Source organism: Lemur catta, chromosome 9 (genome assembly GCF_020740605.2).
Source record: "Lemur catta isolate mLemCat1 chromosome 9, mLemCat1.pri, whole genome shotgun sequence".
In the NCBI taxonomy this organism is placed as follows: Eukaryota; Metazoa; Chordata; class Mammalia; order Primates; family Lemuridae; genus Lemur; species Lemur catta.
This window is the reverse complement of record NC_059136.1, coordinates 85,209,856-85,354,034: the sequence shown is the minus strand read 5'-3', so window position 1 is coordinate 85,354,034 and position 144,179 is coordinate 85,209,856. Positions and strand designations below refer to the sequence as shown.

Below are 144,179 nucleotides of genomic sequence, written 5' to 3'. Positions count from 1 at the left end.
AGGCGAGGACAGGCTTGTCCTCACTTTCTCGGTGTCTCCCCTCACAATGCCCCCCGTGCCATCTCCCGAGTCAAAACACACGCACACTCCCCTTTCTGTCCCTTCCCTGGTTTCCCCACACCCTGCTCCTCGGCCTCTGGTGGGGCTCCCGCCATGGGCACCCCATGCCCTGAATCCCAGAGTGCCAGGAACACTCGCTGTGAGAACTTGTTGAACCTCACGGAGACCCAGTTTCCTCAGTAGTTGAAAAGAAAGTGGCATATCTTGCTTCGGGTGTCCTAGGAGAGATTAAATGAAATAATATGCAGCTGGGTGTGCACCTGTACGGCTACACGTGTGTGAAAATGTCACTGTGTCTCCACACTGGCTGGCACTGGCCAGTGCCCAGAGCTCCCTGAAGCACCCCCCACCCCCCTGGCCCTGGTTCCCTCCCCTGGGACTCTCTGCACCCCCCCCCCCCAGGGCCCAGCAGCCGTGGGTAATGGCTGGCACGATGGAGAGGGGCTCCAGGACCCATTCAACACCATGGCCGGCGTTCGTCCTTAGAGTGAGTGGACAAAGGAAGGGGGACGCGGTTTCTTAGGGGCCGGAAGGTAAGGTGAAGGGGGTGAAATGCCGAGGGGAAGGATGGGTCAGGAGCCCAAATGGGGAGGCAACTGTCTCCACTTGGTCCGGAGCCCTGCTGATTCCCACCAGCAGTTTAAATTCCCTGGAATCAAAGTGCAACCCTCCCGCTCCTGGGAAGCAAATGTCCTCCATGAAAAAGAAAGGAAGGGGACCCCACAGGTGATCCCACAGGGTCCCACTCGCCAGCCCCAAACACCAGGGACAGCCTGGACAGTGTGGGGTGCTGGGATGAGCCCCAGACTCAGCCCCACACTTGCTGGTGTGTGGGGGTGTGTCTGCATGGTCAAGCTGCTTGCATTTCTTTGAGCCTCTGTTTCCCCTCAGCTGTGAAACGTGGATTCAATTACCTGCCCAGTCAACCTCACAGGCTGATGAAAGCTCAGAGGAGATCTGGTGCATGACAGGGCTTTGTAAATTGTGAATCGCTCCTCTAACATATGGTGTTATGCTAATCCGTTCCATTCAGAAAGAAGCAGAGCTGGGGAGAAGTGACTCAGGCAGCTCAAGACAGGAATGAGGGCTGAAGAGCTAGGCGGGGACTGAAAATAGAACGGTTTTCAGAGCCCAGTGCCAGGCGTCTGCAGCAGGCAGGCAGGGGTTCCAGGCTGGCTGGGCCCCCGGCTACCTGCTCCCCGAGTGCGCGGTGCAGGGTGCCGCACGAGGGCCAGTGCCTGCAGCCCGCACGGCAGGTCAGTGCTGCCAGCCGACCCCAGCTCATAGTCAAGAAGTGCAGGGCGGTGACCAGTTTTTGAATTCAAACAACTCTCCCTCTCCAGGAGCTGCCAGAGGCTGCCCTTGGCCTCTTGCCTACATTCCCTACCAGCAAAATTAGCCCTGCGATGAAACGACAGAGCACATCGGCCCAGGAGACCACAGGTCCGCTCGTCTGCTCCAGCCCTGACCAGAGAAGCCGGCCCCTGCCCATCCTGCCTCAGCTGGGCTCCAGCAGTTCAGAGGCTGGTACCCCCAGGCCTGAAGCACTCTAAGCCCCCAGGGTCTGGTACAAGCTGGCCTGCTCCTTGGCACTAGGCAGAGATTTGGTGTTTCACAAACATTCCTCCAAGGCATTCCTACTGTTTGCTCAGGCCAAGGAAAGCAAGGTAATAACTCAAGGAGCAGTGACCTCACCAGGAAAGCAGGCTCCCAGTCCCCTACACAAACCTCACATCCCCAAATAACCCAGGAGACTCGGTGTGTCATGAAAAATCCCCGAGAGGCACAGCCCTGCAAACCGAGCAGCTGGCCAGCTTCGAAGCAGGCTGGGAGCAGGGATGGAGTTTTTTCCTGCTGTCTACAGATGCCACCAACCCAGGAGTGAGGGATGGGAGGTGGAGCCTTGGGGTCCTGCCCTCTTGCCGCCATATAAAGAAACCAGAACAAAGCCAAAGCTATTTGTCATCCTGGCTCCCCGGGGCCCTGGCCAGGCTCCCTGCAGGGGAGCTGGGTGCTGCTCTGCAACCACTCAGCCTGGTCCTGTTTCATTTCCCTCGTCTGCTGTTTGTTCTTCCTCAGGATGTGGCCAGAGGTGGAGATGGGGCAGGAAGTAGGAAGTGGGGCGGGGAAGCAAGACCTGGATGTTCTGGCTGTTTGTTCCCGGCCCCTCCAGCCTGAGAAGGGGGGTTGCAGAAAGCCAGCCTCAGTCTCTGTGTGTTGGGGTTTCCTGAAGCCACAGGCTGAACCCACATATTTTATTGGGCCCTCCGGTTGAGCTGTGGCGGACTTCATTACATTGGGACAAATGCGGCCGCAGTGACAGGAGCTAACACTTACCACTCCTGCGATCCTCCAAGCAATGCCGTGGACGGTGCTTTCATTTACCCCCTGGGTTACAGTGGGGTGGAGAGTGAATTAGGTTGTCCGAGTTCACATGGGACTTGGGGGTGGCTCAGAGACGGACTCAGGCAGCCAGACTGCAGGGCCCATTGCTCGCAGGCATCCAGCCCGTATGCTGTCCCCAGGGGCCCCACTAGAGGCAAGTGCCGTGTGCCCAGGCACAGGGGCTTCCTCCACACCAAGGCCGCACTGTCTGCTTGCCGAGAGGGGGCAGCTGCTCAGAGGGGCAAAATGTACTTGAATATCTCAGTTAAAGTCTGAGCTGTTTTAGCAGAGCAATACCAAAAACTATATATAACTGTATGTAACTATGCATTATTATATACTGCCCTTTCCCTTCCTTTTCCTTCCTGAACAACCTGGTCCTAAAGTCTGGGCTGGGGCAGAGCAAAACAGGTAACTGACATGGCTGGGACAATCTGAGGAACCTGAGTGGGGCATTCAGAATGTCCTTGTTGGTGGGCATTGTGCCAGTAACTTATGCTTTTAAAAAATGTTTTCGTTATTACTTTCACCTTTTCATTTACTTTTAAAACAAAGAAGTAATGCACACATAGACACTCATTGTTAGAAACGTCAAGCAGTATGGAAGCCACACGGGAAAAACGAAAGTCTCTGGCCCTCCCCTTCAATTGCAGCCTCTTTCTCAGAGGTCACTGCTGTTATCAAAGTGGCATTTTCATAGAATATATAGGTGATCGACTTTTATATTTTTATTTTTATTTATTTATTTATTTATTTATTTTTGAGACAGAGTCTTGCTCTGTTGCCCAGGCTAGAGTGCCATGGTGTCAGCCTAGCTCACAGCAACCTCAAACTCCTGGGCTTAAGTGATCCTTCTGCCTCAGCCTCCCGAGTAGCTGAGATTACAGGCATGTGCCACCACGCCTGGTTAATTTTTTCCTATATATATATTTTAGCTGTCCAGATCATTTCTTTCTATTTTTAGTAGAGACGGGGTCTAGCTCTTGTTCAGGCTGGTCTCGAACTCCTGACCTCGAGCTATCCTCCCACCTCTGCCTCCCAGAGTGCTAGGATTACAGGTGTGAGCCACTGAGCCCAGCCAGGTGATTGCCTTTTAAATGGTTCAGTTGGGGAAAAGTTCTTTGAACTGTACTTTCACTTTCTCGGTAAGCTTGGGATAGTTTCAAAGTATTTTTTTTTCAAGTTAACAAGAAAACAAACATAAAAACAAAAAACCATGAGCCTTCAAAGAAAAATTGCTCCTGGGTTGGAGACCCCCAGGGTATGTCTTCAGTCCTCTGCTCTGTACGACAGTAAAACTGTTTGGGAAGTTTGGCCACAACCAAGCCAAGTTGCCTGGAAATGCTCCAATTTTTGTGCTCTGAGCTCCTCAGGGCGTGGCTCCCGCTGGTGGCTCCCTGCTCCCCTATCCTCCCTCTCCACGCCCAGCACCTGGGGGGTCCCAGCAAAGAAGGGGATGCCAGGAGCAGTGCTGTGGACGGCAGGTTCTCCCCCCTCCCCTGGACACACACTCCCCTGCCCCCACCCACCACTCTCTGGGCAAAAATGCCTGCAAGGGTCTCATCACCCTTTATTGGTTGCAATAGAAAACTGCTTTAAAGAAAAAATGCTCCTGTACTCTGGGTTGCTTCTCCACAAGGCTGGGGCTTTTCTAGTCCTAGTTAATACCAATGGAGAAATGTGGGAAGGATGGGGGGTGAGAAAGTGCCAAGCCCAACGGTGTCATCCCCAGCCTGGGAATGTCCACGCTTCCAGAGTGTTGTCCCGACATCACCTCTGCACCGTGCAGCCTGTGCCTCCCTGCTCCTGGATATTTTTAGGTCTCTCTGGACTCAGGACAAAGGGCACGGATATTTTCCCCATTTCCAATGGCCTGTTACCATTGTACAATTTTTCATTCTAAGGACCAAGAGAAGGGTGGAAACTCCTTCAGTGCTTTGGCAAGAACCACAGCTCATTTCAGAGGGAGGAAATGAGGCAGGCCCTCAGCCAGCCCATTACTCAGCAGGTGAGCTGATTGTGAAAGACGGTGGCTCGGTTGTCATCCCAGTGTCCAGGGCAACAGCGCAAACAGTGCAGAGCCAAACAGGTCAGTGCCCCGGCCTCCTTCACATAAAATCCCCCACAGCATGTGGGAAGGGGCAGGGCACAGGAGAGAACAGGTAGGCTCTTCGAAATGAGAGCATTTCTGCAGCCTGGGGGCATTTCCAGTCTCCAGACTCTGCCTGGAGGTGCAGTAAATAATTCCCACTCCGGTGATTCTTTGAGTGCAGGGGACCTCCAGAACAAGAGCCCTTGCCCCACCGTGAAACCTGGATTCCTGACAGGGATTTAAGAAACACACACTCCTTTCACAATTTAATATTGTGTTTTGAAATGCAAACCCTGCCTTCCCTCCAAGACAACAACAAAGCAAAAGTCACCCCAAGGAAACAATTTAGCAGCACCTAAGTTGGACCTATGGGGCAGGCAAGAGGAAGAGTAGGTTAGGAAACAGTAAAAGAAGCGAGCTGGGAATTAGAAGAGGGAATTTGAGATTGGTAGTCAGAAAGAGAAACAGAAAGGATAAGGAATTTGAAGAAGCTTAGAGTCAGAAAGCAGGATGATTTCAGACATGCTAAACTCACTATTCACGAAACCATCCTGGACACTGGGAATGCAAAAATGAAATGCTCTTGCTCCTAGACAGTGGAACAATCTAGTGGAAGATATCAACATAAACAAACAAGAGAACTATGTGAGCCATGTTAGGCATTTATATGTTGCAAACGGAAAATAAAGGAGTGAGCTTCTGACTGGGAGAGTCTAGACAGTTGAGCTTGGTATTGAAAGATGAGTACAAGTTTTGCCAAGAAAAAAAAGGGCAAGGGCTTAAGGGCATTCTGAAGATAAGTCAGTTAGAAGTGACTAGAAGGAAAGATACCAAGAAACCAGTTCAGGGAGATTTCTCTTACTGCAAGAGCAGAGAGCATTCCTGGGCAAGATGTCTGGACCCTTCGGCAAGGGGCTTGGAGAATAATAGCAACATGGGTCAGCCTGAACTCAAGGGGAAGAGAGAGAGAGGATGGCTTTGATTTTACTTTGCATATAGGCTCTCACCTCAGATTATTTACTTTATAAAATGGGGATAATAATCGCTCCTCTGCAAAGTTAGGGTAAGAATATCCATCTGGTTGAGGTATCTAAAGTAGTCAAACTCATAGAAACAGAAAATAGAAAGGTGGTTGCCAGGGACTGGGGAGAGGGAGAAACAGAGAGTTGTTCAATGGGTGTAGAGTTTTGATTTCACAAAATGAAAAAGTTCTAGAGATCTGTTGCACGACAATATGAAAAGACTTAGCACAATTGAACGCTGCCCTCAAAAATGGCGAAGATGGCAGATGTTATGTTATGTGATTTTTACCACAATTGTGTCGACTTTGTGTCAACTTTTATGCTTGGTTTAGTGAAATAAAGGAATGAATAAATAAATAGATAAATAACTTTTGAAGTATTCCATGCACAGAGGCTCTCTCTGTAGGCCCGTGTCCCCCAGCACACTATTTGTTCATGATCTAAGTGGGCATCTAGGACCCAGCAGAGAGCATCACACTGGCTGCTCTGGTAGATGTTGGAATTGGGTTGGATATTTATGGAAATGTCTTTTCTCCCCTGCCAAACTGTGATTCTTTAGGGGCCAGGACTGTCTTGTTCCACTGTGAGCAAGAGCTCTCAGGGGTCTCCCAGTAAGTATTTGCTGAATATGTGAATGAAAAGTAGAAACAGGATGTGATCTAATTTTATATTTAGAAATATTTAAAGGATATACATCAAAAAATTAATGGAGATTACTTTTGGATGTAGGGTTATGGGTCATTTGACTTTTATTACTTTCATATCAGTGTTTTCTCTATTTCTTACAATAAATATATATTACTATCATAAGATAAAAGAGGGGAGTGATTTTGATTCTGATTTGTTTGTTGTGTTTGAGTATCCAGAGCTGTTGCTCACCGAGACACTGAATGGAATTTAAGCTCATTCCCTTGCTGATTGTGCCTAGAGAAAAATAGGGGCCCTGGTCAAGACTGGAGCCACAGTGACTCGTCCTTCCGTCCCTCCTTGTCCAGGGCACAGGCTCTCATGTAGAAAGAAGTCCCCAAATCATCTGCCAACCCTAAGTCTTGCAGTGTGTAGAGAAGGCCCAGTATCCAGGAAAGGGCACCGTCATGAAGGGGCAGCAATTCTAAGCACCAACAAAATCCTGGCACTGAGAAGAAATGGCTGCAACTTCAGTAACAAGGTGATTACCCAGATAACCCAGAAGATGCTAGATTATCACAAATGAGAGCATATATTTAAAATTCTTATTGATACCTCTGTGGATCTCCAGTTTGAGAAACATTCATTTGTAAGGTGACCTAATGTCCAGAGAAAAATAAACGCCAAGTGGAGAACTAAGTTTAAGGACCCTCAATGTTTAATGGTTCAATTTCTCTTTTGCGTTTATAAGGGTAAATTTCAATACTTTCCTGTTTAGCAATTTATTAAAAAGCTTCCAGCACTAAAGTTTTTTAGTCATTCATTGAATACTTTGAATAAACATTTACAACTGATTTTAATCTAAATACAGCCAGAATATGTGTTTACAAAAAAAAAAAGTTTCTTGTGCCACCACACTGACATCAATTGCTTTACTTTTTGTATATATATTAATATAAAAAAAACTTGGAATTGAACATCAGTGAAATTACTTTGAAAGAAATTGCATTTGATCTAAATGAAAAGTCATGCTTTAGTCAGTCACACGTAAAGGCACTTCCTGCAGCTGCATCGCCCTGCCTAGTCTTCTTAAAATTACAACAAACTTTTGAAGTAGATGCTAACAGGTGTCTTCTGCTTCTCCTGGTCAGTGATGTCACTATGCCACCCCATGACACATACCTATGGTGGACAATAAATATTGACAAAACTTTGCACAAGTTACATGTTCATTAACGACTATCTTGAGACACAGAAATATGGTATCTAGTTTTTCATTAAACATGAACTTTCTATTTTTTTAGCTGATTATTGGCAGAAAGGCTTATTTTAAAATTTTAAAAGCATAACTGGGTGTGTTAGTTTCCAACTGCTGCTATAACAAATTACCACAAACTTAGTGACTTTGAAACCACATGAAATTATTATAGTTCTAGAGGTCAGAAGCCCAAAATCAGTCTTCCTGGCCTAAAGTTAAGGGGTTGGCAAAACTGGTTCCTTTTAGTTCCTTTTGGGGGCTCTGGGGAAGACGCTGCTCCCTTGCCATGTGTGGCTTCTGGCGTCCACCTGCATTCCTGGGCTCACAGCCCCTTCCAACCTCTTGCTTTGATCGTGTCATCTACTACTGACTCTGAGCTCCTGTCAGACTCTTATAATCACCCACGATCATATCAAGCCCATCTGGATAATCCAGAATAATTTCTTCATCTCAGATCCTTAATTTAGTCACATCTGCAAATTCCTTCTGCCATGTGGGGTAACATATTCGCAGGTTCCAGGGATTAGGACATGGACATCTTTGGGCATTGGAAGAGTCGGGAGGCATAATTCAGCCTACCACACTAAGCAATATTAAAACTAGATGTAGATTTACACAATACAATAAACAACATAACCAGTGTAGCAGGAGATTTCCAACTACTCCCTCCCCTCTAATCTCTGAGGTAGAACTTCTCAACCTCTATTTCCGAAACCCATCAAAAGTACACCTAGCCTGTATTTTCCCATATTTCACACTGACTGGCAGCCTTGCCCTTTGAGCATATGGTATCACACAGGCCAACATATGGGTCACAGCACAACTGGCTGGTACACCGGGTCACCAACAGCGATCAACAGCTGGTACAGAGCATCAACTACCACCACCTGGGACCAGGGGGCGTTGGTTGTCCCTGGCTGTTTCTGTCCAAGAGCACGTCATTTTATCAGCAGATGCCCTGCATGCTGTCCTTGGAAATGAGGTGCTAGTGACACTGCATCTGGAAGGCTTCAAGAGAAGGGACAGGTATGTCCAGCTCCCTTTCAGATGTAACCATATGTTGGAGGGAGAGCTCTGGCTGCTGTCCTGTGTCTCACACTGCTTGCCTAGACCAGACGCTGGAAGGAGAGGCCTACGAAACCCACGCCTGCTTATCTCTGTGCCAGCAATAATAATACCTCCTTTAGAAAGAAAAATCCGGGACAAATCCTAATCCAGATGGGATGCTAGAATAGGAGTCACACTCAGAAACTGTCCCAAGCAAATTAGGACCTAGAGTTTTATCTTAATAAGTGAAAGAAATTTTAACATTTCCTTTAAATTAGAAAGAAAACCAAGATTTGGCTAAGCAGTGAGTAATAATAATAGAGTTTAACAACAATGTTATTTAACTGATATTTAGTTACTTTACATTATGTAGCATTTTCTTAATAAGCAGAAATTAATAATAGCTTATTTTACAAAGGACATATATTTTTAGAAGAAAATGGTAAGAGGCTGAATTATAGGGTGATCTATAATCTTTGTTATTCACGAATCAATCAAACCTAAGCAAAGTAGCACCTACACTGGCCATTCCCCAAATTGCAATAACTGCACCAAGAAACAGCCTGGCAATTCAGAATCTATTAAGTGATGACAAATGGTCATCTTCCTCGGGTCAAAATTGCCCCTCGTGTCAGTGTTTGTGCTCCGCCCTTGCTCCTGCACGGGACCCCGTGAGCACACATCCCCCTTCTGCAAATCCTTCCTGGGCTTCCGGCCACAGAGCACCCCTGGGCTCTCTGTACCTCCTTGATTTTCTCTTTCCTGGCTCTTTGGCTGGTCTCTCTTCCTGCTCCCAGGCTGTTACCGTAAGTGTCCCCCCAAATGGAAGCCTCGACCCTTTGTTCCTCATTCATCACAATTCCCCTCTTGGAGAATTAATTCTTTGCCTGCCATCCATCTAAAGTTACATCTCCTTTCTCGATACTCACCCAAACTCCAGGCCCAAGTCGTATACTTCCTTCAAGTTTCATCTCAGGTTTGTCTCCAGACCTCACTTACATTTCCTTCCTGTGAATTCTAATAGCACGTAGACTCTACACCACACAATCTGGAAGTCAATTTTATATATCCTTAAATTGCCACCTAGGAATTTCATGGATGTACATTTGCTCCCTTCCCAACCAAAAGGAAAACTCTTCAAGTATAGAAGCCGGGTCTTTTATTTACTCATTCATGCAACAAATCTTTATGTATATATTACCTACTATGTGCCAATGCTATTCTGACTTCATGGAGCTTATGTTTTAGTGGGGTGCAGTAGGGAGATGAGGCAAGGGCGAGGAGAGACAATGAACAATAAACTAATAAATAAATAAATTGTTTACAGCCTATTACTAAGTAGTAAGCATTCAACGGTCTCGTGGTGAGTAGCTATGATATTGGACAGCGTGGGTCTAATGTCTTCATCTCCTGAATTTCATTTCATTTGGAAAAAATGTCAGAAACAAATCAAGCTGACATATTAGTATTCTAATATTAGTATTGTAAGATGCAAGGCAGCCCTCTGAATCCACATCTTTCATACCATAATGCAGGTGGTGGGAGTAGGCTGGGGTTGCTGGTTTGTTTGCCTTTTTTATTTTTTTCATCATATAAAAAGCACACACCAGAATGACCACGTTGGCAAATCGGGCACACAGGCAGCTCCACCAGGTGTCTCCGGGCCTCAGAGGGCCCTTGCCATTAAAAAATGCAAGAGAACAAATTGTTCCACAGACTCTGAAGGGCGACTACAAAGGAGAGGTTCCAAAGACATTTGGGAGGTGACGTCACTGGAATGGAGGGATTGCTCGTGCTTGCCAAGGGTCTGAAGAGAACAGCTCTCATTCGAACGCAGGGGTTCCGCGTGATCACCACGCTGCTCTAAGCACAGACAGAGCAGGCTGTTTTCAGACAGCTTCCGTGGTGCAGCTATTTTGACAAAAGAAATATTTCAACAGCTGCTTGGAAACTGCCCCATCCAATGTCACCTCCTTTCTGGTATCCTCAAGGCCCGAATGTGCCCCCAACTCGTGCTCCACCCCTGGCTACCACCGTTTACAGGGGATGTTGCTCCCTCTATTGCCTTCTGTATTAGTCCTCTGATTTATTTCTTTTTAGTGATATGTATATATAACATGCAATATTTGTATGAAAAAAGGTAGGCTATGATATTGACGTGTACTTTGCAGAGAGCTCTCTGGAAGGACAGCTTTTAAACAGTGATCATGGCCTCTGGGGTGGCATTTTGAAGACAGGGGAACAAGGATAGGGAGAAGCTCACTCCTCACAATATACCCTTTTGAACTCTTTAAATATTTTCTCTTTTACTAAATACATCTTATTTTTTTAAATCTCGTTTTAAAATTTGTGAGCAGTTTTCAATTTATAGAAAAAATGGGCAGAATAGAGAGCATTCCCATATACACCCTCACCCCTCCACACCCGGTCATTAATTTCTCTCACTGGTGTAGTACATTTGTTACAATTGGTGAGCCAATATCGACACATTGTTAACCAAAGTCCGTAATTCACAGGAGGGTTCACTTTTGGTGCTGTACAGTCCATGGGTTTTGGCAACTGTGTAATGACATGTATCTGCCTTTACAGGATCAGACACAGTTGTTTCGCTGCCCTAAACATCCTCTGCGCTCTACCTGTTCATCCCTTTCTTCTTCCCTACCCCAGGCCGCCTGGCAACAACTAATCTTTTCACTGTCTCCATAATTTTGCCTTTTTTTTTTTTTTTTTTTACCATGTGCTTCTTCACTTATTTTTTAAAATATTTTTATAAAATGTAAAAATGTTTTTGAAAAGTCTGTTCAAACTAGGTTAGCCCCTTAGGAAACCACCTCCAAACTGTCATCATAAAGGAATTTAGCAACATTAACTAATGCCAATATCAAATATGTTAAGAAAATTATTAGAAATGTAGTTGAGTGTTTTCTGGACAGCCTGTTGCTGAGGAAAAGGGATCATACTGTGTCTCCAATATCCTGCCCTCCCCTCCCTCTCCCCCTCCAGTGACTAGAAAATAATTCCACTGACATAATCCAGAAACTCAGAAAAAGCAGAGGTATTTGCAAATCTATTATTAACTGAAAGTCACCAAGTTGGGTGTTGCAACTCAAATAGCCAAGTCAGAGCATGTGAGATGCAGAACGCTCAGGATTCAAGCGGGTTCTCAGAAGAAGTAACCCTCACCAGGGTGACCATGCCCTTCCTTCCCGAAGACAGACGCATGGTAAACACAGGACTGCCACGTTCCTATTTGTGGTTTTCCCTCAGCTTCTGCCTGCCCTGGGGACATCCCTGGTCCCCACCTTACCCCCAGTCCCTACCTCAGAGGCATTCTGGAGCATTAGCGTGGAGGTGAGGTTCAGGGACTGAACGGGGCTTGGGATGAATGAACCTCTTACTTTACTTGGTAATGAAACCAGCTGAAAAATAAAGAGTTGTGTGGGTTTTTTCATGACTTTTTTTTAGGCTTCTTTTTTTAAGGCTTCTTTTTGAAGGCTGTATCAAATCTGCTTGTGTCTAAACAATAATGTCAAAATGTCATGTGTTCTCCCAGACTTAATAGGATGCTAGAACACCTTTACTCCAAGAAGAGGAAACAGAGGCAGGCACAGGTGGAAGGACCTCTCTGAGCCACCAAGCCAGTGTGCACAGAGAGAAGTCTAACGTCCAGGTGTGCCGTGGCCCCCGAAATACACGTCCTGTTTCACCCAGAGCAGTTTCCTGGATTAAACACTCTCTGCCGCAACAGAGCAGGTTCATTCATTTTGCATTCCCTGTAGAGACTATCAGAATTTCTGAATTATCAAAATTAATGCCAGACATCAATACCAAAATTGTCAAAATCAATCTTCTTGCTTGGTTTTAATTATATGCTATGCTTTAAAATCCCGGTGCTGTGAGCAGCAGCAGTGATTAGTGTCAAGTTCTAACATCTCCATGGTCTTTCTGCCAACACACATGTCAGTCAGTCACATTCAGGCCTGAGAGTTTTGTTTGTGGAAATCAGCAAGGGGGTTGACAAGTGCCAAACATGGGTCTTGGGTCTCCTGAAGGAAAGGCTGTGACCAGAGCAGGGACACGCTGTCTGGGATAGCACCTTTTGTTAGTGAGTTTTACAGGATTCAGAAAAGCTGTTGAGTCACCTAAAGTCTTAATCTTCACAAGAAATCACTGGACGAGTTTGTATAAATGCAGATTCCTGGGCCCCTCAGCCAGTGATTATCATAGGTTAGAGGGGGGCATTTTAAAATAATAATAAGGCCAGGTATGGTGGCACACACTTGTAATCCCATCACTCTGGGAGCCTGAGGCAGGAGGATTGCTTGAAGCCAGGAGTTCAAGATCAGCCTGGGCAACAGTGAAACCCTGCCTCTACAAAAATAAGAAAAATCAGCTGGGCGGGGTGGTGCACACCTATAGTCCCAGCTACTTGGAAGGCTGAGGGGGGATGATTGCTTGAGCCCAGGAGGCTAAAGTTGGTTGCAGGGAGCTATGCTGATGCCACTGCACTCCAGCCTGGGTGACAGAGCAAGACCCTGTCTCAAAAAAAAAAGAAAGAAAGAAAGAAAGAAAGAAAAAACCCAGGGAATTCAGATGCTAGTGGTCCAATTGGCCCTAAATCTTCAGTGAGTGGGTGACTTTCATTCCCTTTCATTTCACATGGACCACGTTTTTCTGGAGAAGAAATAGAATCCCAAAGGGCACCTTTATTTAAGTATTGAGATACATCATTGAATATTTACTTGTAATTTATATGAAACCTGTTTCTAGAGTTGCTTAAGCACTTCAATGCTTGAGCAGGACTGCGATGAGAGATACACGGTAGGGAAGGCCAAAAGATCTGAGACCTCACAGTCAGCAAGCCTTTGTGAGTGGCCACCATCACAGGCTCATCCTCTGTTCTCACAAATCCACACCCTCATGTGGTCCTCCCAGCCAAATAAGGTATCAGAGGCTCAAAGGGGTTCAGTAATTTGCTCAGGGTCACACGGATAGTGAATGTGTTTGTGTCTGCTTCGCTCCCAGATTAATCTATTACCCACAGCTGCAGTGTATCTAAAACTCCAGACATGCAAGCATGAAAGCACTTGTCTTTAAATTTAATAGAAAAAGAAATAAAACTTTTGAAAATGTTTTCACAGGATGGCTGCATGAGTAGGGCCAGCAATAACCCCTCTTGGAAGGGGAAATCATTTAGCTAGCTGTGGTTTAGAAATATTGCCCCACCCTCAACGTCATACCTACCAAGGCAGCCAGCTTCCTCCGCTCTGTGCCCTCCACTTGAGTCATATGAATGTACCAGCGACAGGAAAAGGGGAAATTCCATTAAACATCTGAAGTCTTGGATCAGGAACGAGTGACTCAGACACTGCTGACAGCCCGCCCGCCCAGCCGTCCCGCCCTATTAAGAAGGCACAGGCAGGCAGTGCGTCCTCAACGGGACTTGTGCTTCCAGAGTCCCAGCTTTCGGCAGATGGCTAAATTCTGGGCCCAAGTTCGCAGACAAAAACCTCAGAAAGTTCTGGGGCAAGTGATTTAACTTCTCTGACCCTCAGTGTCTTTGTGTATAAAATGAAGATAATGACACCTGCTGCACAGAGAAATTGTGACTCATAAATAAGACGGGGAGGTAATAAAATTGGTGCACAGTAGGTGCTGGCTGGATGTGAATTCCTTCTGATTGCTAGGAGCACGGAAGAAGGGTGTCACGAACAGTGCCCGGCTAAAGTGCTCCCTTATGCACTTCATTTCTTCAACAACCATGAATTGAGGGCCCACTGGGTGCCGAAGACACAAGAGAGAAGGCCGGTGGGTCAGAGAGATGGAGCTCCGGTGACAATGCAATGTGACAAACGCAGAAACATACACAAGGGGATCAAGGAGGCAGGGCGCAGAGAGGGCTGACTCGTTCTGCCTGGGGCATCAGAAGGACCCAGGGAAGCTGGACTGGGCAGGGCCAAGAGGAAGACGTTGCTGGGTGGATGAGAGAGAAAGAGTTTTAGACAAAGCAAACAATAAGAGCAAAACCACGGAGGCTGGAGAATGTGCTCAGGCACTGGAAAATAGTCCCCTTGATGGGAGTAGAGGGCATGGCGGGAGGTGGAAGGGACTGGAGGGCTGTGCTGAGCACTTGTTCTAGACTCTGGTTGGCAGTAGGGAGTCAGGGGACGCTCACAAGAGGAGTGGGGTGTTCTGAAGGGATTTCCTATAGAACGCTCTCCCCCGAAGCTCTGTGAATGACGTGATGGGTAGTGCCAAAATGTTGAGAAGTGACCAGAAAAAACAAGGAGGGAGAAATATGAAAGAAAGTCTAAGAGCCTGGGTGATCCTTGGATTCTGTAATTAGCACCCGAATAATTACATGGATTGCAGTGAGAAGTCCCAGAGGCACCTTGCATGTGGTAACCGCCATATGCTAATTGGTGTGTCCTTTCCGGTGGCACATTCCAAAGCGTGACCTGGAACCCACGGTGTCCAAAAGGGCATTTGGTCAATTCACAGTGGCCTGTCTCCCGGGGTGATGAGGTCAGCTCCTGAGAGAGGGAGGCTTCCAAAGAACACCTGGCTTTCTTTTCCTGGACTTCGCTTTCTCTGAAGGGCACAACCATGCCCTGGAGTATAGCCTTACAGTTTTGTTTGGACCATTAATTCACTCATTCATTCATTTACTGAACATTTGTGAAGCTCTATTCCGTGCTAGCAGAAGGTTGTGAGGAAAAAATATAGAGACATAAAGAAGAAATGCCTCTTTCAAGGTGCTTACTTCCGATGGATGGCATAGCTATAAGCAACATCTGCTATATGGGCTTTAAGAACAGTACAAACAATATATAATAGGAATTCAAAGTGAGAAAGGCGATTTGAGAAACTTTTTAATAGTTACTTCACACAATTTGAGAATTATCTATAGATCCTTGCTTTTCAAGGTGTGGTTCATGGAACCAGAGCAAAGGCACCGCCGGGGAGCTCGTTACTAATGCTAAATTACAGACCGTGAAAGGGGATCGGCATTTTAGTAAGGTCCTCTGGTGGCTCATATGCACGTTCAAGTTTGAGAAGCACTGGTTTGGAATCCAGGAGGCCCCAAAGCTAACTTGAAAGAGTCTAAAAACAAAAAGGTAAACCATAAGGAGAAAGTGATCAAAACTAAACTCCCTGTACTGTGAGATTAATCTAACCGCAACATAATCTTTCAAAATTAGTACTTCTCTTCCTTAAGCACATCTTGTATTTCCAACTCTTCCATTATTGCACCTGAGAGGGATGCAGGTGTGTGGGGCTCACAGAAAACAAGACAAGGGGAAAAAATAGGTCCTCTCTGGGGGCAGACAGGGTTGGCAAGCTAGTGGCAGACCCGGTTCTTGAAGATAAAGCCTGTGTGCTTTGAGGTGGTCAGGGAGGCATCTGCTCTTAGATCTCCATTTCACCTTGCAGCTGTCCTGCCGCGCTGCCACTTCAGCACCAGTGCGGGCATTTCTGTGCTAGTTTCGTTTTACATGCCAACCAAGACACATTTGCTGAGTATCTACTAAGTACACTGCATGAGCTAAATGCTCCAAGGCAGTGGTGTCCAACCTTTTTGGCACCAGGCACTGGTTTCATGAAAGACAATTTTTCCACTGGGCTAGGGGGAGGGAGGAGGGATGGTTTCAGGATGATGCAAGCACATTACATTTATTGTGCACTTTATTTCTATTATTATTACATTGTAATATATAAAGAAATAACTATACAACTCACCGTAATGCGGAAGCTAATGCTGCCACTGATCTGACAGGAGGCAGAGCTCAGGCAGTGAGGCGAGCCATGGGGAGCAGCTGTAAATACAGAAGAATCTTCACTTGCTTACTACCGCTCACCTCCTGCTGTGTGGCCTGGTTCCTAACAGGCCATGGACATGTACTGGTCCACGGCCCCGGGGATTGGGGACCACAGCTCTAAGGTACATAAAGGCATAGTCAAAGACCTGTAGGAATAATTATAAGAATAGGTAGAAAGCAAGTACTAATAGTATCAAAAGAGAGATATAAACTGAAGACTATGAATGTTCAGATAAGGGAGAGAAAATTCTGGACTCAGGAGATCCAGGAAAGCTTCATGAAGGAGGCAGCAGAACCAGCTGGGCCTTGAATGATGACAAGGATTTGAAGAGGTAGCTGTGGGGTTAGGGCATTTTATAAGGGCATCTAGCCCAGAAAATGAATGGTGACAAGAAGATAAAGAAGACGAGAAAGTCTGATTGGGGAGTGAGGACGCAAGCTAGAAAGGAAGGCTTGGGTTAGGTCATGGATGGCCCCAAATGCCCAGATGTGAGCAGCAGAGAGTCACCAGAGACTTTTAAGTAAAGAAGTAACATGATCACATCTGGACTTTGGGGCTTTTTTACACCAGGCATCCTTTGCAGGTGAGGGAGCGAGGCGGGGTGAGGGCGGGGAGGTAAGAGCTATGAGACGATCCTGTGGCTTCCGACCTTTGCCAATTGGAGACATAGTTCTCCTCCTCTTTCATGTCCTTCCAGCCCACTACCCACCACCTTCCTGCCAACCATGCAATCAACAGATGTGCAGCATCTCAAGTTCTCAGGGGCTGGAGTTGGGAACAGCCCCTACTGAGGTCTTGTCTGAGGGTTAGGAAGTGGTCCAAGCCCCCTTTCCCAGGAAGACAGTCACAGCCTGGATGTGCTAGGACAGGAAGCATTAAAGCCAGGGTTTTATGCAAGTCTGGGGATTTGATGGTTTTCACTGGGCACGCTTCTCGTTAGAAAGGAGAGAACGATCAGATAAGAAACCTCATTTGACAGTAATCGCCTTTCACCTGTGTTGTTTCTGGGTATGTGCTGTTCTGAGAAGAAATATTCAGTCTCCTCTTCTGTGAACCTGATTCTCCTGACCCTGCTGTTCCTCCTTTCTCACGTTAGAATCACAGAACTTGGGAACTGCATGGAATCGTAGAACCCATTTTGCCAACCCTCCTATTTAATGGAGAGGCTGAATGACTTGTCCAGCGGCAGTTGGCCAAGCCTAGGGTAGAGCCTTTGTAGGAATATATCACATATGAAGCTGGAGAAGCATCTCCCACTCTCAGAAGTGAGGGCTTCTCTGTTACGCCTGTCACCCATGTCTGCGAGGCTGCTGTGTGTCCAGGAAGGGCCAGCTACAGCCTCGATCTGGGCCACAGGCCACCCAGAAAGGGCCTTCACACAGGGTGCCAGGGTGGCTAGGACCTCTGACCACAGAAGCAGGCAGCCCGACTTCACACCCCAGCCTGGACATCCCCGCTTCTGCCCTGACTCCCAGCCAGTGTTCTAAGAGCCTATTTGCATTCATAAAGGAAGAAATGCAATGGGATTTTGAACTGTTTAGAAGACATTTTTAAGTTAAGAAAATGCAACTTACTCTGCTTGGCCTAGACCAAAATACGAAGAGATTGGTGTGAAATCGCTTCCTCAATGGGAGCTAAGTGAGACACGCTCAGTTGCTTCCCAGGGGAGGTGAGAAGGGATTATTCTTCCCTTTCTGAAATCCTTGTGGAGAATCACTGTACGTAGAGGGGTAAAGTCCTTCCTGCTGAAGTTTTCAGGGCTTACCTCTGCTCAAAGAGGGCAAGAAGAACATCTCTTTCTCCAAGTGGTGGCCACAGGGCTCACAATGTGAAAATATTCCCTAAGGCCTTAACTCTTGTGCTTTGATTTAAACTTACAGAGGAGAAAAGAGAACCCCAGTTAAGGTATCAGAGCACATTCAAACACTAAAGGTCATTGGCAGATTTTCCTTTTGACTTGGGCTTTATATACTCACCTATGCTAAAAGAAAAGGTGTAGAAGCCGGAGCTTCCATTTCCAGAACAGCGTCAGTCAACCTGATGGTAAAGCCCAGCTTTGGCTCCTGGTTTATAGGAACAAGGCAAGATTCAAAGCCTCAGAACAACTTCATGTCAGAAAACACTATAGCCAGAAGGTTTGTGCTTCCCAAGGGTAAGACAAAGACAGATGAGAGCATTCTGTCACCCAACCAGCCAGCCTTCGGGGGGAATGAGGGCTGAACATTGAATAGTAGTCTTTTTCCTAATACTTACATCAGCAATGTGCAATTGAATAGAATGTATTCATAATTTTATTTTTTTAGAAATGAAAGCAAAAAGAAACAGAAAGTAATTTTAATATTTGTATTTAGCCCAATTTATTAAAAATATGATTATTTAATATGTAATCAATATAAAGATTATTATTGAAATGTTTTACATTCTTTTTGTAGTAAGTCTTTGCAATCTGGTATGTATTTTAGACGTAGAGCTATCTCAATTCAAACCAGCCACATTACAAGTAATGAACAGTCACATGTGGTTAGTGGCTACCGTATTGAACCCTTCATTAGAGAATTAAGAATATATTAAAAAGCTAATCTGAGGACACCAGTATTCTGAAAAAAAGGCTGCCTGCCTATTGCAGTAGGGAAGGTGAGGTGAGGGCTGCTAGTCTTCCGGAAAGACACCACCATAAGTATTGAAAAGACCATCATTGTCACCACAGTCATTATCACCTAACTGATGCTAGTGTGGCTTTTACAGAGCTTGTTCCATCTTTGCCCTGACTCTGTGGACCAAGTATTATTCTCTCCTGATTACCAACAGAGAGATTACACAGCAGCCGAATGGCTTGTCCCAGGTCACACCATCAAGAAGTGGATGTGGAGTTCAAGTCCAGGGCTCTTGACTCTTCACACAACCACACTTTGCTTCCAGGAGACAATCCCTGAAATGTCAGAGGATTCTCTGTGACATCGTTCTGCCTGATCCCACACAGATTTCATTCTCTTCTTCCAAGACTAATGACACACCATTCAAACACAGATGGACATCTGTGCATATTGTCCAGGATAGTGTCTCAGAAATACAGTTAGCTGGAAAGGCGGGATCCAAGCAGGTTGGTCATGGGTGAACACGTGGGAAGTGGCTTTTGGGGTTTCCGCGTGGAGCTTTCTCTCTTTGCCCTGCCCCCTTAGTAGAAACTCTCTGCTGGGCTGTCACCCTCGTCTGCCTGACCTCTGTCATCCTAACCACAGACCTCTCCCAGTTCCCGTGCCTCCAGGGTACCTTTGGGCCTGGGATCCTTGCCTGCATGCACTGCTCCGTGCTGAGGTGATGACATGACATGCTAATAGACCACTGCAGACGTGACAGGGCCTCCTCTAAACGACACCTAGACCTGAAGAGGGCAAGTGAGTGGAGCGGATGTTCACAAGGTGGAAGGGGCTTTCGTGCACCCTCCCGTCACGTCCAGGGCGTGGGACAGTGCTGTTCTAGAACTGAACTCTGTTCAAATCCAAACAGGGACTTTACCGCGCTGCGTCAGCGGTGGCCAAGCGGTAGGCCTGGATGAGTCATGTTTACTATAATCAGGTCTGCTGCCAGCTCTGGAGAAAGGGCCACCGGGGTGGCAGAGGCCAGGGACCTGTGGCTGCAGATGGAACGTGGTTCTGGCCCTCCCTCCACTCCCCTCCACACACCACAAACCCGCACCGCTCAGGGCTCTGCCCGCCTCCCCCACCTGCCGGGTCTTGCTCTGGCCCAGAACCGGGGGCGAGATGACCCTGGGGGAATTCTCTCTCGGGTCCCCCGGGGCCCCTGGGGCAGCCTGGGACGCCGAGAGGCGGCGCGGAGCCCCCGGCTGTCACCGCGGCCTTCGGAGCCCGGGGGGCGCTCGCCCGCGCAGGCGCCGCGCTGGTCTCTGTCCCCGAGGCCAGATGGCAACTCCCCCTCGTTTGCCGGCTCGGGTCTGACAGCGCAGAGGGCTTTTATCCCGGGAGGGAAGAGCCCGGTTCCGAGCGGCAGCCCCTCCCCGCGCACACACCAAGTCAAAGAGACGTTTGTCCGCAGGGCCTGTCACACAGAAAACGTTCTGTTATTTATTTTGTTTTTTAAAAAATTTCTCTTCCCGCCAAAATGCCTGTAGCAGAAGCGGCGGCAGCAGGTCCACGGGGAGCCTCTCCTCGGACCTGCTTGTGACGTCCTCATCGCGTCCCATCTGGTGTCTGGCGCGCACAAAGGCTGCTGTGCCCCGGCCGCTGCGCATTAGTGCGGCGCGGCCTGCGGCCACCCCGCACGGGCCGGACGCGACACACTTCTGGCAGGTGCCAGGCCAAGGCCCCGCTGCGGCCAGTGCGGCCCTCGGGGACGCGGGACAGACAAAGGGCGCGCCCCTTGCCACGGGCCCGTGTCCCTTCCCTGCTCCTGGGCTGGCACCGAGGACACTTTGTCAGCCCCGGGGCTGACAGGTGATGTCGGTGGACTGGCCCTCAGCAAGAGAAAGTGGACGTTCCAGTCCTAGGATCCCATTAAGTGTTGACAATTCGTATTAAAATGTGCTGTGCCTCCGACTCAGGAATTCACAACTTCCAGGACTGCATCCTGGGGCATCACGCAGAGTGGTCCTAAGATAAAGCCCAGGTGTGCACAGCACTACATTTTTTGTGTAATAGCAAAACTTTGGAAATGTTACGTAGCGATTGAACTATCAAAGACACTGGGGACAGGTGTAGGTCGGTGTCAAAGGATATCCACAAAGTCATTCTTAAATTTAAAAAGCAAGTTACAAAATAATGTATACAGTATGAGTTCAATTTGTTACGAGTTATATATTAATATTTATATATACATGTATGAATGGATGACGAAAAATATATCTAGGCTCCAGTGGTTATTTCTGGGTAGTAAGTTATGGTTGATTTTATCTTACTATTTTTTATCATCTGTGTTTCCTAATTTTTACATATTTTCTATAATTAAAATTGTGTTACTTGTATAACAAAAAGGAAATATTAAAAATGAACACTAGAGACAGCTGTCTTGTTTATGTATAGATATTGGAAGCCACAGATGAAGCCATTTGAGGGGACATATAGACAGAGAAGGGGGTGCTGCTGGCAGAGCCCTGGGGACTCCAATATTTAGAAGCTGGACATAGAAGGAGGAGGAGAAAGGAAAGGAAACCAAGAAGGGGCAGCCAGTAGGAAAGGCGGGAAGCCATGAGGATCCTGGAGGCAGAATAAAGGAAGTGATCCAGGTAGAAGAGGGTGGGCTCTGTCACATGCCCCTAAGAGGTCAGATGAGAGGAGAAGGACAGTAAATTGGGCATTGGTCTGGCAAGGTGGGATTTTAGCAGAATAAAAGGGAAGGTGAGGAAGAGGAGTTTTGCTGTCAAGAGCAGCAGAGAAATCAGTGGGAGTTATGGAGGGGTGTGGGTCGAGGGAGGGTTGTTTGTCAAGGTGGGAGGTGTTTCCAAACTATTGCAGGAGGATGACTACGATCAGGTGGAGAGGAAGCAAATGGGGAAGCATCAAGGGATGTTGCAGAGAGAAGGGAGGTGTTCAGGGACAGTAAGCCTGGGTAGGGGACAGGGCACGGGGAGGGGTGGGCCGCAGAACGGGCCAGCAGTTCACCCGCTGCACGGAGAGAGGAGGCAGGGTACAGGCGCAAGACTGTGGGGAACTTGGTCGGGGCGAGGTGGGGAGAAGAGGTATTTCTGGCTGGTTGTCACTATTTTGTCTAAAATATAGAGCAGAAACCAGAGTGAATGGAGGTCCAAGGAGAGTGGAGAGGATTAGAAAGATTCTCCCAGAGAGGGAGGATGGCGTCCAGGGGCTTCGGGTAGGACCGCGCCACATCGCTGAGCAACTGCTTGAAGTTTGTGGGCACTGATGCACGTTCACACACGGTCAGTCGGCACTGCCGTGTGTTCTCCTCTTGCCACCCTCAGGTGCTTCCTCGAGATGGGTGAGGCCTGCGGAGGAGCAGACCTGCCCAGGGTGGTTTAGGACATGACAAGTGTTGTCCAGGAAGGCTGCCCTGCACACAGCTGCGCGCCTGGAACATGGGGCCCTGATGCTCGTCAGCCGCTTGCTGGAAATAGCTTCTGCTATCCCTGCATAAAGTCTACTCTGACTTTAAGACTTATTTAGGAGTCACACCCAGCAGAAAGCTGAGAGAGGTGTTGTCACTGAGCACATGAATTGTAATTATGTCTGTGACTGTTTCTAAAATCAGACTAGGAGTTCCTCCAGGGCTAGAAATGGGTTACCTTTGTCTCTTGAATTCCTAGTATAGAACTTTAAAAATACATAATATAAGCTCAATTAGTATGTGTTGAAGGAAGAAACAAAGGGAGGGAGGGAGAGAAGGAGAAAGAAAAGAAGGAATGAAGGAAGGAAGGAGAGTAGGGAGGAGGCCGGGTGTGGTGGCTCATGCCTGTAATCCTAGCACTCTGGGAGGCCGAGGCCGGCGGATCGCTCGAGGTCAGGAGTTCGAGACCAGCCTGAGCAAGAGCGAGATCTCATCTCTACTAAAAATAGAAATTAGCTGGACAAGTAAAAATATGTAGAGAAAAAATTAGCTGGGCATGGTGGCACATGCCTGTAGTCCCAGCTACTGGGGAGGCTGAGGCAGAAGGATTGCTTAAGCCCAGGAGTTTGAGGTTGCTGTGAGCTAGACTGATGCCATGGCACTCTAGCCAGGGCAACAGAGTGAGACTCTGTCTAAGGAAAAAAAAAAAAAAAAAGAGAGAGGAGAGAGGGAAGGACTAATCTTCTCCATTTTAGAACTGAGATCAAAACTCGGAAAAGTAAACATAGGTCATATATGATTCTGAATCCTTCCTATAAAACCAACCAGAGTTAGATATAAATATTTGTTACAATACCTGATGCACGATTAGAGCTAGCATGACCTTGCATATGATTTGCTTATGTTTATTGCTCTAGAGTGATTATTAATAGCACCACATTTCAAGCTCCAAACTGTCCCGGGTTTAGATGATAAATTAAATGGTCACTCCAGTTACTGCTACTCTAACATCCACAAAGACCGTCTGGGGCACTCTCCCCTGAACACTCTTTCCTATCCATGGTTCCTGCTGGCACCTCGGCACCTGGATGGAGCCATCAGTGGACCCTGAGTACAGACCTGGGGTGGTTACATGGGTCAAAGCATTCAGAACAATCTGCAAACTGAAAATTCAAAACTCTTTCGTATTTTTCATGTGGTTTAGTATCAGATTCTCACTTCTGACCATTCCTCTATAACCTCACACTATTACACATGGGTGTGAACTGAGATATCTCTTTCAAAAATGTTTTGCTACTATGTTCTTTTGTTACAGTTTTAGTGGTTAATATATCAAACAAAACTGAATTAATTTTTAACAGCTTTATTGAGGTATAACTTACATACCATAAAATTCACTCATTTTTAAGAGTTCAATTCAATAATTTCTTCTGACCATTCCTCTATAACCTCACACTATTACACATGGGTGTGAACTGAGATATCTCTTTCAAAAATGTTTTGCTACTATGTTCTTTTGTTACAGTTTTAGTGGTTAATATATCAAACAAAACTGAATTAATTTTTAACAGCTTTATTGAGGTATAACTTACATACCATAAAATTCACTCATTTTTAAGAGTTCAATTCAATAATTTTTAGTAAATTCACAGAGTTGTGCAACCAACATCACAGTAATTGGATTAATTTTATTTATGTAATGGAAATCATACACATCCTGAGCTTTCTGTTATATGAATTATTTAATGTACACAACCTCATCCCCATTTTCTCTTTCTCTCTCTCTCTCTCTCTCTCTCTCTCTCTCTCTGGCTTCACTTCAATTTTGAAATAATTTTTATCTGTCTCAGCAAATGACTTCACCTCAATCCTTAAGAAAATAAATGGGAATCATAAAATAATGGTTATATTCTTGAGCATGATAGTACTTTAGTATTTTTTTTCAGGACCCACTCCACCCTATGTTTTCATGAAAATGGGGAAAAGATCATAAATGAGAAGCTAGCTCTCTCCTTACAATGTAGGAGAAAGTCAGTAGCTGATATCTGATGATTTAGTTACATGGCCTAGAGACATTCTGCCTCCAGGGCTCCTCTCATCACTGTCACCCAAGCATTCTACCTCCTCTGCTACCTACTTTTGTTTTGTGGTTATTGCTAAGTAGACATCCTGCCTTGTCATTTAAAGCCATTTTCTCTGGATTACAGCAAGAGAAGAAAATCCATGCTCCTGCTGAGATACAGTGGATTGTTTTTTTGGTGGGCCTCTTTGTTCTTTACCACCACGACACAACATTCTGTGCCAGGATTCCAGGTTTAAAGTGGCTAATCAACTTCTATTCCCCAAACTTATTTAGGACCACCTGATACTATCATACACTTTCTCTTTTGGAAAGTGAACAGTCAACCAAATATAAAAGCATAAATTACATTTACTACTTTGAATCAGTTAAATGCATCAGAGGTTTATCAACCACCAGCTACTGCCCTCTCCAGGTCCTGGGAAAGGACAGAGAAGAATCCGATGTGGCCTCAGAGAAGTGAGTCAGACACAAAGAGCAGCCTCCAAGGACGAGGGGAGTGGGGTCAGGCTAGAGACACAACATCCAGGGAGAACAAGGGGGACAGTTTTGTTCCCATCTCTTCCACAATCCCAGCTTTCTTTTGCTTCTTCAAACATTTTTTGTTTAACTTTTCATTTTGAAATGATTCCACACAAAAGTAACAAGAATAGTATAAGAAATTTCCAAATAGCCTTTCACACCAGGTCCACCAATTACTGACATTTTAGCCATGTTTGCTTTTATCATCCTCTTTCCCTCTCTCTCTGTGTCTACCCACACACGCACACATGCACACTTTTTCCCTGAACTAGCTAAGAGAGTTGCTCCTTTATCCCTAAATGCTGCTCTTTTATCCCCAGATACTTCAATGAGTATTTCCTAGGAACAAAGATATCCACTTAAATAACCACAGTGAAATTATCGAAATCATTAAATTTAACATTGATACAATACCAATATTTAATCTATGAATTGTATTCAAGTGTTGCCAATTGTATGGACTGAATGTGTCACTCCAAAATTCGTATGTTGAAGCCCTTGCCCCTGGCATGGCTGTATTCGGAGATGGGGCCTCTAAGAAAGTAATCAAGGTTAAATGAGGTCATGAGGCTGGGGCCCTGATCCAACAGGACTGGTGTCCTTATAAGAAAAGACACCAGAGAGCTCTCCCCACTCTGCTCACAGGCACAGAAGAAAGGCCACCAATGCAGCAAGAGATGGGTGTTTACAAGCCAGGAAGAAAGTCCTCACCAGAAACCAAATTTGCCAGCACCTTGAGCTTGGATTTCTCGGCCTCCAGAACTGTGAGAAATAAATGTCTGTCGCTTAAGCTACCTAGTGCTTGGTATTTTATTACGATAGCCCAAGCCAACCAGTACACTAATGGTCCCAATAGTATCCTTTATGGAAATTTTTTCTGGCCCAGTATCAAATCTTCCCCCAAACTCATAAAAGCACTCTGTATGTCCCTTCCTTTGTTACACAGGAGAAACTGTCATGTGTTTTTCACATGGTATAAACTTTCCACAGGTATATGTCCATCTCCCCGGAGCTTTACAATATGAATCTTTACATGAGTCTTGTACATCTGGGATTGCTACACGTGGTCCACTCAGGCCCTTGCACACAGGAGGTATCTAACCAATATTTGTTGATTGATTGAATGGGTATATGTTGTAACCACTAGCTGCACTACAGCTTGGGGCCAGCAGTCACTAAGTGAACATTCCTCGGTGGCCTGTCTTGACTGTTCTTCGGCAGAAATAATACATACTTATATCATATTCACACATAAGCTCTAGTTTTTAAAAGTAATTCTTTGGTCATGCTCAGAGACACATAGGCTCCCAGATTCCTTCAGGATAAAAGTTCAACCTCTTACTGTGATTTTAAAGGCCCTTTAGGATCTGGCACCAATGTGCATTTTCATCGTATTGTTTCTTCAAATCAAAGTGAGCCACTTGTCATTCCTTAGGTATGTCCTTAATTTTCCATTCTCCAGCCTTTACTTTTTCTTGTTCTCCCTTCCTAAAACACAATTCCTCCATCTCCATCAATCAAAATTACCCTATAACATTGGAGCCCAATATTGGAGTAGGGCAAAAATTCAGTCATTCTTGCTGTATGTACATGTATACACATGCACAATATTAATTCCACAAATATTTATTGAGCACCTGTACTACATGTTTGAACTACAGTAGTGAATGAGACAGATTTGGTTTCCTGCCCTCTTAATCATCCTTGCCTCTGCTAATTGGGCAGTCTCTTCTGAGAATTTGAGGCAGGGTTTCTATTTACAATGACTTGCTTTCCCGATGTGATAACACAATAGTTGGTCATTTTGCCAACAAGAATACCTCACCTTTGCAGACAATTCCGTAGTTGATAGTCATGTACACACTCATTAGCTCATTTCATCCTAACTCAGAGATTAGTAACAAAGATATGCCTGTTCCCATTTTATAAAAGAGGAGACTGAAGTTCAAAAAGGTTAAGGTGACCAACCTAGGCTGGTGTCAGATCTAGGATGACGATCCTGGCCTTCTTTCTGACCCCTCATCCAATTTCCCCACCTCCTTTAGATACAAATGAAACTAGATGTAGAGGAGGGATAAGTGATATTAGCTCTACTTTATAAAAGAAAAACATATTTAAGTACAGTGGATGTCAAGGGTTTGTTGAAAAATAAATGCAAGCTAGCAGTATTTGGAAATAACATTCTATCTTACTTCTTTCACCAAGATAATATAAATCATGTATCAATGCCTTCAGAGAAAATAAACTATTTGCCAGAATCTATTTGAATGTACAAGTTCAATTGTTGGTAACTTGGCCTTGCTTTATATATACTTAAAACTTGAACAACTAGTATTATAATTTGTTAAACCAGTACAAATTTTAAATGCAAGTCATTCTTCTGTTTTTCTAGTTTTGTGTTACACTATTGAAGTCCCTGAGCATTTTAGAATATTTAGGAGGAAAAAAGAAGAAAAATCACTAATCCACAGATTCTAACAGATGGCTCTTACAAGTGTTTCCTTTCAGTCTTTTATCAGATATAAGGTTTTACATCATTACAGTTGTATTTCTAATATTCTGCCTTTAGTTTTTTCACCTGATGTCCTATTGATACTTGGCTGTGTTCCTACATAATCTGAAAAGAAATAGGAATCCGAAGACTCAGATTGCAAACCCAGCTCTACGGCTTACCACCTAGAGGCAGAGGCAGATGCACATTCTATGGAGCCCACACCTTTTACAGTTTGCGGGCCCCCTCTTTAAGAATACAAAATTAGGAACAGAACTGACTATTTCTTTGGAATAAAAAAAGGAAATCACAACACATTTCTGGAGATGTGGAGATTTCTATCTTTTCTTCTGAAATCTCTTTAGGCCATTTACTAGAAATGCTTCTATAGAAATGCGTTCTGATCACAATCTGGTTTCCTCTTCTGCATCCCACAGCGTGGGACTCCCCGCACCCACAGGGGACCATGCAAGCTTCATTCACTGTACAACTACTGGGATGATCTTGGACAGGTCAAATAACTTCCCTGGTTTTCAGTTTGCTCATCTATAAAATGGAATCCTTATATCTCCCTGTGAAAGTCACCATGAAGACCAAATGAATCCCTGCCGAAACGTGTGCCGGAAAGCATGCAGCCCTGCCCCGGCCAGTGGTTATTCCCCTCATGCCAGGAACCAGGAGGTGCACCCTGCAGGGCTCTGGCTCTTTATAGAGACCAGTTCCTTTCCGTTATATTATTGTCATTTTTCAACAATCTATACCTTCCTTTCTTATGTCACTTTTACTGGATCTTGAGACTAGTACATTTTGTTCATTTTTACAAATCCTTCTCTAGCAGTTTATCACTAAAATAGAAATTAGGTAAAGCAACACTTTATCTGGGCTTTCCCCTGGATTATCTCTTCTGAAAACAATGCCTAATGAAATCTGATTTGAAGGGCAATGCACCGAAGCAACTAGAAAAGAGGTTAGAGGACTCAAGAGATTCAACGGCTCTGGCCTGTGAGCAGACGGGCCATTCATGACTTTGTAGTTTCTAATTCGGAGCAGTCTCCAATGAATTTCCTGCCCAAGCTGGTCTGCTTATGGAACAAAAGCCTGGCGATGCGTGTGTTTCACGCCCCACTGGAGGTGCACACTGCTCGGGGCTGGCCTCTCCAGCGGCCTGCAGTCATCAGAGGGACTTGCCGCCCTCCATGATTTGGCTTTTACGAATCACTACAGGGAAATCCAGCGTAGGCAACACGTAAACGCTTTCCTTCATACCACAACCCTTTTATCTTATAAGTAACCCACAAAGGTTTCTATTAACTATTTCCTGTTACCGCTTCCTCGCCAAGAAAGACACACCTTCCTGCAGTGGCTTTTCCAAAATGCTATGAAAACCCTGAAAGTGATCACTGAAAGTTGTCCCTGAGTCATTTATTTCAGAGTTTACAACATAGATCCCTCTAAGGACCATTGCATGGGGCTGCATTTTACCTGGTATCCTACCGGCTCTGAAAAATACTACATCACCTAGGTGCTAATACCCCAACAGGCAAGAGTGCCCAACTGTCTCCTTCCGTTTTAAATAATTAACCTTAGTTTTACTCCTGCCTCTGTGAAGGAAATGCTTCTGTAATCACAGCTACTTCAACCTCAGCCCAAAGTTAGCTCACTTTATAAAATAATGGAAGAAAGAGTGGAGGGGGAGAACTGCAAAATGGGTAGGAAGAGATGAACCTAGCAATGGTGGCTTGGCACCATCTCATAAGCAGATCTGGGGCTATGGGACAGGAAAACAGGCCCTATACAAACTTGGAGTACTGGAGAGAGGAAACAAGTTACCAATCAACTAATTTTAAAGAGTGGGTGGTGAAGAATAGCTATTACTTCTTAAGATATCTCTGTCTAAATTTTAATTTTTCTCTTTCATATATAAAACAGTATGTTTAAAAAACTTGGAGATAGTTGAATACTTATAAGCAAATTTCCTTAAATACTAAATGTAAATGTCTAGTAATTGTGCATTCTGTAAGAGAGAGAATTGACCTCAAATTTTTAATTACATTTATAAAAATAGGGGAAAAAATAGTGGCTTTGATTTACCAACTTTGGGTTCTATGGTAAACCTCATGATATCATCTCACCTGAGACAACTTGGCCCACCTCTGCATACCCCAGTCTAAAGGCATGAGAAACTTATACTAATCCCTGCTATTGCTCTTCCCAGAGGTTCAACCCGGATTTCTTCTCCACATCTTGAATGTTGGCTTCCATAGTCTTCAAACATTAGACTAAATTGATTTGATTTTTGTTTTTTGTCACATCAGTGTAGCTTTATGTATGGTGATGGCTAGTGGGAAGAGTATGCCCAGCCCAGTGCCAGGGGAATACAGGTACATGGATGTATATTTATTGGATAAATGAATGAACAGCACAGAAACCCTCTTCCATGCTAAAATTTTTTTTAAAGTTAAGAATAAAACTGAAATAATTTAATAGAAAAAAAGAGCATTTAAGATAAAATTCACATTATATGGACCTATCTGGATAGCTTTTTTTTTTATCTATAATTTCTGAGTATTATATAATATGGTATATTTAGTTCATTATTCAAAATTTGTACGTGGACTATATATCTGCCCCAAATGCCACAATTGACAATGTTATAATGGCCTGATGTGGGAGGCTAAATAATGATTCTGCCAAAGAAGTTGACATCTGAATCCCCAGGACCTGTGAATATACTATTTTACACGGTAAGAGAGACTTTGCAGGTACGATTTAGTTAAGGATCTTGAGATGGGGGGATTATCTGGGACACCTCGATTTTGGCCCATTGAAACTAATTTCAAACTTCTGACTTCCAGATTGTAAGATAATAAATTTGTGTTTTTTTGTTTTTTTTTGAGACACAGTCTCACTTTGTTGCCTGGGCTAGAGTGAGTGCCGTGGCATCAGCCTAGCTCACAGCAACCTCAAACTCCTGGGCTTAAGTGATCCTCCTGCCTCAGCCTCCCAGTAGCTGGGACTACAGGCATGTGCCACCATGCCTGGCTAATTTTTTGTATATATATTTTTAGTTGGCCAGATAATTTATTTCTATTTTTAGTAGAGACAGGGTCTCACTCTTGCTCAGGCTGGTCTTGAACTCCTGACCTCGAGCGATCCATCCGCCTCTGCCTCCCAGAGGGCTAGGATTACAGGCGTGAGCCACCGCGCCCAGCCAAATTTGTGTTGTTTTAAGCCACTAAATCTATGGTGATTTGTTACAGCAGCAATAGAAATTGAATACAGCACAGTACAGTATAATGATTTCTTATTTTACAAAAAGATATCTAAATAAACATAATCCACTGTAAACTCTATTTATTATATTGTTTTTAAAGAATTTATTTAATAACTGCCATTATATGCTTTATAAATCATTTCAAGCTTTGTCTCTATAATATTATTTCAATAAAACTCTAGAGTCCTGTAGGACTTAATGAGAAGAGTGAACTCTGTTGACAATTATAATAATGGTCCTAATTGTTTTTGCTGGGTTTGATTTTTCCAGATTTCATATAGTTATAGCAACAAATTGTAGATATTTATAGAGGAAGTTTCTGCCAGAAGTATCTATGTTTGGTAATCAAGAACCAGGAGCTCAAAGGGTCTGTCCTAACAACTGGCTTTTCTTTTTCCGACACTCCCCAATCAGGTACCATAGTTCTTGTGTCTTCCCCAAACTTTGAAAGGTGCAGAAGTTGTGTCCAGATACCTGCACCTCCTGCATCTGTGGCCTCTGAGCCTAGAATGCATCATTCCAGCAGATGCAGTAGAAGCCTGGAAGGCCTGTCTGGTTGAGAGGGTGAACAGACTGGAGGTTCAGTGTAGATCCCAGATAGCAAATGCCAACCAAAAAATAATTGTAGGCTCATTCTGTTCATATTCTTACATTTTCTCTCTCTCCCTCTTAACCCCTTCCCCAGCCAGGGATTCTGTTCAAGCATCATTTCCTTAGGAAAATCTTCCCTTCCTGACCCATCTTTTGGGTTTCCTCATTATAGACATCCATAAACTCTGTATTCCTTTTCCTTGGAATGTTTATCATGGTTTGTAGTTATATATTGATTAGGGCCGTTATGTGTTTGGTGTTTGTCTCTCCCCACCAACCATTAAATTCTATGATGGGGGCTGAGACCAGGACTGACCTATTCCTACTAGAGTTTATGGTAGGACACAATATTTGTTGAGGGAAGCAATGAATGAATGTGTAAGGAACTTAGGGTGTAGATCTGGCCTCTCTTCCTCCTCCCCTAACAAATACTTAGCTAAGGTATAAATAAAGTCAATGGAGGTGAGTCTAAATAAAACCAGAGCATAACATTCCAGAACACTCAGAAAACATTTATGGAGGGCCCAAGAGGAGCAGAGCTACACTGAGAAGGGGAGCTAAAGCAGACATAAACAGTTGTAACAAAAAATGGAATTAGGCCAGGCGCGGTGGCTCACGCCTGTAATCCTAGCCCTCTGGGAGGCAGAGGCGGGTGGATCGCTCGAGGTCAGGAGTTCGAGACCAGCCTGAGTGAGACCCCCGTCTCTACTAAAAATAGAAAGAAATTATCTGGACAACTAAAAGTATATATAGAAAACATTATCCGGGCATGGTGGCACATGCCTGTAGTCCCAGCTACTCGGGAGGCTGAGGCAGGAGGATCACTTAAGCCCAGGAGTTTGAGGTTGCTGTGAGCTAGGCTGACGCCATGGCACTCACTCTAGCCTGGGCAACAAAGTGAGACTCTGTCTCAAAAAAAAAAAAAAAAAAAAAGGAATTAATGACAACCACAAGTGAGGGGCAGATAAAACATAATAGGAATTCAGAAGAGGTAAGGTGCCTTCTGGTTAAGGGCTATCCTGCCTTACTCCATGGACCACTGTTCTTGGTGATATTCCACACTCTCATGCCCCTCCATCCTCCAGCATCCATTTGGCAAGTGTATATGCTGTTTGCTGCTGCATTGGACCATCCTTGCCCTGTTGGAGGATCCCAAGGGCAGGACGGATGTATCTCATCATGCACTCATGCAGGGCCCCTGCCTGTGCTTGTGCGCCCAACTGAGGGGGCAAGGGGGGACAGAACCAGCATAAAAGTGTCATTATGGACCTAGCAGAGGTCAAGGAATTGCCTCTGCTTACAGGAGTGTTCTCACCCAAGGACAGGGCCCCTTCCTTGGGCAGCCACTTCCAGTAATAGACCCAGGGCTTTATAGACCTGGTCTCTTCACCCTGACTTGGGACACTTCAGAGCCACCCCATGGAATTTCTGAGGCCTTCTTCGAGATTGCTCTGCAGCCCAACTTCTCCCTCTGCCAATCCTGCTTCCTTCCCTTCCTCTGGTGTTGGTCACCAGAGCACTCCCCAGTGCATTTCTTCCATGCTAATCTCCACCTAAGTCTGCCTCCTGGGGCTTCAGGAGCCTCCTCTGCACCTTCCCCCTCCTCCACCAACCTGTTTCAGCCACCCTGGCCCTTGGACCCTTGCACGTGGGTGCTGGCTCCTTCCAGAGGGCCTTTACCTGCTGCTCCCCAGCCCTCTTCTCCTATTTACCTCCTGCCTATCCATCTGTGAGATCTCATTTCAAATATAGCTTTCTCCTGATGAAAACAGATGTTTCATCTGTCACCTCTCATGGAACTGTACTTCCTTTCTTCAATAGCACTTGGGTTTATGCCTATCTCCCCTCCCAGAATTCAGCCATGCCAGCAGGGCTGCTTGGTTTGCTCACCATTGCATCCTTGGTGTTTTCCACAGTTCCAGGTGGCGTGCTAAATGCTGGACACGTAGTGGTGAGCAAGACAAAGCTCCTGCCCTTGGGGAGCTTACAATCCACACAGAGAGAGACAGTAAGGGAGTTGAAAATGCAGAGCTCTATTTCACTAATGAAGAAACAAAGCTAGTGTCTTGGACAAGACCCAAAGTCAGTAGGGAAAAGATCTGAGATTAAATTCAAATACCAAAAGAGTCAGGGTAGAAAGAAGGAAAAAGGGAAGGGAGAGAGGAAGGAAAGGAGGAGGAAGGGAAGGAGGGAAGGAAGAAAGAAAGCAGCAAGGAAGGAGGGGAAGGAAGGAGGGAGGGAGGGATTACAATGACTACAATTTATTAAGTTGTTCTATTGTGGCCTGAGATAGGCAGTGTTTCTTCTGAATTACAAAATATTTTGTGAATCCCTAGTGATTTAAAACTGCCCTACCCAGTACAGTAGCCATCTGCCACATGTGGCTGTTGAGACCTTGAAATGTGGCTGGCCTGAATTGAGATGTGCTGTAAGTGCAAAATGCACATTGGGATTCAAAGACTTAGGAAGCCAAAAAAAAAAAAAAAAAAGATTGTGAAATACCTCATTGATAATGTATATTAATAAAGTTAAAATTATAATATTTTGGACATACTGGCTTAAATAAAATATATTAAATTTTTAAAATATAGTAGAAGCCCTCTTATCTGACACTATCTGTACTCGTTAATTGAGTAAAAGTGTTCAATAAACTGGAGAGAGGCCTACTCGCCCTTGGTGAACAGGGACATTGAGAATGATGAAAGTAAATTAATTGGATGAGTAAAGTAAGTGAATGTTGAATAAACAAGATGTTAACACATTGTGTATAAAAAATGCAGTTGATAAGGTAAAAAATAACTAGCTGACAACAGATAGATCACTATTTGGTGACAAGTGATTTGGTGAATATGGATGTTTCGGTCGGAGCGGGAGTGAAAGGAACTTCGAGGTGGAGGGAAGAGGCTGAGCAAAGGTTCAGAGATGAGAAATTGTGAGGATTTATGGAGAACCGGAACTCTTTAGTTCGGCTTGAGCAAAGAGTTGATGCAGTGGGGTACAGTAAGGTCTTAAATAAAAAATTGGTATACAAAGCTCAAGGAAATAATCATTTATTTCATGCAGAAGTTTAGCGTAAATTTACTTTACCAGGAGAAATGGGCCCAGCACATGCACATGCTGGAGAATAATGGAAAGAAGTTGAGTGCTAGCTTTTTTTTTTTTTTTTACTCTTACAAGTAAGCATATAAATGGTATAGTATAAGGAATAATTCATTATATTTTGCTCTGAGCATTTTTATTTTCCTGTTATCCAACATAGGTTTTTAAAAAACTTATTGTCACATAAAGAAAAGTGCACATATATTTAATAGTAGAGCTTGAATTTTTGCAAACTGGGAACACATCCATGAAATCAGCACCCAGAAAAGCAAAGCATTGCAGCATCTTCCAACCCTCCTGCCCATGGTGACCACTACCCTGACTTCTAACAGCATACTTTAGCTTTGTCTGTTTTTGTATTTTTATCTAAATGGGATCATATACTAAGTAATCTTTTGTGCCCTATGCTTAATTTTAAACCTTGAATGATTGAATCCTAGCTCAGCATTTTACTGCATGAGTTTGGACGAACCTCTTAACCAAAACCTGTTCTCATATCCATAAAAGTGGATAGATTATTAACAGCGTTTGCTTCATTGGGTTGCTGTGAGGATTAGATAATGTGTGTAAAGGGTCTCTAGCACATGTGTCTGGTACATGGCTGCAGCTGCTACATTGTATTCAAACTTTTAGTCTGTGAACTTCTTGGGTGCTACAAGACTCCAATGAACCACCTACCCAACCAATTCTGCACACTGGAGAGGAAAAAAAATCCATGCTATCTGGGCAGAGTCCAGCTATTCCTTTAGTCACAAATGAGCATCTACACATATAATAGGGAACGTGGCTACTTGATCCATCTCACTTTTGGCCAAAGACAACATTTCTGTTACATACATACTCATCTCTCCTCCTAGAATATCTGCTTCCTTAAGGGAAGGGTCATGCACCATTTACCATAGTATCCTCAGTACCTACCACAGGGCATAAGTACTCAGTTAAGTTGAATAAATAAATAAGTACTAACTGTATTAGGGCTTAGGAGATTATTTCAGAATCTGCTCAAACCTTTGAGCTACGGTTGGCAAAATTCCAGCAGTTAAATCAGAGTACAGTGCATCACCCTCCCTCTTTCCCTCTTCTGGCCAGGAAAATCCAATCAAACCTAGCACATTCTGTACTTGGAACTTGAATAAGCACACCAGGTCTGAGAACTTCAGAAATGAGAGCTATGCACGACACTATTTTTAATAATATTAAGTTTGCTCCAAACTCAACTTTTAATGTACTTTTACTAAGATACTAAAAAGTTTTCAAAAACACTCTTCTAGCATGTCAGTCAAGTTTTCTCAAAGTGCACTTTATCTTGGTTTTCTACTGATGCATTTCACATATTCTTGACTGTATCTGTACTCATTAAAAAAAAAAGACCAGGGGAAAGTGTATGTTCCAACTGAACTTCACTTGGTTCAACTTACCCTCTACTACTTAATTAAAAACAATAATTTTTTACTTCTCAGAGTAGAATGCACCTCTTTAAATACTATCATGTTTTACATTACAAATTCAAGGTCTGCTTGGCTGGCAAGCCTATCACTATATAACTGGATAAATTAAGCAGGAAATTATGTGGTTATAAAATGAGTTAAAAGATTTTAAGAAAATAATACAGTTCCTTGGCTATGAAGCAAAACTTGTTTCATGCAGAAAACGAAGAAATCAAAGCTATTTATAATCTGTGGTGTAAAATAAGTACGGTTAATATTCCCTGATAGAGTCATGACTGATTTTTAAAATTATTTCAATATATCACTTGGTGAGATTTTCTAAGCACCATGCTAGACACAGAAATGAAGCAGTTATAAATAGTAATACCTACTCTTGAAAAACATAAAAGTCTAGTGGGAAAGTTTTATGGAAGCACTAGGATAATCAGGAAATGATTCACAGACCTGTGCCTTGAAGGTAAGATTTTAACAGGCTAGGGAGACAAAGTAGTCATGCAGAGAGAATATTACAAACACAGGCAAGGAGACAGGCACATGCACGTATGTTCTTGGGAGAGCCAAGTCACCAGCATGATTGAAAAATGAATTGTGGAAAGGTTGGCCAGGTCTAGGTTAGGAAGTGAAGGAGGAGAATTATTATTATTTAAGCAACAGAGAACTGCAGGAAGGTCTTTAAATAGGAGAGATGTGATCAGATCTTTGTGTTTTTTTATATTTGTTTCTTTCTGCTTACATATAAGGAGAGAATGTGCCTAGTCCTCTCAGTAGTTTTATTTCACACTATAAATAGATTGGCATTCTGATTTCATATGTCAGTCTTAAAACTTGATATAAGCTTTCTACTGAGAAGTAAACTCATTTTCAGTGAGTTAATACCACCAGATTTCTGAGTCTAGGAGGTTTAAGGTAGAATCTGGATGGTGATGGATTCACTGAAGTAATGTAATACCACAAGAGACCTGCTTGGATGACCAGTTGGCCTTTCCCAGATGACAACCTGATGTCACGGCAGTTTCTTGATATGTCTATAGAATGATGATCAGAGTGATTAGTGCAATAATCCAAGTAAGAGATGATGGAATAGAATCACAACAGTGGCCTTATGAGGGCTGAGAATTTACAACAGATTTCAATGTGGGCAGTGGGCAATTGCTCAGTGAGTGATCAAAGGGAAGGCAATATCATTAAGTGACAGAACAAAGGAAGGGAGGGCTGAAGTTGGGAAAAAGAGGAAATCTGCTTTGGACATGTTGCATTTAAGGTGTCAATAGAAGCATCATATGAATGTTTCTAAAAGGCAGTTGAAAATATGGCTCTGAATCACAGCCAGTAAAGAGGAGATGTTGTGTTTATAGATAAAATCATCTGTAAAGACAGTTCTAAGTGAGAAAAAAGGCCTAAGAACAGAATGTTGGATTAAGTCCTTAAGAGGTCAATTCCTGATAAAACACAAAACCAAAGTGAAATGAGCAATGCCAAGCCAGCTTGTACACAGATGCTTTATTTTGGATGTTAATATATGTCAACATTGTATGCAAGATTCTCGTACAATGGAAAGTTTTCCCATATATCAAAAAACTCAATTGAGTCAGGGTAATTGCTGTATTAATGTGAAAACCTTACAATAAAATGTAGTATTATATATGTGTAGTCAGTTTCCATGCAAGTATGGCTGCTACATGTATGTCTGGCATTCTGGCATTTTTATAACATATTGAAAGAAATTCAAATGAACAAAACAGTATAAAGGTGACTTAAAATGCCTGACATGTTTAAGATTAAAAATCTTGCAAAAAGCAACAAAGCAGTTAACTGGAGGATTCAACCAATGCCAACCCAAATACGTACTATGTCCAATAAGCCCAGGCTTATCTGTAATATAATACCATTTGGGATAATTTAATGCTCAAGAAAAATTATGCTTTAAAAAAATATAGCTCTTCCAAGATACTATACTTTGGTGATTGCAGGCTATGTACATCCAAACCAGCTAAGAGCTACATTTAGAAAAAACAAAACATTATGTGCTATTAGTTCAAGGTAACTGAAATGATCCAGTATGATTTTGTTATAATCATTGGTTTCACAAAGTAAAATTTCTGTGAGAAGCTCATTAATTAGAAAGCAATCAACATACTTAACAAACATGCTAAGAAGATTCAAATGGTTTATCTGTTATCAACAAGGCATAATCTTAGTACCGTACATTTTCTTCACTTCTCACTACGTATAATATGCAAAAACTAGCAAGTGCATTTAAATAGCTTAAAACCCTTTTAGGTCTACTGTTCAAGAGCTAGGCATTAAAATACTTAGTATTTCCATTTCTATTAACCTAAAAACAGATCAGAAAATCTTATGCTGGCTTTGTTTTTTTAAGGCATAGTATTTTGGTATTTGTAATAATTTGCCTGGTAATGGTTGATTCCATTAAGTTAACTTGAGAACTTGCCATCATTTGCTTTTTATCTTTTCACACAGTGCAAGTGGTGGTTGCTCTTTCCTTCTCTCATAGCAGCAAGCCGATTCTGCTATTTTTTATAGCAGCATACTTCAGGAGTGGAGAGGGAGAGAGTGTGTCAATCATAAATAATTCAAACTACAGTGTACAATTCTATTTACCTGTCAGTGTTTAAGTTGACAGCACACCATTATATGACTCAAAAAAATTACATAAAATCTCTACCAGAAAAGCAAATAAAGACATTCTTTCAAGAAGAAATAAGTGCAAACACCTAAAACAGGCAACTGAAGCAACTGTTGTAACCTGTAGAGAAACACAAAACATTTATAAAAGGACAAAATATTTTTATAAATAAAAGATAATGTTCCCTACTTCTGAAACATTGAGTAAATATAACAAACTTCTAAGTGCAGACTGGTTTTGGGGACCAAGGTACCATATTATTTTTTAAACAAAATGCAAATATTCCAAACACATATACAAATCACCAGATTAATTTATATGACCCACCCAATATAATTTAAAAAGAAAATATTAAATTATTATTTAGTACATTTTTAGAACTACTTTATAACCAACATGATTTAAAGGGCATAGTGCAATATTTAGGTAGATGTGACATACAGTATAGATATTATATTCTTTGCAGCTATAACTTACTGCTGTTTCATACTTAAAGATCAAAATTGTTCTTTACTATGTTAGCTGTAATAACAGGAAACAACATTGGCTTCTAGACATCCTGTATATATATAAATATCTACATTTAAGCTTTAAAAATGACAATAAATTATAAAAACAGACTTCTTTCCAATTTACAAAGATTTCCTGCTCCTACATACTGTACAATACATTCAACAAAACTCTCAGCTTTTCTGAGATTTATGAAGAAAATACTATTTACTAGTAAGGAAAAAAACCCTTTTACAATGCTTTTTTTTTTTTTTAGTACTATGCTCAAATAAATACATTTAATACTGTAGTTAATTCTTACTGTTTCTGAAAAACACCAAAAACTAGTAGTGCAACTTTCTATCCTTCCTTTAAATTCCTTTCTACTGTGTTTCCTTGTAAATGATAGCCTAAGTAAATCAGCACGTGGCAAAAGTAATTCATAAAACCATGTGTGCTTCCCATACACAGACTAATTTCAGAAATCATACATACTCATACACCTATCTATAATAAAACTGCAGCATCAAGAGAGTAGCAACATACATCTTGTGAAAAAGAAGTGAGAATTTACTTTTAGAAAATCCATGAACATTTTGTCATTTTCTCATCTTGTTCTTTAAAAACAATTTTAAAAATCTTATCTCTTAAAAAGTAAACTATGAAATTGCCTACCCCTTACTTAAGTGGCTTATTAGCTTTTTGCCTATCCAATATGGAAAAAAGATGCTATATTAAAACTTTAAAAAAATTGAGAAAAATTTCACTGCAACCTAATTTAGAATAGAATACAGCAAGGGAGTGGGACATTTCATCAATTTCAATAACAATTATAGTATTAGAGCTCTTGAAGTACTGCTGGTAGCTGTGTAAGTACTCAGATATCTTCTTGCTTGTTCAGTCATGATAAGTTGGTCTTCTGTCTTCCCATAAACCACTGTTTCCCATTCACAATTTGACTAGGAAAGAAATATTAATAGTAATGTAAAAATTACTAAAATATCCATACTACTTCACAACTTGACTTTTAAAAGTCAATAATTATAACTGATTGGATATTTAATAAGTAATTATAAAAATGTTTTGATAATGGCATCGTATTTCTTTTAAAATAATGTTATGGTTTTTTTTTGTTTTTTGTTTTTTTCTTTGAGACGGAGTCTCGCTTTGTTGCCCAGGCTAGAGTGAGTGCCACGGTGTCAGCCTAGCTCACAGCAACCTCAAACTCCTGGGCTTAAGCAATCCTTCTGCCTCAGCCTCCCGAGTAGCTGGGACTACAGGCATGCGCCACCATGCCCGGCTAATTTTTTCTATATATTTTTAGTTGGCCAGATAATTTCTTTCTATTTTTAGTAGAGACGGGGTCTCGCTCTTGCTCAGGCTGGTCTCCAACTCCTGACCTTGAGCGATCCTCCCGCCTCTGCCTCCCAGAGTGCTAGGATTACAGGCATGAGCCACTGCGCCTGGCCAATAATGTTATGTTTTAAAATATACACTGAAATATTTATGATGAAGTTTTTAAAAAGTCAATTATTTTAGCTATCTATATTTCTCACAGACCTAGGGAGGCAGTTTAAAAGTTTTGTTCCCACCAACTCCCCCCAAATCAAATGATTCTTAACAAGGAAAGAAATGTTAGTCTTTATTATTTCAAAATTTTGCAAAAGATTTAGAGAGAGAATGTAATGTCAAAAAATGAACTATTAATATGAATGCTTTTTCTTACAAATTAGGAAACATATTTATAACACAAAGTCAGGTTTGTTTGCTTGATATTTTTTCCTTCCCTTATTATAAAGATTACTATATTATAGGTATGATTTGCTATATAACAAATTTCCCCAAAAGTTTTGCTAATTAAACACTGGGAACGCAGTCCATTTTAAATGATTAAGAGAGTGAGCTATATGGCTCTTAGTAAGCAGTGGCTCAAGACAAATGTGAGGTAGCCATATGTGACTGCCAAAGATGTTTTCAAGACATGCTTAAGTGTCACTAGGAACACTAGCGTTCAGTCACTGTGGCATAAAGATGAAACTTCTTCCTCAATGAACTCTCAAATTAACTTTAACTTTTAAGATAATTAAAAGGTTAACTTTTAAGATAACACAGTAAAAAGTTTTCCAGCCTTCATTTGCAGCACATACTGGCCACACAGCAACAGAGAAAAGGATTTTGCTTTATAACTTCTAAGCCAAAAAGTTCACTGGAAACTATTATAACAACAAAATCATGCTGAAACTGCTTCCAACCACTTACCCTTTTCAGGATAACAATTAGAGCTATACATATTTGTTACAGGAAAAGAGGTGCCAGAAGTGGATTTATGTGTCTTGAGTTTAAAAAGAAATAGTGCTTAAGAAATCACCAGAGTCTCTGGCTACAACTCCAATCGTTTAGTTTATATGTGCCCTGATGAATGAGTATCTCAAACTCAAATCTAATTTGAGTGACAAAATAATGGTGAATGTTTAGTTACTGCTATAGTCAAATTTAAAAGAAAAAGTATAATTTGTGATCAGTAAGTCCAAAGTGATCATTGATTAAGCAACAACAAAAATCACTAAAAAAATGTTTAAGTCCATACCTGCAGATTCTTTTCCAATTTGACAACTTTGGAAGTGTTAAGATTTGTTTTCTTTTTAGTAAGTGTATATGTTTTGTTGGTTGAATTTATATCTTGTATTTCAGGAGTCAAGTTGCACCTATTGTCATGCATTTCCAATAATGGTATCATGAATAAAGATGTTGTAAATATATTTTCTGACTAAGAGAGAAAAAAGAAAGAGGAAAATAAAATAACTAATTCAAAAATGAAGACAAACAGAGAGACTACTGAGTAAGTGGTAATGGAAGCCCTGTTCATTTCCCCCCAAGAAAGTGGTTGGCCCCAAAGAAATTTCTAGTAATGTAGTAATATTAAATATTTTGGAAATGAACCAAAGATAAATTTTGAAATTTACAGTTTTGAGAACTACCATTTTTTGACATCATATATAAGAGAGCTAACTCCTCTCATAACAACACAAGTATAAAAAACAAAGAAGTAAATAAAATATTCTCTACAGTTAATAGTTTCTCTCTGAATTAGGCAGAATGATACTAAAAAAAACCTCTCCATGAATCTCTAATGAACTAGCTACACAGTGAGTAAAAAACAAGAACAGTAGGACTTAAAGCAACCATTTGGAAAAATAGTAATTCTTTACAAACCTGCAAGTCTGCAATGTCTTCAGTCAATAGTTGAGTGCCTGGTTCTTCTTTTTCCCAATTATCTAAGACTAGTGATTTTCTGACTTTCTTCACAGAAGCAGTTTGCTAGAATGAATAATTTACATACAAGCTTTACAGCAAAGTCACTTGGACACAGTAAGACTTTTCTTAATATTATAATAATACTGAAAGATTACCTCTTGTTTGCAGCTTTTGTAAGCAGGTTCATCTTCCTCTTTGAGGAATATATCTGTTCCAGTTTCTTCTTTTAAAACTTCCCGAATATCTTCTTCCAAGAAGGCAAGTGGCTGGGACTAAATTGTTTTTAAAAGGGTTTTTAAGTCACTTATATCAATTCCTTTTTTTGCCCTACATATATAAAAAACCCATCTTTTATACTTTTCCATTATTGGCATAATCTTCTAGTCTCTATAGATATATCAATTAACTAATCAGTTTTATGGCAAAAATCATATTGCACATTTGTAAGCATTGAATGAAGTGCAGCAATTTCTTCCTTCTAGCCTACTAAACAAAAACATTCCTTTTGGGGGAAGCTATTGTAGCTCTTGCTTCAATCAGAATCTTCAGAATTAAATAGAAAAAAGACTATTTCTCAAGTATTTTTTTATATAACAATAGGAAAAATAGGCAATGTAGAACAACTTGGAAATAAATATACTAGCTTTACTTATTCTACTTTCATGTATTTATTACACAGAGTGTTATTACTAGTTTCTATGTTTCTCTTACCACTAAGATTGTGAACTACTTGGGAGGAGTAATCACGCTTTTTTCATCTTTGTATACCTAGCCCTAAGGGTAGAGCTGAGACACAGTATCCAAGAAAGAATTGAGTGATTGTGTGTGTGTGTGTGTATTTGAGAGAGTATAGGAAGGTGTGTGTCTGTGTGTGTCCTGAAGTGTGGGAGAGCAGGTTACAAAAAGACAGGAACTTGAGTGTGAGATGAGTAATGAATAGTCTCAAAATATTACTTACTCATCTAGCTTTCTACCAAATAGGTAAGCATACCTTATATCTCAGAAAAAAATTTAAAATTATATCTAATTTATACCTATCATAACCAAGATCTACTTTTTAAAAATGTAATCAAACCTCTACTAAATAATAAACTGGTAGTACTTAATGACCAGCAGCTTATATACTCAGCCAGCAAAGTTAGGGAAAATAGTATTCATATACAAATGAAGTTTTTCAGCACTTACAAAAACTTTTAAAATGGAAATAAAATTTTAAAAGTGCTCTCATCTAGAGCTTGATACAAACAGAAATTATGTTAGTGTTTTTATATATTTCTCTAAGAGCTCTTGTTTTAAGGATTATACTTCATCAAGAACATAGATTAGGTGTTCTTAAAAAGAATCTGTTTTTTTCCCCTTTAAGAATATAAATGTCCTAGAGTAGTGGCTAAGACACAGATGAATTCATTCACTACCAAGAACTAGTCTCTTAATTGTCCTAATGTGACAAAAGCAAAGAACTACTACATTTAATATTTTTCAGATTTGACTACCAAAATTAATAGAAATTTATACTTAAAGGGTTTCCACAGAGTTTTTAGCCTTTTGAGTAATTTTCAGTAAACCTTAGAAGAATCAATGTTTATTTAAAAGGCAACCAACATTCAAGATGCACCTGATTAAAATTCTAAAGCCAATCTCCAAGAAGTACATTTGATTCATAGTAACATATATTAGAAAGCTAAGTGGTTAGCACATAGTAGGTACTCAGTAAATAACTTGAGGAGGAGGAGCAGGAAAACTAAAAAGTCAGTTTATTGCAAAGAAATGTATGGGCCTATCAATATTTTTATTAATAATTGCTAAATCATTATCTTCCTTTTATCTTAAATTGCAGAAAGTAATCTGTTTTGGCAACAGAAAAATTCTATCCAAAGAATTGTGAGTGCTGCTGGTATTAAATTAAAAATGCCAGAAGATCTCATTCCAAACTAAACTAAAAAAAAAAAAAAAAAAAAAAATGCCAGAAGGCCAGTAAACAAAACTGACCAGGGCTCTAGGTACTTTGAAACCTATTCTCCCACACACCATTATTCCCTATTATTATGTTAATCAGATGACCCTGACTCTCTGCAGAATTTTTAAATGCCTTCAAATTATTGTTTACTTGTCTAACATTACATCCTCAAAGCCCAACACAGTGCCTGGCACCTATTGGGCACTCAATCAATATTTGCCGAATGAATGATGAATTTTTTAAATGAACAGCAAAATACTGAAACATTAGTTAAATCAACGAGGTAATTCCATACAATGGAATATTATGTAAACATTAATAATTATGGGATAAATACATATATTAATTTGGTTAAATTAGAAAAAACAGGTTACAAAATAGCACATAAAGTGTGATCTCATTTTTGCTACATGTACATGCATAAAAAGTCTAGAAAGCTCTAAAGATAATATGATTGTTGACAGCAGTATATACAGCTAAGTGATAAAAAGACTTGATCAACCTTATAAACCCTCTAAAACAATATTTCAAAAAAAAGGAAAAGATTGGAAGATTAGAGTAGCATGCCTTTTGGTAGAAAATAAATCAAGTAAACTAGAATTTATTGATGAATCTACATAAAAAATAACTAAAAATAGAAGGACATAACTAAAGTATCCTGGAAGTGACCAGTATTTTAAACTTGTTAGAAATCTATATCTGCCTAGAATACACTCGGCTTTTCCAAGGTATTTCAAAGGTGACAATATGCACGAAAGCACAGATAACTTCACTTCCCAGCTCTATTCATTCATGAACTACTACTGTTACTACTACTGAATACCAATAGCAGCAACCAAACATGTACTACTTAAAACTCAGAACAAGCCCCTTTATTTCTATTATATCTCTTTTACCTTTACAATAACAATTTGGGACATGTTTTATGATCTTCTTTGCACAGAAGAGGAAACTGAACCTTAAAGAGGTACCTGATCTATCAGTTTCCTAAATATCATTATGAAAGTGCTTCAGTATATCAAAATATTAAGAGTGTTTTATTCTACTGCAGGTAACCACTACTGAAACTACTAGAATGTGGATTTTAGCATTAAGAAAAGGGTTCTGACACCTGATTTCCTTTCTCTAGATGATATAAAGAATTCAAAATAAGCCAAGCAAAGGTTTATTTACAAGTCAAGAAAAAATATTAACACAAATGCAGACTTATAAATCAAAAGATAAAACTTTGTATCAGTTTCAGTGAATATCCTTTTTTAAATGTTAAAAACCAAAGTGATAAAAATTACAATTTGTGTTTTATTAAAATTAGGAAAATTCTTAACAATAAAAAGAAAATACATACCACAATTTTAAGAGGTCCATATTTTTTCTCCTGAGCAGCAAGTGCATTCTTAAAAGGAGTAGGAGTTCTTGGTGTGGTGCCCAATATAGATCTTCTAATAGTAGGTGTTCTAAACCTATCCAATCATTTAGATATTTATATTATAGTCACAATTTGATTTCATACAAGTTAAGGAAGGCAAAGCCATGATATAAGCATACACTCAATTTTCTTGCATATACACATGCTTTATCCAAACATTCTAGGGCTATTTTAAAGTATGCCTGACTACAGTAATTCTTATTCCAATCAATCATCTTAATATTTAAAAAAGACTAATGTAGGAAAATAGTACTAAAAATGTTGTTTTGCTTGAAATCAAAGTTTGACACTATATTTAGCTGGTTTTCACTGTCCTAGGGATAAAACATAAGGTTATGATTTTTTTAAAAAAAATTATAAGTCCAGTATGAATAGGGATTATGATACATGTTATTTATATGGACAAAAGGTAATCTATTCTTGATACTATACTCCCCATTTTCTCTAGCACAGTTATTTAATAGCTACTTACCCTACATTTTCCTTTTGATCTTTGGGAGTTGCTTCCTTATGAAGAGGAGTTGTAATGAGAACTTTTTGCCCACAAATAGGGGTAGATGTAAATGAAGGATTTTCTATATTAAGTTGTTCATTTCCAGGACATGTGTTGAAAAACTAAAAGGAGAGTTTAGTTTTTAGTTTTGGGAAGAGAGTTTAAAGACAATTTCTAGAACATTAAAATCCTTACGCAAATATTAAACTGATAAGATTTTCAAATTACTTCCTCATTTCTCTTAGGAGAAGATTATCAATAATATTATATTTACACTCCAATTCATGGAAATTAAGCTCCATGAGGGCAGGAATTTTTGTCTGTTTTGTTCATAGCTGCTTCCCCAGCTCTTAGAACAGTGTTTAGCACATATGGGCATTCAAAAAGCAGTTGTTCAACAAATATTCAGAAGTTATAAAACATAACACAAAAATTTTTATAAATAGTATATTATCAAATAGGGATCTATAGAAACCATAAATAGCTGCTGTGTTAAATGTAACAGTTTTGTAAACAGTGTAACTGAAAAAAATAAGTTTTCTGGCTCCTATTAATAAATGATCTTAAGTGGCCTTTATTCTATGAGAGTACTTTGAATTCAGAATATAATAATAATCCTTTGCTGATAAGAAATACAGCTGTCTGGTAAATTTGACTATCTAGAACACAGCACAGAACCTCTGAGCAGTCAAAATTGATATCACAGAGTCCGTTTTCTAAATTACACGATTTATTCATTGGGGCTTAACTTACACACAGTTGTGAAATACTAATTTATTTTTGTAGCCAACAGACTAGAAGCAGTTATATAAAGAAGCAGAAATTGCTTCAAGGCTACTTATAACTGGAATGAATTCTAGCTCTATCACTTCTTGCTCCTAATATCTGAATTTACCTTACCCTAAGATTAGCAATCAAACCCTCTTTTACAGTATAAAACCCAAGCATTTTGCCATGGGATATAAGCACCTTTCAGCCACTTTCCACCTTAGAATTCACATTTCAAAAATTGCTAGTATATAAAACTCCAGAAATAGAAAACTGCTAATGTGCTCAAGCCTGATTCACCTTTCCCAATGCATTTTAACTCTGAGGAATGTGGTGGGGATGGAGGGAGGCACTATTTACATCATAGTCTATGTAAATAGTATCCCCTGAAGCACAGGATGCACAATTTTCAGAGATCACAGTGTTTGTGTACTGTCAGATCCTATTCATTTTCCCAGCCTCAAAACCTCCAACAATATCCCAGTATTCTCCATGTATATTTATTTGACCATTAAACTCCCTTATTCTCCCATTAAACTTTTTAACCTCTGTCAAATGCTTTCAGCAAATACCAGCTCCACAGGTTACTAAGTGTGACCTTGGAAACGTAGCCCAACTTCGGAATTTTATTCCATGTAACTCCTAAGGTTTTTTGAAAGTGGATTAACTGAGATGCTATAAGAAAAGTGTCTGCCACACAGCCTGGAACATAGCAAGTGTTCAATAAGAAACTGTCCTAATATAAACATCTGCTGCCCAGGGACATTACTAGGAGAAAGCAGGTAGTTCTGGACATCCCTAGAAAACCTCCTGACACATAAAGCTCTTATAGGAAGCAGCTGCATAAGTTTCTTCCAAAGAACATTAAGAAGAAAAATTCAATAGGCAAACCAAAATCTAAATTACTGTAAATAGATGAGGTCTCTTTATACCTTTATCTGGTACATCTACTGAACAGTCAGGAACTGGATCTCAGTCTCAGTACCATACTAGATAAATTTGGGCAAATCATTTCATCTTTTGGGGCCTGTTTACTGATGAGTTCTAAAAAGATGTGGGACTACAGGATAAAGAAAATGTCCCTTTTAGCTCTAAAAATGGTAAGACACTATAATGTAGCTACTATACTTATACAGATACTTTCTGATCTATCAGAGTTTAGCATTCTCATGTATACATTTAAACACATTATCTATTTTTATGCATTATCAAAGCAACCAAATGCTAGTAAGGATATTAAAGATCTAATTTAATCTAGTTCATCAACATTTGGAACATAAACAAAAACAACACTACTACCTGTGAAGGAGAAAATGGTAGTGTTTTCACTGGTGTGTGTTTTAATGCTGTATTACCACCATCGCTGAATGAGCCATCATCACCAAGTTCGCTGCCGAGGGACTGACCCACTCGCATTCTTCTCTTCTTTCTGAGGATGGTTGGTGGAGTGCTAAACCTGGCCACATTTGGGGATGTTAAAGGAATAGCCTCACTGTCTCCACCACTACAACTGTTTTTTTTCCCTTCAAGTACAAGACTGACATTAAATTGACATTCCATGGCTCCTTCATTGTGTTGAACTCTCATTAGTTTAACTGGGGTGGACTTGATAGGAGAAGCAGCAGCATCAGAAAGATCAAAACTGGTAACATCACTCCATGCTACAGGATCCTGCAATAAATTAAATTCTTAACTAAAGTTAATGCTATAACCTAGTTAAATCTGATCTTGAACAGAGGATGATGATTTCCACAGAGTTAATTAACTACTCATTTTTATCAGCAGAAACAGGCTTTCCTTGGCCATCTTTTTTTAAGCAAGAACATTTGAGAGGAATAGATTATGGTTTTCCTACAATGCCAATTTGGAACATTTCAAAACAGGTAATAGTTCATCTAATTCAGCAGCTGAAGCTTGCTGTCAAAGTATTTGAAATAAAAGAAACAAATCATTTTATTAAGTTATCATAAAAAAGTACAATTTATCATAAAACTTCAAGTTCTAGTCCACATCAGGAAAATACTATCATATTCTGCATAATCGTTTGGTAATGTATATGGAACATGTTAAAAAAGGTAACACATTTTGATCCAGAAATTCAATACAACCTAAGGACATAAATCATGATTTTGTACAAAGCTTTATATAAATACGTTCTGCTCTGTTATTTGTAATACTGAAAAACTAGATACCACCTAAATGTCTAGTAATAATGGTGCATTGGGTAAATAAATTCTCTTACATTCATTTGATGGAATACTATAAAGCCACTAAAATTCAAGTTTAAAAAACAATTAAAAAAACAGAGACATGCTCATGATATAAGTGGAAGACAAAAAAAATCCACAAACATAATACATATGTGTATATTTGGTTTTAAAATATATACTGTACATATGTGTTTTACATGTATAGAACACAGAATGAAAGTAATACATCAAATTAACTCTGGGATTATGAGGAATTTAAATTTTTTTCTTTACAGTTTCCTCTAATTTCTAACTTTCTCTAATACACCTGTACAACTTGTATAATAAACAAATGAATTAAGTTTTAAATTTTTAAAAATTCTATACAAGGCATATATTTGAGAAGAATTTTAACTTTTTTTTTTTGCCAGAAGCCACTGCAAAATATTAGAATAAATTAAGTGTGGCATACAAAATGCTTAACATACAATGGGTCAATGTCCATTAAACCGAGTTTCTGAGCATGAAACCATGTAACTAAAATTAAGCTTTTGATAATCTCACAATTTCTAACTTACAGATTCAATAAGTTCTAGAGTCTCTGCAAATTCTGGAATGGTCTGCAGAGAGGACAGCACAGCATTTGCCTCCACAGCCAGGAACTTCGTGGGTGAATTCTGCTGAGCAGACACAGCCTGATTTTCATCCATACCATAAAACTCACGAGCGTGCTCATCGAGGCTATTTAGAGTATTAGTCATGCTATCATCCACAAGGAAACTACCAGACCAGCTAGAAAAACTTCCAGGCTGCTAAAAGTACAAAAGAAATTTGAATATTATTTGTCATTCTCAATATGGGCATAAATTTAGATTTTAAGTGAAAGGTTTTCTAGAACAACATAGTTCATATCATTTCAGCTAAAAATATGGTAGCAAACATATGGTTTTTCCTCGAAATTTGTATAAAAATTTTTTCATTAAATCTCATAACTATATTTTTTTCTATTAAATTTTTTTACTTATAAAATCATGGTAATATAAAATAAGAATTTATATATAACATAAAGTCTAAACTCTTAGAATCTGGCTTCTCTTTTCCTTTCAAATTTCATCTCCTAACACTTTCACTCATAAGCCCTCTCCCAGGGAATACCCAGCCATAATAAATGCAATTCCTCAAAGAATTATACTGTTTTTACCCTGGAGTGTCTTTGCACATACTGTTGCTCCCTTTATCTGAATGCTCACTAACCTACTGACCAAGGAAAATCCCATTCTTCATTTAAGATACAGTTCAAATATTGGAAAGTACTTCATCTGATTTAAACTTTTACCTATTCCATTTATAATAATGTCCTAATTCACCTATCTTGCTAATATATAATCATCACCTATCTTCAAGACAGCTCAATTAGGACTTCTTCCACTAACCCTTCCTTGACCACTTGAATCTAAAACAGGTACCTCTCCTATGTGTTCCCATAAAACTTTGTGACTTACAAATTGTCAAAAGTGAAAGACAAAGAATTCCAAAAATAGCAAAAGTGTTAAGTCACATATAAGGGAATCTCTATTACGCTAACAGCAGATTTCTCCACAGAAACCTTACAAGCCAAGAGAATGAAATGATATATTCAAAGTGCTAAAAGAAAAAAAAAATGGCAGCCAAGAATATTATACCCAGAAAAGCTATTCTTCAGAATTTAGGGAGAAATAAAGACTTTCCCAGGCAAGCGGAATTCATCACCACTAGACTGGCCTTAACAAGAAATGTTCAAGGGTGTCTAACAGCTGGAAGGAAAAAAATGATAATCACTATCATGAAAACAGGCAAAAGTATAAAACTCACTGATAGAGCATACATGCAAAAAAGAGAGAAAATAATCAAACCTTAATATAAAGACAACCACCAAACCACAATGATAAACAATAAGAGACGAAGAAAGGAACAAAGTGACAATTAACAAAATAAGTCCTCACCTATCAATGATAACCTTAAATGTTAATGGATTAAATTCCTCACTTAAAAAATATACACTGGCCAAGTGGATTTTAAAAATGACCCAATTATATATGCTACGTACAAGAAACTCACTTAACCTGTAAAGACATATATTGACTGAAAGTGAAGGGATGGGAAAAGATATTTCATTTAAATGAAGACTAAAAGCAAGTAAGAGTAGCTATACTTAGATAAAACAGAGTTTAAGTCAAAAACTAAAAACAGATGAAGAAGATCATTATATAATGATAAAGGGATCAATTCAGAAAGAGGATGTAACAATTGTAATATATATCCACCCAACACTGGAACACCGAGATATATGAAGAAAATATTAGATCTAAAGGGAATAATAGACTCCAATACAAAATAGTTGGGGACGTCAACACCCCACCCTCAGCAATGAACAGATCATCTAGATAGAAAATCAACAAAGAGGCACGGGCTTTAAACTGCACTTTAGATCAAATGGACCTAAGAAACACGTATAGCATATGTCATCCAACATCTATAGAACATACATTCTTTTTATCAGCACATGGAACATTCTCTTGGATAGACCACATTAGGCCATGAAACAAGTCTCAACAAATTTAAAAGAAATAAAATCATATCAAGTATCTTCTCAAATGGAATAAAACCAGAAATCAATAGCAAGAGAAACTTTTGTTTTTATTTTTTTTTTCTTTTCAGTAGAGATGGGGCGAGGTAGGGGTGGGTCTCACTTTTGCTCAGGGTGGTCTTGAACTCCTGAGCTCAACCAATCCTCCTGCCTCAGCTTCCCAGAATGCTAGGATTACAGGCATGAGCCACCACACCCAGCCAAAGAGAAACTTTTAAAACTGTACAAATACATTCAAATTAAACAACATGTTCCTGAACAACCAAAGGGTCAACAAAGAAATTGAGAAGGAAATTTTAAAAAATTTCTTGAAACAAATGAAAACAGAAACAACATACCAAAACCTATGGGATACAGCAAAAGCAGTATCAATAGGGAAGTTTATAGAAATAAATCCCCACCTCAAAAAAGAAGAAAGATTTCAAATAAACTACCTAATGATGTATCTCAAAGATCAGAAAATCAAGAACAAACCAAACCCAAAATTAGTAGAAGGAAAAAAAATAATAAAGACCAAAGCAGAAATAAATGAAATTGAGACTTAAAAACATACAAAAGATCAACAAAAAGTTGGTTTTTTGAAAAGATAAACAAAATTAACTAACCATGAGGCAGATTAACTAAGAAAAAAAGGGAAAGGATCCAAATAAATAAAATCAGAAATTAAAAAGAAGACATTACAACTGATATTACAGAAATACAAAGGATCATTAGAGACTATTAAAACAATTATATACCAACAAATTACAAGACCTAGAGGAAAAGGATGAATTCCTGGACATATACAACTTACCAGAATTGAACCAAGAAGAAATAGAAAACCTGAACAGACCAATTACAAATACCAAGATTGAATTTGTGATTTAAAAAAAGTCTCCCATCAAAGAAAAGCCCAGGACCCAATGGCTTCATTGCAGAATTCTACCAAATATTTAAAAAAGAACCAATGCAGCCACAAAAAGCAATGGTGATCTAGCACCTCTTGTATTATCTTGAATAGAGCTGACACCCATTCTAAGTGAAGTATAACGAGAATGGAAAAACAAGCACCACATGTACTCACCATCAAATTGGTATTAACTGATTAACACTTATGTGTACATATAGTAGTAACATTCATCAGGTGTCGGACAGATGGGGGTGGGGGAGGGAGGAGGGGATGGGTATATGCACACCTAATGGGCACAGTGTGCACCATCTGCGGGATGGACATGCTTGAAGCTCTGACTCGGGCAGGGCAAAGGCAATATAGGTAACCTAAACATTTGTACCCTCATAGTATGCTGAAATAAAAAAAATAGCCAATTAAAAAATGAATAAAAACTAATGCCAATTTTTTTCAAATTACTCCAGAAAATTGAAGGGAGAATTCTTCCAAACTGACTTCTACAAGGCCAATATTACCTTGATAGCAAACCAGACAAGTCCACAACAACAAAAAAGCTATAGGCCAATATCCCTGACGAACAGAAACTGCAAAACTCCTCAACAAAATACTAGCAAACAGAATCCAGCAGCACATTAAAAAGATCATTTACCATGATCAAGTAGAATTTATCCCAGGGAGGCAAAGATGGTCCAAAATATGCAAATTAATAAATATGATACATCACATCAACAGAATGAAAGACAAAAACTATATGATCATCTCAAAAGACACATATAAAAATTTTGATAAAATTCAACATCCCTTCATGATTAAAAACTCTCAAGAAGTTAGGTATAGAAGGAACATACCTCAACACAATAAAGGCCATATGTGACAAATACACAGCCAACAACATGCTGAACAAGGAAAAGTTGAAAGCTTTTCCTCTAAGATCTGGAACAAGACAAGGATGCCCATTTTCACCACTTGTATTCAACACAGTACCGTAAGTTCCAGCCAGAGCAATTAGGCAAGAGAAAAAAATAAAAGGCATCCAAATTGGAAAGGAGAAGTCCCAAACTGTCCCGGTAGGCTGATAAAATGATCTTATATACAGAAAACCCTAAAAGCTCCACCAAAAAATTCTTAGAACTGACAAATTCAGTAAAGGTGTAGGATATGAAATAAACATACAAAAGCTAGTAGTGTTTCCATACACTATCAACAAACTAGCAGAAAAAGAAATCAAGAAAGCAATCTCATTTACAATAGGAAAAAAAAAACCCAAAAAACAAAAAACCCCAGAAATAAATTTTACCGAGAAGGTGAAAGATCTCTACAAGGAAAACTATAAAACACTGGTGAAAGGAATTCAAAAGAACATACAGAAAAATGGAATGACATCCCATGTTCATGGATTGGAAGAATTGATATTGTGAAAATTACCATAATACCAAAAACGAACTACAGATTCAATGTAATCTCTATCAAAATACCAATGACCATCTTCACAAAATTAGGACAAACAATCCTAAAATTTGTATGGAACCACAAAAAATCCTGAACAGCCAAAACAATCCTGAGCAAAAAGAACAAAGCTGGAGGCATCACACTACCAGACTTCAAAATATGCTACAAAGCTCTAGTAACCCAAACAGCATGATACTGACATAAAAACAGACATATGGACCAATGGAACAAAACAGAGAACCCAGAAATAAATCCACATATTTACAGCCAACTAATTTTTGACAAAGGCAACAAGAACATTCATTGGAGAAGGGACAGTCTCTTCAATAAATGGTGCTGGGAAAACTGAATATCCAGACGCATAAAAATGAAACTAGACCCTTCTCTGTCATCATAAATAAAAAAATCAACTCAAAATAGATTAAAGACTTAAATGTAAGACAGGAAAGTACAAAACTACTAGAAGAAAACATAGGGGAAATGCTTCAGGATACTGGTCTGGGAAGATTTTCTGGAGAAGACCTCAAAAGCAAAAATAGATAAATTGGATTATATCAAACTAAAAAGCTTCTGCACAGCAAAGGAAACAATCAACAGAGCGAAGAGACAACCTGCAGAATGGGGGAAATTATATATAAACTATTCATCCAACAAAGAATTAATATTCAGAATATACAAAGAACTAAAACCACTCAACAGCAAAAAAAATAAAAAATCCAGTTAAAAAATGGGCAAATGAGTTGAATAGACATCTCTTAAAAGAAGCCATACAAATGGCCAACAGGTATATGAAAAAATGCTCAACATCATTAATCATCAGGGAAATGCAAATCAAAACCACAATGAGATATCATCTCACCCATGTTAGAATGATTACTATCAAAAAGACAAAAAAAATAACAAACACTGGTGAGAATACAGAGACAAGGGAACTCTTACACACTGTTGGAGGGAATGTAAATTAGTAGCCATTATGGAAAATAGCATGGGGATTCCTCAAAAAACTAAAAATAGAACTATCACATGATCTAGCAACCCCACTATTGGGTATACATCCAAAGGAAAGGAAATCAACATGACAAAGAGTTCTCTGTACCCCCTTGTTTACTGCAGCACTATTCACAATAGCCAAGACATGGAATAAACCTAAGTATCCATCAACAGATGAATGGATAATGAGGGGTGTGTGCACACACACATATATACACACACACACACAATGTAATACTATTTAGTCATAAAAAAGAATGAAATTCTGTCATTCATTGCAACATGGATAAGCTTGGAGGACATGTTAAATGAAATTAGTCAAGCAGAGAAAGATAAATACTGCATATTTTCACTTATATATGGAAGCTAAAACAGTTGATCTCATAGAAGTAGAGCACAGAACAGTGGTTACTAGAGGTGGGGAGGTAGATGGGGGAGGAGGAAATAGTAAAAGTTAATGGATACATAAGTATAGCTAGACAGGAAAAGTAAGTTCCAGTGCTTTATAGCACTATAGGGTGACTATAATTAACAACTTATTGTATATTTTCAAATAGCTATAAGAGCAGAATTCAAATGCTCCCAACACAAAGAAATGATAAATGTTTGAGATGACAGATACGCAAATCACCCTGATTTGATCATTACACATTGTATACATATATCAGAATATCACACTGCACCCCATAAATATGTACAATTATTATGTGTCAAGTAAAAATAATAATAAAAGCAAAAATAAAACCTTTATAACTCATTTTATCATACTATGTCCTGTTTCTTGTCTAGGACCCCATTGCAAAGTAAATCCTTTGAAGTTAGAGAACTATGTCATTTTTCTTTATTTCTTCAGAGACATATAATGGACAATTTACTTATCTTGTCAGCCTAGCTTCCTAGTGTATTATAATAAAAATTAAGAAAAGAGACCTTTAAGACTCATGAATGAGAAACAACATGTAAAGTGTGCAGCACTGTCCAGCACATCTCAGAACTTTCTGAGATGATGAAAATGTTCTATATCCGCGGCTGCTTGATATGGGAGCCACGAGCCACATAAGCAACCAAAATGTGGCTAAGTACAAATGAGGAACTGAATTTTAAATTTTATTTAAAATTAAATGTGGCTAGCAGCTGCCATATTGTAGGGGGCACATTGCCCAGTCTATAGGAAGCACTCAATAAATGGTAACTATTACTATTATAAATAAAAATTACCAGAATGTGCTAGAGAGTCACAATAACAAAATATTGGCCGGGCGCGGTGGCTCACGCCTGTAATCCTAGCTCTGGGAGGCCGAGGCGGGTGGATCGCTTGAGGTCAGAAGTTCGAGACCAGCCTGAGCAAGAGTGAGACCCCGTCTCTACTAAAAATAGAAAGAAATTATCTGGCCAACTAAAAATATATATACAAAAAAATTAGCCGGGCATGGTGGCTCATGCCTGTAGTCCCAGCTACTCGGGAGGCTGAGGCAGTAGGATCGCTTAAGCCCAGGAGTCTGAGGTTGCTGTGAGCTAGGCTGATGCCACGGCACTCACTCTAGCCCGGGCAACAAAGTGAGACTCTGTCTCAAAAAAAAAAAAAAAAAAAAAAATATATTAAGTTTCAAGTTAAACAAGGTGAAAAAACATTGTTGCAAAGCAAGTTTCACCTGTTTTAAAGTTTCCTAATAATAAAAGAAATTAAAGCAATCTTATTTCTTATTTAGCATAGCTACCTTCTGAATTAACAATCACTTTCAAGAGATAGCTTCCAAACCATATATGCCTTTCAATTGAGTTTGCAGGTGGAAAAAAGATCCAGAAGACAAACAGGGAGGTAACTTGACCCAGTGGAAAACCACAGGGTTGCAATCATACAGACCTAAATCTGAATCTCTTATAATCTACCTCACAGAGTTAAAGTGAGGATTACCAAGAACACATATAAAACATCTATAAGAGGGGAACATAATGGATACTCAGTAAAATGGCTATAATTATTATAACATAATTATTTAAAAAAATAAATATTTTGTATGTGTATGGAATCTATTTTTATCAGCAACTTCTCTCTGGAATTCAGAATATCCTTATTCAACCAGATCTTTATGCAAACAGATTTTAAATAGCAAGTTCTAAGAAGAAATTAGTAACTTTCCCCCTTTTTAATGTAAAATAGTAATTCTTTTAGCTAGTTATATTTTCCTGTTAAATTAAAAACTAAGATTACTATCAAAAAATCCAAAATGGTTTAAACATGATATAATCATCTACAAATGTTGACTCTAACAATAATTATTTATTTGCAGCTTCTTAAAACCAAAATTAACTTTAAAATATGTACACTTCAGGTCTTCCTATTTGCTTTTGGTTTTTGCTGTTTCAAAACAGAAGCTGCATTTCCTATGGTATATATCTTGCCTATTACAATTAACAAATGTCATTTTTATTAATACCTTATTAAATAGTATAAAGATATCACCAGTGGCCTCATAATACTATTTTAAGATCTCAGGTTATTCTTTTTTTTTTTTTTTTTTTTTTTTTGAGACAGAGTCTCACTCTGTTGCCCAGGCTAGAATGAGTGCCATGGCGTCAGCCTAGCTCACAGCAACCTCAAACTCCTGGGCTCAAGCAATCCTACTGCCTCAGCCTCCTGGGTAGCTGGGACTACAGGCATGCGCCACCATGCCCGGCTAATTTTATATATATATATATTTTTAGCTGTCCATATATTTCTTTCTATTTTTAGTAGAGACGGGGTCTTGCTCTTGCTCAGGCTGGTCTCCAACTCCTGAGCTCAAAGGATCCGCCCGCCTCGGCCTCCCAGGGTGCTAGGATTACAGGCGTGAGCCACCGCGCCCGGCCTCAGGTTATTCTATCTTAGTAATTTTGTCTGAGTTCTCAGTCACTCTCAATGTATTGTTGTCATTTCATTCAGCCTCAAACCAAGAAAAACCCTTTTCTAAACATAAAAAGGGCCAAGGCATTATTTTAAACTTTTAAGATTGTCATTTAAGGGAAAGGCAGGGGGACAGGAGGGATAGGGAGAGATTTGTTAGAGGATACAAAATTACAGCTAGATAGGAGCAACAAGTTTTAGTGTTCTAAACCACTGTAGGATGACTATAGTTAACAATAACATACAGTCTCAAATAGCTAGAAGGAAGATATTGAATGTACCCAACACAAAGAAATGATGTTTGAGATGAATATGCTAATTACCTTGATCAGATCAATATACATTATATATTGAAACATTACTATGTACCTCATGAATATTTATGAAAAATCAATTAAAAATAAAATTAAAAACCTAAGAAACTTGTCATTTGAGCATAAACTTATTTAATATTATCTTTTTTCTTTTTAGTCCACCTAGCATAGCCTGCTTAACTCTGCTAGAATAACTACCATTTATCTTACTTTAATACTCCTAGTTATTCTCATCAAACAAATCTCAGACATGAATTTTCACACCTGGTAACCAAAACCCAACATCCACATAAAATTTCTTCTTTTGGAAGAGTTCTTTAGAGAGTATAAAATCTAAGTGTTCTCTTTTCACATATTTTTAATGTTATTATTTTGTCCAACTTACTGAATTTATATTCCAAATATAGGAAAAGTTTTCAAATAAAAGTAATTTTGGAGCTCATAAATCTCTCTATATCTATTAAATTCCTTATTTGTCAAGCTTTATTTTTCCTATTAAAGCCATCATTACAAGGAATGTCTACAATAAAACCATAGACTAATCTAAATCACACACAATTTTCACAAACATATATATATATATTGACGATTTTACCTTAAGTTTGCTTGACATTTATCACTAAAGAAGCACCCTACTGTAGAACATTGTAAAATATGTTCAAAGAGATGCATATCAAAATCAGACAACCTCAAAGTTGCAAATTAAAAAAACTATTTTTATTCCATATTAAATCTGAAGTCATACTGAATATGCTTTCTAGCTGATGAAAACTATAAAAGCACACATACGAAGGATTCCAACAACAAAATCTAACACTTAAACGTATTTCTTACGGATGGAATGCACTTTCTTCTAACTTCGTTCTCAGCTGACATAAGAAGTAACTCAAGTTCCTTTATTTTCTTTTCCTTATCAGGATCTTCATCAACAAAGGGTTGCTAAAATAAGTTAAATAAAAGAGAAAAACAAGCTACTTACATAATTGCTTTATTATTATTATTGTTCTAATTTTTATATTCTTCTATGCAACATGAAATATATTTTCTATAATAAAGCTTAATGCATCTAAATCCTAAATACTCACCATAATCCCCCTGGTATCTAAAGAGGTGCTGATAAATACTTTCAAGTTAGCAGAAAAGATTTGGGAAAATTTAAATACAGAAAAAAACATGTTGTATCATCTGTATCAGTTGAAAAATGTATGCCTAGAATATTTTAGATTATTAAATCTTAATATATTCTATCCAATATGTGCATTGATAACATGAATGCTTTAAGTGGACAGAATGAAAGGATCACCACACTGGTGTTGTCAATTACTTTACATTTATACAGTCTATATTTTTCAATCCCACTTACACACTTTCTCCTTTAACGTTATAACAAAGTAAACAGGATAAATAAGTATTGTTTTTATCTTAGAATAATGAGGAAACAGGCACTATTAACCTTTTTTTTCTGAGACAGAGTCTCACTCTGTTGCTTGGGCTAGAGTGCCATGACGTCAGCCTCGCTCACAGTAATCTCAAACTCCTGGGCTCAAGCAATCCTCCTGCCTCAGCCTCCCAAGTAGTGGGACTACAGGCATGTGCCACCACACCTAGCTATTTTTTGCTACTTTTAGTAGAGACGGGGTCTCACTCTTGCTCAGGCTGGTCTTGAACTCCTTACCTTAAATGATCCTCCCACCTTGGCCTCTGAGTGCTATGATTACAGGCACGAGCCACATGCCTGGCCACTATTAGACTTTTAAAATATGCTTGAACACATTTGTTTTTTGTTGTAAATAAAAGTTACCTGAATAAAGGCAGAAGAAGTCTGAACATGTTCTACACAATTGCCTTCAGGTGACACATACTGATAGCCAGGGATCTAAAAAGTAATCAAAGTATTACTATCATACATATAATGCTATAACAATGTTCAAAATCTGAGGCAAATACCAAAAACTTTTGACTAAATATCAACATGAAAAACTTAGTGTGGCTATAATTTTGAAAATTCATACTTACAATAGTTTCTTATCTAATAACTATTAATAACACTTACGAAAGGCCTTTAACTTCTCCTAGATGAAATATGAGAATTATTTAGCCTAGAATCATCAGCCAATCAGCCCATTATTAATGCCTACATTACCCACCAAACATTTTTTAAAATCTGTTATTAGAAAGGTTGCTCTCTCTCCTAGAGAAGATGAAGTAATTGTGTTCCTGTCTGTCAGAGGAAGGGACTAGTCCTATGAAGCACTCACAAGGACAGAGACTGGAGCAGGTTTTTCAATGTTCATATGCCCTACTCTTATCATCCCATGCCAATCTCTTGAGTAGAAAGATAAGAAAATAGAGGTTTCTTCTATAACTTGTCTTAGAAAACTAATCAGAATCACTCACATACTTTTAATAGATACTCTGAAAATAGACTAAACACCATTCTGCATCTTTTCTAAAACATTTGTAATAAGAATTTTAAAGTTGTATATGAATTTAGTAAGCAGTGGTAGAAAGAAATATGGGAGAAAGTATTTTTAAAAACCTTAAAATTGAATAAATATAAATATGAAACTAATTTCCATAATGGCCTACTTAAATCACTATCTAACGCAGAATCATTATAGATAACTTCCAACATAGAACTTAACTTTTACAACTCAGTATCATTATTGATCAACTTGATAACTCCAATAAATTAGAAATTTATCTTTCTCAAACTTTTCGTAAAAATCTGTGATATTTCAAATTGATCTATTTTTTTCTTCAAGTCACACTTTATAATAAATTAGAATTATCTTATTAGGTTAAATTAATTAAACTATGAATATGTAAATATTTCTAAAATTAGTAAGGGAAACAATTCTTAAAGCATAAGAAATATCCTTATCTTTCCAATGTGTTTTGATTAAGACTATTAAACACTCCATTGGCCCCAAGTAATTTTTAAAATTATCTTTCTATGAGTTAAAAAAATAAATTTAAATAACCTTTCTAAGATAGAAGAATGTTTCAGTTTATGCTGCTGAAATCTAGGATTCTAAAGAAAAATTTTAAAAAACAGACAATAAAAACCTTAAGATATTGAGTATCAGCAGATAACTACTGTTTTTACATGTTTTCCTATTCATTAATTAAAATGTCATTACTTAAAGTGGTTCTTTTAAAATTATGCCTAAAAAACTTATGTCCCATAAAATGTCAAAAATCAAATCTGAGCATAAATTTTTAACACCTTCCCCAATTTTATCTTTTGATAGATACTATACTATTAAGTCCTGACTTAATCTTTACATTTTATGTGACAAGAACCAAGAACTGCTCATTGTGAAAAACAGCATAATAAACAAGGTAGATAGAGAAATGTAAAACAAACCTTATGAAGACTCCTAAACTAATTTCTTGCAGGTAGGAAAATGCACTGTAAGGAACAACATACAGCTTGCCCCATTTTGAGCTTGGATAATATCTACTTTAATGAATCTGTCTAGACAAAGACTAAAATCACCCAACTGATTGATTATGAGGGGGAGAAGCCAAGTTGAAAGCCATCAAAGACCAGTTAACACACCATCAGAGATGGCATGAATGATTTTTTACTATTTTCCCCTTTAAACCATTTAATACACACCTACCTCTTAGAGATAGGCAATAAATACTATAATTACACAAAAGTTTTTTTTAATGGAAACTACCTTATATGTTAAAGCACAGATAAAGATAACCATTAAGCTTTGAATCATAAATGAAGATTCAAAGAATTAGAATATTAGGAAATGTTCATACTAAATTTTTTTTAATTTTTTTGAGACAGAGTCCCACTCTGTTGCAGAGTACCGTGGCGTCAACATAGCTCACTGCAACCTCAAACTCCTGGGCTCAAGCAATCCTCCGGCTTCCCAAGTAGCTGGGACTACAGGTGTGCGGCCATCACACCCCACTAATTTTTTCTATTTTTAGTAAAGATGGGGTCTCACTCTTGCTCAGGCTGTTCTCAAACACCTGACCTCAAGCAATCCTCCCACCACAGCCTTCCATAGTGCTAGGATTATAGACGTGAGTCACTGTACCCGGCCCATACTAAGTTTCTTAATGTAAAAATTACATATGAAAGGAAACATTTTAATGAGTTTGCTACCAAAATGTTTATCAAAGTTATGGCATATCTTTTTCAGTTTGAAAATTTAAATGTCTATTTCTCCCTTAATATATATTTTACTTGTCCTATTAAGAAACCAAACACCTTCACATATAGTAACTAAAGAAATTTTATAAATAATAAAAGTATTAAAAATATGTGCCTGAACAGGTATGTAAAACTGATTCTGGGTTTGCAAATGGTCCATAGTTGCACAAGGTTTGTGTTGAAGTTTGGATGAAGATCGTTCTGATTTTATTCCATCTTGTAAATAGCCCTCCTGTTCCACTTTTCTTCGCATAGTAGAATTCCAATGATTTTTGATAGAATTATCAGTCCTAAGAAATGAAAGTGTATAATTTAAAAAGAAAAAAGGATTTCACAAATTTTAACACTGTATAACTTGCACAAAGTGCTTAAAACAAACTTTTATAACTGGCAAAATCAGATATTTTTTCAAAATTCAAAAGACAAACTGTATGTCTGTATGTCAGGGATTATTTTAAGCACTGGAGATATTGCAGTGAATGAGACAAAGAAGGTCCCTGCTCTCATGGAGCTTACATTCTCATTGGAAGTGTGGCATTGGGGAAGAAAAGAAGAATAGGAAAAAAAAAAAAAAGAAATAAGAAAAATATTAGTGCAATGCAAATAATTAAAATAGTGAGTAACTGGGGTAATTCTGGTAATTCTGGTCTAGGAAGGCCTCTGTGAGGTGAGAGTGAAGCTAAGATCCGAATGACAAGAATGAACTAGCCATACAAAAACAGGAAAAAAAAAAAAAAAGAGCATTCCAGAAAAAGGGTATAACAAAGGCAAAGGCCTTAAGCCAGAAACAAATATGATCATCAAAAGCAACTACAAGTTACAGGATCCAAGTATTCTTTTTCACTTCTTAGAACAAAATATTTACAGAAAGAAAGAGTTCATTGGTTCCCTTTTAACCTAAAGTTCCCTTTACAAAAAATGCAAATCTTCAACATACAGCTACTTGTAGCATAAATTTCATCCTTCATAAAGTATACATTTATTAAAAACCTACTTTATGTTAAGGCATTAAGCTAGGTTCTATGGAAAGTAAAAACATGTATAAGAGATTAAAAATATCAAAAATCCCTAGACCAGGTTTAGTAACTTAGATAAAAAACATAACACTATGTCTTCATTTCCTTATCTATAAAACAAAGACAGCAATGTTTCCTCTGTATATTTTCTAAGTACATAAAGATTATCTAAGAATATATATAAAATCACTTTATTAACTATAAAGTACTATACAGATAAAGATTATGGCAATAAAAAAACCAAATGTATATCTTCTAAGTAAGGTAGGAATGTCCTCAAGGTTGTTGGTCTACACTAAAGACTGTCGTGAAACATTAGAACTGGTGTGATGTGAGCGTACTTAAGCACGTCACTGCCTCCGAGAGAAATGGTGTACTTTAGCCACATGGATAAATACACTACTCCCATGGTTTGAATCATACCATAATTGATTAAGAATTGAATTTTCCCTAACACACTTTCACAGCAGTTTATTTCAGTCAGCATATTCGTTATTCTCTGGTCTTATGCACAGAATCTGGTACAAAAGAAATCTTACATTAGATTCCATTCCAACAGAGTTTGTACAAAGATGGTCTGCTCAAAGACGGTCTGCCTGACTGGCACCGATATGATTTTAGGAGTGTATTACATGCTTACATAATCTTAAAGCCTATCATTTTATTGAACAAATTACTGCTATAAAATATTTCATTAAAAAAGTAATCATATCCTTTACCACAGAATTTATGACAAATGGTCCCAAAGGGTTGCTTATATTATGTAAATTTTAATTGTAAATAAAATAAAATTACGGGGTACTTGAAAATATATTTAATAGTAAGGTAATAAAGACCATGTTTAAGTACAGAAAAATGTATATACATTTATATAAGCACCTTCCTGGAAGTAGTTTGGCAATTTCTGCCCAACGATTTCCCAACCGCTTATGTGCTTCATAGATGATTCTGTCCTCTTCCTCTGTCCACGAAGATTTCTTTACCTCAGGGTTCAGATGATTATGCCATCTTTCTCTACACTGCTTGCCTATTCTTCCTTTTAAATGTTTTGCAATTAAAGACCATCTTTTTGGTCCATATTTCTGTACTAATTCAATAACCTAAGAAACAGAAAAACACAGTTTAAAAAAACCTTACTTTGAAAGAATTTTAAAATATAACTCAAGAATACCATTTTAAATAAATGTATCAAATCCAAGCTACAACTACAATTTATAAAAAACAATTCTACTAATAAACACTCTTCAGCATTTTCCAACTTCAAAAATTTATTCCAAACTTATCTAAAATCCAAGGGGCTAGTTAAAGTGACATGAAGTTAAATTGCTTTCATTCAACATTAGTTTGAAATAACAGTAAAAATGTTGAGACTTGTATATTTTCTATTCTTACATCTTAAAAAAAAAAAAAAAAGCTTCAGCAGAAAGCCAAAAAATCAGTTTGGAAGTAGAAAGGATTTACCAAGTTATTGGCTTTCATTTCTTCCTTTCTCAAACTGAAAGGATACAGATCATACATTTTTTTTCCCCACATTTTAAATTTGTTTTTATTTTCCCCAAAATTCCAGTAGTTATTCCCAGCCTGCTTTACCTCATTCCCCTATGTCAAATATCACCTAGTAAACATTTTATATTAGTAGGATATTTAAATTTAATATATTGATATTTTCACTATATATGCATCTATTAACTGTCTTTAAAAAACTAAATTTCAGGCTTCATTAAATGTACTTTTAAACAAGATAACACATTTTAAAACTTATCATTGGCCATCAAGTAAATCAGATCAGTACTGAGCCTACTGAAGAATGTTTTTATTTTGCTTCAAGCAAGAGAAATGATGTTCTAATTGCCTGACTACATTAGCAACTTTTATGCCTTAAAGTGCATGAACTAAAGAGCAATTTCTAGTGTGGTGCAGAAACTCTTCTATTCATCTCCAACTTTTATAGCACAAAGAATAACACTGGTTTTTAAATCACAAACTCTTTGGAAAAATGGTGCTCTGATATCTGTCTAATTCTGGGGCTCATTATAGGTCAATAGGAAAAAGAATGACTTCCTTAACATATCAAGTTATCAGATGTAAAAATAAATTACAATCTATTTTTAAAATGTTAATTCAATTTCTGACAGGAAACTACACCCTAACCCTGTTAAACTAAGCTCTAAAAAAGGTTAAACTAAGCTTACAACAAGTATTTTTTCTTCTGCAAATCAAACTCTCAGAAAGAAAAAGCTATATATTTATAGTTGGTTTGACTCAATTCAGAAAAAAATTACATTTCAAGACACTCAACATTCACTTCTTAGGCAAGCAGCCTCCAGAGAATAAAATCAAAATGATTTAAACATATACTTTGCATCAAAACAATTATTAGGAAGAAGAAAAGCTAGCCCACCTACACAGTGAACATAAAGAATATGAATATGTTACCCTCTGATCTTCCTCTTTAGTCCAAGGTCCCTTTATCAATTCTGGATTTAAAACTTTCTGCCATCGATGCTGGCATTGAAAATCAGAACGATTCTGAAAGAATTTAGAAGATTTTGTTATAGAACCACTGCCTTCCAGAAAACAAATCAGCCTAAACTAATGTCTCATACTCTTAGGAACAAAATCTTCAAGAATAATACATTCAAATAACATTCTTTAAACATGTAACATTTATTTTACATGGCTGTGTCCTGATTCTGTTTTTTTTTTTAATTAGTCAGCAGAGTTTAGACTACAATAAAAACAATATATTTGAAATTAAAGTACGTATCTCTATACTATGCCTTTTAACACAGCAAGCAGCAAAGCCATAACACAGACACTGCCATAAAGAAATGGACCTAGGATTGAGGAATAAAAGGCAGTATGGACAGAAATCTATAAAAAGCAGATATAAGAACTCAAACAGCAAAATAGTCTGGATTCACATAGTACAGCTCTATACAGTTAAAAAAAAAAACCTTAAAGGCATTACTAGACTACTGTATGGTATTAAAAGGATGTTTATAAATGATAACCCCCAAGTTATGAAGAAAATATTAAATATATCTATACAGAAAATGTGTTACGTTTTAATTAAATTGGTTAAGTGTTGACACTTTAAAGGAAAATGAATTTGCCAAAATAAAAAAACTTTATATAGAAACATTTCAAACTCCAAAAATGATTACTAAATGAAGGCTTATTTTAATCAGTTCATGACCTAGTAACTTCTATGTATTACAAGAATAATAATAGCTAATATTTCATTAGTGATTCACAGTTCACAAAGTTGTTAGTTCATACACAAGATTACAGATAATCTGTAAGCATATAAAGGGATAGATACTAATACTTTGTCTATCAATGGCTCTTTTGTCCAGTGAACTTGAAATTATCTTTCTTAAAACTCAGCTTCATTTATGGCTCTATACATCAATGCTGATCCATTTTAAGGCTACTACTTTCTTCAAAATAATCAGGTGTTCTATATATCCTTATAAGCCTTTCTCTGTTAAAGCTAACGTAAATAACTTTTGGCTAAGGGCAGTGGCTCACATCTATAATCCCAACACTTTGGGAGGCCGAGGTGGGAGGATTGCTTGAGGCCAGGAGTTTGAGATCACCTGGGCAACATACCCAGATGTCATCTCTACAAAAAATTTTTTTAATTAGCTAGGCATGGTGGCACAGTGTCTGAAGTCCCAGCTACTTGGGAGGCTAAGGCAGAAGGTTTGCTTGAGCCCAGGAGAGCAAGGCTGCAGTGAGCTCTGATTGTGCTAATGTGCTTCAGCCTGGGTGATAGAGCAAGATCCTGTCTCTATTAAAAAAAAAAAAAACAAAACTTTTCTAATTGAGTTTCCATTTGTTGAACACCTGCTTAATATCAGAAACTGTGCCAAGAATTGTATATTTCTAACTTTCACACCATACTACAGAAGCAAGTATTATTTATTATCTAGATATTATAGATAAGGAAGTTAAACATCAAAGAGGTTAAGTAATTTTCTAAGCTAGTGGAGCCGACATTTGAACACAATTCAGACTAACTCCAAAATTTATGTTCTATTATTTGGTCTCAATATTGAGGTTAAGAGGCATTTATGACAATATAGAAAAAACATAGGTAACATGGTTTCTGAAACCCAAAGTGGTCAATATTGAAATTCAAATATGAATATTTTGCCTAACTATCCACAGTATATTAAGGAACAAATAAGAATATATGTGAAAACACTCTGTAAATTATAAAATTACATATTCATGAACAGCATGTTTTTTTTAAAAAGATCAATTTCATTTTAAAATGTAAGCATTAGATGACAAACTTTTTTCAACAGAGTTTTTTTCCTGATTTTATTGGTTAGCTATTGAAATATTTCGATACATTTAATTCCTCTCAAAATGTTTTAACATATATCAGCAAATATTTATAAGGCCCTACCCAAATTAGTATCATTTTTGTTTTAGGTTAGTAATCCTTTTAGGCTCCTGGATAAATACATTACTAGAAAATTAGACTTTCTAAGCCATTAGCAACCAACTACAGGTGGACCAGAAAAACAGGGATGTTTTTTAGGAAGGAAACCTAAATCTAAAATATGTGGACACATTTTTAAAAATAGCAAATTTAACCCAATGGCCTAAGTCAGCCATGTTAGAAATATAATTTAATGTTTCACTTACTTGAAGATGACTAGCAATTAAAGTCCAATCATCAGTTCCATGTTGTTCAACCAACTTCTTTAACTTATCATCCTATTAAAACAGGTATGAAAATTAGAAAGCTTTCCCTCCTCCTTTTCCTCTACTCCTAATATAAATAACTCCCTAATTCTGTCAAGTAATATCTGGTAACCATTTTTAGAAGGACTAAAACCACTATAATACAAGTTCCTCCATTTACTATACTGTTTCTGTCAGCCTCAACATAAACCCATTATTCATGTCTCTGGTACAAACTACTTCTCACATTTTGTTTTTAAATATTTTTCACAACTATAATAGTATTAATCAATAAATACAAGTATTAAGTTAGTAAACTTTGTCAGATAATTACCTCCTCTCTTGTCCATTTTACTCTGTTCCAGAGTTTCTTCAGACCTTTTTGTTGTGGTACTTCGTAATCATGATCAGCATACTGAAGGTCATCATCCTCATCCTCACTACAAAAAAAAATGTGTGAAATCAAGAATTTCATTTAGTTATAAATTCAATCATTGAACCTGTGTGTTTAGATATGACTGAAGAAGTCACTCAGACTAAAAGACATATACACAATGAGATTATCCAAAGTATAAAAAAGTAAGAGTCATACAATGGGGAGGAGCTATATAGTTCTTACTGGCATCAGAGAAATGAGGCTGGATATGCCACCAGGGACCAAATTATAACCTTGTATGTCATGTTAAGGAGTTTGATCTTTATTCTTTATTTGACCTTTATTCTAAAAAAGGACTTTAAGTAAGGGAGCAAAAGACAAATATCTTGTGTTTCAGAAAAATCAACGGGAAGAGTGTAGTGAAATGGAAAAAGGAAAACGATTTAGTAATCTTCATAATTAACCCAAGGAAGAATTATTAGGGTATGACAAATGGTAATAGTAAAATACAATCCACAGACAGTTACAAGTCACAATTGAAGAAGCAATCCATTAACAATACTAACAAAAAAAAACCTTAAAACATCTAGAAATAATTTTAAAATGCAAGATAAAGGTACAGTAAATGACAAGACACTATTGCGAGAAACAGAAGTCTTTTTTTTTTTTTTAAGACAGGGTCGCCCAGGCTGGAGTGCAGTGGTACAGTCACAGGTCACTGTTACCTCAAACTCCTGGGCTCAAGCAATCCTCCCACCTCAGCCTTCTGAGTAGCTAGGACTACAAGCATGTGCCACCATACCCAGCTTATTTATTATTTTTTTGTAGAGATGGGGTCTTGTTATTTTGCTTGGGCAGGTCTCAAACTTCTAGGCAATCATCCTGCCTCAGCCTTCCAAAGTGCTGGGATTACAAGCCTGAGCCACCTTGCCCAGTAGAAGTTTTGAACAAATGGAAGAACATTCAGACCACATTCACAGATAAGAAAACAATATTGTAGAGATGTCCACTCTTCCTAATTTCATAAATTTAGATTAAATGAATAAAAATACCAATCAATTTTGGGACATAATTAGACAAGCCGATTTGATAGTTCATACAAAAAAACCCACAAAAAGCAATAATAGGCCAGGCACAGTGGCTCATGCCTGAAATCCCAGCACTTCGGGAGGCTGTGGTTGGAGGACCACCTTGAGGCCAGGGGTTCATAACCAGCCTGGGCAACATAAAAAATAGCTGTCTATGGAGGCATATGCCTGTAGTTCCAGTTACTCGAGAGACTGAGGCAGGAGGATCCCTTCAGCCTGGGAGTTGGAGGCTATAGTGAGCTATGATTGCAACACTGCACTATAGTTTGGGTAACAAAGTGAGACCCTGACTCAAAAAAAAAAAAAAAAAAAAGCAGTAATAGCCAGAAAAGTTCTAAAAAATAATAATGGGAGAATTACCACTACCCAATAGCAAAATATATTGGAGAGAAACAATAAATACAACACAATGGTATTGGCATATGAACAGACACACAAATAAATGGAACAGAATATTCAGGGAAAAACCCATGTGAAATTTGGTAAACTGGAACACTAACATTTCATCAGTGAGGTATTTGGACTTTTTAATAAGCAATGGGTAGCCATTTAAAAGAATTAAGCTGGAGTCCTATTCTACAATAAAATAAATTTTGATGAAGCACATCTTTACATTTTTAAAAAGGAAACCATAATAGAACCATAAGAAAATAGGCAAGAATTCTACTATTTACATCTTTGGGTAGAAGAGAGGTAAATGTGACAAAAATCCAGAAGCCATAAAAGAACAGACCAACCCAGGTAACAATAGTGGAAATGGAATGAAGTACATGAAACAGAGAGATATTTAAAAAACAGGAAGGAAAGGATTTTGCAACTGATAGATGAGGTACATGGAAGGAGGAGGAATCTAGGATGATTCCAAAATTTCTGGCTTTGGGGGCATAATTAAAGCTGTTCACTAAGAAAAGGAAAAGAAGAAGGAGAGACAGAACACTGGGAGGGAGAAAGGAATAAGGAGAGTAAACACAGCTTTGGACTAGCTGTTTTCAAGGTACTTGAGAAATATACAGGTGGATATGTCTAGTACAGCACCGCCCAGTAGAAAGATAATGCAAGCCATATAAGTAATTTTCTAGTAGCCGTATTTTTTCAAAAAGACAGATGAAATTTGTTTTAATGGTAAATATTATTTAACTCTATATATCAAAAATATAATCACTTCAACAAGTAATCAATATAAAAATTACAAGTGAAATATTTTACATCCTCTTTTTCCCTACCAAAATCATCAAAATCTGGTGTGTATTTTATAGTTTCAGTACATCACAATCAGACCAACCACATTTCAAGAGCTCAACAGCCACATGTACCTAGTGGATAGCCTACTGGGCAAAGCAGATCTAGAAGGCAACTGGGCACACGGATCTCCTGCTCAGATGTAAGGTCTAGGGTAGAGACAATTTTTTGGCAATCACCAGCATACAAAGAATAGTTGAGGCCATGAAATGGCCCAAGGAAAGTTAATAAAGTGCAGAACCTGAGTTTTGATGGAATGAAAAAAGAGAAAGCAAGTTTAAAGAATGAAGTCCCAGAAAAGAGGGCAGGCCTTTATGATAACTGAATTAGGAACATGCTGAGTAGCCAGAGGAATGAATAAAGTCAAAATCATGGCACCTGAAAATAACATGCATTAACATTTATTTAAACCTTTCTAAGTACCAGATGTTGTGGTAGTCCATGAAATTTCTCTCTTAAAATAACAACTGGAAGAGGGGAATATTATCATTATTCCCACTTTATAAAATAGGAAACTGTGACTTAGAAAATTAACTTTTTGCCTACAGTCACACCAAATATGGCATGACTGACCTCTAAAATCCACTACTTAACCACTATAATACAACATACTGGAAAAATAGGGGGAAAGTACCAGGAAGATGGAAGATACCAAAGATAAACTTCAAGTGCATTTTGAAACCAGAACAAGGTTCTAATTCTAACTTAACTACTCACTCTGTAACCTTGAAAATATTAACCTCTCAGGGCTTTAGTTAACTTGTTTATAAAAATGAGGATAATACCACTTACCTTACAGTGCTGCTTTAAGGATAAAATTAAATGAGAAAACATATATATGACACCTCATACAGCACTTGGCACAGAAAGGTGGCTCAAAATTAGTATTGTGTGCATAGGCTGATCACCTAACAGTAATCAAAATTATTTTTGCCTTACTAGATTCAACTCTTTTCCAAAAATTTATTTTAATTTCAAACAGCAAATGTTTAAAGATTTATTTAACCTATCACAGTTATGCACATGTGAGTAGTTTCTAATATCTATGTATGTTATATAATTTCAATCTTACAAAATTTAAAAATGAAGGCCTATATTTAATATATATACTGTCTACAAATCCTTTGCAAGAACCTCTAATTTCCCATGACTTTTCAATTCCATATGACCAAATTCTTCACATCTAGCCAAGCAAAACACCAAGATCTCCTATTCCCCATGATCTGCTTCTTTAGCTCAATGCACTTCAATATTCCAATGTTCTCTCTCCCTGAAGCCAATGTTAATTTGTAACAATAATCTACCAGTCTTATTTCCATATATCCTTATTTTGTTAAATATGACAAAAACAAAAACACAGGTTTAATTAAAGAAAACATCTGTTACCTGCAGCCATCTTCACTTATCAGAAATATCACCTGATTAGCCAAGATTATATTGTTAAATTGGAGATGCTTCAGGCTCCAATGACTCCCTAAATTTCTAAGAAAGCTACTAAATCAGATAAAGTACTACACCATAGCTTTCTGTCCTATTTGTACGTACTCAAGAGCATCTACCCTTCCTTCTTATGTTTATCATACCCGCCAATCTTCCCAGCCAAACAGTAAGCTCAGGAGTACAAACCATGTCTATCATGTTCCCTTCCCAGGACCAAGCATAGTACCTGCCACTCAAATATTTGTAAAATTAATGAACAATCTTCCTTACCCTTCTACCTCTCCAAGTGCACTATATTCCAAAATTGCCTTGTTCCTTTCAACCCTAGCAAAACTTCCACCTTCCTCAATACAGGTGATCTTAAAGTGGATCTGAGAAAGAAAACTGTAATAAATGAAAATAACCTCTAGGAGGAGGTGAAAGGCATTCATTCCCATTTGTTAAAAAGGACTTTCGAAATCCAAATGCACCTCCAAGTGGTGGAATTTTAAGAAGCAGAACCTGCTGAAACAAACATTTTAAAATATTCAGTAGAGAAGAGGTTCTTTGTGGGTATCTACTATATTGTTTAACCTTTCCTAGAAATGCCACCAGCAACATTAGCGCTTCCTGACACCCCAAATAGCACTCGGACATGCTTTTCATAGGTTCGCTTTTCCTCCCTCCACTCAGATTCCAAGAGTTTCAATAAAAGCTTATTTGAGACTGCTTTATTTCTAAGTCAAAACAATTTTACCTTGGGAATTTGCCCATGTAAATCTTGAGTATTCACAAAAATATCTATATTACATCTAATCTGAACAAAACCCACCTTAAGGTTATCAAAATATTTTAAGTTAAGGATATTTTAAGTCCAAAAACATTACTTTGGCAAAAAGATTAGTTTCCAAGGAGTAATTTTCCCAAAAACTTGCTCATTTTAACTGTAAAATTCTGCCCCCTTACTTTTTAACCACATATTTTATTTGTGAGAAATTTCTATTTCTACATGAGGTTTCATTCTCTGTTTTGCATTCACCATGGTCATCAGTTTCAGACACAGAGTTATATAGCCTATTCAATGTTCAGGAAGCTGGGTTTTTTGAGGGGGTGAGTGTAAAGGAGCACTGAAGTAGAATTCTTAGAATCATCTCTCTACCATCGGGACTTTCCTAGAGTCTACCTACTTCTTAGTTTTGACATCAAGTTATTTCTATTAATACATTTATTTAAGTGATCGTTGAAAGGATGATGTAACTTTCAAATATGTATGATAGAAAAAAGATCCTAGAAATGTATCAGTATCACTAGCTACAACAGGAAGACACCTGAGAATGTCTATTATTTGCCAAGAAAAAACGGAAGGAATAAAACCCACAAGTAACCACACCAATATTCCACTTTCACCACATAACAGTGAAAAAAATCCCATCACTCAATAATGGTTAGACCCCATCATAATGGATCTGCTCTATTTTTCTACTTTTTATATCATCTTTTAGAATTTTTGTATTATAGCAATCAATGCTGGAATATGTAATGATTTAATAAAATCAGCTTCCTACTACATAGTTAAATAAACAGTTTTTAGCCTAGTGTGATTAATTTAGAAGACGGCAAAAGAAGGTGAAATTATTTCTCCAGTCACAAAGCAAAAAACAGAGGAGGAATTTGGTCTTTGACTCTTCATTTCAGAACTTGCTCTCCAGAATGATTCTGCCAGTTTCTTTTTCTAAGTCAAAGAAAATATTTATCCCTATCTAAATGTCTAATATATAACCAAACTACCATATGCAAATGGAAACAGTTTTGTAGATTATGAACAATGTGATTAATTATGACAGCAAAAAGGAAAGACAAAAAAATAAGTTCTGTAATTCATTAGGCCAGGAAAATGATTAAAAGTAACTTTATATTGGGCTGTAAGCTAAAAGGATGCAATAGTCATGACTTTGCCTGTAAAATAATCCACAAACTATTCACACTTGATAAGACAGAACACTCAGAAGTTCAATTTTAAAGGACAAAAATGATATCACCTAAAAACAGTAAAATGAGGTAGTCTAAGGAAGAATTTGAAAATTTTTTTTTAAATTTTATTTGAAAAGGAACTACTAGTTTGTAATTAGAGAAATATCAGTAGTTCTATAAAATTTGCTCTAGTAAAACTGTTTTAACTTGATCATATTTTGAATCACCAACTACCTTATGCCTGAAATATTTATCATAATCAACAAATACATCTTTATTATACTATCTTGAGGACAGCGAACTGTGCATTTAATTTTTTTAAGTACAATTGTATTCAAGGTATGAAATTTTATAAGGTTGATTTAATAAAGTGAAACCAGGCCACCCAGTGGTTACTATGATGTACTGCATACATGAGTATTTTATTTCCAAATCTCGATTGTGCTATCATTATTATAGTAAGACACATTTGACTTTACATAATCTTTGACCATTATTAATAGCAATACTGAAATAAATACTGAAGGGAGTTCTACCTAGCTCTCCATAAACAAAAACAATGTGAGAACATTTGTTTGATTCCATTAGTGTATGTATTTTTAAATGAGAAAAGATGGTTACAAATGGCCTTCAAAATTAGGATGTATATTAAAACTAGAAGCTACCTCCCAGACCATAAAATCCAAACTCCTTAAATTAACCAAATGAAAAAACTGGGCAGAATTACCTGTCTTCCCCAAAATAATATTCCCAGTTAATGACAAATTTTAAAAAATCATTCTCATCTTTCAGTATAATTTCAACCCCCACCCATTTTGCTGGAAACAACATAGTAAAATTGCCTCCTACACACACCACTGAAAAAACATCTAATTCAAGAGCTGGCTTTTATCCTTTCAGTTAAGTGTACTCAGTCATAAGTCATCTCAAGATGTAAATACCTTAATCTGTACTAGGAAATAGACTTTCTACCTTCTAAGTGTCATTTTTTAAAGTTTATTTTAAAGGGCAGAACTGACTTTTAAAACTAATTATTTATACATAAATATGCTAAAAAACCAAGTACATGCTATTAGCAGATATACCAATTTTAGTATTGTCTGTAAATTATGTCATTAAAACCCCCAGTGAGATGTAAAATTATTTAAAGTCACAATACTAAATTAGCTTTTTCCTTTATGTAAATCTAGATGAGAGATACTACAGCTATCTAAACAAAGGTCAAAAGAGCCAGCATCCTTCAGTTGTTTCACACTTGAAGTAACACTTAGTCTTCTACTCTTAGGTGTTTTTTTCAGATCACACAGAAAAAGTATATTACAGGATTTATGCTTGTACTCTTATGCAAAACTTTTATACAGCAAAGTATAGTTATCACACAAATACTTAAATGGTTATATACTGGAGATCATACAACTTGAAGTGACTGAATTACTTACTTTCTCTTTCAACTATAAATTGGGTGTGTGTGTATATATATATAATATTATATATACATATATATATATATTTGTGCAAATTTATGGGTACATGGGTTCATATGTATTAAGATACTTAGCCAAAAGGCAAGAGAGATTTTGCCCAAGGACTACATTATTTTCTCTTTAAAACATTTCACACTCTATAACCTTCTAAAATACCTAAATTATATTTACATATACAAGAAATATAATTTAAAGCATGAAACACATTCTAGTATGAAGACTTTAAGAAACATACCACTCACAAATGACAATTTCTGCTGGTCCGTAGGTAGTGAGTTATCTCACTTGATTGTTCACAGTCAGTTACAGACTGAACTGCTTGTTCTACTCTTTCCCCCTTCTCACTACTGCACTTGACTAGTCTTAAAAAAAAAAAGGTAATTTCTCACCACATCCTCTATCTTTATGCTCCCAGAGGGAGTGTAGCTTCACCCCACCATATTTAATTACTCCAGACTTCCGACTCTTTAAAGTATTCTATAACGTTTCAATTAACTTACACAGCTGACAAGGAGTAACAGTCAACAGTACAATTAGTGTTTGGATTTCAAGCCCACAGTATTGTCAGTAAAAGAAAATAACATATAGGCAAACTAATCATTAAATCATTTCTCCTTTCTTAGTCCACTATTATGAAACATACACAATTATGAAATGGACAGAAAACCAAATTGGGAAGAGAGGATTCTGACATTTAAACATTCACGTCTAACCATAACTTTAACTAAATGCTGATGACAGGCCAAGAAACTGAATTAGCCAAGAAACCGTTTCAAATGAGATTTAATATCAGTAAGTAGACAATGCCACACCTTAAATATAAACAAACTTCTGTTATTGAATTGACATATTCACTTGTCACTTTGCTTTAATAAAGTTATTTTTAAATTTTTTTATATTTAAAAATTCGAAAGGCCTAAACCAGTATGTCAGGAATCATAATTACAAGAGATTTTAATATCTGTCTTTTCTGAAGATTGAGAAGTTCACTGGGTCCTGGCAGGTCTAGCTGGGTTGTTCTCACCTGGGTGATTTTGTCCCCCAAAAGACATTTGGCAATGTATAGAGACATTTTTACCATCATTACTGGGGGAAGTGGGCTATTACTGTCATCTACTGGGTAGAGGCCAGAGATGCTGCTAAATATCTCCCTACCACAAAGAATTATCTGATGCAAAATGTTCAATAATGCCAACCAACGTTGAAAACTCTGCATTAGAGGAGTGTAGGTGTACATTTGTTTCACGGCAAGTTTGTCCTACACTGTAGTTGCTACAAAATAACAAGCTAGCTAACAGGGACGTATATTTTCTGATTACAGCAGATGCTTAATAGACAAAAACATAGACAAATCTATTATTAAAAATAATAGACAAATAAGTAGACAAAGAATATTTTGTATAGTTATTGCCAATTTTTAATAGAAATCTGCAGTGAATGAACCAGTACTAAATTTCAACTTACAAAATACATCTTCAGCTAAGTCTTTGGGGCTGTTTATCTAGATAAATAAAAATATTTGGAAATTTTGCCAAACATCTTTTCAGGTTTATTTAATAATACTGAAAATTAAAAGACAACCGAGATTTTTGTCATCTAAGTAATTACTTCACACAATTTAGGAGTAGCTACTGGAGTAGCACATAAATAAAAATAAGACGTATAAATTCACCCTAGCGTATTTTCCAACAACAAAAAAATGTGTTCTACCTCTGTGCAACACTTAGCTACAATCAGAAACAAACGTGGACACTCAAAATTAAGTGAATCAAACCCATTGTTTTATTTTAAAATCAAGCTACTGGTAGTAACACTGTGACATCTTCCCAGTAGAAGATATTAAAAATATACACACAGAGCTGAGAATATAGGTATAATTACAGAAAACATCAAAACGGTCCTCTCTCCTCAGCTATTCCTCAGTTTGTATAACCTTTCAAAGCAGCAAAGTTGGCAGAGGGGTGCCCGCCCAGGTTCCCCACGGAATTCCTATTTTGACTGATCCAGTGATTCAGAAAAGAGAGTCCCCCGGAACCATTTTCAAGTCGTCCGGGCAGGGCACAACCCCTTCTATCTGCGTAGAGTATTCCCTGAAAGCGCACGACTTACTTGGTAAGAAACCTCTCTCCAAAAAGTGGCTGTGAGAGGTCAGGAGTCTGGACGTGCACTGTGGGGAGAATCAGCTCAAAGGGGCCACCTGGGCATTTGTTACTCACTTTCTGCGTCTTAAACACACTGGTCCCCAACTCTCCACACGTCGCGGAGGCGCTTGGGCCAACGAGGCCGACGCGGCTGTGGGGCAGCGGGAGGAAAACCTCTGCCCCGGCTGGGGAGGGCCTGATGGGGGGAGGAGGCAGCGAGAAAGGAAAGAGAACAGGAGCCGAGGCGGTGCTGACAGGCTTGGGCGAAAGGGATGTCACCCACCTGCGCGACCTCTTCGCCATCCTTCAAGTACCGCATAGGCGCGGGCTGGGCGGGGACGCGGGTCAGCCTCCTCCAGCCTCAGGCGAACGCTCCTTCTCCCGGACCCTCCGGCCGCTTCCCTAGCTCCCTCCCCGAGGCGCCCGAGTGCGGAACTTAAGTCCCAGGCGGAGCAGGACGGAGGCACAGAGGGGCGGACCGCGACCCGCCCCCGGCCCGCAGCGCCGCTCCTAGCCCCTGCCCGGCCCGGCCAGGGATGCCCCCAACATGTCAGAAGGCGCGCTCCCGCCCTCCCCCGGCCTCTCCCGCCTTCTCTCAGCCTCCCAGCTGTGGTCCCAGCGCGGCTCCGCCGCAGGCGCCGACCCCCGCCCTCTCCCAGCAGCGAGCAGCTCTGCAGGGCTCGCAGCCTCCTGCAGGGTTTTGTCCACACCGCCGAATCTCGCGCCCAGCCTCCCTCAAGAGCCGCCGTTTGAATCTGCGCACGCGGCCCCGAACCCCATTGGCTGTGGTGGCCGCACGTGGAGGGGCGAGGGCGGGGCGGGGAGAGCGCGCGCGACTGAGGGCGGGGCTGGGGCACTGGAAGCCGGGACTGGAACTCGAGGGAGTCGGGGGAGAAGCGGGGAGCCAGCGGGTGGGGCCGGAGGCGGGGCTCGCGAGCCCAGCTGTGACAGTACCGTGAACGCGCCGAGGGCGGCACCGCGAGGGGGCGGGGCGCCCAGGGTCGCGCGGGGCCGGCCGGGAAAGCGAGTTCCTGCGCTCGCTGAGGAGCGGGTCCGGAAGCCACGGTGGGGCCGAGCCCGCCGCCCCAAACCTCCCGGGGTGAGCAGACCGTGTCCCTGGGAGGTGGGCGGCCCTGCGGCGCGGCCTGGAGATGGCTCTAGAGCCTTGTCTCGGCCACAGCTCCTCATTCCTTAGGTCTATACCTCCTCAGCAGTTAGGAGGGGCGGTCTTCGGACTTGGGATCACTCTAACCATAAAATTTCCGCAGCCGTTATTTTTTAAGCAAAAATGTGAGCTGTTTTTACCCAGACCTCATAGCTACAAGAGTGGCGAAGACTCTGGCAGGAAACCAAGTATCACCTATTTTCCTCAAGAATGAGCAGAAGTGTGACAAGCGAAAAAAGCTTTTAGCCAGAGACTTGCCTGGAACGGGAAAGGGAAATAATCTACGTCTGCAGCTGGCCCCAGAAGTGCTCAGCTGCATACCCCGCTCTGCGGGAAATAATTGATGTGCGCGGTGAAGGAGCCCTGGTCTTGGAGGATGATGCAGGAAGACTGGAGTGGACTGGGAATTTCGCCCAGATGAATGAGCAAGGTAGTTAACAGACGGTGACCTTCCTCTTGAGAGACGGAGGGGAGGGGGAAACTGCGCCGGAGGAGTTTCTAGCAGTTGCAACTACTTGAGGATCCAAGTCTAGTAACCAGGAACTGCCCATCTCAAGTGGCATTAAAGTAGATTAACTACAGTAACAATTAGACGTGGTTAAGGATCCAAATTTGTAAGGCAACATGCTCTACTGAATAGAGCACTGAACCACATGTTAACATTGTAACAAACTGACATTTGCTATTTTGAAATTGTACACATCATCTTTTGCAAATCAGAGGTGCAGGTGCAGAGTGAATTAAGGAGCTGAATTAAGAGGAGCTTGCATGCACTGTCAGAACTTAAACACACCTTCCTTTTTATAGTTCCCTTTTCTCAAGATACGGATTCTGGGAAGGTAAAGCAGCTTTTCTATCAAATCATTCCTTACTGGGCTGCTGATTCACTTTAAAAAGAAAAGAAAAACTAATTCAGACATTAGTTTCCAGATTTTATTAGATTTCACATAACATTGGAATCAGTGTTGTCTTATTTATTTCTGGGTCATACATTACGGCACTTATATCAAACAGGAAGCAGAGCTTCTGCTATAGTTAGGCTAAATTCAGCTTTACACAGAATACCTTTTTGGAGCTTGAAGGCAGGTGTTTTATATTTTGACAGCAAAATAAATTTTCCTCATTTTACATATAGCGAACAATTCCTTGGAAGGATAACATTGTGAAATCATTTAAATTAGTTATAAAGCTCAAGACAGGCCAGGCATGATGGCTCATGCCTGTAATCCTAGCACTTTGGCCGGGAGTTTGAGGCCAGCTTGGGCAACATATCAAGACCCCATCTCTACAAAAAAAATTTAAAAATTAGCTGGGCTTGATGGTGCACGCCTGTAGTCCCAACTTCTCAGGAGGCTGAGGCAGGAGGATTGCTTGAGCCCAGGATTTTGAGATTGCAGTGAGCTATGATGATGCCACTGCACTCTAGCCTGTCTCAGAGCTAGAGACCCTGTCTCAAAAAAAAAAAAAAAAAAAAAACCTCAAAAAATATATATATTTAAAAAACTCAAGACAAAGTGTGGAATTAAAGTGGTTTATAGTCATTTGAACACATATACTCAAATATATCATAAACTAAGATAGGTGAGTTTTTTTTTAAGCAAAACATATTTAGAGGTTTTATTCAGAATATATAAAGAACTCTCGAAACTCAATAATGAGAAAAAAGAAGCAATAAAAAAATGGGCAAAACAGTTGAACAGATACATCACCAAGCAAGTTATATACATGACAAGCACATGAAAAGATGCTCCACCTCATTAATCATTAGAGGAATGCACAGTGAGATGCTACTACACATCTGTTAGAATGGGGGGGAGACTGATTATACAAGTGTTGGTGAAGATGAAAATGCTGAGCAAATACAACTTTCATACATTGCTAGTAGAGGAGATGCAAATAGTTCAACCACTTTGGAAAATGTTTATATTGGCTTTATTTGTAATTACCAAAAGTTGAAAACGCATAAAGGGACAGTCTTCCTCATTTTTACTCCTCAACTACCTGTAAAATAGTTTTGAATAGTCTGCTAATGCTTCTGAAGTTTTTCCACCTGAGAAATTACCCTCACAGTATAGAGGACTGAATATCAAGAGGAAACAGGTGTTGGGGCAGGTATTGGAAATTTGTTTGAAAATTGTTTTATATTTAAAAACTCATGTAAAGTTTTGTTTCTACTTCATGGTAAATATATTCACATTTTTATTATGAAAATAAAATAAAATGCTTTACTAATTCACTTCCTTTCTCTAAACCTTTAAGTAAATTGCTCCCCCAGGAATATACACCGTTCATATAGCTGCATCTACTTCTTCCCATCCTCCCACAAAGAAAAGCTAAATACTCCCAAGGTTTGCTTATGCTCATTTGAAAAGCCCCAGTAAATATATTAATAGTACTTAAGAGACTATACTTTAAATAGAGCTGTATACACAACCATTTCCATAAGGGGATTTTTGTCTTTTATTTACTGCTAGGACCGCAGTCCCTAGATGCTCAATAAATAACAATATCTGTAAAATAAATGAAAAAAGGTGAATAATAAGCATGCACTTCAATAAATATGCTCACAAGGATGCAAAAACAATAGAAATTAAAATAGATCTGAACAGCAAGTGTGGTGGTACGTGCCTTTAGTCTCAGCTACTGAAGAGCCTGAGGTAGGCGATGGCTTGAGCCAAGGAGTTTGAGGCCAGCCTGGACAACATAGTGCAAGCTCCCCCAACCCTCATCTCTGGGAGAAAAAAAAAGAAGAAAATTTGAAATACCATTTACCATTTTATGACTACTGAGGTAGCAAAATTTTTCTGAATCCTGCCAACAAGTTTTGAATAATTCCTCGATAGTGGCATTGAAAACTGTTATAATCCTTTTGGAAAGCAATACTGAACAAAAGCCACAAATATGTGCATAGCCTTTGACAGACACTTTATCTTAAGAAAATAATTCAACAGAAACCAAAAAAGTGCTTGAATGCTTATAGTAGTGTATTACATTAGAACCTCAATTTGGAAGCATTCAAGTTTTGAGACTAGCTTAAATGGTTCATCAGCACTAAATAATTACATACCCAGTAAAAATAATATAAAATTGAGGAGATGCCATTAAATGGCTATATACTGCTAGGTCCTAGGCTTAGCATGCATTTGTCTTGGGTAATATTCACAACTTCTATAATCGTAACAACTCTATGAGGCAGGTACTATTATTTTCATCCACTTTATAAATTAGAAAAATTGGGCACCAAAAGGTTAACTTTCCCAAGAGCATACAGTGGCTGAGCCAAGATTGGACTAAGAACCCAAGTTCTCAATCACTCTACTACTTTAATATCTATGGGCACTCGGCTCTAAATGTAGCATACGTGTATTAATAATATAGAAGTATTAATAATAGGATGTTGTGCAAAGAGAGGAGAAAAACTGTATAATTAGTATGATGTCATTTATATAAACAAAAACTCAGGGTATGTGTGGGTTTGTGTCTATCATTCTATAATAGAAAATGATCTAGAATACACAAACTCTTAATAGTGTTTTAGTATGGAGAAAGGAATGAGATGGGGACAGGGCAGGCTTTAACTTTCTACTCTATGTATTTTTGTGTTACTGACTTTTTTTAAAACATGAATTCACATGTTTATTTTTTATTTAAAAAAGTGAGTTGGTGCTAAATTCCAAAAGTAGCTGAAAATCCTAGAAGGAAATAGCTCAGGTATGGTATATAGAGCTTATCCTTGGCTAGAAAGATTCCAAAGAGGAAAAGAAAAAAGAAAAAAAGAGCTTGCCCCAACATTGATAATGTGGGGGAAAAATGTGCTTTGGCAGAAATTACTAAACTATATATTATATATTCAATCTGAAAACAAACCTAGGCTTAGAACTATATCTTGAATACAGAAATGTTTGCTCCAATTTCTCTCCCCTCACCACCAATATTTTTGCTAATCTCCACTCTACATTTAGGGTGCTATTTTCAATGTGATGGAAATTATAAATAGAAATCACACTGTCTAACATAAGCAGCTACAGAATTCTTAGTTTGGCTTTTAAAGTTAAAAATAAGATCAGTTAATCTGCACAGAAAAAAACTGTAAGAAGAAGAAATGTTTTAAAATGTTCCTATTTAAACCCAATACTCCTTGCTCTACCCTTTTGTGGTGGCTAAAATAATGATTCCCCAAAGATGTCCATGTCCTAATCCCCAGAACCTGTGAATATGTTACCTTACATGGTGACGTTGCAGATGTGATTAAATTAAGAATCTCAACATGATGAGACTAAACCTGAGCCCAGTGTAAGAGGATTGCACTGGGCCCACTAACATGTCCTTAGAGGGTACTTAAGAGCAGAAGAGGGAAACAGGAAAGTCAGGGAGATTTGAAGGTGCCACACCATTGGCTTTGAAAATAGAGAAAGGGGCTGTGAAACAAGGAATGCGGGCCACTTTGAGGAGCCAGAAAAAGCAAGGAAACAGATTCTCCTCTAGAGCTCTCAGAAAGGAATGTGGCCCTGCTGACTGACACCTTGATTTTAGCCCAGGGAGATCCTTTCTGCACTTCTGGCCTCCAGAACTTTAGGATAATGTTTATATCGTTTGATGCCACTAAATTTGTGGTAATTTGTTACATCAGTAGTAGGAAACTAACATACCTTCTCTGAAATTTTCAACATTTTTGGTCTGTAATAATGAAAGTAATACTTTGTCTTTAAAAAGTAATCTTTCATAGCGTTCAAATTTTAGCCCTTATTTACAACAAATGAGCCTACTAATTGAGAGTTCAAAATGAAGAATAGGAGCTCCAAGTTAGGAGAGAAGGTACTCGGGGCATCAAAAAGAGAATTTACCAGCATATCACAAATCCTTAAAGCAGAGTAATCACTCATTGGTGGGAAACATGACATCCATCAAGATGTGAATATGTGTATGTCTCCTCTTGAATTCTAAGCTTTCTATCTCTATTCTGAATGTTATCATATTCCACTTAATCAGGGACAATAATCTTTCCTGTCTTTTTCCAGCCTCCCCTTCTCTAATGGCCTGGTATGTCCAGGCATTACTAATGGAAATGGTGAATTTTGGAAATTTTAAGGGAATCTGTGTTTATTGAAGGTTGTTACTGGCACTTAGTGTGCTGGGACTAGGAACACACAACTCTTGCAATGTTCTAGACAGTCCTGAACCGGGAAGAAGTATCCTGCATTCATTCCGCTCAACTTTCAACCAGTCATGTAAGTGAAAAAACCTGATTATAATTATTTAAACCTAGAACCGAACTCCTTTTTACACATCAGCACAGGTGTACAAGTTTTTTTTTTTTTGCACTGTTTTAAAATACATTATTTCCAGAAATGCAGCTACCACATAAACCAAGAGAAGATTGTGTTTTATTTTGTTCAGACTGAACCAAGAGTTGTTTCTCCATTTTAGAAAATCGTATCACTGAAGGCAACTCAGCTCAAGGTTTTAAGGCACTAATACAGCCCACCAATGTCTGTGTTTGTGGCTATTGTGTTTGTGGTGATTTCTACCCCTAATCAACTGGATTACTCGTACCTGAAAGAGGTTTTGTTATAAATTTTTTCTGTTTCTCCCTACATTGTAGGTAGAACAGCAAAGTATTTTTAAAAATTTGTATGTAAGTTATCTATACATTTCACTTTAGAATGATATAAAGAGTACAAAATATTGTTATAAAAAGGGGATATTGGCTTCAGTAGGCTTGAAATCATTGCTCTAAATATATTTATCCATTCATCCATCCATCCTTCCCTCCTTTCCTCCTTCTGTATGTGCTGCCTTCTTTTCTTCCCTTTTAATCAAACTTGTTCAAAGAGTGTCTTGGCTTCACTACATAATCAGTCTTCAGTCTTCTTGCAATATGACTTTTACCACCACGCCATTGAAATTGTGGCCACAAAAGTCACCAAACCCTGTTCAATCCAGAGGACACTTGTGGAAAGAAATCAATCTTCATTTTATCTGAACTTTCTATAGCATTTAACTTCATTTCTCCCTGTCCCCCCACTTTTTTTGAGACAAGATCTCACCCTGTCACCCAGGCTGGAGTGCAATGGCATGATCATAGCTCACCATAACCTCAAATTCCTGGGCTCAAGGGATCCTCTTTCCTCAGCTCTCAAGTAGGTAGGACTACAGGCGCATGCCACTACACCCAGCTAATTTTTTATTTTATTTTTTTGTAGAGACAGGGTTTTACTATGTTGCCCAGGCTGGCCTAAAACTCCTAATCAAGCGATCCTCCCGCCTTGACCTCCCAAAGTGCTAGGATTACAGATATAAGCCACCGTGCCTGGCCCACTCATTCCTCCCTTTTATTGAAACTTTCATCCCTTGATTTCTGTAATGTCATCTCTATTATTTCCAACCCTCAAACTCCTCTGCAATCCTTGGTCTTTTGCTTGCTCCTTAAATGTTGGCATTCTGGAATGTTCCATTTTTAGCCCTCTTCTCACTCTACACTCTCTTCCTAGGCAATCTCATCTCCTCCTATGACTTCAGTCATAGCCTATGATTCACAAATCTTTACTTTCAATCCCAACCTCACTCCTGAACTCCATCTCTCTCCATCTGGAAGCACTAAATACCCAAAATCCAACATGTGCCAAATTAGAACTTACTTCCTACCCACAAATCTATAATTACCCCTGTATCCTACTCCAAATTATTAATAGTAGCACCACCAGCCAGCCAGTCTTTCAAATAAGGGCTGAGAGTTTCAATTCACCTTTTTATTCTCTCTCCATGATCCTCTCCCCTTCATCTCCACTGCCAATTGCATTGGTTTAAGCTCTTATCTCTCACCTAGTTACAGCAAGTCTTTAACTGATCTCCCAGCTTCTAGTCATGTCCAATTCAATATATCCTCCACATGGTCACCTGGGGGATTTTTTAAAACATAAATTTGGGCTGGGTGCAGTGGCTCATGTCTGTAGTCCTAGCTACTAGGGAGGCTGAGGCAGGAGGATCACTTGAGCCCAGGAGTTCGAGGCTACAGTGAGCTACCATTGTGCCACTGCACTCCAGCCTGAGTGACAGTGCAAGATCCTGTCTTTAAAAAACTCAAAAAACAAAAAGACCCATAAATCTGTTTCTTTTTGCCCTGCTTTAAAAAGCAACAGAGAAAGTAGAGTAGTTGTTGCCTAGGATTGGGAGCCTTGAGAAGAAATGGGGAGTGACTGCTAATGGATATAGATTTCTTTTGGGGGTGATGAAAATGGCATAAAATTGATTGTGGTGATGGATTCACAACTCTGTGAACATACTAAAACCCATTGAATTGTACATGTTAAATGGGTGGATCATATGGTATTACTAGAGTATGAGAGAATAAGTGAGAGGAGATGAGATAGCTAATTCAGATTCAGATTGGGAGGAGAGAAGATATGTAGATTTGTATAGTAGTAGAAGAGATTACTCATTTTAATATTGAGAATTAACTTACCTAGTTATAGCTAATCTAAAACATATTTTATAGGTATTATTAAAATCATGAGTATATCCTTTATTTGTATGTTGATTTTTTTTTTTTTTTTTTTTTGAGAGAGAGTCTCACTCTGCCACCTGAGCTAGAGTGTAGTGGTGTCATCATAGCTCACTGCAACCTCAGACTCTTGGGCTGAAGCGATCCTCTTGCATCAGCCTTCCAGTAACTAGGACTACAGGCCCAAGCCACGACGCCCAGCTAATTTTCTGTTTTTAGTAGAGACAGGGTCTCGCTCTTGCTCAGGCTGGTCTTGAACTCCTGAGCTCAAGCAATTGTCCCACCTCAGCCTCGCAGAGTGCTAGGATTATAGGTGTGAGCCACCGTGCCTGCCTTGTACATGATTTTTAAGTACATTTTTGTATGAAAAAAATTTCAAGTTGGTTCTGGTTCTCAATTTAGAGACTTAGGTTCAAATCTGATTTTGCTGTTACTTTCATAAGTTATAGTTCTACCTATAAAAGTTAACTTAGTTAAAAAATAAGAGTAATTTAGAAGCTAGAATGCTTGACTTTTCTTGGTAACCGTTTGGGACTGCTTTGAGAGCAAACAAAAAGGACAAAAGTTGAAGTAACTCAAATATTTATATAAAAGTTTATAACTATGTAATGCAACAAAATAAATACTTGATTAAGAATCAGGAAAGCTGGAACTTTCTGTGTGAGCTAGGGCAATTTACGTGTTATACTTGAATTTTCTGTACACATCATGCTTTTCATGTCTCTGTGTGTTTGCACATACTTATCCTTTTCAAGAAGGTTCTTCTTTGCCTGTGAAACTTCTATTTACCCATCAAAACCCAGCTCAGATGTTACCTCTCTGGAAAACCACCCATCTCATTCTACCTAAAGAGTTAATCGTTACCTTCTGCTTCTGTCCCTGGAATATATTTCTGCTGATACATGTAACATTTTAGTATAATATGTTTATGTCTCTATTTCTCTCAGTTGCTAGACTATAAGGTTTTGGGTAGTGTTTGGGTTTTTTTTCCTTTGTTATTGAGACAAGGTCTCACTCTGTTGCCTGGGCTAGAGCGTAGTAGCCCAGTCATAGCTCACTCCAACCTCAAACTCCTGGGCTCAAGCAATCCTCTGGCCTCAGCCTCCCAAGCAGCTGGGACTACAGGTGTGCACCACCACACCAGGCTATTTTTTTAATTTTTTGTAGAGACAAGGTCACATTCTGTTCTCCAGGCTGGCCTCAATTGATCCTCCCACCTATGAGTTCTTATTTATCTCTGTGGTACAATGTTTAGCATGAATAGGTGCTCAATAACGGTTTGTTAAATTGAATTAAATGATAAAATTAACACTAATAAGCATTTATTCTCCTCTAAGAAAAGGGATTCCCAATCTTTATTATAGCACCAGATACCATATGCCCTGTGTATAAATTTTATTTTATACCACCACCTGATTATTACAGTAATTTACACAAATATGTATTAATATATATGAGCCAACTTTATACTAATTTGTTTACTACGATATTAATCAGTAATTCACTGAAGAGGAACAATAGAACATCTCTAGCTTTTCAGTGTTCCAGCCCAGTATTGCAGCTCTTAAAAGTAGGTTATTCTAGGCTGGGTGCAGTGGCTCATGCCTGTTATCCTAGCACTCTGGGAGGCTGAGGCAGGAGGATTGCTTTAGGCCAGGAGTTTGACACTAGGCTGAGCAGGAGCAAGACCCCATCTCTACAAAAAATGGAAAAATTAGCTGGGCATGGTGGCATGTGCCTATAGTCCTAGCTACTTGGGAGGCTGAGGCAGGAGGATCACTTGAACCCAGGAGTTTGAGGTTGCAGTGAGCTATGATGACACCACTGTACTCCAGCCCAGGTGACAGAATGAGACTCTGTCTCAAAAAAAAAAAAAAGAGAGAGAAGGTTATTCTAAAACTAAAAATCAGAATGTTCTTCAGATTTTAATTTTCATAGATTTTTACCATTTTACCAAATAAGCAAAAAAGAGCCATTCACAAAGGAGCCATTCACAAAGTAGGAAGGGGTCAACATTAAGTATAAATGCTCTCAATGCCTCTGGAGCTCAATGTCCAATAAACCAACAGGCATGAAAGAAGGGTGCTTGCCGGCACTAACTTTCTACCACAAGACATACACTTTATCCAGTCAAAGTCAGGCTTGGGGATTTAGGAACTTTTGAAAAACAAAAATTTACTTGGTGGAAATTTGAATCTAGTAATGAGAGTGACAGGGGTTCCAGAACATCTGTGAGTGCCCCTTTATTCATGACATGGTAGGCCGAAGCTATCAGGTCTGGGATTTGATTTTACCCCACTTACAAATGAAATTAGTCTGTTACTGGTTCATGGATGCCAGCAGAAGACACTAGAATCTTAGGTTGGAGACAAAAGATTGACCGGAGTCACCTAAAAGGAGACCAAAATGAAACAAAACAACAAAAACAAAAAACCCTGCAATTATCCCGTGCTATTTCATTATAAATGTAAGACCTGGGCTTTTTGGTCCAATTTGGTGAGTTAAACATATGTGATTATCTCTTCTCCATCCCAAACCCATGTTGTTATTAATATTATGGTAAAGCATAAAAGAAAAAACCCAACAGCTAAGAAGAGTAAGAATAACATCTGAGGACCTCAGTTATTAATGTGTTTCTGGAAGGCAGAAAACAGTAACATATTGATATATAAAATATATTGATGGCAACCACACCTCAGAAACTATACACAGGAGAAGACTGCAACAGAAGTGGGAGCTGAATTTCCCAGTGGGATCTGAAGGCTCCAAATTAGGAAGTGAATATATGACAAGCCAGAGTGAATACTGGAACATAAAACAAAATAGTTAAAGTGTCTATGGGACAGTTGTGCTAATTAATCTCCTCCATAATCTATTCCTACTTTCTTCCTGTGGAGTAACTGCTGGTGAATTTATAACCAGGCAAAAACAAGAGGACCATTCTCTAAATAAATTAAGTTACAGTATCTGCCTTGGGAAAGCTCCAACTTCTAGTTCGTGTCCCAGAAAAAAAGCCCTTTTCATTTTAACATTTGGGATCACCTCAGCTGTTTATTAGTTTAATCAAACTATAGATTTCTCAAAAAGTAATTATAGCTACAACAATATATTTTGAATACCATAAAACCTTGACAATGTAAAAGTAATAAACAGTATAGCTGATATAAGTTAGGAAGTAGAATGGGAAAGTTAAGTGTAGAAATGCTAATTTCTTCATTTTACATGAAGTCAAGAGCTGATGTCTGAAATGGATGGCTTAATAAACAGAGATGTAAGTTTATTATTTGAAGTTATAAAGATAACCTAAAAAAGGTCAAGGGAACTCTTCTTTCATATTGGGGAATAACATACTGTCTAAATTGATAAATCAAGAGATTAGACCTATGAGCATCTTATTTAAGTTATGGAAGAATGGTTGATTTTAGCTGGGTGCCATTCCATAGTTCAAAACTATAGAATGTACATGTGTTGCTTTGAAAATAACTTTTATAATTTTTTTTTGTTTTTTTTGAGACAGAGTCTCGCTTTGTTGCCCAGGCTAGAGTGAGTGCCGTGGCGTCAGCCTAGCTCACAGCAACCTCAAACTCCTGGGCTTAAGCAATCCTCCTGCCTCAGCCTCCCGAGTAGTTGGGACCACAGGCATGCGCCACCATGCCCGGCTAATTTTTTTTTTATATATATATATTTTTAGTTGCCCAGATAATTTCTTTCTATTTTTAGTAGAGACGGGGTCTCGCTCACGCTGCTCTCGAACTCCTGACCTCGAGCGATCCACCCGCCTCGGCCTCCCAGAGGGCTATGATTACAGGCATGAGCCACCGCGCACGGCCAAAAATAACTTTTAATGGGAAAAAATTCAGGCCAATTTCAATAATAATTTGTGCAGATTATTTCTTCTTCAGATATTGATTTAATTTTTCTAGTCACTTCACTGTACCAAAAATAAATTTAATAACATTGTAACATTAGCTAAAGAGCCAAATCTTTTGCCATAAGAAAGATCAAATAATGAATCTTAAATTGAAAAGGAATACAATTTAAGATAGACATTTGGTTACTACCACTTAGGAAGTACTACTGCTTAATGGAAACAGAGAAGGTGACAGATACTGGTAAAGGGTACGAGAAGCTAGAGAGAGAAAGAAATTAATGGTAATGTTGAAAGAAATCAGAATAACTGAGGGCTTCTAACCTGTAATTTGAGTCTTGCTTTACTCTTTTGCTTATGTTTTTGTTATACATTTTTGCATCTAATTTATATTGGTCATATTTGGTAGCTGAGACAGCTTTTAGCTTCAAAGGAGAAGCTCACATATTTGAAGTTGGTTTTATACACTCAGTGAAGAATCTACAGTTTTTTCTCTTTCCCTAGCAACCCTATTTTCACAGGCTTTCTCAAAGTTTCTCATCCTTCTCTATTCTCCTGGGTCACCATTCACTTATGGGGAGGATCTTGGGCCTAAAACATGGCAAACCTAAGCATCCCACTTAATTTTGCTTGATGGACTGGCCTAGTAAGTAAAATATTTTTAGTGACACTGAATCTTGCCAATTTGACTTTTAAGTATCCCATTAATTCTTTAGATCTCAGCTAATGCATTACCTCTCAGGAAGCATTACCTAGCCATTAGCAGGTCAGGTTAGTTCGTCCTGCAGTGTAATCCCACACCACCCAGTAATCCTCCTCTATGTGCACTCAACTGCTTGTTTAAATATCTCTCCACTAAAAATATAAGTGTAATGAAGAGGAAGTATGTCTTTCTCGCCGGTTTATTATTCCTTATGTTTAGCAAAGTACCTGGAACATGACAGATTACACAAAGAAATAAGTTTTCTATTGCATGCAGCCCAGGAAGTACACTTTGAGAACATCGCCTTTGAGGAAACTTCACTCCAAAGCAGCAAATCCATTTAGTAAAAAATAATTATTCTAGGTCCTTGAAATGAGGTAGTTTGTCTTTTATCTAATCAAAGATTCTCAAATTTACCCAAATTAATCATCTAAGAAATTTGGAAACCCTTCCTTAAAGCACCTCTAAATTTAGTAGCGGCAGAAAAACAAACCCAAAGAAGGAAGAACTTGGGGTAGAGGACTGGAGTTCAGGAAAGGAATTAGTAGAAAGTGAAATTAAAGCCAGATACTATACATTGAAATCAGTTCAAACCTGGTTGGTGTACCTGAAAACAAGCATTTAACAATACGTGTTTATAGAGAGTTATGTGACCATCACATCTTATTCCTTTGCTAAATTACAAATGTATAACAGCATTGAAGTTAAGAGAACAGGCTATGGAGTCATAAATATCTGGGTTTAAATGCCAGCTCTGCCACCTGCTAACTCCAGGACCTTGGGTATACGACCTAATCTATACAGGCTTATTTCCTGAAAGATTAAGACAATGATGGTACCCAACCACAAAGGGTAGTTTTGAGGGTTAATTGAATTATTACATGGTAAGTGTTTAGTCTATTGCCTGGATATAGGGAAAAGGGTCACTAAATGACGGTGATCATGAATGTGTCTTTTGCTTGTCTCCATCAGCTCTAAGAGCCCATGGAATTTGTCTCATTCAGAACTGTTTCCCAGGTTCTTAGAACAGAAGCTTGGCATTTGATCAGGACTTGTTCTGAATGAATGATTCAAGTAGGACTATATAATATACTGGTTTCAAAAAATTAAAAATTAAAAAATATGCTGATTCCATAAATCAAATATAAAAACAAGTCACTTTAGGAGTAGACATCATACTGTACATATTTCTTTATATACATAGAACAAACAGTAATAATCCCTGCAGATTCTCACAGTTTATCCATTTTTAGATAAAGAATTATGTGGTATAACAAATGGACCAAAGACAGGTAAAGAGTGCAAATTTGAAGAGCCTATAAGTTTTTCACCTCGGTCTACCATATACAGGTTAGAAAATCAATAAAGACTTCAGTTTTTCTATATACATTTTTAATGATTAGAAACAATCAACTATCCAGTTAGAACTGCAATTACCGGGGTCTGAAAGAGCCAGTCAATAAAAATAAAATCCATAATGAGCTCTCATAAGTAGGATGTTTATTTTATTTATTAGAGTTTTGAGAGTCCTATCTTGATGGTATGTGACCAACTATAGCCAAAACCTAAAGCAAAGATAATTATGTGTCATTTACTTGGGGCTCATACCAGTGTCACTTGTGCCATCAACATGTGAGACCATAATGACATGGTCCGTAGAACAAGAGGGTAACAATTGTGAAACCACAAGGTTACAGTAGAAATGGAGGCCTTGAATGGCTCCACGACTTGCCTTGGGTCAGAGAGTACACTGTCAGTTCTCTAGCTTCTCAGTGTTGCACGTGCTCATAAAACCCTTGCAGAAATATTTGAATATACAACCATCCAATTTTTAGTCCACTAGTTATATGCCACAAGTAAAACAAGTTTTAGATGTAACAAAATATTTAAATAATATGTGCCCTGCCTGTGAGGATTTATCCCGCTTAAATGACAACTGAATTCTACCACATTACTTTGACATATAACAATAATAATAGCAAATATTTGAGTGTTTACTATTTGTCAGGCACTGTTCTAAACATCAGTTATATGTTAACTCATTTAATACTCACAACAACCCTAAGAGTGGATGTCATTATCATCCTCTAAGAGAGGAAACTGAAGCACAGGGAGGGTACACAGTAAGCGGGAGGCCAAGACTCAAGACCTAGGAAGTCTGCTGCCTGAGGCTATATTCTAACTACTGAGTTAAACGATCTGCTCTAACAATGTGTATATTAAGCATATGTGCTAAACCTTAAAAGTAAATATAAGTGTTGATTGCTAAGCTATATAAGTGTAATTTAGTACTACTTTCTGTATTTCACTTCAGTTCCTCATCACTAACCAGTATTCTTAAAAAACCATCATAAAATCAAGTTCTCTATTAGAACTTGCCTTCTTTTTAGATATTCAGTAAGCATTATGACCCAATTTTGTAATATGTACAAAGAAACTTTGTTCTTTTCTAATGGGGTTCATTTCATCTAGCATTGAGGACAGACATTAAGGGTAGAAATTACTGTTCCTGTATGATAACCCACTTAAGGAAGTTTAAAAAAACAACTTCATTACACTAAGAATTCTTTTATAAAACTGAACTGTATGTTCATGCATTATAATATTACGGTATAATTCCAGGAAACTAAAGAATATAAAATTACTTTAAAAAGCTAATGTGGAGTTGAGGGGAAAATCAGTATGTATTAACTTACAGTTTTATTATTGATATAAAACTTCAAATACTGTACAGTAAGGTGTGCTGTAGGACACTATACACTGTTATAATACACTATTACCAATTACTCATTACTCAAATATAATGTATACAGTAGTCACAAAATCAGAAAATAATGGGCAACAGTCAGTGCCTTAAGGATGATATAGCATCTATACTATTTTATTGAGCAGTTAAAGCATTTGCTATTTAATTTTTCTAGATATTTACACTATTACCACTTATTTTTACAAATTCTAAATAGCATTTCCCTCTGAAAGTAGATTCTCCAGTTCTTGGCACTAATTCTTAATCAAATAAACCTGAAAATATCGATAACCTTTTCAGTCTCTTATTGCTCTACCACAGGCATAAAGGCTCAGGAAGGGATTTCTGCAGTCTAAAGAAAAGTATGCAATACCTTAAAATTTTAAAAACTAAGTAATTGATACTCACAAGCAGGTAACATCAACTAAAACTTTTTTCTTTACTAAGTTTTCTTTTCTTTTACAAGAGAATAATCATTGTATTAATATTATACTACAAAAGCATGTAGACTCCATAATTTAAAAATTTAAATGTCAGATATACAAGTAATGGCATTTTCTCCAATAATTCACAATTTTTACAATTTCTGCTATTTTGGAACAAACATTAAAATCCCCACGATTTAAGTATCATTAAATGTGAACTGAAACACTTAGCATCTTGAAGAATTATCAAGAATGGCAGAACTTCCAATTAACTTTACAGCTTAGTGGTGATATAGCTCCCCTTTGTTATTTTATTTCCTAAATATACATTCTACTATGGCATATTTTCATGTGAATAGTTCTTGTTTGTAAGATTAATTTCTTATATTAATTGTGAAGAGCCTTGAGGTTGTATAATTTTGTTAAATTGTATGATAACCTTGAAAGGCAGGATATGTCTATCCAACTTATTTAGAATATGTACCTCACTACTACTATTATAAAAGGTCATTTTAAATTCATATTAAGATGAGTGGAATTTAATCCAATTTGTAAAGGCTTTGATTTTATGAAAATCTTGCAATGGAAACCTTGCTTTGAAAACCATGAAACTCAAAATCTGTGCTGCAGTATTTTAAATATAGAACAGTTAAAATTACTGTTGAAAATGAAAAAACTATATTATAGCCTGAAATAAACATTTTATGATATTTATTAATGACAGGCATTAAAAGTTTATATCATACCTAATGGTTAGCTCTTAGTGAGGTTTAGATATTTACAGAAATATTCACTAGCAGGTAATATTAGTGGGTAACTACATAAAACAATACTGTTATAAATTTTGTATTTAGTAGCTAACGTGATATGTCAGCACAATTCTTAGAAACTTGTCATTAGTAGTATGAGTTGCTAGCAAGTGATCTTCCCTGAGGTAAGAGATCATATGCAAGTCACTGCTCATCTCCAATGAAGTCAGATACTTAAAAATAATGGCAATAAGGACCTGTGGCCAGGAATCACAGATGCATTTCAGATATCTTAACCGTAAGCAATACGCTTGATTGTAAAAATCAAACTAAGAATCATCAGAAGATATAAAGCAAATTTCAGTCAATAGCAGTTGCTAAATTTCTCAGGCCTCTACCCTAACATTTTCCAATAAAATACCTGAAACATAGTGAAAGTTGGGAAAATGGGCCTTAGGCTTGCTCTTGAACTAGTTCCTGAGTATTCTCTTGGAGTTACCTATATTCTATCTCACAATATTTGGCAGTGTCTTGTTTTCTTCAGTTTCAACTAATTTCTCATTACCAGTATTCTACTCATATGGCATCTTCAATACCATCGGGCCTTTGGGTCATCAACTCAAACTTGGTATGATTAACTATAGAACAAATTACTGAAGAAAAAAATTTATGACTTTATTTCAAAGTTCAGTGAAACGCTGCAAATAGAATTTAATTATAGGACTGAATTATAGTTATAATTTTACACCTAGGGCTAAAAAAATATTTTAATTGATTTGAGATCTCTAGCTTGGACTCCAAGTGCAATATTACAAATGGTAGTACTAAAAAATAATCATTTTGTAGTCATATATTTGGTTATGATAACCATATGGAAAGACAAAGGATGATACTTAAAAAGTTAACCCCTGTTCTAAAACTTCTTTGTGAGGATAACTGGCCCACTTCTCAAAAACCATTAATTACCACAACCAAATTTTCAGCTGATTTAAACTAATTTCAAGAAATTTGATCACTTCTCAGAGTTCAGTCTTTTATGTTTTATTAAGGGAGAACTCAAACTGTTATGATACTATTCATACTTAACTTGGCTTTTAAATAGCATTGCTGTGACTAAAGAAACTAATAGTGTTGTCAGAGATTAAGCCCATCTTCATTCACATGTGCATTCTCGTTTACACTAAATGTAAGCATTGAACAGGGAGATAAAATTTGTTTCTGATATTTTTACTTTAATGCTATGAGATTTTGTCAGTTATTAACAAAACATACTAAGCCACAGGTGAAGAAAATATTTGTTAAACAAAAGATGATTATATCATTTACTTGGAAGCAGTGCGTTTTTTGCTTATTATAAACAGTTTTCCTATACTTAAATTAAAAAAAAAAAGGTTCAGTGGCTGAAAAAGCCATAATTAATAATAGTGGTTAGTGAAATGATATTTGTAATTTTTAGTTTAATACACAGAAGCCACTTCTACTAAGTGGCAAATATTATTTGGTAGCTGCAGCTCTTACTTTATGCAAAACTAGTACACAATATAAAATATCTAAATTTTCCTATTTTGATATAGAGAAAGATGCTTGAAAGTAAATTTAGTAAGAATGGAGATAAGATATTATAAAGAAAAATATGTGATAATGTGATAAAAACTAACTCAAATATATATATCTTGCGCAGATACATTTGTAAAATGTCTAGATTCTCCATTCTTTCCTTATTCAAAATGGAGTTCATTTAATAAGTAGATTCAGTTAGAGATACTTTCACAGAAAGAAGACCAAAACATCCCTGATCTGGAAAAACAAGTTTAAAGTACTGTCTATATCCCTTATGAATCAACAGGTAGAGATTTTTAAACACCTGATAATATACTTTCTGATGTACATTTTCTTAGAATTGCAAATACAGTTCTGCATCTGTTACATGTGCAAACAGAGACAGCCAGGCTTTGCTCTAGGTAAGAGATTGTATTAACATACATTTTGTCTTTCATCCATTCAAATTCAACTTAATTTCAATGAACAGAGGAAGAAGATGGGTTGAAATATACATTTCAGAATACAGATTTGCAGAATAGGATAAAATAGTGCAATACCAATCTCAGGATAAACACTCTTTGTCTTGAAGGAATAAGCATGAAAGCTGCTTCTCAAGGAAATTGGCACTAAAGGTTTGATGAATATGCTATTTAAGCAAATGCCCAGTTGATCAGGGTATGATGCAGTTAAAATTTGCATCCAAACCCAAGTGAAGCCAACAAATAAAGAAAACCTTATGGACTCTTAACAAAAAAAGGAAACATTTTTGGTTCAAAGGGGCTCAAAGACACTTAGCATATACAGGCTTAAATACCATTGATCAAAATTGTAGAACAATGTAACTCACTCATAAAGGTAAATTCTTATTTATAAATTCTCTGTGAATCTGACAAACTCTGAAAATTAGAGATTAACTACTGCTACCATTATTTCTTTTCTACCACACATTGGAATCAACTTTTCTGCAAGATTAGAAAAAAAAAAAAAAAATAGGTGGTACTTGACCAGGCCAGGATTCAAAAACTAATGGTAACATATTATCAACAACAGAGCACACAACTGGCTGTGTTGGCTCAGACAGCAACACAACTGAATCACATTGACTTTATTGTTCTAGAATAGATATTTTTCCCCAACCTTGCTCAAATCAGCAAAATATTATATTGTTACATTCTATTCTCAAGATATTTTTGCCAAGAATACATATCTCTATGAATGTGTTTATGTTCACTGAAATGTTTCAGTATCTCACTGTCTAACCATCTTATGAAATTTAAGATACAATTTCGTTCAGATCATCTTCAAATTTACATAAATCTTTTGACACTCTAAAAAATAAGTGGGATGGTTACCTTGATGACATCACCATTAGCAAAATCTCATTTCCCCTCATTTCTCGCCTCTTCAGAAATCAAACATATTTAGCAAGAGAATTTCCACGTTTGAAACATTAAGACTTTCATGGAATTAAAATGACAAAGAACTTCCAATGAACCACATATATGGAAGAAACTCATCTCAGCAGATCTAATAACTAATTTATAGAAATTCAGAGCCAGCCTGGGCAGCAGTATATTAAAAGCTATTGCCAATCACACACTTGCTATCATGCACTGAATAACAAGATATAATCTTTGAATTATATACGTACAAGATTTTTAATGACTAATCAAGTTACGTGGCCCAGCCAACAAATATTACATATTCACAATAAACATTCTGCCTTTATTAGCCTCTAATTAAATCAAGAGTGATCCATTGGCTCAGTTGTGCTAGTCATCTCAGCATCTTGACTATCCATCTCTTCAGGCTCCTCCACAGAATTTCCCTTTTGTGCTTTTGACCTTGTGGCAAATGCTGCTTCCAGTGCATCTGCCACACAGCCATCAGTTGTTTCTGTATTCAAATTTTCAGTGCCACCAGTTAAAGAAAAAGATTCAGGCAAGCCAGTCTGAAGATTCCCAGACTTTGCAGAAGAACTCACAACTTCTCCTTTCCTTTGAGGAAGATCAGATGGAGACTGCTCTGTATTTTGATCCCGCAAGTGCTTGTCCATTGAAGCCTGAATAGAAGAAACCATTTCCTGCAATTTTTTTCGCTGGGCCTCAACCAAATCAGGATCAAGCTGCCTGCTGTCTCTCATTGTTACTACTCCAGGAGCCATTCGAATAAGCTCACTGTTACTGGAAGCAGCTGTGAATACAGGAGGCTCTGTTTTAGTGGAACTATTACTAAAGTCTGTCCCTGTATTATGCTTTCTTACAACTGGAGTTTCCCTAGCTCTTGGATCAAGGTGTGGGTTACCAGATGCAGTTCCTAGAGAATGCCCTTTTCCCTGAAAGGCAGTTACATTATGAAGCTGTTCAGATTTCTTTTTCACTACTCCACCACTACCTAGTTTTAACAGCCCATGTGAAGGACTTGATTCCCTACTTCTTGTGGTAGCCTCTGCTCGAACCTGACTTACGGCCTCTTTAACTAAATCTTCAACGTCAGGACCAATAGGGAAATGCCCTGCAGCATCCACACACAACTCCAGTCTATCTTCAGAAGCATTATAGACAAAGGTTTTGCCCGGTAGATGTGGAAAAGTACAATGCTTGCCATCAGCCATACCTAAAGAAGGGGAAAAGATATGTAACATATTAAAATCTTAAGGTATTAGCAAAAGTGTAGTAAAGACAATTGTATTTGAAATAGTGAATTTTCATAACAATTTACAGACAACCGTTTCAAAACAAAATGTATTAGAGAAGAATTAATTCTATTAAAAAAAGAACCACCACCATAGACTTTACAGCAGTTCTCCCAGGAGATGTTTTTTTAAAAAATCATTATCCTATTAGCAAAGTTAAGAATAAAGCTTGAAACAAATAACTGAGCTATAACAAAAACACAATGTAAACCAGTAAGAAAATATACTTTTATTCACTAAAATTCATATTACAAACTTTGCCAAAATAACTGTAACTATAAAGGCAAAGAGAGGTATATCTATTAAATAACTTGTTGCACAGGGTGTTGAACTAAAGATCAAAAGTAATTTTATCAAAATATAGAATACCACAATAAAAGGTATTTTCACCGTGTGCCACAAGTATATGTCTTTCAAAAATACAAAAAATACGAGCTTTCAAAGTAAGATATTCCATATAAAAGTAGTAGTTTTGGGGCACATTTAGGAAAACTAATGCACTGTGACTTCAGTGTGAACACTTGGTCATAGGAAATTAAAAAGACCTTATTCAATTAAATTCCTTTGAAATAACTCATTCCTTTCTGGTAGGCCAGAACTATCAGAGTTAGCTGGGTTACGGATGCTCCTCACATGGCTCACTGCTATTTACTTCTCTTCTCATGATCCATTAATGTAGCAGTAGAGGGTAAGAACCTTAAAGCAAGCTTCCCTTATTTCTAGTCAAGGAGTTGGTCTCACTACAGGATATTCCAAAATTTTACATTGTTTTTAGCCTGAGTATTAGAAAAAAAAAATTATGTATTTTAAGCAATCCCCTAGCCTTACACTTTAAATTTGCCACTAAGTACACTCTACATATGTAACAGAATTTTCAAATGTTATGAAATCACATACTTTCTATTTTTACAAAAAAGATGAAGTAAAGAACTTTTATTTGGTACATAGGGGTATGTTTATGGCAAAATATAAAGGCAAAAGCAAAGTAGTTAGAAATGAATGAAAGGGTTAGGGCTGTAGATATTCAGAGAGGGAGATGATGAATAAACTCCAGAATGCTTTGTAGGCATTTAGGCAGTTTCCAGTTTAGTAGGATATTAAAAATAGTTCCTTTCTCCCCCCCAAAAGCTACAGTGGTTCTAATGTACTGCTTTGAGAATATTCCCAATAATCAGAAAAAAGAACTCAACTGCAAATGAATAAATCATCACCGATTAATTTCAAATAAACATGAATTTCAATGGTAGATAAAGTATCCATTAATAAAAATCCAAGTAAAATTCCCTCTTGACACATTTTCAGCAGAGATAATTGACTAAAATAGACATGCCAACATTAAAGTCAGAGATATTGTCTAAATACTACTTTTCTGGACACATCCTGGAATCGGTTTATTGTCTACAAATTCCCTTCCTCAGAGATCTGTAAACTATGGCTCAGGAAACAAAGGCAGCAAAGAAGAGAATTTTGTAAGACCAGAATTCCCCAGGGCAAAGCTTTTAAACATCCATATCAATAGATAACTTCTGTTGGGCCTCACCATGTGCCGGAACTAAAAGAGACTCTGAAGATTAAAAAATAAAATATGATAATTCTTAGAGAACAGATACAAACAGATCATGAAAATATAATTAGGTAGGTATAATGTTGGGTATATTACTACTCATTTCACATGATTATTTGAGGGTTGTATGAAAAAATATTCAAAGCACATACATACTACAGTGCCTAATATAAATAGGGCAGTCAACAAGTTTTAACTATTCAATTATATCAAAAAGGATTTGCAATTGTTTCCAGACTGCTACTGTTGTACTTTCTCTTGGTTACCCTTGGAAAGAGTCATAAACAGTCCCACATGTTCATCACAGGACTATTTACAGTGAAACACTGGAGGCCGGGTGCGGTGGCTCATGCCTGTAATCCTAGCACTCTGGGAGGCTGAGGCAGGAGGATCACTCGAGGTCAGGAGTTCGAGACCAACCTGAGCAAGAGCGAGACCCTGTCTCTACTAAAAATAGAAAGAAATGATTTGGACAGCTAAAAATATATACAGGAAAAAAATAGCCTGTCATGGTGGCGCATGCCTGTAGTCCCAGCTACTCAGGAGGCTGAGGCCAAAGGATTGCTTGAGCCCAGGAGTTTGAGGTTGCTGTGAGCTAGGCTGACGCCACAGCACTCTAGCCTGGGCAACAGAGCGAGACTCTGTCTCCAAAAAAAAAAAAACACTGGAAACAATATAAATATAAACTTTCAACAAGAAAGAAATGATTAAGTAAATTATGGCCTATATATTTGATGGAAATAATATGCAGCTATTAAAATTTATATAAATAAGAAAGCTTTGAAGCCTATTACAATCTTGCCTAAAACATGTATGTACAGAACAAATATTTTAAAATTATAGGTGTTTCCCGTTTCTAGACTTTTATACTGTTATGAAAAAACTATAAATTATATATTTAAAAATCTATGCAAATACTTAAACACAATGCAAACACTATTGTGATACCTTTAAGCATAACTGTTTACGTTTTATATAACTGGATTTTAAGAATCAGGGCACATTAAAATTTACACATCACATATCAACAATTCCATTACTCATATATGCCAAAGACATGTACACTAGTATTTACAGCTACATTGTTCCTTATGTCAAAAAACTGGAAACTCCCCAAAAGCTCACCAGCAGAACAATGGATGAATTGTGTTTAAATGATACAATAGAATACTATGCAGCAGTGAAAATGAATGAACCATAGTTGTACTCATCAACACGGATGAATCTGAAAAAGTGTTGCATAAAAGAAGCAAGTTACAGAAGAATATATACAGCATAATTCCATTTATGTTCAAACACAAGCAAAGCTGAATATTATAGAGTTAAAGGATAAATATCCTTTAACTCCTTTAACAAGTGTTAAAACTAAATTTGTCATTTATCTCTGCATTTACCACTGTACAAAGACCTGCAAGAAAACTTACATTTTAAGCTAATTAATTTTAAAATATCTTTCTACATATAAAGAGCAAGAATAGTAATAGTCCAGTTTAGTTATATTGGGCAATATTTCTATTCAAATGCAGATATAACCATCTGTCTGTTAGGGTATATTTGAACAAAGTAAGAGGATGTTCCTTTCCTATTTTTGGAGGATGAGGGTATATGCTTGGGGGTGAGGAAGGCTTGATATGCCTTGATTCTTTGACCACAGAATGATAATTTGCCATATGAATCTGTTGTAAAAGTAGAAAAATTTACCACAAATATTAGAAATTTTTATTTTGGAAGGTAACATAATTTTCTGATGATCTATTTCAAATGGCTGTGTTATAGTAAAAAGAACTCTAATTCTGCAAAAAGCTAGAAATCTAACAACAACAATAAACATTTGCCAAGTATTCACTTGGTACCAGGACCTTTGTTAACTGCTGTATATGTATGATTTCCTTTGTTCTCACAACAACCCTGACATTATCATACCCACTTTACAAATAAAGAAAGTGAGACTTAGAAGTCACACAGAGTGTAAGTGATAGATCCAGAATTGGATCTCAGATGTTCTGCCTCCAGAGGTCTAAACTACCTTTTTATAAGGATAAATACCACATGTAACATTTTAAAAAATATAATAACTCTATTGAGATAGAAGTCACATATAATTCACCCATTTTAAGTGTACAACTGAATGGTTTTTAGTATATATATTCAAAGAGTTGTGCAATCACTTTTAGAACATTTTCATCACCCCAAAAAGAAACCTTACCAGTCATTCCCCATTTCTTCCTCCCTACCTCATTCCCACCTCTAGGAAACCACTGATTCACCCTCTCTCTAGATGTGCCTATTCAGGACATTTCATTATGTGATCTTTTGTGACTGTCTTCTTTCACATAGCAGGTTTTCAAGGTTCATCCATCATGTAACAGGTACCAGTCCTTCATTCCTTTTTATTGCCAAATAACATTCCACTGTATGGATATACCATATCTTATTTATCCAATCATCAGTTGATAGACATTTGGGTTGCTTCCATTTTTTACTATTATGAATAATGCTACTATGAACATTTGTGTACAAGTTTTGTGTGGATGTATGTTTTCATTTATCTTGGGCATACAACTAAGAGTAGAATTGCTGGGTCATACAGTTAACTCTATGTTTAATCTTTTGAGGGACTGCCAGACTTGTTTTCCCAAGTGGCTGTTCTACATTACCAGCAGTGTATGAGGGTTTCAATTTCTCTACATTCTCGCCAATAATTCTTATTATCTTTTTGATTACAGCCATGCTCTTGGATACAAAGCACTATCTCACTGTGGGTTTTTTTTTTTTTTTTTTTTTTGAGACAGAGTCTCACTTTGTTGCCCGGGCTAGAGTGAGTGCCGTGGCGTCAGCCTAGCTCACAGCAACCTCAAACTCCTGGGCTCAAGCAATCCTACTGCCTCAGCCTCCCGAGTAGCTGAGACTACAGGCATGCACTACCATGCCCGGCTAATTTTTTCTATATATATTTTTAGTTGGCCAGATAATTTATTTCTATTTTTAGTAGAGACGGGGTCTCGCTCAGGCTGGTCTCGAACTCCTGACCTCGAGCGATCCACCCGCCTCTGCCTCCCAGAGGGCTAGGATTACAGGTGTGAACCACCGCGCCCGGCCCTCACTGTGGTTTTGATTTGCATTTGCCTGATGACTAAGGATGTTTAGCATCTTTTCGGGTGCTTATTGACCATTCATATCTAAGGTCCCCAAATCCCGGGCCATGGAACAGTACTGGTCCGTGGCCTGTTAGGAACCAGGCCACACAGCAGGTGAGTGACAGGTGAGTGAGCAAAGCCTCATCTATATTTAAAGCCACTTCCCACTGCTCGCCATCCTCTCCCCATCACCACCAGTCTGTGGAAAAACTGTCTTCCATGAAACCAGTCCCTGGTGCCAAAAAGGCTGGGGACCTCTGGTTTATATATTTTCTTTGGAGAAATGTCTATTCAGATCCTTTGCCCATTTTTAACTGGGTTGTCTTTTTATTGAGTTGTAAGAGTTTTTTATAGTCTAGATATAAATCCATTATCAGATATATGGTTTGCAAAAATTTTCTCCCATTCTATGGGTTATCTTTTTACTTTCTTAATGGTATCCTTTGCAGCACAAAAGTTTGCTTTCCGTTAATCTAATTTTTTCTTTTGTTGTTTGTGCTTTGGTGTCATATTTAAGAAGGTTTTACCTAAGTCAAGTTCAAGAAATTTTATGCCTATGTTTTCTTCAAAGAGTTTTCTAGTCTTTGATCAATTTTCAATTGATTTTGTATATGGTATGAGGCAGAGGTGAAACTTCATTCTTTTGCATGTGGATATTCACTTGTCCCAGCACCATTTGTTGAAAAGACTATTCTTTCCCTGTTGAACTGTCTTAGCACCACAGCTAACACTTTAAAAATAATTTCAAACTAGAAACATAAAATTATTTAGAAAATGAAGATAGCCATCCCCATATCACCCCAACCCCAAACTCTTCCAATACATAAAAAACAACTGAGGGAAGTTATTTTCAGTTGCATGGAAGACAGCATATACTTAGCCAAATTATTGGAATCCCCATAATCAATCCTAATTAAATACTAACTTTTAAAAACCACTAATTAATATCTGTATCTTTCAGAAAGTAAAATGAAATAAAAGTTAAGAAGGGATGCAAAAAAGGGTAAGGGATGCTTACAGAGAAATTTATATCCTTAAATGCTTATATTAAAAAACTAAAATTTATAATTAATAATCTAATCTATTTAAGAAACTAAAAGGAAAAGAGCAAATTAAACCCAAAGCAAGCATAAGGAATGAAAAAATAAAGATAAAAGCAGAAATCAATAAAACTGAAATCATAAAAACAACAAAGAAAAAATCCAAAAGTTGTTTCTTTGAGAAGATTGATAAAATTGATAAACCATTAGCCAGACTGGTCAGCAGCAGCAACAACAACAAAAACAAAACAAATGGAAGCAAAAATTGTCAATATCAGAAATGAAAGAGCTATAGATTCTACAGATACTAAAAGGAAAATACGGGAATATCATAAGCAACTTTATGCCAATGAATTTGATAACTTGGATGAAATGGACAGATTTCTTAAAAGACAAAACTAACAAAGCTTACTCAAGAAAAAACAGGTAACGTTAAGAGTATTCTGTTAAGGAAATTAAATTTGTAGTTAAAAACTGCCCAAAGAAAACTCCAAGCAAAGACGGTTTCACTGGTGAATTCTACCAAACAGTTAAGAAAGAGATAATATCAAAACTATTATAAAATCTACCGGAAAATAGAAAGGAGGGAATACTTCCCAATTCTATTTTATGAAGCCAGTATTAAACTGACTAAACAGTCATGACAAGAAAACTACAGACCATTATCCCTCAAGAATACAGTCACAAAAACTCAATAAAATATTAGCAAATTAAAGCCAGCATGCAAAGTTGGTTCAACATTCAAAAATCAATGTAATTTACCCTCTCAACAGACTAAGAGAAAAACCATTTGATCATCTCAATAGATGTAGAAAAAGTGCATGTGACAAATTCAACAACTACTCAAAATATAAGCTCTCAGCAAACCTAAGAACAGAAGGGAACGTCCTCAACCTATAAAGAGTACCTCTGAAAAACCTACAGGTTGAATACTTCCCTGCAAGATAAGGAACAAGGCAATAATGCTAGCTCTCACCACTCCTATTCAACATTGAACTGAAGGTCCTAGCCATTCCAACAAGGCAAGAAAAAGAAATTAAAGGCATAAATACTGAAAAAGAGGAAATAAAACTCCTATTTCCAAAAGACATGATGACCTACATAGACAATTCCAAAGAATCTGCTGGAAAGCTACTAAAACTAATGTTAGTTTAGCAAGGTCACAGAGTACAAGCTCAATATATAAAAATTAATTTTATTTCTATGCACTAGCAATGAATAGTAGGAAATTGGAATTTTAAAAAAGCATATTTTACAATAGCATCCGAAAAACATGAAATGTTTAGAAATAAATCTAACAAAGTATGTGCAAGATCTGTATGTTATAAATTACAAAATTTTGATGAAAGAAATTAAAGACAAATCAATGAAGAAATGTAACATTTTCCTGAATCAAAAGCCTCAATTTTGTCAACATATATACAATCTGATCTATACAGATGCTACTGAATGAATGATGGGACTACATCCCAATAAATTCATCATAAGTTGAAAATGCATTTAATGCCCTAATAAACCCATTCTAAAAGACTAAACCCATTCTAAAACCCATTCTAAAGCCGAAAAATCCAAGTCAAACTATCATACGTCAGGGACCATCCCAACAGACATTTCTGTAGAAAATTGACAAGCTGATTCTAAAATTTATATGGATAAACAAAGGACTCAGAATATCTGAAACAATTCTGAGAAAGAATAGAGATGGAGGATTCACACTGACTTCAAGAATTACTACAAAGATACAATAATCAAGATGTGGTACTGGCTAAAGGAGAGACATATAGATCAACAAAACAAAAGAGATTCTAGAATTAGACCTACACATACATGGTCAATTGATATTTTAAAAAATAACTTTACTGAGCTGTATTTTGTATATTGTGTAATTCATCCTTTCCAAATGTACAATTTTCTCCCTGGTGGTCTAGTGGTTAGGATTCAGCAGTCTCAAGTGTACAATTTTTGGTCAATTGATTTTTGACAAAATTACCAAAGTAATTCAATGGATAAAGTATAGCCTTTTCAACAAATGGTGCTTGGAACAACTGAACATCTATACATTTAAAAGAATGAACATTGACTCATACCTTCCAGGATATTAAAAAATCAACCCGAAATGGATCATAAACCTAACATAAATATATACACACACACATATATATATATAAAACCTAAAACTATAAAACTCCTAGAAGAAAACAGAGTACGTTTTTTTGTGACCTTGGATTAGGCAAAGGTTTCTTAGATAGGACACAAAATGCATGAACCATAAAAGAAAAAATTGTTAAACCAGACTTGAGGGGTGAAAACATATATGTCCACACAAAGATCTGTAAACAAATGTTTATAGTGGCTTTATTCACAGTTGCCCAAAACTGAAAACAGCCCAAATATCCTTTAACTAACTATTGAGTTTTAAAAATGTGCTACATCCATGTAATGGAATACTACTCAGCAATAAAAAGGGATAAATTATTTTATTAATACATGCAACAAGGCAACAATGTTAAAACATAATTAGGTTGCTTGAAATTCTATGCTGAAAAAGAAAGAAAAAAACATAATCAGGCACATTTTTTTCTATAAAGGGCAACATTTGTGGATCATATGGTTTCTCTCACAACTAACCATTCAACATTGCCACTATAGTACAAAAGTAGCCGTAGACAGTACGTAAACATGTATGGCTGTGTTCCAATAAAAGCTTACATATAACAACAGGCAGCAGACCCAATATGGCCAACAGGTCATAGTTTGGCAATTCCTGTGCTAAATCAAAAAAGCCAGACAGAAAAGGTCACACTGTATGATTCTATTTAGGTAGTAATATGAAAAAGACAAACATAAGGACAGAAATTAAATCAGTGGTTGCCAGGGCCTGCAAGTAAAGGAGGGGTTGACTACAAAGGGGCACAAGGCAACTTTCTGGAGTGATGGAAACATATTTTGATGGTGGTGGTGGTTACATGACTGTATATGTTTGTCAAAATTCATATATCTGTATACCTAAAAAGGGTGAATTTATTATTCCTCAATAATCTTGTCTTTAAAAAAGAAAGGCATTTTTTGTTCTTTGCTTCAAATAAACCAAGAAAAGAAAACAATTTTTGAGACTCAAGGAAATTTAAACACTGACTGGATATCTGGTGATATCAAAAAATTATTATTCATATTATTTAGGCATAATAATGGTAATGTGGCTATTTAAAAAAAAAAGAGGTGGGGCACAGTGACTCACACCTATAATCCCAACACTTTGGGAGGCTGAAGCAGGAGGATCACTTGAGGCTAGGAGCTTGAGATCAGGCTGGGCAACATAGCATGATCTCATCTCTAAAATACTTTTTAAAAAAATTAGCTGGGTATGGTGGTGCAGGCCTGTAGTCCCACCTACTCAGGAGGCTGAGGCAGGAGGATAACTTGAGCCCAGAAGTTCAAGGCTGAAGTGGGCTATGATCATGCCACTGCACTCCAGCCTGGGCAACAGAGCTGTCTCAAAAAAAAAAAAGAGAAAGAAAGAAAGAAAGAAAAAAGAAAAAAAAGCTTACCTTTAGAATACATACTGAAGTTCAAAAGAAAAGGAAAGGAAAAAAGGGAAACATGTACTGACATAATTATGGATAAAGAAATTATATCTCAGATCTCCTTTAAAATTGTCTAGTTGAGGCCAGCCGCAGTGGCTCACACCTGTAATCCTAGCTCTCTGGGAGGCTGAGGCAGGAGGATTGCTTGAGCTCAGGAGTTCAAGACTAGCCTGAGCAAGAGTGAGACCCTGTCTCTACCAGAAATAGAAAAAATGAGCTGGGCTTAGTAGTACAAGCCTGTAGTCAGTCTCAGCTACTCAGGAGGCCTGGGGCAGGAGGATGGCTTGAGCCCAGGAATTTGAGGTTGCAGTGAACTATGATGATGCCACTGCATTCTACCCAGGGCGACAGAGTAAGACTCTGTCTCAAAAACCCAAAAATTTGTCCAGTTGAGAAGAGGGTAGAGATGTACCAATAATTTGTTGAAGCTGGATGGTGGGTAAACAGGGTTCATTATGTTATTCTTGCTACTTTTGTGTATGTTTGAGTATTTCTACAACAAAGTTAGAGTGTATTTTTTTTTTAAAGAAGGAAAAAAGTATATGAGGAAGAGATGAAAACCACAAAATAGAGATTATGAACTTAGTGTCTACGGAGGCCACGTAGCTGAAATAGTGAAATAATCCACAGTGATAAGTCTGGAGCCAAAAGCATTCACGTCACGTCTCTGAAAAAATATGTACAGTCCAAACACACGGCCTGGCAACCTCTCTCTTAAGACTGTACAACTCTAAAGATAACAGATACACACTTGCACACAAATGTTTCTGTATTTACAAACAATGCAGGCACAATATGAAAGAAACTAAATGTAAAATGAGCTGTTTCCTAAAACCTAGAAGTCAATGAGCTATATGCTAATTATAGCCAAAACACAACAACAAAAATATTATATGATCTGGTTCTGGGATAGTAACTAGTATTAAATCCAAATCTGCTTCTAATTTCACAATTTATCTTTAGTTGTTAAGAATCATACATATAACTTAAATGAGAAAAGAGGAGCAAGAAAGTGATACGAGATTTTTAGGACTATAGCAGGAAACACAGCTGACCATGTCAGGATAATGATCTATTTTAACTAGGCAAACTGCTAAAGAAGAATATAATCCTAAATTTAACTTTGGAAATACTTTTAGTAGAATATTATCCAAACTTTCTTAATTTTACAATAGGTTGGGTAGAGATATTATTTAAGAATACAATCAGAAATTAACTATACCCATGGTTTTCTTCATAATATTGTAGAATACACCACCCTGCTGAAACATGTGAGGAAGTCCCTTTGCATAAGACCATACATCTTCTCCTGTAAGACAAAAACAGATACAGTATTAGCAACAAACAAGAGTCACACTCATGGTTGCTTTAATGAGGATTAGTCTAGGGCAGAGATTGCAAGGCAGAGCTAGTTCCTAAATGACTGAAACAGAGAGATGACATGGAGTGACAGAACTGGGCACACTAGAAAATGCACGGCCTATATAAAGGTGGCAGCCACTCTGCCAAGAGCTGTCATGGAAGAGTGTGGGCCTGCTGTTTCAAGACTACGTGGCTTTTCAAGAGAAGCCAGAAATTCAAATTTTTAATATGAATTCTCTCCATTTTTAAATGTAGGAACTAATTCAAAAATGAATTTAAAACTGTATGAGTCAATACTGGGCAAAATAAACAAAATATATCTGAAGGCTCAATCTAGCTCAAAACAAACTAGTTTCCAAACATTGGACTAGAATAGAAAAGGTTATAGAAAGATATTTATTTTTTAAAAGTAAAATACAAAATTGTATATTTTACATTTACGTTAAAACTAAGTAAAAATAAATGGAAGGAGCTAGGGAGAAAAATAAATAGGCAGACTGAATATAAGTAATTAATGTTGTATTTTGTTGTTCTAAAGTTGACTTTTTTAAAATAGAAATTTAGGGGGAAATGACTTGTTGAAGAGATTCAGAATAACCTTTAGAAGACCACAAACTATCCACAAGCAAATCACCATTTCACAAACCATTTTTTCAAAAACATCTTTTGACAATGCCTATTTCAACAAGAAGTTTCAAATAAAAAATTAAGAATGATAATCATTGTTGAAGAAGTCAATAACAAATGGATGAAACATAAACACTACTTTTGGTTTGTGGAACATGTTTTTATTTGCTTCTTTATATTTTATTTTCTAACCCATGAATGTGTATGTACTATTTTTATAATCAGGAAGTTTTTTCGTTAAAAAAACAAAAAGAAAAGGTTAACTTTTTTTTTTTTTTTTGAGACAGAGTCTAGCTCTGTTGCCCGGGCTAGAGTGAGTGCCGTGGCGTCAGCCTAGCTCACAGCAACCTCAAACTCCTGGGCTTAAGCGATCCTCCTGCCTCAGCCTCCCGAGTAGCTGGGACTACAGGCATGCGCCACCATGCCCGGCTAATTTTTTCTATATATATTTTTAGTTGGCCAGATAATTTCTTTCTATTTTTAGTAGAGACGGGGTCTCACTCTTGCTCAGGCTGGTCTCGAACTCCTGACCTCGAGCGATCCACCCACCTCAGCCTCCCAGAGTGCTAGGATTACAGGCGTGAGCCACCGCACCCGGGCAAAAAAGGTTAACTTTTGTCTTTCCTACTAGAAGATTATACTGTTGGACCTGAGCTCTGAATAGCGGTGACTGATGATGCTAATTAATCACTATGTACCTACGCTCTCTCAGAGTTCTAATCCCATCTCACATTCATAAACAGGAACATGAATTTGTGCAGGAGTTAGCTAAAGTTATCCTTAGTATACCAGTTTAAAGTATACACATATAAAAAGCCTCGGCACTTAAAGTTACAGTTAACCAGAACATATGCTTACACATAAATACTTTATTTACTAATGATGCAATACTACTAGAATGGCTATATTTAAGGATGGGCACACACAAGTTTAATTTAAAATTCTGAATATTAGTGAGTTCCCAAATACATAAATCTATTTTAAAATTTTTTTCTTTTTGACATGCACACACACACGCATGGACACACAGACACAAAATACAGAAATCTTATCTCCCAATAGAAGCTCTGATTGCTGAAATGATCATTAAACTTCATTTGGATAAATTATTTCTATGGTGATAATCGTTCATTTAGTTATTGTCAGTGTTATCCTAAATGTACTTAGTATTTTTTAAAATATTTTAGGATAGCATTTATTTGGAAGATATATCAAAAAATTACATAGTAGCACTTAATTTTTTTGGTAAGAATCTAAGCTGACCTAGTCCAAAGATCTCAACCAACTGTTCACAGTCAGTTACAGATGGATAGAACTCCTGTTCTACTCTGCGCCCTCCCCTCTCACTACTGCATTTGACTAGGCTTAAAAAAAAAATCTGATCAGATGCCAAAATAGTGAACTCCTCAGAATTGACCACCTGAATAAGAATAATAACAAAATCACATTTCTTAGTACTTTACATACCTGACTATTCCTGTTTAAGCATACAGATCGCTTACTCTACTGCAGTGTTTGTTAACCTTGTTTTCATTATCTCCCCATTAGGAGCCATTTTAGACATTATTTTCCTAATCCTCCCCAGCCCCCCATGACATCTGAATAACACATTCTATGTATCTGTTTATGTACTACACATATATCTTAGTTTTATACATTAACTAGAGTTAGATTTTCACCCTCCTTCCCCCAAGAACTGATTTTCACCCACTTCAGAGCAATATGGCCCCAATGTTCTCCTGCTTTAGGAGAAAGATAAACACCATCTAAGCCTCTACAATCTACCAAAATCTGAGTGGGCCCTTTACACAGTTTCATTTACTCATGACAACTAAGCTCTACAGATAAAGGAAGTAAGCTCAGAGAGCTTAAATAACTCTCAAGATCACACAGAGTAGCAGAGCCAGGATTTGAATTCTGTGTATTATTCCAAAGCTTATACCACTTCCATTGATATTAAACCTCTATTAAAGGTCAAACTGTGTTACAACAAATTTGACAGAACTATCCAGTCTTTTCTTATAGAAATTCATAGTATCAACAACTGGTTGAAGGAAAAAACAGGTGAATTATTCCCTTTGGTATACAAATATCCCCAATGTTTGCTGGTAACAGAAATAAAGCAAAGAATGAGATCAGGAAGCAGGGGTTGTGACACTTTGCACAAGTCCCCCACCAGTCTCATATGGCCCTCCCCTGCAGTTCTCTCCATCCCTCCTACTACTGCCCTGGATCAGGCCTGTCTCCTGCCTGGACTACTGCCACTGCCTCACAACTGGTGTCCTCACCAAATCCTTCCTCCATATAGCCTTTAGAATTAAACCTATAATGGTTCCCCAAAACCATATGGCAAAGGCCAAGTTCCTTTTTCATGGGATATAAGGCATTCTATGAGTTGGTCCTTGCCTGCCTCTCTTACCTCACATACCTTGCCTTTATTTGTACAGAGCAACACCACCAAACTGCTCCCATTCCCTAAAGGACAATACTTGCTATATATTCTTTAAAACTCAGTTTAGGTGTTACTTCCTCCAGGATTCTTCAGAGTGGTGGTTACGTAGGTACCTTCCTTGATGCTCCTATGTATATGATGAATACCACAGACCTTATCATACTGCGAGTTAATTTAGTTTACTTTTCTGTTTCTCCTTCTAAACTAGAAGCTTTTTAGATTTAAGGAAAGGTCAGTGGCCTATCTGAATTTCTATTCCCAGGCACAGTGCTAAACAGACAGTAGTACTCTTAGTATTAGCTGAATGAATTTATAGAATAAATATTATAAATAGGTTTTGCCTTTTAAACAATATCCAAAAGTAGTCCAGAAAAAACTTAATAGAAGCAGCATGATGATAACTGTTCTTCAATGTTGTATCTATAAAATATAACTAACGGTACAATCTGTTTTCTCTTCAAGAATCTAATAAAACAAAATCATAGCAAAAACAAAAGGAAAGAATTAGTTTTCTACCATTTCATTAGAAAGCAAACTCTTGGAGAATAGAAATAGCCTGGTAAAGCCTATAGCTAATAGTATGTTAATTCATATTTTTGTTAGTCTCCAATTAACTTGACTTGTAATTCAACTGTTTCTTCATAGCACAACAGTAAAATACTTCTATTCAATGTACTGTGTATATAAATGTAGAAAAAAGTCTAAACTACCACAGATAACCTCTGTTCACAACCTTTCCTCCACAAATCCTTCCTCCTCATAGCCTTACATTCTTCTACCTCAACAGTGGCATATATGGCAGTGGTATTACAGACAGTTTTTCTTTTATCTAATTTTTTTCCATTTGATATGAAGTAATTTTTAATTTTTAAAATGTATATTAAAATGAATCACTTCTAAAAATACATTTTTCTAACTTTTTCTAGTAATAAAATCATTGGGTTAAACATGAGTTTAAAAAAGTCATTACTCCCATTTTCTAACTTTAAGTATTTAAAAAGGCAAGTTGGGCCAGGCACAGTGGCTCACGCCTGTACTCCTAGCAGTTTGGGAGGCTGAGGCCAGAGGATCACTTGAGGCCAGGAGTTCGAGACCAGCCTGAGCAACGTAGGGAGACCCCCATCTCTACAAAAAATAGAAAAAATTAAGCAGGTGTGGTGGTGCGTGCCTGTAGTCCCAGCTATTTGAGAGGCTGAGGCCAGGAAGACTGCTTGAGCCCATAACTTTGAGGTTGCAGTGAGCTATGATGATGCCACTGCACTCTAGTCCCGGCAACAGAGCGAGACCCTGTCTCAACAACAGAAACGCTGGGCATGGTGGCATGCACCTGTAGCCCCAGTTATTCAGGAGACTTAGGCCCGAGGATCCCTTGAGCCAAGTTGCAGGCTCCAGTGAGTTGTGAGAGTACCACTGCATTCCAGCCTGGGTGACAGAGACCCTGTCTCAAAAAATAAATAAACAAATATAAATGAAAAGGCAATTTGTAAGTTTCTACTTTGCAATTTATGAAGCGAGGGAATAAACTTAAAACTCCAACATCTATAGGAAATATATTTTTAAAGCCCCAAAAGAAATGCTTACAACTATTAATAACTCTGAACTCAAGTATCTATGACAATAAAATCAATTTTAAAGTATTTAAGATTAATCTAAATTTAAAATTTAAATAAACAATTCCAAACTCTTAAATAATTTAAATAGTTCCAAATTTAAAGTACGAACACAGGACTGTTTCTGCCAGAGAGACTTCCAAAGGTATTCATTTGCTGAAAGAATTGTTGCCATCTCTCTACCGTTTCTGTGATCCTCCCATCTAAAAATTTGTCTACTCTATTGATAGTCAAAATGGTTTCTAAGAAAGGCATACCTGTTTCTCACTTTATACTCAGTCCCCTTAAATGTATCCAGCCATGCAACTTTTAGTGTCACCATCAATATTAAAGAATATTTTCATCATACATATACATGCATACAAACCCAACTATGTATACATATACATACACACATAGTCTGAAAGGTTACAACCCAATTTACTACTAACAACTTTCTCTGGGAATTGCAAATGTTAGGGAGAACTACCATATTTTACTTTATGCTTATTGGAATTCCTTGAATTTTTAAAAATACCTTGTAATTGAAAAAATATTAATAAAAATAAAACATATCAAAGTATTATAGTTGTGTATAGAAAGAAATAGAATTAATATTTAACTTAAGCTTCAAAGTATGACTATAAAAAAATCACCACTTACAACATACACATTTATCTTAAGATACATCTACATGCATTATTTTTTAATTGAACTTTATAACTGTTCCCCCATTACAAATATGCTACACATAAATCAATAGAAGGGCTATCAGAAGGCATATAAAAATATGCATAAGTACTATCTAGATTTGAAACTGTCCACTCAACACTTGAAGAAAAAAAATCAAGATGCAATAATAATGTTCAAATTCAACATCATCTTAAAAAAAGGCGTCTGAATCCCAAGTGTTATTCTGGAAAATCCTAAGGCATTTACAATATCAAGAGGTATTATGAAAATATTGTGTATTTAAAAAATACATATTAAAAAGTCACACACTTCTTTCAGTAAAACATATCAAAATCAAACAGGTTTCTCAACTCCTGAGAAAGGTTGGTAACCTAATTTCATTTAAGGAACTCCAAACTGTCAGATTCTGTTCTTTACCTAAATGTCTTTGCCTCTGGGAAAACAAAGAAAAACAAGAAACTTAACAAAATACAGTACTAAGAAAAAAGAAATCAGCCTAGTATTTACGGTGGATAATGTACAACCTATCTACCACAAAAGAAAACGCACAAATAACTGGTCTACAAGAAATTTTAATAACATACTTTGCAAAGCCAGAGTTAGAGTCTTTCAAGTATTATATAAATAATGAAGATGATTGTCTGCAAAAAAATAAGTTCAATTACCTCTAGTGGTCTGCATAAAAGAGACTAAAACGTGAAATATTACAGGTAGGATACTGTTATTCCATTTTATACCATCATAAGACCTCAAGTGACCAGGTTCTATGAATGGTTTCTACTAAGCAAAATATTAATGTACCTACTTATTGTTTTGTTGATATAAATAATAGACAAATTCCACTTAATGACTACTCTGCTTAAAAACGAAAGGAAAAACACATGTCCCTGGCTATCATGCAGTCAGCCTATTTAGTGAATATATACAATCCCCTATTTATGTATTTGATTCTTAATCAAATGAGTTTTCAAAAATACTACATTGGTCATATTTGAGGGTTTTATAATTTTTATGTATGTAGAAAAGAAAGCTGGAGATGCGTTGACGAAAGCCATAGAAGTATGGAACTCCCTCAGTTGAGATCCAGCAGGTAAGTTTATGGAGGGCAGGGACTGAATCTCTGCCATCTGTGTACCCTCAGCATAGTCTCAAGCTGATAGATACACCAATTTTGCTGAAATAATGTGCATGCATTCATTCAACAAGCATTTACTTTGTACCTACTATGTGCCAGGCCCTGTACTAGCTGATAAGGTGTTCATTATTGAATAAAATGGGCTAGTTTCTGGCTTTGTGGACTTTCTAATATAGTGGGGGAGGCAAACAAATAATTAAACCAACAAATAAGATCATTAAAAGTTATGATACGTGCTGTGAGGGAAACGAACACAGTACAATAAGAGAGGGAGAACTACTTAGAATGGTTAGCACAGGTCTCTCAAACTCTTAGAAGGCAGTATTTAAGCCTAAATTTAAATGAGAAAGAGCCAACTATTTGAACAGCATAACGCTTGATGAGCTATTTTCTAAACTAACATAGCAGCACCTTAGCTTACATTTGGTAATTCACAAAGTAAATTTCTACAATTTGAAATCTAAACAAGCCCTGTCATTTTCCAGCCCTCTCCAATCTAAACATCAGTAGTTCCCTAGCACTCTTTACATATGGTTGTGTCTATAACTATCCCCAAATTGACATTTTTATAAACACATTACTTTTTATTTGAATATTTTCTATATTATTCAAATACAATTATAACAGAGTTAGAGGGAGAAAACTAATAAAATACAGGTCAGGCACTGTCTTAGTACTTCAATTTAAAGCAGAAAGTCTCTCAAGAGTTGCTATTGTAAAATTAGCAAAACACTCTTTTACACTCAAATTTTGTGTTGGCAGTGGCAGTTGAAGATTTAAAGAAATTTGTGTTTGTAGGGGCAGCAACGTAAATGTTGTATGCGATGAGAAGAGGGAAGAGACCAGAATAGAAAGATATTATCTTGATGAATGTACTGCAGTCCATAGTCTAGTTCTCAGATATTCATGCCCAAGAACCTCAAACCAAATTCAAAAAGTATCTAATTATAAACCAGAATTATATTTTACTAATTTTCATGATGAAATATATTATCATGTCATTCAAAGTTTTAAGATTACTGACCATAATCCTACTCATGTCAATTTATTAATCCACATTGGAGAACACAGCCTTGCAAGTGAACATAATAATCCTTATCTGCACTCTCACCTATACATCAACACTTATTACCAGGAAGCCAAATGAGCAATAAGAATAGATGCTTGGTGAACATGGAATCAGGTAAAGGGATAGAGATATTTAAGCCAGGCCATGGTCAGGACTGATCAAATATTTCCGCCCCTCAACAGAGATTACCTTTCTAGCTACCAGAATTTTCATGAATCTCAGATGATGTATCTTTTTCCTTTGTACAGCAGTGTATAAACATTGTCAAATTCTGCTTTTCAGACTTTTTCAATGTTCAATGCTGACTGACTATCCATTCCATTTCTGCAGATACAGCCTTTCTTTAGATATGTTAATGTCATCTATTTAATTCAATCAAAAAACATTTCAAAGTGCCTGCTACCTGCTGAGCACTATACCAGGTGCTGAGCATACAAGGTTAGAGAAGATATGAGCCACATCCTCAAGAGTTCATCTTCTACTGAGGAAGATCTTCTCTTTCCTATTTTTGATCCGGGAGATTGCTGATCTTTTAAAGTGCTCTCTGCATGTATCTAATTTTACCCATTCTGTGAGAATATTATTTAATTTTTGGAGTTCTAGGAATACTTTACTGTTACCCTTACATACCAACCACAAAGGGTATTTTGCACTGAGGAGGCAACTTTACTACTGGGGAGTTAAGTAGTTTCCCTGAAATCACTAGGTTATTATAATAAGCAGTACAGCCAAGATTTGAATTGTAGGTCTTTCTGACTTGAAACATCACACAATCTTTCCTCTACCCCATTCATTCTCTAAGAAACCAAAAACTCTGATAGATAGAAATATGTACAGTGCCTACAGTTCCTGACATATCCCCCAATTACTATGTCTGCCCAACTAAAATCAGCAATATCAAGCTAGAAATTTGTGCAGGCTTTTTAGATCTCCTGTTAACTGGTAGGCCTCCAAATAAACCAGGAATAAATAATATTCATTTTGGTAGGTCAGGGCTCCATTCATTGCTATTTAGTACTCTCAAAAAACAATAAAAATCCAGATCAATTTTCCAGTTGAAAGCACTAATCTCAGTAAAACTAAGGCCCTTCCAATATCTAACATATTTAAATTTTAATTCATACTTTAAGACTCAGTAAAGCACGTTAACAGTGATTTAAGAACAAAGATTAAGCAAATAAAGATACCATAAAAAGTGCACCATTGGGCTGCATCCCAAATCATCTAAAGCTTTAAATTACATATTTAGTTTATATTTTCCTTTAATTTGTAAATTATTAAAAAGAAATACTTCTTAACTCCATTACCATCTCCCTCTATTTCTTATGTTTCTCATGAGCTATATAACAGTTCATTACAATCAATGGCAAAGATCCACTGAGCAGTGAAATTACTTAAATACAAAACCTAGTGAACAAATAAAAGTGTGATGAACTGGGAAAGGGAGAACATGAAATGGAAGAGAGTGCAGTGAGAATATAAACACCAGAAACTGCAATTCATCAAACAGGAAGTCCTGAAATCACATGACATGCAGGAAAATAAAATTTAAAAATAAATGAAAAAGGGGCGAGGTGGCAGGCTCAATACAGCCTAGAAAAAAATAAAAATAAAAAGGCTTTAAACAGATATAGTACAGTTAAAAAAAACAATTGCAAGAATAAGATATATTTAAATAATCTGGTGACAGTTGAGGGACTACTTTCACTTTCAGGTTAAGTTTTCCTAATAGTTACTCAATAACCATATTAACATCTATTAATTGCCAAAACAGTAAAAAAAAAAAATTTCTCTAAAATTATATAATCAAATATTTGCAATAACCACAGACTTTTCCCCCCCAAAGAAAAAAAATACACAGAAAAACTCAGTGTATTATATTCACAATTAAGATATACCGAGTTAAATTGATCTTACCCATTAATGTTGCTAGAAGACACAAGGAGTACATTTCTTTGTCAGCTTGCTCCTGAAGTTCCTTAGATGACAATTTACCAGTAACAGCAATATCTTCTTGTTTCACAGTGTGAGCTGAGTGTGCTGCAGCAGACTGACCACCTTCAGCTTTACTTTTTAAAATCTCTATTGTAATTCTGTCACCATGCTGTAAAGGAACTGGCTCCTTTTCCATTCCTGCCTGTGGTGGTATTAACTCTTTAGGAGGAAAACCATATCGAATACACTGTAAATATGGAGGAATGTTGAATTCTCTGGCTATACTTTCCTGAAGTTCAAAAAAGGTTGTTGAAGACTTAAGAGTAACCATAGACTGTCGTCCATCATTAGTTGTTATTCGGATCTTCTTCTCCTTAGAAGTTGTAGGTGAATAGGGAGCCTTGGTAGGAGTAGCAGGTGCAGACGATGGACCATCACGAATGGTACTGGGAGAAACAGTCCTGGGCTGCCCTTTTTGTTCTTGTTTTAACTTCTCTGTTTTCCGTTTCTGCATTACAGAAGCCTGTTCCGTAATATTCTGTTGAATAGTTCTTTCAGTTTTACTCATGTTTAACTCCTCCTTGTGCAAAGTTTTTGTTTTCTGTCCAGTAAGAATAATCTTAGTTGGGAGCTGAGACTCTGATTCTTGTCCTTGCACATCTCCAACTCTTTGGGCATGAGCACCATCTATATTTACAGGAGTATAATCATCAGGATTCTTTTTGGCAGTCTGATGCAATATGGTGTGGACAACTTTCTGAACTAGGATCTCACTCCCAAATTCACCTGGAAAGTGCTTGGTAACAAGTTTCATTGCAACATCATAAACATTACTATTCAAAGATGAATCACTTTCATACTGGAACCAATATACTGTTTCTCTGACCACTCTTCCACCCCATTCCAAAGTAATAGGGAAAGCTTCTGGTAGATTGTCATACTCTTTACCATCCCAAAAGTGTTTGAATCCACAACCACATTTGCCACCAGTGGACTTAGAATTAGTTCTGTCTCCATCCAAATACACAATAGACCCATCTCCTCTGACCCTTCGCACAGATGTGCCATGGCACCAATTACAAGCTGTTAGGTTACTCAATCCATAGTCTGGTACCAGAACATCTTTCATTGGATCATATGAGCAAACCAGATTGTTCAAGGGAAAGCTATAATTTTTGTCAGGCCTCAGCTGTCCATGAGTACTTTTTGCCAGGTTATACAGTTTCCCTCCTGGAGCCAACCACTCTGGAGGAACATGAAGTTCAGAAAGGGCACCACAGAGCAAACATTTGTGAAGGCGATTATCCATTACTGCTTTTTTAGCAGCTGCTGTGACTTCTTCAGGCTGAACTCCTATCACCCCAGTCCTTCTGTAGAAATATTGATGGACATCAGCAACCAAACTAGGATGGATACCATGTTTGTCCATAAAGACTTCTTCCATAGCAGCAACAAGCCTAAGCAAGTATTTATCTTGCAAACTTCTGTCTCCTCCAATAACACAACCACCATCCTCCTCAAGTTTGATGTACTTTTTGATAAGGTCCTGAGGCACACCCCACGCTTTAGGAAGCAAATTCATAGGCAGTTTGGGCAAGGCAGCCCCTTTTATGCCTACCAAGGGGATATAATGGTTTCTACCAGAGCTACTCCATGCAATACAGATTGGTTTATTCAAATGACCATCTCTCCCAGTGCACTTCTCTGCAGGGATGAGCCCAGGCAGAAAGGTGGCTGAATAATCACCAGAGCTTCTCATGCCACTGAGGGAATCTAATAGAATAATAGGACGATGTAACACATTGGCAAGGCCAAATATGTGGATATTCCTCAGGCCCAAGGGAACACCCTCAGGTGGTACAAACAGAGGGTCACATTCATTGATAATGTCCTCCCACTCAGCAGCATCAATGAAGTCATGGAACAGGGCCTGATATTGGGCCAGGTGCTCCTGAAAGTGTTGTTTAAGATTCTCTCTCAAGGCATGCCAGAAGAGCTCCCGGCCTACTAGAGCCCGAGACACAGCATGCACCAGGCAGTGTCCATCCCCGTCCACATGCACTGGAATGAGGCATTCCTGACTTTTATTGGCCCGCTTGATGTCCTCAAGAGTGTCATGCAAATATAAGAGGCTTCCCGAGCGGTCCTTGCCGTAGCCCACCGTGTTAACATGCTCTGGTTCTATGAGGAAGGCGCGGTCACCCAGTAAAGAGCAGTCGAACAGTTCGCCCTGGTTCATGTCCCGGAGAAGCTTGGCCCGGCCTGTTTGTTTGTCCATTCCATAGCGAGCTAATATGGGCGACAACAATTTGCAGTGGTAGTTGGACAGGCCCATCACCTTTACCAGTTCCGTGTTCTTCTTGGGTGCCCCCGTCACGCCAAGCAGCGCGTTCCGCAGTAGGTTGTGCAGCACTACGTCCGGGTCGGTCACCTCCTCCACCCCCAGCAGCTGTTGCTGCTCGTGCCGCTGTCCGCACTCGGTACACTCGATGCTGACAGAACCAGAGGCCGGGAAGAACAAACGCGCCTGGCACTTTGGATCCGGGCAGCTCCCGGAAAGGATTCTCCGGTCTCTCCGCTTCGAGAGCCCCCCCGGAGCAGCAGCCGCCGCCGCCGCCAGGGACGGCGGAGTCTGCGGAGCTTCAGGGGGAGGAGGTGGCGGCGGCAGCGGAGGCGGCGGCGGCGGCTGAGACATAGCTCTCGACTCTCGTGTCTCGCTCCGCGTCCCAGGCGACCCTCAAAGGCTCATAGCCCAGACCTTACCGACCCGTCTAGGCCAAGCCCAGGGCGAATCACTTTCTTTTCCTTGCCGGCTCCTCCTCCTCCTAAGCGAAGGCGGAAGCGCCGGACGTTGTTTCTCTTCTTACTTCTCCACTGCCGTAGCCGTTACCCCGAACGTAACGGCCACCACCCCACCCCGCACTCACACTCACTCACTCTCGCTCTCTCTCCCTCAGACACACAGACATACACGCCCTCACTAGGAGTGCGCAGGCGCAACTTCCGCTCGGCCCTCTGGGAATTGGAGTCCTTCAGCCTCTATGCTCGCCTTCCAGTGCTAGGATCTTTGGTCTAGGAAGAACTCCAAATACCGTGAGGCCAAGCAGCTTAGCCCCTGCGGAGAGGAGGAAGAGGACGGCACTAGGAAGGGGGGCAGACAGGAAGATGGTGACTCGCGCTGCCCGCCGGGAATTGTAGTTTTAACTGGACCTTTTTTGTCGTCTTCCCTACTCTGCAAAAGAGTCTGAGAGACCACATTTCCTAGGATGCCGTGCGGTGCGTCCAGCTTCATTTCCCCTTTGGCGGAGGGGAGAATATAGGGAAGCTCGGTAAAAACAGTTAAAGGGAGTGAGTGTTGAAGCCGAGAGTTGGAAGTTCACGACAACTAGAAGGGGAGGGGAATGGATAAGGCTCTCAGTGAAGAAGGTACAGTAAATAAATGTCTAGGGATATGGGGGGCTGGGAAGTTGGATGAAATGGTCTAGGCCGTCATAAAAGAAAGGGGGGGGGGTGGAAATAGTGAATTTATTCTCCGGTGTCTCTTAAACTGTTTTTTTCTGTCCCACCTCTCTATTCTCGTTCCTGTCGCTAATCCAAACCACTCGAGCTCCTGAGCTCCCTTCTCTGCCTTTCCCTTCTCTCTAGTGGGAGCCTCTGACTCCATTCGGTTTCTTGTTCCTTGTATGTCTTGGCAGTTTACAGTACAAATAACAATGCCTTGGATGTGAACAGAGTTTTAAATACACATGCAGAGCCTTTTAATTAGATAGAATTTCGTTTGCTCCTGACAGTCCTCTTCCCAGAGAGTAAAAACAGCTCACATTTGTTAAATTCTTAATGTATGTCTGACACTGCATTTACGTACACAATATCGTTTGATATTCATAATAACTCTCTTAGGAAATAGGCCTGGAAAGGAAATGACTTGCTCAAGTTCACTCAGCTGGTAAGTGACGCGTGGCACAGACTGGGACATAGGCAGGAAAGGTTAGGCATGAAATAGTATTACATAAAAATAGTAACTAGCATTTGGTTACTATTTCTTCATAGTTTACATCATATTTTCACATACATCATCTCATCCTCACACCAGTCCTGCAATACTTTTACAAAGTGTTGCTGGGTGATATGTCCAAGGTCAAGTCACCAGTGTATCTGGGAGCCCAAGGAGTGCTTTTTACAGTACTTCCTACAAAAGAACAAAGTGTTAGGCTCAGATCTTTTGCTGGGCCTCCGAATCTCATCTTAGTGACTCAGAGATGTTTAGCCTTAAGGAGGCCACAAGCTTTATTCTTTTATCACTTTTGTGTGCTAGGAAATTGCCTCTTCATGCAAAACATTTATACATTTATTCATAGTATTATTTTAATTATTATTGTATAGTCAGCCCTTTTCACTTATCATTCTGGATATGCTTGCATTCTGGAACCTTAGTATTAGATTAGATAGGTGGACTACCTCAAAATTTCTGAAGCATTTGGCACAAAATAGAGACATCAGTGCAGTCCATGAGATCATTTGAGTTTTCTGTAGCTGCCAAGGAAACTATCTCTTATTAGGTTTTTTTGAGTAAATAGAACTCGATGCTTTGAAATGAACCGCCTGTAAGATAGATACTCATGAAGGGTATTAGTACTGATTTGCACCTAAAAATTGTTTACAGCTTTGTTCAAAAGAAATTGCATGTTTGAAAGAGAAATCCTTCAACTGTTAATTGTTTTCTTGCCAATTTTACCTGGCCCATGCATAAATAATGTTACCTCTATTATGGACCTCTATTATGAGATAGGTATTTTTACCTATCTTGGAGGGGATATTTTTCAGTAAAGTTTTTCTCAAAGAATTAATACATGCAGGAAAAGTTGTTTATTTTTATTCTGACAATAGTTTGGTGGTGACTACATAGGTTGGGCTTAGAACTGATTTTTACTTGAATGCTTATAAGTCGATAAATAGGGTATGCCCTTAAAGTGGAAATTATTTTTTGCTGTGGTTGAGAAGGTACACCTGTGGTAAAACTTTATTTTTCTTATACAGAATTCAAAGAATTGAATTTTTAAAGCCGTGGAGCACATGAAATGACAGCAGTGTGCAATCTAACACTGTCATGCACTTTTATGTCTTAAAATCACCAACCCAAATTTTCCTTATTGATGATATGTATGAATAATGAAGTAGATTTTTTAATTGCATCTGAATATGTCATTCTGAATTGTACCTTGATAAAATAACCCCACTGAAGAAATGGGAAGCCTTTCTCTGGCTTGTCAGGCATAATCCACTTGACTAACCCAGTGTTCATTTCCCCATTTGAAACCTTGATTAGTTAGAAACATTCTTTCCCAAACTAAATTTGATGTTTAAACTCATTTGTTACTATATCTCTCATAGTTTTTAATGATTATACTTTTGAGGGAAAAAAAATAGAAATACCCTGTTATAAAGCATAGGTAATGGGGGGAGGGAAAGGAGACAATTTTCAAGCAATTATAGAATTAAATTAGATCATTTAACCAGAAAGTCATTTATTTAATAAGTCTATACATGCTAGTAAGTTCAGAAAATAAGAAAGCTAACATAAAGGGGCAATGATATTTACTATGCCAAGTACAATATGTGAATTAATTGTTTATTACAAGTACTTAGAAGGCATGGGTACCTATTATTACAAAGTAAGAAAAAGAAAATTTTGTTAGGGTGACAATATGACATTACTATTTCTTATAAGGCCATAAGAGTATAAGGATGAGGATCTCACCTGCTTATCTAGGATCTGCATGTGTTCTTCCTCTTCTCCCCAAATTCCGTGATCTCTCAATTGCCTCATTAAGATTAATTGAATTGACTAATAACTTTCATAGGCTGTTTGTGAGGTAGATATTAATTCTTGTTCTTTTCTCAGTATTCCAGATGGAAAAAATGAGCTGGACACCTAACATTAACTGCTCTGATACACACCTCTTCTACCACCATCACTCCAGCATCACTAGTATTGGAACTGTCAAAATTCAGTTAAAACTGAAATCCATTTTTTTCATAATTGCTAGTATGATGCTTCTAAACTTCCTGTATTGCTTTTAACAAACATGGTAAAGGTAGAAGCAAAAGTCCTCCGTTTCTAGCAACAGAACAACCATCTTTTTTTTTATCTTTTATATTTTATATATAAATAAAGAAGGGAATCATAACTTTGCGGGTTGTTCTAAGTTGGCCACATACTTGCTCATATAAAATGTACATGTGTACTAAGAGTTGAGCATGTTGTTCCAGATCCCTACCACATACAGTTAGACTTCCAGTCACAAGCTTTGGTTGAAGCTCGGGTGAAATGGGAAGGACTAGTTACTAAAGATAGGTATTGCAGGAACTTAGAGGGATGCACAAGGCCATCTTCATCCCAAAGGAGCTTAGAGTTTAATAGAAAAGAGAGGCTACATTGAATTTTTCATAAATACAAGTAGAATAAAGCATTAATTAGTCAAAATAGTATAGGAAACAAATATCACAAGTCTATGAAAAATTAATTGAGGGTCTATTATGGGGCAGGTGTCTTTGAGTATATTATCTTAATCTTTAAAATACTCCTGTGAGACACGTACTATTGTCCTTATTATACAGATAAGATTTAACTCTAAAAGGTTAACATTATTATCATTTTTATTACCAGCAGCTAGGAAGTGGCAGAGCTGAACTTCACATCAAGGTTTTCCTTGTTCAGCACTCACTCTTTCCACTACATCACAGCTGCTTACTGATTTGAGAGAGAATTTGCCAAGAAGTGAGTGCAAACTTGTGGCCAGTGGCCAATTTGGCTTAGATGTGTGAGGTGTTTTTGTTGGGCCAGCAGCAGTTTAACTTTTTTTTTTTTTTTTGATGTGACCATCTTTGAGCAGTGGCCAGCACTTCACTTTTTAAGGTCTTACACCAGGCCCCCTGAGACAAATTACCTGCCCGGCCCCACAAAGCATTTATGATTTCTATATCAGGCAGTAGCTAGGGACAGGAGGCACTATTCTCAAAAGGCTCATAGAAAAGGGTGGAAGGAAGACCTTGTGAATAAGAGTTGCAGAGAGTATCCGAGGAAGGACGATTGGCAGTATTTATCATTATATAAAGGTGAGAGGGGTCAAGTACAGAGCTACGAGTTAAGCATTCACAGAATAGTTCTCAAACTTTAGCAAGCATCAGAATCAAATGGAAAGCTTGCTGAAAGACAGATTTCTGGGCCCCAGCCCAGAATGAGTGCATTTAGGGTGGAGCCTGAGTATTTACATTTCCAGCAAGTTCTCTGGTTGCTGATGCTGCTGGTCCAAGGATCACACTTTAAGAATCACTGCTTACCGGACTCTAGGGCACTTTGGGGGAAGGTCTTGTTATTGTGTTTCTGGTGTTTTAAGTACAAAAAGAACTTGTTGTAGAATGTTTAGAAAATAAGTAAAAAAAAATAAGAAAATTATCTGTTATCAATTAGAGGTTACAATGGTTAACATTTTTAATGAACTATTCATATTCTTTTTTTCTATGTGTATATGATATGTACTTTTTTAAGAAACCAAAACTGTATCATAACAGTAACTATTAACCCCTATTTAGCATCTACTGTGCACCGGGGTCTTTACATGTACTTAATCCTTATCATATGCTTATGAAGCAGATGCTATTATTATCATTCCTATTTTTCAGATGAAGAAACTGAGGCACAGAGAAGTTAAGTAACTTGCTTAGTGCCTCATTGCTAGTATGTGGCATAATTAGGATTAAAACTGAAGCAATCTGGTACCAGAGCCTGTGTACTTAACCACTGTTATACTGAGTCTTCTACAGTACATATTGTTTTTTTTTTTGTTTTTTTTTTTTTTTTTTGAGACAGAGTCTCACTTTGTTGCCCAGGCTAGAGTGAGTGCCGTGGCATCAGCCTAGCTCACAGCAACCTCACACTCCTGGGCTTAAGCGATTCTACTGCCTCAGCCTCCCGAGTAGCTGGGACTACAGGCATGTGCCACCATGCCCGGCTAATTTTTTTTGCTATATATATTTTTAGTTGGCCAGATAATTTCTTTCTATTTTTAGTAGAGACGGGGTCTCACTCAGGCTGGTCTCGAACTCCTGACCTCGAGCGATCCACCCGCCTCGGCCTCCCAGAGTGCTAGGATTACAGGCGTGAGCCACCGCGCCCGGCCCATATTGTTTTTAACCTGTATTGTTTAACCACATCATGAACAATCTTGATATCATTAAATACTTCTTGTTCAATGTTTTAAATGAAAGACTACTTTTTCCTCTTAAAATGTTTCAAACATTCAAAAGTAAACAGAAAAATAATATAAAAAATACACATGTACCCACTACTAGATTTCACAAATGTTAATTTTGAGGTTTAATTTTACATAAAACAAAATTGTACCATATGAGTTGTGGTTGTTTTGTTTTTTTGGAGACAGGGTCTTGCATTGCTGCCAGGCTGAAGTACACTGGCATGATCATAGTTCAATGTTACCTCAAACTTCTGGGCTCAAGCAATCCTGCCTCAGCCTCCCAAGTAGCTGAGACAGCAGGGGTGCACCACCACACCTGGCTAATTTTTTATTTATGTATAGATGGGATCTCAGTATGTTGCCCAGGCTAGTCTCGAACTCCTGGCCTCAAGTGATTCTCTTGCCTCAGCCTCCCAAAATGCTAGGATTACATGCTTGAGCCACTATACCCATCTGTGAGTTTTAAAGGAAATCAATATTTCCCTTAATAAAAGTAGGAGAACTTTTGAACTTAATGTAGTAATGGAGGAAGAATTTCTATGCAGTGAACATCTCGGTAATTACCACTGCTGTTGTTATGCTGTCCCAGTAGATACTCCTCCCCCTTGCACCGTGGTGCACACATGGAACAAAACTCTTCCCTCATGGGACTTTAATTACTTGGTGATAAAGGTAATAAACACAGGTAGTACCATAAAGCTAGGTAATGTGACTTGTATGGCTTACCAGCTACCAGGCTGCTGGGCTGAAGGTTAAATTCCACATGGTGACATCTCAGAACTGCTCAATAGAACTGTCTGCAGTGATGGAAATGTTCTATGCCTGTGCTGTTCACTATGGTAGCTACTAGTCATATGTGGCTATTAGGCACTTGAATGTGGCTAGTGCAACTGAGGATTAATTTTATTTCATTTTTATTAAATTTAGCCACATGTGGCTAGTGTGATGACAGTATTGGACAGCACAAATCTAAGTCCTCAAAGTCCACATTAGAAACAATTCATCCCCAAATCCCAGTTGAGTTCCTGGCTCTGATGTGGGTTGGAGGATGGAAACTGACTGCAAAAGATAACAGGGAACTTTCTGGGATGATGGAAATATTCTTTATGTAGATTATGGTGATGACATGGATTTAGAATATTTGCCAAAACTCATCAGACTATACTCTTAAAATGGGTACATTTTGTTATATGTAAATTATATCTCAGTAAAGTTGATTTTTAAAAGTAAAAGAACTTTACTAGAGCTAGGCATTCTGCCTTCAGTCTGTCTAAAGTATGTTTTCTGCAATCCCAGTTCTTTTCTAAAGACCAGAGTCCTCACTGCAACATACAGGACCCTGTGCAATCTAGTCCCTGGCTACTTCTCTGACATTATTTCCCTGACTCATGTGCTTTAGCCACACTGGTCTCCTTGTTGGTCCTCACATACTCCAAGTATATTTCCTTCTCGGAGCCTTTGTAATTAGGTGACTGCTCAAATCTCAGCTTCAATGAGATGCCTTTCCTAATCAGCCTCTCTAAAACAGCACCTGCATTCTTTTCTCCATTCCCTTATCCCACTCATTTTCTTTTACATCACTGATCATTATCTGAAATTGTAAAATTATTAGTCTATTGTCCTCCTTACCCACTAGACTGTAAGTAAGGCTGTTCATAAGGGCAGGCAGTTTGTTGATTATTGGATTCGCTGTGCCAGGCACATAGTAACCTCAATAAGTATTGCTGAATGAATGAATGGCTGTCACCCATGGCAGTATGTTTCAGCCTGAGATCCAAGCATATGTTCCCTGGAGAATCTACCAATTCTCTACAGTTTCCAAAATTTTGTGTTGTCATTTTGATGCTAATCTAAAACAAAGTAATATGATTTTCCAGATGAGCACCTTAATACATGAATTTTTGAGTGCCTGAGTTTACATTGAGTTTAGGATTTTGTTTGTTATCAGTTGAAAGCCAAAGGACATCGTGACAAAACATAAAAGATTTCACAATCATTTTGATAGAGAAAAGAGGTGGGAGAGTTGAGTCATTACATGTCACACAGTGGCCTAGATGTGGCAAATTCAGCACTGTAACTATCAGTGCCACATTCTTGTTAAAAAGAAATTGCACAAAACACACACACTTATATGAATATATTTATATTTGAAACAACCTAGTCACAGTGAGGAGTAAATCTACAATGAGGAATTGTTTTCTCGCTCCTAGCAATAATTAGATTAGATGCTATTTAATTCAGATGTCAAATACTCAAAAATACTAACCTCAAAGTAAATAAGAAGGTTTAACAGAGGTATCAAGTGATACTCAAATAAAATTGGCATTCCACGGTTTTTTAGCATGAGAATTTTTATTAAAATATGATTATCTCAAACTAGCAGCAAAAACCTGGAAGTTAATAATACAGTGTATGTGCAAACGGGTATTATGACATTATTAAACATAGAGACATTTAATACAGAAGTAGATCAGAAGTTGAATCTTTCTTTTTTTGTTTTTTCTTTTCTTTTTCTTTTTTCTTTTCTTTTTTTTTTTTTTTTGAGACAGGTTCTCACTCTGTTGCTCTGGCTAGAGGGCAATGGTGTCATCATAGCTCAATAGCTCAGCCATCCTCCTGCCTCAGCCTCCAGAGTAGCTGGGACTACAGGCAGGTGCCACGATGCCCAGCTAATTTTTCTATTTTTAGTAGAGACAGGGTCTTGCTCTTGCTCAGGCTGGTCCTAAGGTCAAGTGATCCTCTGGCCTTGGCCTCTGAGAGTGCTAGGATTACAGGTGTGAGCCACCATGCCCAGCCAGAAGTTGAATCCTAATGCTCATAAACCTAACATTTTACAATTGAAATTAACATTAATTTTAAATGGCAAAACTGTATAACCAATGTTGTTGGGGCAGGAGAATGCTAATAATCACTGCAGTTGTATTACCTTTGCCTTTCCCTTCTCTTTCTCTTCCCTTTATATAGAAGCTGAAGGATACTTTTAGGGTGAAAGAAAATGAAGTATAAGAGTTCACTTAAATGAAACACTTGTTTTATCTTCATTCTAATAACAATCTTGGTTTTTTATAGAAGGATCTGATCTCTCTCTCTCTGAACCATTCAACTTTGTCCCCTAAACACAGTCTAATTCAGTTCCTTTCATGAGTATGACATAAAAATCAGAACAAGAAGTACCTGACACATTTTCTATACCTATAGTTGCAGAAGACATTTTAATAGGTGAGAGAAGAATAAAAGTACAAGCCTGCATACTTTTTTTATCTTGTGGATCATTTACATAAATCCTTTCATATTATTTCAAGATGTAAGTGCATCATAATGGTGATGTGTAAGAATTTAGATCCAAGGCAGTCTGCAAGCAGGGGTTTTTGTTTAAGTGGGCAGTGGTTTATAGTAGTAAGTTAGGTGTGTGTACTAAATTAAGTCATCGGCACTAGGTGTCAGCAGATCACATCAGAGAGTGCCTCAAATTGAGTGTTGGTAAAATAGCAATAAATGGACAGTATATCCTTCACAAGGACATCTCTCACATAGCATTTTCCTGTTCAAATATTAATTTCCACATAGCCTGGCATTTGACTGCGTGTGTGCCATGAATTCTATGGATATTAATAGGTATCATGTTGAGGGAAGTGTTCTGTAGTCAGATGTCAGGTAAATTAGTTTTATGGTTCTTCCACTGTAGGGCTACTCAGTGCCTTTCTATGCTAATGACATTGTGACTTTCGAGAGAGCAGCTGTGATGGCTCCAGAATGTCTAGGGAGAAGGGCTTAGTGTCAAGAGTCTGTTTGGGGCATAAGACACTAGGATATGTCCTGCTGCACATTGTTTGATCTAGAGTGTGTGTTTTGTGATCTGGGGAGGCTAGTTAGTGCCCTAAGCCTGCGGTCCCCAACCTCCGAGCTTCGGACCGGTAGCAGTCCGTGGCCTGTTAAGAACTGGGCCACAAAGTAGGAGGTGAGGGGCAGGCAAGCAAGCTAAGCTTCATCTGTATTTACAGCCGCTCCCCATCACTCACTTTACTGCCTGAGCCCTGCCTCCTGTCAGGTCAGTCACTGTCTCCCATCACCCCCAGATGGGACTATCTAGTGGAGGAAAACAAGCTCAGGGCTCCCACTGATTCTGCCTTATGGTGAATTGTGTAATTATTTCATTATATATTACAATGTAATGATAATAAAATATACAATAAATACAATGCACTTGAATCATCCTGAAATCATCCCCCCCATGGAAAAATTGTCTTCCATGAAACCAGTCCCTGGTGCCAAAAAGGTGGGGGACCACTGCCCTAAGCCACCTCTTTTCACTATTATTGATATGTAGCATTTCCACACTTTTTTGGCTATGAAATCATTTTGAACCTGTATCAGAGTCGCACACTTTAGGAAAACCAATACAGACAAATAGTGCCTCGTGTTATAGTTTTTGCTTTTGTAAGTGTGCTTGAAAAGGTCTTCTTCATCCCCAAGATCAGTTAATGCTTGTTCATTTTTTCTTGTAATTTATGTGGGTTTTTTTCCTATTTATTTATTGCAAAATACCAGTTGTCCCCAAACCTTGCATTAAATGTGTTTTTGTTTTTGTTTTCAGGTACAGAACCCTTCAGATCAAAGCTTACCAATAAATTCAATATGTAAAACAAATAAATGTTGTAGAAGTGGGGAGGAACAAGAGCTCTCTCAACCAGCCAGCACCTCCTCCATTCCCACCCTCCCTCCAGGGAGTGGCGCAGGGAGTACTTTGAAAACCGTTGGAAAAATTCATCTTCTCATAAATGACTCAAAATGCTACCTCTTTAATATACTACGTTAAAAATTTTACCTGTTCCAATTTTTTTCTATTTTTATGCCAATCTCTTTAAGGAACCTGAGAGCTTTATAACAAAAGAAATTGAAATATCTAATGTGTAAAATAAAGAATGTGAGGGTTTTTTTTTAGCGTATATAATTGACAGAGGTCTTTAAAATAATGTACAGTGTTGGTAAAAGCTGAATAATATCTATAATACAATAGAGAGGAGGTTTAACTTGGAAGAACTATATATTGGTAGGTAGTCTGGTAATGTCTCAGAAGTTTACAATGCTCATATCCTTTGATCCAGCAGATCACTTATAGGATTAAACCCTAGAGAAATAGAAATAAATGTATGGAAATATTTTGCTATTTATATTATTAATAATACTGAAAATGATCCAAATGTTCGACAGTGTGGAACTGGTTAAGTGAATCATGGTACATCCCCATGAAATGGGATACTTACTCTTCAGCCATTAAAGTGATGTTGTGAAAAGAAAAATATTGAGTGCTTGTCATGTATCTGGCACTGTACCAAGAACCTTAATGTTGTCTTAGGCCTAACAGTATCCCTATGTGATAGGTATTATTATTCCCATTTATAAATGAGAAAACACTGAGAGAAGCTAGGTAAAGTTCAAATAGCTAGTAAAGTAGTGTTGCTGGAATTCAACCCATGTCTATTCTTAACCAGTCATGATGACATGGGAAAATATTCAGTATTTGCTGTTAAATTGTTGTTTTAATGCAATTTAACATTAAACAACAAACAAACAAAAAAACTCCCTCCTATATGCAATCCTTTCTTCCTTTCCAAACTTAACTAGGCCTGGTAATTTTTCTCCCCCAAATGAATCTACATATGTTTTTTATTGATTTTAGAAGTGTTACATGCCTGCTCTAAGAATTCAAATGTTACAGAAGGTTATAAAGTAGCTACATCTTTAATCATAAATAGCTATGTATTTGATAGGATATATCTGTAGGCTCTTTCTTTATGTTCCCTCAGTTCTGTCTCTTGCTGGTATCTTGTAGGCCCTGGTTGTGGATGGGTGTGGACTGGAAAGGCAGACAGTGAAGTGCAGGTGTAGATGGTTGACTTTCAACACAGAGTCGGGGGTGGGGGGCTGTGGTGATTAGAAACAGCTGGTTCTGGAGCCCAGCTGGCTAGAAAGGAGTCCCAGCTCCACTATTTACTAGCCGTCTGAACTTGGGCAACTTGTTTGTCCTCTCTGTACCTTAGTGTCTTCATCTATGAAATGAAGGTGATCATTGTACCTACCTCATAAGGTTGTGGTGAGGATTAAATTGGTTAATGCGTGTAAAGGTGTTTAGAACAATGCCTGGGCATAGTAAGTGTTCAACCATTAGCTATAAATATTGTATTATTTGTGTAGAGATGGTGAAGAGAAGAAAATTTAGCATTCACTGTGTGTTGTATGCCTATGCCTACGTGGTTTCCCCATTTGATCTTTAGGAGTTAGATATTTTTATTCTATTTTTATATGGATGAGGAAACTAAAATTCAGGGAGGTTACATATGGAAGGAGTAGAATGAATCATTAGATCCATTTCTAGAACTAAGGACAATATAAATAATGAAAGCTGCCTAACCAGGATGTAGCGAAATGCTGACAAATAAGATGGGCAACAGACCTGCAAAGTCTTTAACACCCTCTCTGTCCTAGGGAGAGTGTTTTAAGATACAGGATTGGGTAGATACCCAATCTGATATCAGAAAGCTGTACTTTGATAACTCAGAAATAATTTTAGTACATACAAAAGAACAAAATGGGAAATATAGAAAATACAACCAACATTAAAAACAGTTGAGTTGTCAGTCTATTTCATTTGTGCTTTGGGGGAACAAAAAGGAAACCAGGGATCTTTGGCCATCTGCTGCTGGAGCTTTCAGGGAGAATGTGTCAGCTAGAGACCAGGTGTGCCAGGTTTCAAATCCCAGAAGCCCAAGAGGGAAAGAAGCACAGAGAGGAAAAGACTCTCTAGAGGCTTCTGGAGTCTTCTCTGCTCTGACCTTGGAAGGTTTTGAACAATGTTTCCTAGAGGATGGCCTTTCACTTACTCATCTGTTCAGCATGACTCATCCCCAAGAGTGTTGAGTAAGTGAAATTTTGCTGTATTCATGTTTTTGTGACTTCTAAAATACGGTGATATGGTGGGAACATGGACTTTGGAGTCAGACAGACCTGATACCTCAGATGTTATACTCCTGGCTTTGTCACTTGGTAGTTGTGTAATTTTAGGCAAGTTAACTTCTTTGGGCTTCCTCATCTATAAAATGAGAATGACACCTACTTCCCAGAATTGGTATAAAAATGAAATGAGGCAGCAAAAATGAAAGTGGATGGTACAACTGCTGACACACACAGGCACTCAGGGCCCTTCCGTCCCTGTCAGGTGTAGGTTTGGGGTGACGTTTGTTCATGTCTTATGTTTATCTTTTTTTTCTTTTTTTAATTTCCTCGACCATAACACATGCCGATGTCATATTTATTTTTATACTTTTCTGCTGTATCTGTGCAGTGCTTTGTTTATAACGAGCATCCAGGTTGGTGTTCATGCACAGGACAATGGGTAAACAAATTTTAGATATATTTTAGTGTTTACTAATCTATCCTGTCAGAGAAGAACTGCTGATTATAGATAAATAAGATGTAGATTCAGGGCCAAAGAGTTGGGCAAGTTGTTCCCTGCACAGGGCCACCGGGGGACTGTGCGGACTAAGCATTCCCCCCACCCCCGTTCCCCGAGAAGCCTTGTGGAGGAGTGCAGCCACCTGAGCACACCTCATTTCAGTTTACTCGGAGGCAGCTTTCTGTGGGGTGATGACAGCTTCATCTCTTCTGACATGAGAGGCCTCCTCTTATAAACAATTTGCTGTGCTTGATTTAATTTTTTTCTTTTGAAATTATGAAATACTTAAAATGTGAAGAAGAGAAGGTGACATCCATTTACTCATAATTGTGATTGCTATAACTTTTTATTTTGACTTAATTTCAGACATTTAGAAAAATAGAATATTATAAAGAATTCCCATACACCTTTCACAGTTTTCCATATGTTAATATTTTCTCACATTTGCTTTATCCTTGTCTCTCTATAGTACACATGTAGATTATTTTCTTCTGAACCTTTAGGAGAAATTTGCAGGCATAATGCCTGTTTACTCCTAAATACTCCAGTGTTTGTTTTCTAAAAACAAGGGCATTCTCTTACATAACCACAGAACAATTATCAAAATCCAGGAAACTAACATTGACACAATACCATTATCTAATCCACAGACCTTACTCAGATTTCACCAGTTGTCCTAATAATGTACTTCATAGTAAAAGAAAATCCTGAATCACACATTACATTCTGTTGTATATCTTTTGTCTCTTTTACTCTGAACAGTTCCTTAGTCTGGCTTTTGTCTTTCATGACATTGACATTTTATTGGAATACAAGCCAGATATTTTTGTAGAATATCCCTCAATTTGGATTTTTCTTTTCTTCCCTCCTTCCCCCTCTCCCATTCCTCTTGCCTTCCTTTCTTTCTTTCTAATAAAGTATTTTGGGTTAAGCCAAAACTTCACGTCTGCACCCATCCCCTTCTCTCTCTTCCTGCCACCCCTCCCTTTGTCAAGGAACCTGCTGTCTTACATGTTTTTGTACTTTTACTACATATGATAAGATCTATAGGTATGAATTTTTCTTATCTATTGAGACTTTTTTTGTGACCCAGTACGTGATCACTTTTATACATGTTCCATATAACCTAAGAAAGAATGTGTACTATTTAAGTATTTAAATGAGTTAATAGCTGTAAAGCACTTGCAGCCAGTGCCTGGTGTATCATAAGCACCATGTAGTATCAAATTTTAAAAATAATATGGATGTACAGTACAGTAAGTCCAGTTGCTCAAATCTGTTAGCTGTCTTGTTCTCATTTTGTATATTTGAGCTCTCAAGTTTAGAAAAGTATGTTAAAACCTCCCTGTGATTGTGGATTTGTACATTGTTGCATGTCTTCTGCCAACTTTGGCTCCCTGGCATGGGAGTGAGAGACCCTGGTCAGCTATCTGTCCCTTGTCCCCTAACCCTCCCCAATAGTGAGGGCTGTGCTTCAGTGCACAGCAGAGAACTAAGAAGTGAGGGTGCTGACTGAGCACAGAGGGCATCACAGGGACATGGAAATGAATGAATTCAAGCACACTGAGAATCACAGTGGTGTTGCCGTCTCCCTTCCGTAAGGTTTTACACTGCAGCCTAATCATCACTTGCTGCCCTCCGACATTTCCCCTCTCAAATGCTCTTCTGCTCCCTCAACCTTAATTCCTCTGAAGTTTAAGCCAATATTTTTTGGATAATATTCACCAAATTCCCTCTAATATTTCAAAACTAAATTTCAATATTCACGTGATACTTCTGGGATTGGAAGCTTGAAGAGAAATGTTTCTAAATGATTAAATATTGAATATTGTCGGCTGTACAAGGGTAAACAACATACACATGGAGATTTCAGAAGAGTGGGGAAAACAGACATGAAACAAATCCAAGTAAATTGTGAAACTTGATAAGAGGGAAAAGAGCTGGATTCTGTAAGGGAGGAAACTGGATGGGGGAAGGATGTTCTGTTCCCAAGGGAGCATCCTGCCTAGCTCTGGGAAGATCATGGGCCAGGACAGATCTTGGCTACTGAAGATCTCAAAGTGCCAGCGAGGCTGGTGCATATACATTCAGGGAATAGTCAAGACACAAGCCAGCTTATGTAGGGCTGTATGAGCCGTGTGGCTTCTGACTGTATTCCAGGAATTGTAAGGGTTTTAAGCAGAGAGTGAGATGACTGGGTTTATGTTTTTAAATATAATTGTAGCTAGTAGGAGGAGAATGACTAGAGAAGGTCGGGACTGGAAGCAGGACTACAATTTGGGGCAACTTTAGGAAATGGAGGATTTTGGTGACCTCAGAGTATGGTTTCCTCTTTTCAGGGAGTTTGCTAAAATCATGCCAGCAAATAAAGACTTAAACTAACTTTATCTGTAAATACTTGTTTTGTTTTGTTTTGAGCAACACCCAATGATGCAGAATAAAGAATAGTTTACACAGTTCATGATGACCATTATACATCCCTCATAGGTCTGCAAGGTCTAGAGTTATAATCATTATTCCCTCCTCCTTATTTAAATTCTGTGGGTATTTTGTTAAAAACTTTTTATTTTGAAAAATTCAAGCTTACATAAGACAATAGTACATTAAACTCTCATTACCTTGATTCAGTAATTAACTGCTGATATTTATATCATCTCTTGCTGAAATATTTAAAAACAAATCCCAAATATCATGTAATTTTGTCCCTTTATATATCAAGGATCATATCTAAAATATGAACATTTTCTTACATACTACAAAGCCATATTCACAAAACTAACTGTATGGGGGCAAGGGGCAAGAGCAATATATGCAACCTAAACTTTTGTACCTCCATAAGATGCTGAAATAAAAGAACATAAAAAATAAATAAATAAATAAATAACAGAGACTAAAAAAAAAAACCTAACAGTACATTAGTAATATCTAATACCAATTCCTTAACCAAATACCCTTGATTGTCTCAAAAATGTCTATTTATAGTTGATTTGTTCAAATCAGGATCTAAATAAGGTCTGTAGTTTGGTTACCAGATCTCTCTTTTTCTCTTTTAAAGTTACTGCTTTTTCTCTCTCTCTCTCTTTTAAAAAATGGTCATTGGCTCAAATCTTTATGATTCAATAATTTTTTAAATTTAGGAGTTTCTAATATGAAGTATTGAGACATTTTACAGGACATGAATTCATTACCTGTGCAATATCTCAATACTTCATAATAAAAACTCTTAAACAGGACAAAATATGAGATTTGATGCTTAACTTTAAACTTCAGCAAGTAAGACCATCTGTTTGGAACGTTCTTTGAAGTGTCTGGCATACAATACAGTCCAATGAACCATAAAAACTCACCCCCACTTGGCACACATATGCAAGCTGTTTAATAAGAATGCTTGTGCTTAATGTTTTAATTTTATCATCCAGTCTTCTCAGGTTCTAACCTGCTCACTCACTGTGATTTGTCAACTGTTATTAAATTAACAGAATCTTAAAATAGCACACAGTTTCTCAAACATTTTTAAAAATAATTAAGATGATGCTTCAGTTCACCAACCTCAGTCTTCTTCACTTCAGAAATTAGAAAATTTAAAATAGTTGAACTGAAGGCAGCATCAGTAAAAACCAAATTTGTTTCCAGTTTAAGGATGTACAGAAGAAGCCATGACCACACAATGCATGTTTTTCACCTCAATGTCTTCATGAAGAAGGACGACCTTGATTGCTTTGCTATAATTAGCCTCTGTTGCCAATGGAGCAGAGAGTCTTATTACCTGTGGTAACTAGAATTAGATCACTAGTTTTTTTGGTTTTGTTATTTCAACAGGTTATAGTTGAAAAATATTATCATATTTAACATAAATATTATTGCAAAATTAAAGTAAAAGGATTTTAAAATATCCATCTAATGCTAATCATTTTGAATTATTTACTGATTTGATGATTCAAAGCAAGTGTATAGTTCCAAACCAAGCAAAACCCATATTTACAGAAAACTGGTTCCTTATCTTCCATTGAATTTGTGCTCACACATTCTAGACTTAATCCTGGCTCTACAACTTACCAGCTGTGTGACACTAGAGAAATCATTTAACTTTATTGAGCCTTAATTTTTTGATGTAAAATGGACTTACCCTACTTAGTTATAGGGACTCAGGGATAATAATTGAGACAGTGAATTTAAAGTGTAGCTTGGGTAATTCTAGGTGTGTCTATTGGATCAGGCCCTTAAACTAGGAGGCATTTACAGAGATACATATTAGTTATTTTGAGATGAAAGAGACAGAGCGTTGGGAGCCAGGATCCTTGGATCCTCAATCAGCCAATTACTATGGCTTCAGCCACTGCCCTTAGATCCCATAACAGATAAGTGTGGGAAAGACCAGGCTGGACAAGACACTAGCCATCGATGTGGCTGGAACCTCGATGTAGTGTCTGGGACGAACTGGGGATTCTGTGGATGACCTTCCCCCATCCTCACTGATAGTTAGTCACTCCCATAATTAGTGCTGCCATAGCTCTTTGGGTGTATCATATCCTGCCTTGTATAATATTTATTTGTATACAAATATATATCTTCCATGAGAATGTAAGTATCTTGAGATTGAGGATCCCATCTTATTTGTCTAACTTCCTGTGCTTAGCATAGAACTTTTTAATGTAGTAAAAACTTGATAAATGTTCATTTAATTGAATTAGCACTCAAATGACCAGAAAATGTTGATGTCTCCTCACCCTGCGGTCTTCAGTTAGGAAAGATTTACAGTTTTAAAGTAGCAAAAGCAACTTAAACCAAACCACACACTAAGAATAAGATTAACATTGGCAGATAATATTCTAGGAGTCATCATGGAACAAGGAGTCAAATCAAATGTTGGTTCATCCATTCCCTTGCTAAACAGTTACTGGGAACTTCCTATATGTCAGGCACTATGCTTGATGCCCAGGATGCAGAGTGAAAAGATACTGTCTCTGCTGTTATGGAGTTCACAGCTGTAGTTATGTTTGACTCAGGAATAATTTTTAGTAATAAGGGAAGAACGTTAGGATTTATAGATAACAGAAGTCCTAAAACAAAGTAATCCAAGTAATCCACTATATTAAATGTAACTACCATGATTTATTGGGTAGCACCTATATGTCAGGAGCTGTACTAGTTGTTTTGCTTACTGCATATAATTGAATCTCAAAATACTTCACTTTACAGATGAAACAGAAACTTGAAGAGGTTATGCAATTTGCCTAAAATCACAATAGCTAGTAAATGGAATTAGAATTAAACTCATGTCTTTATTAATCAGTACTCAGTATTGAATCACCAATGAGGCTTCTCAGCAAGTATCAGAAAACCTGTCTGACAAATTGTAAGAAACACAATGGCTTATAAGGGTGTAACTAAAAGACACATAAAAGTCTTTTTGATGAAGAGTGTCAGATTTCCCTACTCTAATAAACCAAAGCCTCCACTCCCTCCAGAATAACGTGAGTTGACCCATCCAAGTATGTAGATTCCCAAATCATTCCATCCAGTCCCAGTCATTTTCTTTATTGCCAGTAGCAAAAACATTTTGTAATTCTAACATTTTATCTAAAATGATCCAATCAAAAATTAACACCCAAATAGGGAGGGGGGGCACATTTTTATTTTCTAATTTGAAATGTTTTCATCCATTGCCATCATTTTTTAAAATTGTGGTAAAATGCATGTAACAAAATTTACCATGTTAACCATTTGTAAATGCACAGTTCAGTAGTGTTAAATACATTCACATTGTTGTTTACCAATCTCTAGAACTGTTCAACTTGCAAAACTGAAACTCCATAACCATTGAACAAAAACTCCCTTCTCTTCCCTCCCTCCCAGCCCCTGATAACCACTATTCTTTCTGTCTCTATGAATTTAACCACTCTAGGACCTCATATAAGCAGAAGCATACAGTATTTGTCCTTTTGTGGCTAGCTTATTTCATATAGCACAATGTCCTCAAGGTGCATCCATGTTGTAGCATGTGTCAGAAGGGATAAATCTTTCTTAGGGTGTAATCATGAGAACACATCAGACAAATCCAAATGGAAGAACACTTCACAAAATACCTGACCAGTACTCTTCAAATGTCTTTGTTTGAAAAACAAAGAAAAGCAGAGAATCTATCTAGATTGGAGGAGACTAAAGAGAGGTAACAACTAAATGCAATGTTGAATCCTGGATTGAATCCTGGAACAGAAAAAGGATGTTAATGGAAAACAGGTGAAATCCGAATTAAGTGTGATTTAGTTAGTAGGGTTGAACCAATGTTAATTTCTTAGTTTTGACAACTATACCATAGTTATATAAAACATTAACATTAGGGAAAAGTGGATAAAGGGTATATGGGAAGTTTGTGTTGTCTTTACAACTCTTCTCTAAATATAAAACTTTCAAAATAAAATGTTTTTGAAAGTTAATTTCCTCCTCTAAATTATTATCTTAAGGAAATTCATGGTTATTTCATTAATGCTATTTTTACTCAAATTATTTTTTAATTCCCCTCTTTTGGAATTGTCTTCAAAAGCTAATTTGAAACCAATTTGTTGGTGTTTGGAGGAGGGTACAAATGAGTTTTTACTTCATGTAAATTTATTTTAAAATTAAAAATACTAGGAACTAGGACCATGTTCCAAAAACATACCTATCAGGACTCCACGTGGGAAATCCTCTTGGCTTATCTGAGTGTGGAGCAATACCTAAGATCAAGGCAAAGCTTAGCATAAGGTTCCTGAAGTACCTTGCAGGACCCCCTCTCCTTGCCTCCCAATTCCCATCTCCTATCCCCAGCCATTGCTACAGACTGTCATCCTCAGTGTTTCCTGGGGGAAAAATGAAGAAGCTAAGGTAAGTCAGAGCTCTCTGTTCAGAGTGTTCCATCTTTATGTAATCTAATCAACCCATCATTTCCTTCATGGCTTCTGGGTTTTGTGTCAGGCTAGGAAAGTTTTTTCCTACCCCAAATTTATAAAGATATGTTTCTACATCTTTTACAAATGGTTTTATGGTTTTGGGTTATTTTTTTTTTTGTATTTAGATCTTTAAACCACTGGTAATTTATGGATAGCCAGTTATCCTTGTACTGTTGATTGAATAATCCAGTCCTCCCTAGCCCCAGTGATTTGAAATGCCACCTTGAGCATGTGTGAAATGGGCTATGTATGAACTTAGGTTATTTTCTGGACTCTGTTCCACCCCACTGATCTACTTGTCTTTTCCTGATCAGTACCACTCTGCCCTAATTAATGGTTTTATAGTTCTTTTTCATATCTCATAGGCCAAGTCTTATTTTGTTACAGTTGTTTTTCAAAACTTTCTTGGCTATTTTCAAACATTTATCTTCTAGATAAACTAGAGAATCAACTTTTAAATTAAAAAAATTCCATTGGGATTTTGATGAAAATTGTATTTAATTTATAGATCAATATGGAGAGACTGGCTTTTTAAATGAGTTTTGAACATTTCTGATTAATTTTATTTCTAGGTATTTTATAGTTGTGATTATTATGAATGGGATATTTTTAATGGAAAAATATTTCTAAATTGTTTCATGTGTACAGATGAGGAAACTGAGGTACAGAAAGAGGAGGTGACTTATCCTTGCTCTCACAGCTGGTAAGAGGCAGGGTCAGGTATGTCATGTTCCAGGATCAATGCCTTCTTATGTCTTCCTCAATATCAATTCTTTTCAGTTTTCTTTACATTTTGACACTTTAAAAGTTATATGAGACCTAAAAGTTGGTTTCATTTTGCATTTCTTAACCAATAAGTAGGCCTTTTTTTGTTGTTTTTTGTACCCCTCCCCAAGTAAGCCTCTTGATAATATAGTTGTTAAATTGCTTTTTCATCTGCTTTTTCATCTCCTTTGACCACTTATCCAATAGACTAGTGATATTAATTATGTATTTGTAAGAACTCCGTATATTGGATAGAAAGTTCTTAAGGATTCTATTTTTCCTCATACTTTTACAAATATTCTTGAGTTTTCTTGCCCACTAATTCTTCCTTTCCTCTATTTATTCTAATTTATGTCTTCTATAACTTCTTAACTAAAAATTCTCTTACTAGCATGTATAATGGTATATTGAGTATTTGTGGTTACGTGGAACACCCTTATCTCATTAATATTATGGCAGCAGTAGCAATAGTAGTCAAAGTAATAGTAAATATTAATAGCAGCTCTCAAATACTGAATACTTACCAACTGCTGAGGGTATTTTGTACATAATCTCATTTAATTCTCACTGTAATCCAATCAGATATCATTTTCCAAGTAAAGAAATAGGCTCAGACAGATTTACCAATTTGCCCAGGGGCACACATTTAACAAGAGGAAGACCTGTCATATTCCAAAGCCCACATTCTTAATGACTGTACAGTCTGGCCCTCTATTAAGCGTAAAGTCGATACTTTCCTTGGGGGGGGGGGGAAGCTTCTTACCATGATATGAAAGAAAACTTCCATACTGATTTCTTAAAGCCTTTACATTAAAAAAAAAAGATTTTTAGTTATATCAAATAATTTCTTTGCATTTATAAGGAAGTCTGCCATCTCCCTTGCCAATGCTATGGTCTCTTGCCTCAGGGGAGCAGTCTCTGGGCATTGCACCCTGGCCTCCAGGGGGTGCTGTTTCTCCTTTACTGTTGAGGCTCCAGCATTTGACTCATTTCCTGGAATACCAATGAGACCAGGGAAAATATTTTAAAACTTTACAAAGGCTTCCAGATACATAGAATGCAAAAGAATACAGGAAGTTATGTACAACTAGATAATTTGGTTCACTGAATACAGTACAGGCATTTCAGCATTTGACACTGTAAAAGGATTCCACCCTACCTTGCTTCCCACTACACACACAAAGCAGAAGCCACTTTTTCCTACCCTGCATAATGTCCTCAAGCAAGCTAGATTCTTCAAAATTTAGCCCCAAGATTGGTAAAGTTAGTTCCAGCTAAGGGCTTCCTCCTAAATTCTAATGTCCAGCCTCAGTATCTGCCTCTTCCCTACATGATGGAAGGTGGCACTGCCTACCCCCAGGGTTATAGCTTTA

At 37.8% G+C, this 144,179-nt stretch overlaps 2 protein-coding genes and 1 pseudogene across 2 annotated transcripts; 1 reads left to right on the top strand and 2 right to left on the bottom strand.

Moving 5' to 3' along the window:
* Positions 1-38,997: 38,997 nt before the first annotated feature.
* On the bottom strand, positions 38,998-78,126 carry MYBL1 (MYB proto-oncogene like 1). Its single transcript, XM_045560478.1, has 16 exons — positions 77,792-78,126; positions 68,440-68,545; positions 68,067-68,138; positions 65,841-65,933; positions 64,284-64,504; positions 62,504-62,678; positions 60,010-60,084; positions 59,043-59,147; positions 49,635-49,868; positions 48,167-48,538; positions 46,079-46,221; positions 45,526-45,640; positions 42,379-42,495; positions 42,182-42,286; positions 41,556-41,735; positions 38,998-39,927 (listed from the first exon to the last, which is right to left on the bottom strand). The coding sequence occupies exons 1-16, from the start codon at positions 78,124-78,126 to the stop codon at positions 39,799-39,801; spliced, it is 2,577 nt and encodes an 858-aa protein (XP_045416434.1). The 3' UTR covers positions 38,998-39,798.
* A 15,787-nt stretch (positions 78,127-93,913) lies between these two features.
* Positions 93,914-122,374, bottom strand: VCPIP1 (valosin containing protein interacting protein 1). Its single transcript, XM_045560567.1, has 3 exons — positions 119,387-122,374; positions 109,765-109,851; positions 93,914-99,138 (listed from the first exon to the last, which is right to left on the bottom strand). Exons 1-3 carry the CDS (start codon positions 122,097-122,099, stop codon positions 98,267-98,269), a joined length of 3,672 nt encoding a protein of 1,223 aa, XP_045416523.1. The 5' UTR covers positions 122,100-122,374; the 3' UTR covers positions 93,914-98,266.
* Positions 122,375-132,305: 9,931 nt separating this feature from the next.
* On the top strand, positions 132,306-134,558 carry LOC123644420 (annotated as a pseudogene).
* The last annotated feature ends 9,621 nt before the right edge of the window (positions 134,559-144,179 follow it).

Excerpts from the sequence above, each read along its gene's own strand:
- MYBL1 (XM_045560478.1), bottom strand. The coding sequence starts at position 78,126 with ATGGCGAAGAGGTCGCGCAGGTGGGTGACATCCCTTTCGCCCAAGCCT. Across the intron at positions 62,679-64,283 it reads GCCAAACTACTTCCAGGAAG|GACTGATAATTCTATCAAAA; the intron begins GTGCTTATATAA and ends TTCATTTCTTAG. Across the intron at positions 41,736-42,181 it reads AAGACATTGCAGACTTGCAG|TCAGAAAATATATTTACAAC; the intron begins GTTTGTAAAGAA and ends TTTCTCTCTTAG.
- VCPIP1 (XM_045560567.1), bottom strand. The coding sequence starts at position 122,099 with ATGTCTCAGCCGCCGCCGCCGCCTCCGCTGCCGCCGCCACCTCCTCCC. Across the intron at positions 109,852-119,386 it reads TCTTCTAGCAACATTAATGG|GAGAAGATGTATGGTCTTAT; the intron begins GTAAGATCAATT and ends TTTGTCTTACAG. Across the intron at positions 99,139-109,764 it reads TATTATGAAGAAAACCATGG|GTATGGCTGATGGCAAGCAT; the intron begins GTATAGTTAATT and ends CCCCTTCTTTAG.